The sequence below is a fragment of the Cupressus sempervirens genome, chromosome 9 (genome assembly GCF_028749045.1).
Source record: "Cupressus sempervirens isolate cs-2001-9-10 chromosome 9, ASM2874904v1, whole genome shotgun sequence".
Classification (NCBI taxonomy): Eukaryota; Viridiplantae; Streptophyta; class Pinopsida; order Cupressales; family Cupressaceae; genus Cupressus; species Cupressus sempervirens.
Window position 1 is genome coordinate 158,509,749 of NC_143126.1, and position 144,179 is coordinate 158,653,927.

Genomic DNA, 144,179 nt, shown 5'->3' on the forward strand with positions numbered 1-144,179 from the left:
ATTAATAGTGTGATATTCTCTTTCTCATTGTCCTATTATTGATTTTGATGTGGACTAAAAAAATACAAAGAATGATATTATATTGTAAACAGGGTTGTATTTGATATTATGTTTAATTCATAATTATAGTTAGATACTATATGACTCATTATTTGAATTTTGTTCCTTCTATTTTTTTTTGAAATTTTATGTACCAAGATCTTACTTTGTGCATAATTCGATCATTATAAGTATATGATGAATTTTTGGTTTAGTATTTCATTAAATAGCATCAGACACAAAAATTATTTATTTAATTGAATTCCTTTTTGAGTTCTTTAATCATATATTTGCAACCATTTTCCTTAGTGTCATCCTAAGATGATATGGGCTTTTTTATGCATCAACATAAAAACATGGAGAAAGAAATTGAAAATCCTTTCTAGAATATATAAGAATAAAGAAATAATACAACTGGGAGAAGCAAGGATTTAGGTTACTTGAAGGTGGAGAAATAATTTTTCAGTTGAAAAATAATTTAAACAATCAGTTGTTCCTAGCTAGCAAGATCAAATACAATTTTTAAGGGTGATAAAATAGCATATGCAAATGCATCACTTGCATGCTAGGCATGAAGGAAATTCCCCAACTTATAATGAATGTTTGGATATAAAGGCTACCAATGGAAGCTAAGGATGTAACCATGCATGTATTGGCTCAGGCTCCCTGCAAGGATCCCAAGTATCTATTGTTGTTAATTTGGGCATCACTATATGATCCAAAATGTTACAAAGTATTGAATCTGATAGTAACTTCTCTAATATCTCTAGAAAATATAGCATAGGTTTAGGGTCCCTTAGCTCCTAGGAATTCATAGTAGCTATTCTCACTGCTGGAAGAATAACTTTAGTGAAGAGTTGTGTGAAAGGAGTTGAAGAATAAAATTCTGCTTTTGTGTAAATGTCATAATCATGAGGCTCATGTTGATATCTGATTGAAAAGATCATTGAAAAAGAGATTGTTAAGAAGGAGATTGTTGAAGAAGATTATGTTTTTCAATCACTATTTTGTCACTAATGTAAAACCTACTATTTGCTAGCAAGAAAATTGCTTATAAGATTCAAGTACTATCACCTAGTTGATTAATGAGGAGGATTTGATCAACAAGATGTAATAGAAGCACCTAGAGGAAAGGTTGAGTTATGATTATATAATGAAGTACAAGAATCAGTTAAGACAATGATGACATGATGTATTGATGATCTAATTAAGGTTACAAAATGGTTGGCTACACTTAGAAAGTTTAGAAGAAAAAGTTCAACAAATATTGTTTGCCAAGCTTGACCGAGTGATTAGTAGGTGTCGAGAAAAGTTAGTGCAAGCTAAGCAAAAAGTTAGTTAGAGTTGAGTAAAAGAAAAATCTAGTGGATGTCAAGCATGACAGTGGATGTTGAGCAAGATACTTAATGCCAAGAAAATCTTAGTGGATGTTGAGCATCAGTAAACTTTAGTTGATGCTAAGTGATTTTACAGTTGATGCCAATCAATGCAGTATGTGTCGAGCATCAGATGATTGATAATGTCAAGCTGTTGCATTATCATAAAGATCGAAGATTAGCCAAATCTAAGTTAAAAACTTTTTTTTCTTGAAACTTGTGAACTAGGAGGAAGATAAGATTGATGAGCTGGTGGCATAGAATTTGATGTAAACTATTTTTAGGTGAATTCAAATGGATTCTAGAAGAAGTTTCTAGAATAGACAAGATATGGGGTATATACATTGTATCTAATCTAATCCATCCAAAAACCTAATTTGGATGATGGATAATGAGAGAGAAAATATTATAATTTTCTATTTATAAGAATGTCTAGTCATGAAGCAAGAGAGGTTGGTGTCATGTGCAAACACTTAAGGAGGAGAAGGAATTAAGGGTTTTGCTTCATCAAGTGATCCAAGAGAAAAGTCTGCAATGGCATACTACTTAAGAAGGCTTAAGAAGATGAATGCTTGAAGGGTGAACAATTAGTTAGTGCTACAAAGTATGAAACCCAAGCAGAATTGAGGGCTGAACAGAAATTTGTAATCTATAAGTGAACTTGTAAGTTGTATCAAATCAAAGCTCTACTATTACTCTCTAACAATTGTATCAATCTAGGATAAATCCTTTGGATTAAGGTTGACCTAATAGTTATTGAAAAATCTTTTAACAGGCTGGCATTCCAAGTGAATGGCCTAAAGTCCTCTAACAAGGCTCACTTTTAATAGGGTGATTGAAATCCCTTAATTGGGACACATTTAACAGTGTGTATTGTAACCTTTAATAGGGTTGACCTTTCAAAGGGCATCACTTGAAAAGGAGTAGCATGTTATTGATGGTTTTACCAAATTGGGTCTCCACATAAATAATTGTGTCAAGTGTACTGGTGAATGTGTTGTCTTTCATGCTTTACACTTCTACAATTTGATTTGATAGTACCATTCTAGTTTTAATAAATACACAATGGATGCATGCATGGGTATGAATATTTTATGGGTTCACTAAATTGTAAAAAGTTTTATTTATACATTTGGACCTTGGATAACTAATTCACCCCCCTTCTCAATTATTCTAAAGTAATTCCAACAATTGGTATCAAAGCCATCTTCTTAAGAGGACTAGTTTTAAGGTACTAGAAGCATAAAGATTTAGATGTCTAAAAGAGAAGTACCCAAGCTCAACAAAGATAATTTTTTGCATGGAAAAGTTTGATGAATCTACACCTTAGAGGACTTGGAGATCATGCATAATCTACCATTACAGTGGAACATGTTGATCCAATAGGAGCCTTAATTACTCAAGATATGAAGAAGAAAAAGGAACACAATAAGGTGATATTGGAAATTTCCATTGCCCTAAGCTATGCCGAATTTGATGATATCAAAGGTTGTGATATTGCAAAGAAAATGTGGGATGCCCTAAACACCATCTACGGAGGAGACAAAAATGTTCAAAGAGCCAAATCTAAGAGCCTCAGAGGTAAGTCTGATGATATGAGAATGGAAGGAGGTGAAAATATTGCTCAATATATTGCTAGGATAAAAGAAGTTGTTAGTGTAATAAGAGGAGCTACTGGTCATATAGATGATGATATTATTTTAAGCAAAGTCTTGAGAACATTATTGCCTATTTATGCTATTAGAGTTTTGACAATCCAAGAGTTGAGATGTATTCTAGGAAATAATCTAACCCCTGAAGGTCTAGTAGGTAGACTCATTGCTTTTGAGTTATCTAAATTTGATAATTACAAACCTAAAAGTCTTGAATCTACTTTCAAAGATAAGTTGTTATTGAAGGATTCTAATGAGGTGAATTAGAAGAAGAAGAAAAGAAAGATAAGATATGTATCTAGTGATAGTGATACAGATGAGGAAGATGTTGAACAATTGGAAGCACTACTAGCAAGAAGATTTCATAGAGGTAAAGAAAAATTCAAAAGTAAGTTACCCATGATTTGTTTCAATTGCAATGAAGTTGATCATATTGCTACAAGATGTACATAGAAGAAGAGCTAGAGAGAAGGAAACAAGTACAAAAAAAAGGGAGAGAAGATGACAACAAAGATTATAAAGACAAAGGCAAGAAGTCATGCTACATTGTTGATAAACATGATTCTGATGAACATGATGAAGTGGTATATGTTGCAATGAAGGATGAATCTGATGAAGATGAGGCAACTACACTTGTGACTTGTGTGAACAAAAATGATAGATGGATCATTGACAGTGGATGCTCACATCACATGATTGGAGATAGAAGTAAGTTCATTACCTTAACTTGTTATGATGGAAATAGTGTAAGATTTGGTAATGATGCACCATATTTTAATGAAAGGAAAAGGTTCTATCAAACTCATAGACAAGATTTCATGTGACAATGCTTACTATGTTGAAGGACTACATTCTAACTTGTTAAGTTTGTCACAATTGAATAATTTGGAATGCAAGGTTGAATTTGGAAGCAAAATTGCCAAGATATTTGACACAAATGGAAAACTAATTGGAAAAGGTGATCAAACTAGAAATAATTTATTATATTTGGATATAGAGGATGCTACTTGTTTTGTTGCAAAATTTGATGATGTATGGCTTTGGCACAAGAGATTATGTCATGTTAATTTTGATAACTTGGTTAGTATCAATAACATGAAGAAAGTTAGAGGATTGCCTAAGTTGAACAAACCTGACAATATAGTGTACAAACAATGTCAGCTAGGCAAAATGTCTTTACGAGTAAAGCATATACCTCTAAAGAAGTACTAGAGATTGTTCATACTGACTCATGTGGACCAACTGAAGTGCAAAGCTACAGAGAAGATAAATACATAATGCTATTTGTTGATGATTACTCTAGAATGATGAGAGTCATGTTTCTAAAAAAAAAATCTAATACTTTTCAAATGTTTAAGTGGTACTTGGCAAGAGTTGAGAAAGAGAAAAGTAAGAGTTTGAAATGCTTGAGATCAAATAGAGGAGGAGAATTCCCTTCAAATGAGTTTGAGATGTTTTGTAATGATATAGGAATCAAAAGATAGACATTTGTACCCATGACCCCCCCACAAAATGGAATTTCTAAAAGGAGAAACAAGTCTATAATTAACTGTGCCAAAAAACTTGTGATGGAGAAGAATATTGCTCTGAAATACTAGAGATAAGCTTTAAGTACTGCTTTATATACCTTGAATCACATGCAAGTCAAGAAAGGTACTCATTCAACACCTTTTAAACTATGGTATGGATATCCACCCAATGTAAAATACTTTAAGGTATTTGGAAGTAAATGTTACATTCTTAAAGATGTTAAGAATGGAAATTTTGATGCAAAAAGTGAAGAAGGTATATTCCTTGGATACTCCACAAGAAGCAAAGCTTATAAGTGTTTAAATACTAACACTAAAAAAATTGTGGAAAGTGAAAATATGAACTTTGATGAATTTATAGAAGTACATTTGGTTGAGCCTATGAAAGGACCAGAAGAATACAAATCATTTGTATACTTTTATGAAGGAATGCCTGCTAAAGAAGATGTTGCAAATCAAGTAAATTAATAACAAGTATAAGTGACTACCGAGTCACACCCTGTGAATGCCAAGTTGCATTCAAGAATTGAGCTATATTTAGATGACAAGTTGCAAAATAAAGAAGATGCACATTATGATTCTATGATTAGTACACATGAAAGAGATGTTGAGATACCTAACAGAGATGTACACAGTGACTCTAAAGCTGAAAGAAAAAGTGTAGAAACAAGAGTAAGCCAATATTGTCTAAATATGTCAAAAGACATCATCCTATTGATCAAATTATTGGAAACAAAGATGTTAGGCCAATGAAAAGAAATAGATTGAGAAGTGAATCATGTTTGTTAAGTATGAAGGAGCCCAAAATAGTAAAAGATGCATTAGAAGATGATGACTAGTACAAGGCCATGGAAGAAGAGACTCAACAGATAGAGAAGAACAAAATATGGAGTCTAGTTCCTAGATCAGAAGACAAAAATGTGATTGATACCATGTGGGGATTCAAAAACAAGTTAGATGAGAATGGTGAAGTCACAAGGAACAAAACAAGATTAGTTTGCAAGGGATATGCATAAGAAGAAGGAATTGACTATGGAGAGACATTTGCTCTTGTTATGAGAATGGATGGAGTAAGAACTCTACTTGGTTCTATTGCATATAAAGGTTTCAAATTTTATTAGATGGATGTTAGATCTGCATTTCTAAATGACATACTAGAAGAGGAAGTCTACATAGAACAGCTAGAAGGATTTTTTGATGATAATAATAAGAACATGGTATGTAGACTACACAAAGCCCTATATGGATTAAAGCAAGCACCAAGAGCATGGTATGAGAGACTTCATACTTATCTTGTGAAGATTGGATTTGAAAGGACTGATGATAACAACAATTTATACATAAAGGCAGACAAAGAAAAAGGTATGTTGTTGATGATATCATATTTGGAGGACAAGATGCTTTATGTAATGATTTTGCAAATAAGATGAAGCAAGAATTTGAAATGTCTATGTTTAGAGAAATCAAATTTTTTGTGGGATTGCAAGTATATCAGATAAAGTATGGTATATACATCACTCAGTCAAAGTATGTTAAAGAGATATTGATGGTATTTGGATTAGAGGATTTCAAACCAATAAGTACACCTATGGTGATAGGACTCAAGTTGTCATAGAATGATGATTCAGTTGAGGTGAATCAAACATTGTACATGTGTATGATTAGAAAATTACAATATGCAGTACATAGCAGACCTAACATTGCATTATCTATAGGGATAGTTGCAAGATTATGTGCTAATCCTAGGGAGAATCACTTAATGGCTATGAAGAGGATAATGAGATACTTGAAAGGAATAGAAGAGTTTAGTCTATACTATAAGAAGAATAAAATTTTTGACTTAAGAGCCTACACTAATGTTGAATGGGTTGGAAACATTGATGATAGAAAGAGCACAAGTTGAGGAACAATCTTCTTAGGCAAGAGACTAGTTACATGGACAAGCAAGAAACAAAGTTGTACTTCATAATCTACTACTAAAGAAGAATATGTTGCTACTACTATAAACTACACAAACATTGTATGGATCAAATAGCTACTCAAAGGAATGAAGGAAGAAATCATAGAACTAGTGACACTTTATTGTGATAATACAAGTGTTATCAATTTATCAAAGAATCCAATGATGCACACAAAGACAAAGCACATTGCAATCAAGTATTATTATGTAAGAGAATTAGTTCAAGACAAAGAGTTGAAGATGGAATACATTAACTCAAAGGAGAAAATTGTTGATATCTTCAAAAAACCATTACCTAAGGATGCTCATGAGTATCTAAGAGGTAATCTAGGGGTGATACCTCTATCAAAGACTATTTAAGAAACAAAAGGAGTGCCCTACATCAAACAAGCTGATGTTCATATAATACAAATTGATGTAGTGGATCTTACTTTAGGAACTGCCTAAAGTAATCATAGAGCTAAAAAATTTAGTTAGTTACAAGCAAGGTGATAGAGGGAGAAACTAAGGAAATTGCAAAGATTATATTTGCATATTTTAAGGATGACAAGTTTTTGGTATAGGTCTTTGGCATTGTTGTCAAAGAGGGAGAAAGAACATTAAACTGATCATCATTAGAAGAAGAGTTTTACTAATCAAGTGTAAGAGATAAGTGGGAGGAAGTCCTAAATTGATCTGTTGATCAAAGAGGGAGAAAGATATCAAGAATCAAGTTAGAACAAATAGGGAGACATTGATCAGAGAGAAATAAAGATCACACATTAGAGAGAGATACTCTGTTGATCAATCTAGTATAAAATAAAGAGGGATAAATCCTAATCTACCTAGTAAGAGGGAGACATCAGAAGGAACTCAGAGGATGTTTTAAGAAAGAGTTTTGTAACCTAATCAGAAGATGGAAGTTGTTGATATAGAGATGAATACAAGTTCTTTCTTTGGTATTGCCTTATTGTTTTAGCCTAGTCAGATTGATTGAACAAGGTTTTCATCATTTGATTGACTTGGTTGATCAGTTTGGTTTTCCATCAATGCCAAAGAGGGAGATTGTTGAAATCTGATTGAAAAGATCATTGAAAAAGAGATTGTTGAAGAAGATTATGTTTTTCAATCATTGTTTTGTCAATGATGTCAAACCTGCTATTTTCTAGCAAGGCAATTGCTTATAAGATTCAAGTACTATCACTTAGTTGATTGATGAGGAGGATTTGATCAACAAGATGTAACAAAAGCACCTAGAGGAGAGGTTGACTTATGCTTATGTAATGAAGCACAAGAATCAGTTAAGACAATGATGACATGATGTATTGATGATCTAATTAAGGTTACAAAATGGCTAGCTACACTTAAAATTTTTAGAAGAACAAGTTAAACAAATATTGTCTACCAAAATTGATTGAGTGGATAGTAGATGCTGAGCAAAGTTAGTGCAAGTTGAGCAGAAAGTCAGTTGGAGCCACATAAAAGAAAAATCTAGTGGATTCTGATCAAGACAATGGATGTTGAGCAAGATAGTTGATGCCAAGCAAATTTTAGTTGATGACGAACATCAATAAACTTTAGTTAATGTTGAGTGATTTTACAGTTGATGTTAAGCAACACAGTATGTGTTAAGCATCAGAAGATTGATAATGCTAACCTACTACATTATGATAAAGATCAAAGATTGGCCAAATCTAAGCTGACAACTTTGTTTTCTTGAAACTTGTGAAACAGGAGGAAGATAAGATTGATGAGCTGGTAGCACAAAATTTGATGTAAACCATTTTTAGCTAAATTCAAATGGATTCTAGGAGAAGTTTCTAGAATAGACAAGCTATGGGGTATATACATTGTGTCCTATCTGATCCATCCAAAACCTTAATTTGGATGATGGATAATGAGTGGGAAAATGTTATAATTTCCTATCTAAGGTAATGTCTAGTCATGAAGCAAGAGAGGTTGGTGTCATGTACGAAAACCTAAGGAGAAGAAGGAATTAAGGGTTGTGCTTCATCAAGTGATCCAAGAGAAGAGTTTGTAATGGCATATTAAGCAAGAAGGCTTAAGGAGATGAATGCTTGAAGGGTGAACAAGTTGTCAAAGGTACAAAGTATGAAAGCCAAGTAGAATTGAAGACTAAATAGAGATCTATAATCTAGAAGTGAAGTTGTAATTGTATTAGATCAAATCTCTACTGTTACTCTCTAACAATTGTATCAGTCTAGGGTAAATCCTTTGGATTAAGGTTGACCTAACAGTTATTGGAAAATCCTTTAACAGAATGGCATTCCAAGTGAATGGCCTAAAGTCCTCTAACAAGGCTCACTTTTAATAAGGTGATTAAAATTTCTTGACTGGGTCACATTTAATAGTGTGTATTGTAACCTTTAGTAGGGTTGGACTTTCATAGGGCATCACTTTAGAAGAGTGAAAAGGAGTAGCATGTTACTAGTGGTTTTTCCCAAATTGGGTTTCTATGTAAATCATTGTGTCAAGTGTGCTAATGAATGTGTTGTGTTTCATGCTTTACACTTCTACAATTTGATTTGATAGTAACATACCAGTTTTAGTAAATACAAAATGGATGCATGCATGGGTATGAATGTTTTATGGGTTCATTGAATTGTGAAAATTTGTATTTATACATTTGGACATTGGATAACTGATTCACCCGCCCCTCCCCCTAGTTATTCTAAAGTAATTCCAACAACTCATTCCCTTGCAAAAGCCTCTACCACAATGACATTACCTCTAAACCATTCAAAGGATGTCAAAGTGATTGCCAACCTTGAAACACTCTTATAAGCAATGGAAAAGAAAATGTAGATGCAATACATGAAAAATTCCAAGGTGGTCATGAGAAATCCTAATATCTTAATATCTTAAGGGTAAAGGTACAAACTTGTGTCACCCTTTTGTAAAGGAAAAAGCTAACAAAAGTATAAGCGTTCACCTTTAATAACATAAAATTGGTATTATTATTTTGAATTTGGAAATGAAGTAAACTAATGAAATATGTAGAAATGGATGAATTTTAGGATTATAATTTTTAATAATTATTTGGAATAAGAATTGATATATTTTTCTAATTTTTATAGATAATTTTTTAGATGCTGGAAAATGTTAAAAATTAGGGGTCTAGTTCCTACCAGAAAACTATATAGAAACAAACTTATTTCTCTTTGATATTAGACTATGTTATAGATAACATATATATCTAGAACAATAAAAAATTAAAAATTGATTTAGAACTATATTTTCTCTTTTATATGGATTGAAATTTCAACTCACCTGAAATCAATAGTTTTTATCTCCTACTAGATTTTTCAAAACAAATCTATTCTAACCAAGAGAAAAATTATACATTCTAGAAGAGGACTCTCTCCTCTAGAATGTCTTATAATTTTTTGATTTTTTTGATATGAATTAATATTTTTTGCTTTCTCAAAACCAACATCTTTTCAAGTGTTAAAATATGTGGTTGTGGAATTTTTTAATCACAATATACTATATCTAATTAAAACACTATAAAATCTACATGAGAACATTCTTGAGTTTGAGCTCTATAAAATAATATTTACATGTTATTAAAAAATATCATAAAACATAATAAGAGTTATTGAAATTCCACTTTTCTAAATAACTTTATTTCTTTAGTAATTGGATAGAAACTTGTATAAAACATGCATGTAATAGACATTTCCAATTGGAAAAGTGTGAGACCATATATAAATTAGCTAGAATGAGTTTATCTAGATCATAAGTTTAAAAAAAATTGAATTTTAGATAGAAATACTCAAATTCAATTGTTTTGATAAGTCAGCCTAAAAGGTGACACAACTTTGTACTTTTACCCTTAAATATGATAAATTGGAGGCTAAGAATCTTGTGAAAGTGTGTTTTCTTTAAAGATCCCATGCAAAATTTTAAAGGAGAAACTAGATAAAGAACATACACAAAAAAACAACAAAATGTTTCAAATGAAAAAAATCTAAGAAACCAACATTTAAGATATTAGGATATGTTGGTTTAAGAAAATGCAAATATTATTTCCAAGGCGATCATGACTGAACAATAAAGAATGTAATTCCTGCCATAGTTTGGTCAAAAAAAGATAAATTTGTGACACAATAATGACTCATGTTTAAAACCATTTACTCGCACATGGATAAATCAATAAATTGCTAAGTTGAAGGAAAAAAGAATTGGATTGAAATATTAAGTAATGAGGAATCATGTGAACAACTCCCTAAATGTTGAAGAAAACAAGAAGGCCAAAACAAGAAGAAGAATGGAGGGAGTACAAGGAATTACAAACAAGAGGAATGAAGAGGAAGGGGATAGAGAATAAGGGGCATAGGTGTTTGATCCTTGATAGCTTTCAACTTTACATTGTGTTGCAACTCTAGCATAGGTATTTGATCCTCAATAACTTTCATCTCAACATTCAAGTTTTCAAGATTGGTCAACACCCTCACTTGCAGACCTCTCATGTCAAGCACGTTCTATATTGTTTCAACACCATGGTCTTCTGAGAAAACAACTCTTTAGGTAGATTTTCTTGTAAAACATTAATTTTGTAGAAAATTTTGTACTGTCTCAACACCAAATGTTTCTTTCAAAACCATATGTGTCAATATAAACATTAAGCACAACATGTCCAATATTTTTGCAAGTACACACATTAATTACACCAAATTTTTCTTTCAAAACTATATGTGTTGACATAAACATTAAGTACAACATGTCTAATATTTTTGAAGATATACACATTAATTACACCAATTTTTTCTTTCAAAACCATATGTGCATATTTAAACATTAAGTACAACATGTCCAATAATTTGGTAGATATACACATTAATTACACCAAATGTTTATTTCAAAACTATATGTGTAGATATAAACATTAAGTAAAACATGTCCAATATTTTTGCAGACATACACATTAATTACAGCAAATGTTTCTTTCAAAACCATATGTGCATATATAAACATTAAGTACAACATGTCCAATATTTTTGCAAATATACAAATTAATTACACCAACTGTTCCTTTCAAAACCATATGTGTATATATAGACATTAAGTCCAACATGTCCAATATTTTTGTAGATATACACATTAATTATACCAAATTTTTCTTTCAAAACCATATGTGCAGATATAAACATTAAGTACAACCAACTCAATAAGGGTACAAAAATAAGTTATTTCCATGAAGAAATCATTCCAAATAATACAATAGGAAGACAATATCTAGATTTTTGTCTAACCTTCAAAGAGTAGGCAATGACAAATACTATTGTCCTTGCAAGCGTTGTAATATCTTAAAGACAAGAAGAATCAAACTCAAAACAACTAAGAGACATTGTAGGGAGAATGGTCACACTGAAAGGGGGGTTTGATTATCATCCATTGTTAAATTTTTTGTTATATTATTTTTGCAATTAATATACATATGAACCACAAAATAGGGGTTTGATTATCATCATTTTTATATAGGTTGATCTCCCTAGGGTAGTACGTGATATGGACCAACACATCTCAAAGGAGCATGGAGGTGTGAATATGGAGGAACATGGAGGTGTGAGTATTGAAGGAGAAGATCATGATCCCATGGAAGATGATGATCATGCAATATAAAACACATTTGAAGATGATAACACGAATGCATTAATTCATGAAACATTTGGTACTGGTGCTACTATTACTACTACTGATGATGATGATTATGATGAGGATGATGTTGAGGCCATTCGTGATATACCTCTACTTGAGAAAGTAAAAATGACCCTTTATGAAGGATCCCAATCAACTCTTCTCTATGTTGTATTGTTGTTGGTGAATTTGAAGGTTATGAATGGTTTATCCAACATAATAAGGTCACATATGCTAAGGTTTGTGATACACATCATTATAGTCTATAAAAGGTGAAATATGTACTACTAAGATTGTTTATACTAATGACTAATATTTTTTGTTGTAAATTGATAGGTGGCTATTTGTTACCACCATCAAATGTTCTCCCTTGCTTGCACCGAGAATTATGTGCCACTATGAAACATATAGGAATGGACTATCAATCAATAGATGATTTTTTGAAGATCATGAAATTTATCATAAGGAACAAAAAAATGAAAAAAATTCCCTAAATTCCATACAAGAAGATATTGAGATGATCAAGTGACAAAAAAGGTGCCTCACAAGGTTCTTTCTTACATCCCCATTATTCCATGTCTTAAATGATTATTTAGGTGCAATTGCTTAGCACAATTTATGGATTACCACACACACAATAGAAGTCAAGATGACATTATTTGTATGCCTATGAATGGTTCAACATTTATGGACATAGAGGAAAAGTGGCCACACTTCAAAGAAGAACCTCAAAATCTCAAGCATTTTTTGGCAATTGATGGTGTCAATCTATATGGAGGGATGAGATTCATTTACTTAGTGTGGCCTATTGTTATGAACAATAACCTTCCTCCATGGATGTCAATAAAGAGGGAGCACATTATGTTGGCAATGATTTTTCCAAGTATTTTATTATTTATTGTTACGTAAATGTAATTATAAGTCTGCAAGTGAAATGACCAAAATAATTATCTGATGTTGTTCATTCAACTGGGTAAGTACCAAGTCAAAGATATGAATGTATATATTGTGCCTCTTATCAATGAGTTGCTAGTGTTATGGAATGGTTTCACTATGTATGATATCTTTAGACTAATTGGACAAAAACAATTTCAATTTCATGCAATGCTTGTGTGGACAATTCATGATGCCCCAGGGCTAACACATTTTTGTGGTATGTTATGCTGAAATCTAGTTGTACACGATAATACTAATTCCAAAAATGAACATATTTAATCCAATTGTATCGTTATCTTGTAGGTCTTCATATAAAGAGAAAATTTGCATGTCTAATGTATGGTCCAAAGATGAGATCTTGTCATTCCAAAAGTTTAAGAAAGTAGGTGTTTGATAAGAATAGACACTTCCTCCACAAAAAAACATAAGTATGAAGTGCCAAAAAACATCTTTTCAATGGGAAAGAAGAGACTACATCAAAGCCATGAAGAATGATGCTTATCCTATGAAAATTGGAATATAATGGAATTCAAGGCCGTCAAGGCATCACTACTAACCACCTTCCAAAGGGACTAAAATGTTATCCCATAGAATTTAGTAGGTTTCCCTACTACAAGAAGACAAAAATTGTGCATTCGTTTGATACTATTCATATTGGAAATAATGTAATAGAGACACTAGAAAATATTGGATGGAAGGCATGGCAAAGAAAAACTTTCCAAAATTTAAAGTGACATTCATGATTCCAATCATACAATGAAAAATATAATTAAATCAAATAATAATGGAGACTAGATTAATGTAAGTGCTCTTCCTTGGTTATTAACGAAGCAATAAAGTAAAGGCATAAAAGAATTCATACGAAAAAATTGATTTCCTAAAAAAATTGCTGTAAATATAAGAAATCTCATATCAAAGAAAAGTGCATTTGGCCTAGGGCTGAAAATGCACGATTAACATACCTTCATGGTCTTTTCTATTTATAGTATATTTATGAAACTACATCAATTTTCATTGTATTACATTAGAAAATAATGAAATGATCAGTTGACAATTTTTGTAGTATGTGCTACCCCTATCATTCCTAAACAACTTTGACAATAATATCAAACAAGTGATATCTGATCTTGGAAAATACATGAGGTGAGAATGATATTTGTTCAATATATAAAACAAGTAATATATTGTAAAGTCTCATATTTATATGTTTTTGTGTCTTGAATCCCTTGTAAGTGGTTTTCATCTAAACAAATCCATAAAGAAGATATAAACCATTGGAAGAAAACAATTCCTCTATTAATGTGTCAAATGAAAATGTGTTTACTTTCAACTTTTTTTTTAGTGCACATGAAAACTACCTCATACACCAAGTTGAGGAGATTGAATTATGTGGACTTGTACAACCTAGGTCAATGTGGATGGTTGAGAGACTTGAAATTTTTGAAGGGTTTGGTTTGACAAAGAGCACATCCTAAGGGTTCTATGATTGAAGAATTTATGGCATACTAGATGATGGTGTATGTTACTCAATATCTTCTTATTCTTGCAGAAAAGACCCATATAGATTGTATTTGGGATCTCGATTCTATTAAAAAATTTAAAGGGGAGTACTTAGTGGGGAATGGTAGATTTAAGAAAGTGAAAGGTAATAAATTATGAGATGTTATTGTAGTTAATTAATACTTAATCTTCAAAATAAATCTGTTGTAAGTCATCTATTTATTTTTGTACAACTGCTAAAGAGTGAGATGTAATACATTTGTTTATTGCAAACAATAAATATTGAATGATGGTAATGGAGTGAATGATTTCAACATTCTAGTCATGGATTAAAATGGGAATCCATGTATTCATTGGTTAAAGAAGCTCATTGTAAAGGAGATCCCAATATTACACATAAGGAAATAGATTTAGCATATGGTTTAAGAGATCTCTAGGTACTTATAAATTTGTTAATCAACCGTATGTTTTTGAACTCATGGTGGAATAATTTATACATGTTTGAAATTATTGTAGGTGAAACACCACAAGGCTATGTTTTGCAATGGTTATAAATTTTGCATCAAAGATTTAGATGACATGAAGAGAACTTGTGATTCTAGGATAAGTGCAGTTTTCCAAGTGACCAATATTTTATAAAGAAATGACTTACATTCTCAAGAATATCAAAATTGATACTATGGCATTTTGGTTGATATACTTGAGTATGAATTTAGTTCCTTCAAATTAGTTCTCTTTTTCGTCAATCAAAATTATCATGATAGAATTGTTATTGAGCATGAGAGTGAATTTCTAATGATTAATACAAGGTTGTTTGAGCCAGTTGGGATGAGCTCTATGTTCTTCCAAGCCAATGTGAGAAGGTATTTTACTTAGAGGTTCCACATAAATTGGGTTGGTCATTTTTTGTTAGACATGATCCAATGGTAAGGGCGATAAAGTATAATGTAATGGAAGAAGAAGATACTGAGCAAGAGGAAGAAGTGGATCAAGATCAAGAGTTAGTCAATGATGCTCCTGATGAAAATGATGTTGCTACTAATCATAATGATGATGTTTCTATTTATCATAATGATGATGATGATGATAACAATGATGACGATGACCAGGATAGTGGTGGTGATGAAATTGATGATGATGATGAACTTGATGATGAGATTGATGAAGAATATTATCAATGATAGGAGGTTTGATTACCTAACATTAGAGGGGATTTGATTATCAATGAGATGATGGAAATGTATAGCTATGTGATCAATCACTAGTACATTTGGACCCAATTTTTGACCAAAGTTCATTGTTATTTTTCTTGTCAAAATTTTGACCAAATTGTAGGTTGGTCAAAATTTTGATGAATACATACATCAAAATTCCAACCAACCTGCAATTTATTTGTCAAAATTTTGATGACAAAAATAGTAACAACCGTTGGTCAAAATTCAAACAAAAATAGTCAAAAATTTCATCCAAATTTACTAGTGAATGCCTATATTATTCAATATTCAATTCTTGATAGATCAATGATTAATTCGATTAACTTGTCATGTACCTTTTAATATTTATAATTTATATGTGATGCTAATATTCGATGTAAATTTGAGTATATGTATCATGAATGTTTTAGCTAAAATAAGACATTTGATTTACTATTGTAGAAACCTAAAACCCATTCATGAGCATCCCACATAGTCTCATGGATCATCAAGTATTTCATGGAGTGTAGGTACCAATGAATAGGTATTTTTCAGATTTGGCTTCCTCGAGTGAGGAAACTATAGGAATGGAAGAAGAAAGTGAGATATTTAGTTTGTCTAGATCAAGGAGATTGACTCAAGGTCAAAATATTAGAAAGTTCAATAAGTGCATGACATTTTTCCTTGCTCAAGAGGGGGTCATGTCATTATAATAATGAGAGTGAAGGCAACTCTGGTGTACCCTTTAGGTACAAACATCTATAGAAACAATGGGTCCCCAATGAGCTTCCTCCAATAAACACTAATTTTTGTGTTGGAGAGTGGATATATCACATATCACCATCCTCATTACATGGTTTGGGCTTATCTTCCATGGATGGCATAAAGGTCTCTTACAACAAGGTTGTTGAATTGATGGAGTATTTTAGACCTTACTATGATTATATTAGTTGGATGCAGATTGTTAGATATATAAAAAATATGTGTAGGTATGCACTCACAAAAAATTATATAAAACAAAAAGTTACTGAAAAAAGTAAAATAGTAGCTATATACATTGATGAAAGGCCAAAAGCATTAGAGAATATTACGAGTTTTATAAATAGTACATGACTTGCATCAACCAAGAAGTGACACAATTGCATATTTGAGGTGCACGAGGGAAATCATGTATTTGTTTGTGCGATAAAATCAATACATGGAGGCAAAGAGCTTCTTATTAATTACAATTTGAATCACATAGATACAAAAAAAGCCACTATCATAGGCGAGGTGGTACATACTATGCACATTTAAAATTAACTCCAATCAATGAATCTAGTACACCATTACATTTATATATATTTTTTCTTAGGATAATAACGCATGTTTTAACATGTCTTAATATTTATTTTGAAATGCAGAGGTACAATATGGATCAACAACCATGTGACATGCATGGTGGCGATGGTTCTTTTTCTCAACATGTAAAACTCATTGCTCTTGTATAGATTAGATACAAGAAATATGTTAATGAATTTTTTTAATTATGTTTTATTCTTCACCACTATTTTGGATTGATTTTAAATATAGAGCTAATAATATTGCTTTCACAAACAAGTGTTGATCAGGAAAAAGGAAAGTAAAAAGTAGGCCATGAGGACGAGGAGCCACACGATGACTTGGCTGAATCTATTATTGATATTGATTTAGTTGACAATTTTTGTTGTCATTGAAAAATTTGATTAATAATATAGGAATTTTTTTATCACAATTGGCATTAATTCAACCTCAGACTCCTACATTACAAAATCAGATTAATAGATTGGTGAACCTAATTCACACATCTATAGTAAGTATTAATGTAGTTTTTAATTATAACAAAACTTCAATAATGGTTTTTATAGTATACTCTTTTATTTATTTCATTAAATAAATTGCATGTGTTATTTTTTAGAGGATGGTAAGGATGTTAAGGGGCGATCCCCTAGAGGATGATACTATAGGTGGTTCAAGTATATCACATGTTCTATACTACACTTGTGTTTTGCTCAAACAATTTTTGTTTAAATAGCTCCAACAATCTTGTTTTATTTTTCTCTAACAATCTCATTTTTCAGCTCCTACAGTTGATCCTTTATTTACTACACCACCTGGTACAATGAACAAAACCAAAGAGGCGTTGTTGACTACAATTTGAAAACACATAGCTTGGTGACAAATGAAATGCCACTGCCTATTGGTAAGTTGATTCCTCTTTTTCTCTCTCATTTTTCATATGTTTATTTATCTTGAACTATTATTTCTTTGGGTGAATTTTGTAATATTAGATTCATTTTATGTAGGAGGTGATGAGGACATACCTGCATGTTTCTATTTTAGATATACAAGAATATTAAATAATTGTGATCAATTACTTATTAGCAATGAAATGTTCTTCCCCTGAAAGTACCCCAACTTCCAAGTACTTTAAAGATTGATCCTTTCTTTTACTATACAATCTTATACTCATAATCAAATGCACTAATATCCTATACAATCCCTTATAATAACTAATAATCACATTAATATTTTGCATGGAATGATATATTTTATGAAAAAATTAATGATGAATGTTTGCATGTATTTGGGCCAACCATATGCATAAGGTATCATATTTTGATTTCATTTCTAGATCATTTTTCCTTAATTTGATTAATTTATTCAAACAAAAGAGTTAAAGGACCAACTCATTGATGCCATGATGAAACTTTTTGGACCCAATGTATTTCAAAGACTTGGGCTCCTTGAGAAAGAAGGCCAAGATTTGAAGTATATTAGGCACAACTACAGGACCCAAATGAAAAAAAACCATTTTTATGAGTGGCCCCCTATATTCCCATTTTTGAGTGGGAGACAAAAGGATGCCACTAAGAAAAAAAACATTAGATGATGGAGAAACGGTACCACCCAAAGAAAGAAGGTATGTCATAATCTTAACATTTAAATTATGTAATAATTACTCTTAATACTTATGTGATCTAACATATTTCAAAGTTCACATAGGTTTCCTGACACATCAAAAGCAACCAAAGAAAGAAAATAGAAGCATAGGCTTCACAAGCTCATCTTGGGTGGATATTCAAAACTTATTGCACAAGTTGTAAGTATCAGTAAATGAAAAATTATGTGCAAATATTTATAAATTATAGAAAATTTGGTCTTGATGACATTGATTACAAAAACAATTCATGATACCAGGAAAAAAGTTAGACCATGGATTTAATAAAAACAATCTTTGAAGAGGACAAGAAATTAGGCTACACAAAAGGCTATATAGTCATGGCTGAGTGACTATGATTAATGCGTGTGCAAGGTTTTTCTGTTGGATATATTAGTGAGGTAAATAAGGCAATTGTTTTTTATTTCAAATTGAATATTTAATAAATTATTATATTTGATATTAAGTTCCAAAAATATAAGTCATTATATTTGTTTTAAGTAAGGAAGCAATGATTATATATTTGCTTAATACTTTAAAGAGAATTTATTTATATGTATTAAATGAATGATTAAGATTTCTCAGTATTTGTCTTGTATTTATATGTATATATTGTTGATAATGCACTAATTATTTACATTGGATTGCAGCCTACCAATTCTCATACATTAGTTGAGCATTGTGGAGGTGGCAATTCAAATGTGGATCCTAGTACTCAAGGTATATATTTTCTATTCAATTTTTGATTTATGAATTATTAATATAATTAAAAAAATTAAATTGAATTTTTTGTAGTAATAGAAATTTAACTATAATATGTGTTGAGATTAAGAAAAGGGATGTAGAGGTTGATCCTAATGAGCATGTTGAGGTCCAAGTTGGTGGGTAAGATGATGTGGATGGACAAGGTAAAGAGCACTGCAATTTTCTTTAAAATCTTTAAAGTCTCAATTTTTTAAAAATATATCCCTTTTATTTGTTATTGCAAAGGACTTTTTTTTGCAAAGAACAGTGCATGCACATGCATGAGTGAGAAGAAATATCCAAGACGACATGGATATGCCTCTGCAACAATATAGGGAAGGACAAGAAAATAAAAAAAAGAAAAGCAAAAGAAAAATGATTCATGTGATCTTATGTAACTTATTTATGTAACTTATTTGATAATGACTGATGTTTATGCATAGATATTTTATTTATGTGCTATTGAATGTTCATGTGACTGTTCTAATGAATCTTATGTTTTAATGTTAATGTGAATGTTCTAATGAAACTAATGTGTTAATGAATGTTATCATGTGATAATTTATGAATGTTACATTTTATTAATAGAATGATTAAATTTTAGATGTTAATGGGGAATTTAGATGTTGGTGTGGAGGGGGGGATGAGCTTCCCCCTTTACATGGTTGGCCCTAATTACTAGAGAATATTAAACTATTCTTGAAACTAAGTGAAGATCAACATTAACCTATGATTGCATGAAAAATTACTATGCAAATCTCTTGGTTTTGGGCAATGCAAAAGGACGTCATAGTCAAACTCATTTATTTATGAAATTTAGTTATAGTGTATGAAGTATTTGAAAGAATTGCTTTATATGGGGTTTCCTCAAATTATTCCTCTCTAAGGTATTTTAGTGTTTCTATTTATCTACAATCACATTTGATTGCATTTGATAACTTTTGTTGTGAATTGGGAGACATGACAAAGAATTTGAATAGTGGAGACAAATGGTATTAGATCATTCTACATTGATTCATGAACTATTCTCATTATTTCTTTTGAGTGTGCTGATATGTTGGATAATATTACAAGGAGGAAGCAGAGGATCCTAAAATATGGTCAAAGATTTGTCTTCAAACCATGGTCAAATTAGAAAAGGAGGCCACTACAATATTCTATGTACTTGAACCTATGTTTCATTTGTTTGATAGTGGGAAACACTAGTCCCTTCAAAATGGACTCACACTATGTGTTCTATATGACATGCAACACTTAATGGAGAAAGAAAGTAACATTTATATTTTAGTTACTATTTCCAAATTCCAAGTTCACCTTTTCATTTTAATATTTTATGATATTTCATGTTTTTATGCTGGTCAATTCGCATGACATTCTAATCATTTTATATTGTCCATGCTCATTAAACATCTTGATCACAAGAATGTGGTGCAACATCCTCAAATGTAGATTAATATCATTTAATTTTTCACAAATTAATATGAGAAAGAGGAATGCCCAACCAAGAGACAAGCAAGGAAGAAATACACCCCCATTGAAACACCAATAGGCAGAGTAGACATGAAATTGCAAGGACCAAGGAAAGGAGCTCTGGCAACACCATCAACAACAATAAGAGGAACTTGAGGCATGATAGAAGCAACTAGAACCATCACAATGGATTCTTGAATCACATGATCTTCTACATAATGTTGTGAGTTATTAAGCATGATTTTAAGATCTTACTCACAATATGTTATTATACATTATTTAGAGGCAAGTGATTCTTGGCAAACACTCCACAAAATCTCATTGATTTTAGGGGATACTTATTTAATGCCATGTATTAAATATTTTCTATTGAAATCAGCTATTATAAAAAGATTTTTTTTAAAGTTCATGACTTAAAATTGGATTCAATCTCTTGTTAATTGAAACATGTATGATGAATAATGTAGTGCACCTTACATAAAAAGGAAAATATAATGATAAAAAAAGGATTTTTAGCATTATTTTACAGATTTCTATTAATGCAATTAAATTAGATTATTAGTACATTGATTTTTTAGTACCTCTTGATGTATTTAGTCTTATATTGGAAAAATGGTGTCTTGTTCATAGACTAGAGTTTCTTCATAACACATTGGAGCTATATAAACATGGAAGGATATCAACATCTATTGTAAAGTTTTTCATGTAAGATTATATTTTAATGTGTCATAAAAGAGCTTAGTAATTTAATTATGCATGTGTTTCCATTGAATATGATCACACCATACATTTGTCTAGTTATAACATTCACATTATTTGCTTGATTCAATTAAGTGAAATAACTAACTTTGCATTGCTCTACTTCTCTATTCTTTGTCTAATTCTTATCACGCATATATCTACAATAAGGAAACTTTTTAAACATGTTGTTTTGGATAACAGTTTATTTTTTAATGAGAAAATCAAGAGAGCATTATGATCAAAATAATTGCATTGACTTGTTCCAGAACATATGTTTGAAAATAATTGTAGAATGTTAGCATGAAATGTTTTTTGCTCAATACAATGGCATCTGTTGAACTCTAGTACAACTAATAATAATAAGAAACATCTATCATAGAAGCAATTAATATATTCAATTTCTTTTTACTAGTATAATAGAGCTTTTCTTATGTGGCCTTTGCTATTTACTTGGTTGTTTGACATTGAAATATGGCAACAATGTTTTTGTGTGTTCCATTTTGCAATTATTTCAAATATTTAAAAAAAAAAATTAACATCTAATTCTCCATATAATCCTTTATTTACAATTTCTATGAAATAAAAATTACAATTGCTTTTGTTCTAGAGAAGACACTTCATTGTAGTCAGCTTCACTAATAATCAATATGTTTGGGCTTAGTGACAAGGACTAAGAGGTTTGGGATTTGCAATTTACATTTTAGTTCTACAACTCCTTCAAATATGTTATATGTTGATATGAACATTTAAAAATGCCCACTTATTAGCAACTTGACTATTGACATTAAGGTAAATTTATCGATTAGTGACTCACACTTAGTCAATATATACTTGCTACTAATTTTCTCAATTGCTACCAAGCTTTAGAACCTATGTACAGTCATGCCAAGTATAGCAATATCTAACAAGTTATTCAATGGAAGTGATGGAAATTCTAGTGTTAACCGAGCTCCATAGTGTCAATTGAGTTACACAGTGTTAACCAAGTTTTTTAGTGTTAACCATGTTCTCCAGTGTCTACTGAATTCCTAGTGTTAGTGATGTGAATCTAGTGTTGACTAAGCCATAGAGTGTCAACTAAGTGATCCAGTATATGTTGAGTTTCTCAGTGTTCATTGAGTCACATAGTGTTGATTGAGTTTAAGCTACTTGGAAGTGAATAGTATAAAATGAGCCTCTTCATCAATTGAGTGCAAAATGATGTCGAATGTTGAAAGATATTTTTGAGTATCATAACATCATTGAGTTTGTCTTCAGAACCTAAGTTATAGTAGTTGGGCCTACTTTGTGGATTTTTGTGAAACTTGTATTGTAGCCGACTTTAATAAGTTATGATTTGGATTGGTATATATGTAAAGCATTGTATCATATCCAAATAAGAATCACATGAGCATGGAATAGGAAATAGTGTGAATTAAAAAGGCTATAAGTAGTATAAGGGACAACAAGGTGATCATTACAATTCAAAGAATCTCAACTAGAAAATCAGAATTACAGATCAAAGATCAACCTCTAGTTCATCCTAACATGTGTATCAATTATATCCTTTTAATAAGGTAGACCTAACAGTCTTATGTAAATTCTCTTTAGCAAGTGCATACTTCATTGTATGCTTTATAAATCCTTTCACAAGGTGGACCTCATAGCCCTTATTGCTCCTAATAGGGAAGATCATCATAAGTGATCAATTTTAAGCCTTAATAGGTTAACTTTATACTATAGTACTAAAGCTTGTGGGTATCATCTCCACCCTAGTTTTACTTTCTATTTGTAAAGTTTCTGGGTAACCATATGTTGTGTCAAGTGTTATGAATGTTCTATTGCTTTCATTCTCTCATGCATGCAATTAGTCTAAACTATTATATGGATGATTAATTGGTGAAATAAGATTAAATTTGATTAGTTCCTAATTCACCCCTCCCCTCTTAGTAACCTTGACTACCTCATATTTTCAACAATTGGTAACAGAGCATTGTGGTTCTTATAGAAGAAGTTTAACAACTTGGGCAAAGATAAGAGGCAATGGAGGTATATAAGCTAGATAAGACTATTGATAATGAAAATTTAGATCTTGAATTGGCCATGGACAACTAAAGAAACCAAAGGATCAACTCTCTCAATCATTGAAAAGAAGGAAAGATCTTGCAGTACAAATGAATGACAATATCTACATTGAAGAAAGAATTGAAGACATCTATCTAGAAAGAAATTTGGATGAAGATGATTAAGTAATTAGAGACCTATTGGAAAATAATTCCACTCTTCAAGAAGAAGTTAGAAAGCTAAAAAGAGAAAAAGAAATTCAGTTTGTCAGATTATGTGAAGTTATGGAGGAAAAAGACAGACAAAGAAGAGATAGAAAAAAATAACAATGAAATCAATCAACTATCCCTTCACTAAGAAATTTTTATTGATCAACTCACTAGTGCAAATGAAGAACTCATGAATCTAAAATAAAAAAATGATAGATTATAGAATGATCTAAATACTAAAAAGAAAACCAATGAAAGCATGATGAAATCTCAAGAAAACATGAATCAATTGAATGAACAGTCAGTACAGACACAAAGGCAAAGCTAGAATAGGATATACAGAAGATGGTGAATCATCCAAGCAAGGAGCTCAAAAGAATCAAAGGCCTACTTGCAATGATTGTGGTAAGATAGGTCATACAACAAACAAATGTTGGAGTAATGGTTGTTATAAATGCTTTAGAGTAACTAAGAGGGGGGGTGAATCAATTATTCAAGGTCCAAATGTCCTAATAAAACTTTTTCACTAAGTATAGTGAGCCCTTTAAACTAATCATGCATCCAAGCTAAACATTTATCTTAGCAAGTTACTATAAAATTAATATGCAAGAATAAAACAAAGAATCAACACATAACATAGTGCTTTAAGTGGAAACTCAATTTGGGAAAAACCACCAGTAACATGCTACTCAATTCTCACTCTTCTAAAGTGATGCCCTATGAAAGGCTTGCCCTGTTAAAGGCTACAAAATACTATTAAATGTGACCTAGTTAAAGGATTTCAACTACCTATTAGAAGTTGGCTTGGTTAAAAGACTTTATAACATTCACTTGGAATGCCACCCTGTTAAAGGATTTAAAAATGGTTGTTAAACCAACCTAAGTCCATAGGATTTTACCCTAACACACACAATTGTTAGAGAGTAACGATAAGTTCTTTTAACTTGATATAGCTCACAACTTAACTTGTAGATTTTAGATCTCAATTCAGCTCACAAAATTGCTTGCCCTTTAGTCTCTACAACTCTAATAGCTTGTTCTCCTTTCAAGCTTTGTCTCCTTGAGTCTTCATGCTCATTGTGCCAATGCAATCACCTCCGTGGTCACCTTTTGAAGCAGAGTCTATGTGCTCTGTTCCTCCAACTCAATGCCTTCACCTTGACATCCAACCAACCACTTCAATAACTCTTGCTTCTTGACCTATAACTCCTTAAATAGATGTCTATAATACTTTTACCTCTTGAATCTACCCCTTATCTTGTTTCTTCTAGAAACAAGAATCCTCCTGAATACACCCAAAAATGATTTACCTAAAATTTTGTGCCACTAGCTCATCATCCTTATCTTCCATTTGGTTCACAAAATTCAAGGTAACAAACGTTGTCAGCTCAAATCTGGAAAATCTTTGACTTTTCAAATAATGCAACAACTCAACACTATTGAATTTCTAATGCTCAGCACATACTATGTTACTTGGCATCATCTATGTTTTACTGATGCTCGACACTTACTATGGATTCACTTAGCATCAATTAAGTTTTTCATTTTCTTGGCACCTAAACTTGCTTGGCTCCTTTTTTTTCACTTAGCACACACTAGATTTTTCATTTGCTCGACACTTACTGAAAATTTGCTCAACATGAACTAGCTTGCTCAACACCCATGAATGAAATTAGTCAGGCTTTGTAGACATCTTTTTTACAACTTATCCTTCTAGAGTTTCTAAGTGTGGCCAACCTTTGTATCTTCAAGTGTATTGACAATACATTATTTTACCTTTGTCTTAACTAATCCTTGTACTTCATTACAAAACCATAGCTCAACCTTTCCCTTAGGTGCTTTTGTTACATCTTATTGATTAAATCCTCTTCATCAATCAAGTGATAGTACTTGAATCTTATAAGTAATTGTCATTCTAGAAAATGGTAGGTTTGACATCAGTAACAAAAAAATGATTGAAAACATTTTTTATCAACAATCTTCCTTCTTTTATAGTGATCTTAGTGATCTTTTCAATTAGACTTTAATAATCCCCCTCTTTGGTATTGATGGCAAACCAAATTGATCAACCAAGTTATCAAAATGCTAACTAGGTTAAAAAATGACTCAAATGCCAAAAAGAAATTTGTTAGCATTGCTATTTTCATCAGCTTTCATTTCTCCCTCTTTACTAATGCATTTTGTTCTCTTTTTGTTCTACTCCCTCTTTGATCTACTATCCTAAATGATTCCTTAGCTTCTGCTTCTCCCTCTTAACTATTGTTTCTTGATCCTTTCTTTCTATTGTTCTTCTATTATTTCTCCCTCTACATGTCTAATCAGTTTCTGTATGACTGCCTCTTTTTTGTAGCTTACCACTTTGATCAATATTTCTCCCTCTTAGCTACTATTACTCCTTTTACACATTTGATTTTGTAGATTTGATCAGTTTCTGCTATTTCTCCCTCTTTGACAACAATGCCAAAGACATATTATTTCAACATCTTGTCATGCAAGTGTAGCATTTGTAGGAACTCTAATTTCTCCCTCTGTCACCTTGGTTGTGATTGATTTGGAACTTTAGCACTTTAGTTACTTTAGGCAAAAACCTAAAGTAAGTATCCGCTACATTAATTTATAAGATTTCAACAATCAACTCATTTGATGCAAGGCAATCTTGTTGTTGCTTAAGTAGCCTTGGATAGGGGTATTACCCCTAACTTACCTCTAAGATATTCAAATGCATCTTTAGGTAATGTTTTTGTGAAGATGTCAACAATTTGTTCCTTTGAATTGACATATTCCATCCCCACTTTCTTGTCATCCACCAATTCTCTTACCTAGTGATACTTAATTGCAACGTGCTTTGTTTTGGCATGCATAATAGGATTTTATGATATGTTGATGGCACTTATGTTATCACAATAGAGTATCATAGATTCAATCATCTCTTCCTTCATACCTTGCAACAGATGTTTGATCCATACAATATTGATGAAATTGATAGCAGTAGCAACATACTCAACTTTAGTTGTGGATTGTGAGGTACAACTTTTTTTTTGCTAGTCCAAGTGACTAATCTTTTACCTAAGAAACATGCTCCTTGACTCGTGCTTTTTTCATCATCAATATTACTTCCCTAGTCTGCATTAGTCTAAGCTTTCAACTCAAACTTATCACTCCTCTTATAGTATAATCCAAAGTCATCTATTCCTTTTAGATATCACATTATTCATTTTATTGCCATAAGATGATTTTCTCTTGGGTTTGCAAAAAATATTGCCACTATTCCAACAAATAATGCAATGTTTGGTCTACTATGCACAACATACTATAACTTTCCAATCATTGATCTATACATTGTATAATTTACTTCAACTAACTCATCATTCTTGGATAGCTTATGTCCTTTTACAAAGAATTTGATTTCTCCAAACATTGACATCTCAAACTCATGTTTCATCTGATCAACAAAATCTTTGTGTAGTGCATCTTTTTCTCCAAATATTATATCATCAACAAAGATTTCAAACATATAAATATACTTACCTTTTTATGTCTTGATATATAAGTTTTTGTTGTCATTTGTTCTCTCAAATCCAATCTTTACTAGATATTTGTGAAGTCTCTCATACCATGCTCTAGGTGCTTACTTCAAACCATAGAGTGCTTTATGTAGTTTTCAAAACATATCCTTGTTGTTGTCATCAACATGTTGAGATAATGGGTGTTGTACACATTGCATAATATTGTTATTTTATTATTTTATTTTTTATTATGTAATATTGTACCTAGATGGACGTGCAACATGTAAAGATTCCCATGGAATATTCTTGATGAGTTGTATTGTAACATTGTGAAAATATTTTATGTAATTATTTAATATTGGGGAAAAAAAGAATTAAATGCCCAATATTAAATGTGGGGTCAATGGGTTAGGTAGCACATAGTTGTAGCACATGGTTTATGTAATACCACTTGGTGGTTTTGTGGGACTTGCTACTAGATAAGCAGCCACAAGGGTAGTTGTTGTATAGAGAGAGTAAGAGTGAAAAAGGCAAGAGTCGAGCGGGACAAGGCTTGACAGGTTAGCCAAGGGAGCATTTGTGAAGGTTGGAAGCATGGCATGGGATGTGTGGATTCATGCTTGTTCACATAGTTTTCTTAGTTGTGGCTATGGCCTTGAAGGCTTCCATGGTTGTATGAAAATGGTATTTTTTGCTGAATAATATATGGTGATCGATGCTTTTGGAGGCTGGTTTTTCCCCTCAATGAGGGTTTCCCAGGGTATATCTTGTGTCACAATTTTGTGGGTATGTTGTCTATTCTCTTGCATGTGGATTTTAATTCTGTGTTTATTTAAGATCTATTATGGGTTATGTGGAAATGGTTATATTCTTTGTTGCCAAGTTTTCTTACACAAAAAATCCCTCTGGTTGTTCTATGTAGACTTCCTCTTCTAGTATACCATTCAAAAAAGTAGACTTTACATCCATTTGATAAAATTTAAAATTTTTGTAGGCAGCATATGCAAGTAGAGTTCTTACTCCTTCCATCCTTGCAATAGGAGCAAGTGTTTCCTCATAATCCAATCCTTCTTCTTGTGCATAACCTTTGTAGACTAGTTTGGTCTTATTTCTTGTGATCTCACCATTTTCATCAACCTTGTTTCTAAATGCCCACTTGGTACCAATCACATTCTTATCAGCTAGTCTTGGAACTAAGGTCCAGATTTTGTTTTTCTCTATTTGCTCAATCTCTTCTTCCATAGCTTTACACCAATTATCATCTTCCAATGCATCTTTCACTATTTTGGGTTCAATCTTGCTCAGTAGACATGATTCATTCCTTAGTCTATTTCTTGTCATTGGTTTGGCTTCCTTATCACCAATAATTTGTTTTGCAGGGTGATATCTTCTTACATACTTGGATAGTCTTGGTTCAGTCCTTCTTTCCATGTTTGGTTTTTTAGTTTAAGAGTCATTCTGCACATTTCTTTTTGGTATTTCATCATCTTTTTCATGTGTACTGATTTTAGAATCAAAATGTGCATTTTCTTCATTCTGTAACTCAACTTCTGAATGCAGCTCAACATTCACTGGTTGTGACTTGGATGATATTGAAACTTGCTACTGATTCTCAACTTGATTGGCAACATCATCTTTAACAGGCATACTTTCATAGAAGTACACAAAGGTTTTGTACTCTTTTGGTTTCTTGGTTTCATCAACTTGAACTTCTACATGCTCATCAAAATTTACATTTGCACTCTCTAAAATTTTGTTAGTGTTAATATTCAAACACTTCTATGCTTTACTTCTAACACTTATATGCTTTACTTCTAATGGAGTATAAGGAATATGCCTTCATCACTTTTTGCATCAAAATTTCCATTTCTAGAGTCTTTAAGAATATAACATTTACAACCAAACACTTTGAAATGTTTTACATTGGGTGAGTGACCATACCATAATGCAAGAAGTGTTGCATTTGTATCTTTCTTGACTTGTACTTGATTAAGAGTATAGATAGAAATACTAATAGCTTCTCTCCAGTATTTTAGAGCAACATTCTTTTCCATCATTAATGTTCTTGCATAGTCTATCACTGATATATTCCTCCTCTTTGCAATACCATTCTGTTGGGGAGTTCTAGGTGCTGATGTTTTTCTTTTAATTCCTTTTTTATTGCAAAATGTCTCAAATTCTTTTGATGTGAAATCTCCTCCTTTGTCTAATCTCAGGAACTTTAGATTCTTCCCTATTTCCTTCTCAACCCTAGCCAAATATCACTTAAACATTTGAAATGCATCATATTTTTTGATTTAAGAACATGGTCGTCATCATCCTAGGGTAATCATCCACAAACAACATTATGTATATGTCTCCTTTGTAGCTTTGCACTTCTATTGGGACACATAAATTTGTATGGACCAATTCTAATACTTATTTGGAAGTGTAGGTTTTTCTTTTGAACCTTGACTTGGTCATCTTTCCTAGCTGAAACTATTTGCACATTGTATTGTCTAGCTTCTTTAGTTTAGGCAAGCTTCCAACTATCTTCATTTTACTGATGCTAATTAGATTATCAAAGTTGACATGACATAACCTTTTATGCCATAGCCAAACATCATCAAGTTTTACAATAAGGCAGGTTGCATCTTTGATATCTAGGGAAAATAGATTACTTCTATTTTGGTCTCCTTTTCCTATTAGATTTCTATCAGTGTCATATATTTTGGCAGATTTGTTTCCAAATTCTACTTTACAACCTACATTACTTAACTGTGACACACTCAGAAAATTGTAGTTCAATCCTTCAACATAATATGCATTATCACATGAAATTTTCTCTGTAAGCTTAATGAAACCTTTTCCTTTGATTAGACATGGAGCATCATTTCCAAATCTAATAGTATTTCCATCATATTGAGTAAAGGTAATGAACTTAATTTTGTCTCTTGTCATGTGATGTGAGCATCCACTATTTATGATCCACTTGTCATTTTTGTTCACACAGGTTACTAGTGCCATTGCCTCATCTTCAGCTGACTCACCCTTCATGACTACATAAACTACCTCATCATCATTTTCATTAGAATCCTCTTCTTAAAAAATGTAGCACTTTTTGCCTTTGTCTCTATAATCTCTGCTATCATCTTCTCTTTTGTTCTTGTTCTTGTTGCCTTCTCTTTAATTCTTTTTCTGTGTGCATCTTGTAGCAATATGTCTTACTTCATTGCAATTAAAAAAATGATAGTCAACTTACCTTTGAATTTACCTTTTCCTCTATGAAATCTTCTAGCTAGCATTGCTTCCAATTGTTCTATATCTTCTTCATCTATGCTACTATCACTAGATGCATATTTTGTCTTTCTATTCTTCTTCTTTGGTTTCACCTTCTCAATGTATTTCAATGAAAGCTTTGCTTTAAAAGTAGATTCAAGATTCTCAGGCCTGTAGTTATCAAATTTGGATAACTCAAATGTAGTAAGTCTTCCCACTATACCTTCAAGGGTTAACTTGTTTCTTGGTACAGATCTTAAATCTTGGATGGCTGAAACTCTAATAGCATAGATGGGTAGCAAGGTCTTTAAAAATTTCTATTAATAGTGTCATCATCTAAATGACCACCCAAACTTCTTATTACACTTACTATTTCCCTCATTCTAGAGGCATATTGAGCAATGTTATCACTTTCCTCCATTCTCATGTCATCAAATTTTCCTTTGAGGCTTTCTTTTTTTGCTCTTTAGACATTCTAATCTCTTCCATAGATATTTGTCAGGGCTTTCCACATCTTGAATGCAGAATCACATCCCTTGATGTCATCAAATTCAACATAGTTGAGGGTAGAGGCAATCTCCAACATTGCCTAATTATGCTCTTTCCTTTTATTTAAATCTTCTGCAACAGGGACTCCAGCCGGATCAACATGTTCTACTTCAATTGAAGTTTTCACATGATCACCTATTGATCCAAGGTACAACTTCATTAAACTTTTCCATGCAATGAAGTTATCTTTGTTGAGCTTGGGAACTTCTCTCTTGGACATCTTGATCTTCCTATTTCTAGTACCTTTAAACTAAATTAGCAGATGGCTCTAATACCAATTTTTAGAAATATTTTAGAATAATTAAGAGGGGGGTGAATCAGTTATTCAAGGTCCAACTATCTTGATAAAATTTTTTCACTAAGTATAGTGAGCCCTTTAAACTAATCATGCATCCAAGCTAAACATTTATCTTAGCAAGTTACTATAAAATCAACATGCAAGAATAACACATGAAGAATCAACACATAACACAGTGATTTACATGGAAACCCAATTTGGGAAAAACCACCAGTAACTTGCTACTCAATTCTCACTCTTCTAAAGTGATGCCTTGCAAAAGGCCTGCCATATTAAAGACTACAACACACTATTAAATGTGACCTGGTTAAAGGATTTCAACCACCCTATTAGAAGTGGGCCTGGTTAAAGGACTTTAGAACATTCACTTGGAGTGTCACCCTGTTAAAGAATTTATAAATGGATGTTAAACCAACCTAAGTCCATAGGATTTTACCCTAACTGACACAATTGTTAGAGAGTAACAATAAGGGCTTTTAACTTGATAAAACTTACAACTTAACTTGCAAATTTTAGATCTCAATTCAGCTCACAAAATTGCTTGGCCTTTAGTCTCTATAGCTTTGACAACTTGTTCTCCTTTCAAGCTTTGTCTCCTTGAGTCTTCATGCTCGTTGTGCCAATGCAATCACCTCTATGGTCACCCATCAAAGTAGTCTCTATTCTTTGTTCCTCCCACTCGATGCCTTCACCTTGACATCCAACCAACCACTTCAACAACTCTTGCTTCTTGACCTGTAACTCCTTAAATAGAAGTCTAGAATACTTTTCTCTCTCGAATCTACCCACTTTTAATTTTAGTTCGAATGGATTAGGTAGGATTCAATGAATCTACCCCTTATCTTGTTTCTTCTAGAAACATCATGAAGAATCCTCCTGAATTAACCCAAAAATGGTTTACCTAAAATTTTGTGCCACCATCTCATCATGCTTATCTTCCATTTGGTTCAAAAAATTTGAGGCAACAAACTTTGTTAGCTTAGATCTGGTGAATCTTTGACTTTTCAAATAATGTAGCAGCTCGACACTATTAAATTTTTTATGCTTGACACATATTGTGTTACTCGACATCATCTATATTTTACTAATGCTCGACACTTACTGTGGATTCACTCAGCATCAGGTAATTTTTTCATTTCCTTGACACCTAAACTTTCTTGGCTCCTTTTGTTTCACTCAACACACACTAAATTTTTCATTTTCTTGAGACTTACTAAAATTTTTCTCAACATGAACTAGCTTGCTCAACACCCATGAATGAAATTAGTCAGGCTTTGTAGATAGCTTTGTTACAACTTATCCTTCTAGAGTTTCTAAGTGTGGCCAACCTCTATATCTTTAAGCGTATTGAAAATACATCATTTTACCATTGTCTTAACTAATCCTTGTACTTCATTAAAAACCATAATTCAACCTTTCCCCTAAGTGCTTTTGTTACATCTTATTGATTAAATCCTCCTCATCAATCAACTAAGTGATAGTACTTGGATCTTATAAGAAATTTTCATTCTAGCAAATAGAAGGTTTGACATCAGTGACAAAACAATGATTAAAAACATTCTTTATCAAAAATATTCCTTCTTTGATAGTGATCTTAGTGATCTTTTCAATCAAATTTCCACAATGGTAAAGAAAAATTCAATGAAAATCTCAACAAATACAATGAGCATGGACATAGAGCAAGTGAATGCAAGGAGAAACCTAAGTTTGAAGGAAAATGCTATAGTTGCAATAAATAAGAACACAAATCTTTTGAATGAAAAATTAAGAAATTGAATCTAGTAGAACAGATTGTGAAAGCAATATTTGGATAGGACTACAACACATGGTGTAGATGCCACTATTGTAGTGAATTTGAGCACATTGGAGAAAATTGTGTGAAACATCATATGAGGAAAAGAGATACCACTAAAAGATGTTTCATTTGTATAAAACTTGGACATCTTGCCAAAAACCATATGAACATAGGAAGAATTGAAGATGAAAAGAAAGTCAAGGCTGAAAATATTAGAAAGTAGATGAAGAAATAATGGATACCAAAATCTCTTGAGAATGCAGTCCTAAGTCATGAAGTATATGCCACTCAAGAGTTGGGTGACTGAAGAATTTCAACTTGAATCCCTATAGGAATAACTATAACTAAGATTCCAAAGAAGACATCCCTCATCAATTCTAGCCAACAAGAAGAATAAATCTATTTTAGCATTCAAGATGCACAAGGATCATTGAGTGGTTGAAAAAATTCAAGACATTAGCAAGCTAGCTTATGTCACAAGACCCTACCAAGAAAGGTTGGGATACACTAAAGTATTGTATGTGGACACTAAGTTGTTGAAGACTCTACCAAGTGATAATGATTCTACCAAGCTATGAATGTATGTTGATCTATGAATGTCTATCGAGCATTAAAGGTTGAACCAAGTGGAACATAATCTGTCACCTAGTGAGTAAATGTACCAAGCATTAATGGTGATTGTAAAAAGGAATTTCATTAAAAAGGAAGAAATTGAATGCATTGTTTCACCATGAATTTCAAGAGCTATTTTGCAAAGAATGATTTTAGAGCATAAGAACAATTTGAGTGTACATTGTTGAAGAAATCTTGAGATTTTAGAAACTCTACCAAGCATGGCATCTTCCAATAGGAATATCAAGAAAGGATTTGAAATGTTGGTTTGAGAGTCTATTGCAAGGCACCAAATTTCAAGTTGATTTTTGTAATTGTAGAAGTGCTTGACTGAGCTAGTGCACAATCACAAATTCTACTCAAGGTATTACTCGTACATGATATCCACTCATATTTTTCACTATTCTATTCAAGAGCTAGGCACTCATGAGATGAATGATGCATTGAACAAGTTATGTGTGAATGGCATTCTAAAATCTAAGAATAAATATTTGGAAGACAAGGGCTTGACACATAATTATCATATGCCAAGGGACTTTCAATCATATTGGATAAGATTTATCCTACGCCAAGTTCACAATGGAAAGTTATGGTTAGAACAACCCATTGTGATCACAAGGAATATGATGCATAGAATCACTAATCTTCCAATGTTGAGCAAAGCCAAAGCAACCAAAACCTTAGGTCAAGTTGAACTGGTGAAGTTAACTCTTGCCAAGTTGAATGGAAAAGGAATGAATATAAGTAGAATCATAGACATGGAACTAAAGTTTGGAATTCATGTGATTTCTCATAAGATCTACAACTCCATTCATCTCAATAGTGTGTCATGTGAGGTAGTTGATATGGCTCTCAAAGTAGTGAAGAATAACATGGCATTTGACCTTGCCAAGTTGTTATTAAATCAGTTCAATATGAACATGGAAAGCATTAGAGTTTCCAAGAACAATCTGTGTTATTTTGGTTCACTCTTGACTTGTTTATTCTTTTTTGTGCAAAAATTATTCCCCTCTAAAGATTTGGTGGTATGGAGAAAAGATGTCCCTTTTTTATATCAAATAAATGAGTGTATAGTAGAAATGGGTGAAAACTTGGATAGAATCATGGACAACTACTTTGAAACATTCAAAGAGAAGATGCAAAATAGATATAGGATACCTAAGAAGCTTGTAGAAAAATACAAGGATGATATTTGCTTCATGGTGGACTGTGACAAAGTTTATATTTAGGTAGTCAAACCTAGAGTGGCATGGGTTAAGCCTCTAGAGTATGAGCTTAACATTGATGACACCAAAGATATCATTGAGGCACTATTGAATAAGCCTATGAAACTGAAAGAACCTTATTTTGGGACTTATGAAGAAGCCAAGGCAAGAATACAACTTGAAATTAAGCTTCCTCAAGTAGTTGACAAAAGAAGAAAGAGGATAGAAAAACTAAGACAAGCAAGTTCTACTCTCCTACTACAAAAAGGAAAATGTGATGATGTGGGAGAAGATAATGCAGAGGATAAAGATGAAGAAACCAAATCTAAAGAAGAAGAGCCTATAAGGAAGAAAGGTAAGGTTATCATAACTAAACCTCGACTAAGTCATCCACTAATTTTGGATATAATTGTTAATTGTGTATTGTCTTTGATGTTACACAAATGTCATATCAGCCATTAGATAGTGTCTACCGAGCTCAGATGGTTAACAAAGCAATTTATAGTGACTACCAAGCATTCCTGAACATTACACAGGAAAGTTAGCTTTTACCGAGCTCACTCGGTAAGCAAAGGAAAGTTAGCTTTTACTGAGCTCACTCGGTAAGCAAAGGAAAGTTAGCTTTTACCAAGATCACTCAATAAGCAAAGGAAAGTTAGCTTTTACCGAGCTCACTTGATAAAAAAAGGAAGGTTAGTATTTATCGAGTTAACTTGGTTTCCAAAGGAAGTTGCAAGGTTTGCAGTGTTTACCGAGCTTCACTTGGTTAACACAGGAAAACCATTTAGAAGCAGTAGTCACCGAGCTGGGTCAGGCAGCAAAGAATTTTATGATTCTAAAGAATTAAGTTTAATTGTTTTGTGCAGCCGACCGATTTATGTTTTTTCAGTTGTTGTAAACTTGTAATTGAGCCAACTTGACAATCTATAAGGTATATATGAAAGGTCATGTTGTGAATTCAATGTATGCAGAAGTGTGTGGATGCATAAAAGTGTGAATGTATAAGCAATTACATGAGCGAATGTTGAGGAAGAATTTGTCATCCCTATGAAGTTGTAAAGTTGCATTCGATTAGTGAGGATCTAATGAAGCAGAATAGAGATTTGTATTCAGAAAAGATAAGTTGCATATATCTCAGATCACTTCATTGTTGCTTTCTAATCATTGTAACAGTGATTCAAAATCTCTTAATAGAGTTGGTTTGACAGCCATTTTGTAAATCCTCTAACAAGGTGACAATTCAGTTGAATTGTTTTAAAGACCTCTCACAAGGCCACTTCTAACAAGGTGATCAAATCCTCTAACAGGGTCACACCTAACAATGTGTTTTGTAACCTTTAGCAGGGTTGACTCCTAACAGGGCTCACTTCAGAAGAGTGAAAATTGGTAACTAGTTACTTGGTGGTTTTTCCCAAAATTGGGTTTCCAACATTAAATTTGGTGTCTCTTGTGTTCATGTTATTTCTTTATGCATGCATGTTAATCACTTTAAATGCTTAATAAAGTTAATAGAACATCTATCTAGTTTCAGCATTTATTTGTGTGGTTACCGAGTGTCAACAACAGCTGTATTTTAAGACATCTAAGGATCTCTAGAAATATTTTTGTGGTAATTAATTCACCCCTCCCCTCTTAGTTACTCCATCTCTATTTTCAGCAACTACTATATTCACAAGAAGGGCACCAAAGTTCAGAAAGAAATTGAAGTTAGGTGAAGAGGATGCCGAGAAGATTATCTTCAAAAAGCCTACACCTACACTTCAAGAAAAGTTAAAGGAAATAGAAGAAGAAACTAGCATGGCATGTTTAAAATTCTTCAAATATGAATCAACGAATGACACTACTACATTTGGACCTAAATTACAATGACAGGTCATCACAATTGCAATAGCCAACCATCACTCATGCAATAAAATGTGAAATTGGCCCTCGTCAAATGGGCGTCAGACTTTTAATGTCGCAAATTGTGATAGCAAGCTCCTCTATTGAAATTATGTTGCACAAAGAAAAAAAGGTCACCATCATATTTTCATACTTGTGATAGTCTACCATTGCAAGTATGACATCTAGTAGTTTCTCTAGGTTATCACAATTGCAACAGTATGCGACAACAATGCCAAGGCTGCGATAGAAATCTGTTGGATTCTACTATCACAAATGTGATCATTGTGTAATAAAAATGTCGTTCACCCAATGCTATGCCATCGTACCTATTTTTGCAATTGCAAGGGCCTGCTAATAAATTTTTAAAAAATTATTGTTGTGGATTCATGGTGAGCCCCATAGGTTTCAAACTCTTTTTCACTGTGAATCCAACAAATGTTAAGTATATCTTGAAGACTAAAATTGAAAACTATTTGAATGTCAGTGTTATGAATTGTACTTATGGACTTATAGTTATGCTCATGAGAATTAGTGTCAATTTTTGGTTGATGGTATTTTTAAAACATATGGCCAAGTGTAGAGACTTCAAAACAAATCTACAATTTGCACTTGGCTTGTTTCATCAACTTGGATCATCTTGTAATCAAATTGAGGGTTTAAATTAAAGAGCAGGTGATGAATTTACATTTTTGTAGATGATTAGTAAAGTGTGGGAAATACATTCTTTTTTATAATTATTTGCAACTAACATAGAATGTAAAAATATCTAATCAAGAAACTCAAATCAAAATTTTTGGGAATGAAAAAATTTACAAAAGTTTAACAGGAAACTCAAATATCATAGTAGAAACATATAATCAATCATACAATTTTACAAGTAACATATTCAATATATTTAATCTCATTGTTTGAACCTCACAAAAAATGCCATCTACACATCACTTTCACTTCACATGGATGTTTATATGAAACAACTCAAAAGTTTCTAAAATTGATCCAACAAATCTATTTTGTGCAAATGTTGAAGTCTGTTCCTATCATTTCTCAAGATGACTACTCTTTGTGGTATTATGTCAAATGGAACCAATGTGTTTCTACCTATGCTACCACATTTCTGCTAGGTATTTAATCATACAATTGAGATACACTTGACATGCAAGTTTCAAATCTCCATATCTTTGGACTTTCTACTAAATAGCCTGCACATTACCTATGGTTCAACATTTTGTATGGATGTGTATCAAGAATATTTTGGGAAATTCAAAGATCCTAAGGCCTTCTCAAAAAATATTTTATGCAAAGGTTGCAATCATTTCATTCTATGGGTAGTTGTTTTTTCTAGGAATTTAATAAAATAGTTCACATGTATCCACATTGCATCTATGTTTACCAAAGAATTCAATCAGCTCACATGTATCCACATTGCATCTATGTTTATCTATGTATCCACATTGCCGCAAGGATGCATTTGAGTTGGTCCTCAATCTACAAATAAGTCCTAATCTTGCTCAATCTAGGTGAAGGGAGTTAGGAGAAAAACCAAATTCCCATCCTTTGATACTATTTCATAGCCTGAAAAGAGTTTCTATATATGCAATTTAATTTGGGGGTCATTTAAGATTTGTAGGAGAAAAAACTCAAATACCTCATTAGGAGGGCTAATTTTACTATGACTCTTTTACCCCTTACTACAGCAAATTGGATTGTGAGTTTTTTCATGGACAAGAACCAAAGTATATATGGTTACATGTAAGGTCTAGGTAACATATAAACACATTCATTTTCTATGAGAAATTCTAATTTAATTATATCCTAGTTTGTTTGGTTGGAGAGTTTTTAACTTTACCAAGAATTGTTGGTTTTCTTGTTAGATACCTTAGGAAGGCCACTAATGAGTAGACTATTGGATGGTCATTAAGACCTTGCTAAGAAAAATAGTGTTTGGTTAGTTAAACCACAATGCCCTCTACATCATACTAGTATCAAATCCATTATTGTTGTGATCAGTTTGGTATACATTATTCATGAAAGAATAATTATTTCTAGAAATACTAGAATCCAACACAATGAATAAATATAAAAATGCAATACTCTTATTCTAGTATTGATTGCTATCCTTTATTTTTAATAGATCAAGTAATGATATGATATGCATGCATAGAATTGGTCAATAAAGGATCAAATAAAATAATGTTGATACATGAAAGGGATTAGGTATATTATCCATTCTTCTTCTATGCATATCAACAACTTAAGCTTATAATAATATTGGTTAAAGTTAACTAGTCTAATTTGGGCCATTGCTATGATTTGATTAGTTAACAATGAAGCCATGCCATGAATGCACATGGCTCCACATCATGGAGACATTTTCTTTCATGACACATCTCCTTCATAACATACTTATACCATTTTCTCAAAGCTATGAGATATCCTTTTGTGACATGTCCTTTTATGACATGTTTGGTGATTTTAGACTTGATGAATAATCAGAACTTTGATCTTAAATGGGATCTTTAACATGGTATCAGAGCCTAGTTAAGAGAAAGATCATATTTATTTAGAGAGATACCTCTTCTATGATGGAAAATTTGGTGGAGTTTGAAATAATGTTTATTGATGTTTGTTGATACAAGCTCATCTATCTCAATAGTTTTCTACTCTTTCTTGAGACAATGACTATACTCCAAAATTAGATAATAGTAGGTAAGATCATAGAGTAACCTAGGCATAGGATGGATAATCATTTTTAAAACTAGTTAAATTGGTGTAGTTGTTGATTGACTAGGTTGATTACTTCATTATTATATGATCCAATGGTAATGTTAGTTATTATTTCAATGAAAATATTATTATTATTCATTATTATATATACATACATATATGAAAACAACAATGCACTTTCTAAGAGTTTACAATTGTTCAAAAAAATTAATAATTTACAAGAAAATGCACTTGAAGAATTGTTAGCTTAGAAGCAAGAACATGGTGTTGAAACAATACATAAAGTGCTTGACATGAGAGGTCCGCAAGTGAGGGTGTTGACCAAACTTGAATGTTGAAATGAAAGCTATTGATGATCAAGCACCAATGCTAGAGTTACAACACAATGTGAAGTTGCTTTTAGATAAGGTAGAGGCAGATGTTTATAATTTTTATAATCAAAACTTAAGGCAAGAGAGTGAAGGAGAAGAAGCATCTTTAGAAAGAGAAGAAGAAGGAATAGCTTTAGACAGAGACCACATGATAGAAACAACAACTAGACACAATAGAGGATATTATGGGAGCCACTAGATAGAATCCAAGAAAGTGTTGCAGTAGGTACTATGACATTGGAATAACTTGCAAGTGTCTTTGAGAATTTATATTCCAACTATCAAATGATTATAAGAGTGTTTCAAGGTTGGGAACCACTTCAACATCCTTTACATGGTTTAAAGGTAATGTCATTGTGGTGTAGGATTTTGTAAGGGAATGAGCCTTGTGATTATGGAATTTATACAGAAGCAGAACTTGCTTCTTCAACTCCTTACACTCAACTCTTCATTGAAGTTATTCTTCAATTCCTTGCATATGCAATTTTATCACCTTGGAAAACTGTATCGTATCCTACTGGCTGGGAACAACTAATTGTTCATTTTATTGTACCTAATCTGATGCAAGCTCTACAAGAATTTACAATCAACCATTTGAATCGGCAACTAAATCCATTTAACTGGTTATGCTAAAAACATTTCTAAAAATATTTGCTATGATATGTTTTTGTAAGATTTCTTGTGAATTCTAGCCATTTTTTTTGGTCTACATTATTTTTGTGGAGGATCTTGAGGTAAGTCACTTAGCATGGGTTGAGTGAGGTTTATTATGTTATTATTTTAATTCTGGAATATTTATGCAGCTGGATCAATTTTTCTATTGTGCTAAGATGTAATATGCACCTTAAAAAAGATCTCTAAATATATATGTTTAGAAGGAGATATAAAGAGATACCCATTTCAAAAGAAAATAAACCAAGATTTACATAACCCTTAAAGAAAATCATAGAGCTAGGGCATGACAAAAAATTAACAAAGCAAGGGCACAACATGACAACAAAATCATAGAGCAAGGGCATGGCACTAAAATCATAGAGCAAGGGCATGTCACCAAAATTAGTAGATATCATATATAAACCTAGCTAGAGATGTAGACAATAAAATTTAACTTTTGCATATTGTAATTTGCAACAAGGATTAAAAATTGTGAATTTATAAATGTTACCTACTTTCTCCATTAAGCATTGCATGTCATATAGAACACATAGAACAATTCGATTATGAAAGGATGAATCTTTCCCACTATCAAAAAAATGAAACATAGATTCAAGTATATGATGTATTTTGATGGCCTCCTTTGCTAATTTGGCCATGTTTTGAAGACAAATCTTTGACCAGTCTGTAGGATCCTTTGCTTCCTCCATACAATATTATTCAACATATCACCACACTCAAAAAAAATATGAGAATAGTTCATGAATCAATATATACTTTAGAATGATCTATTATCATTTGTTTCCACTATTCAAATTCTTCTTCATGTCTCCAAATTTACAACAAAAGTTATCAAATGCAATTAAACATGATTGCAGATAAATAGAAACATTAGAATATATTAGAGATATATATAACTTGAGGCAATCCCATAGTAAGACATTCTTTTGAATACTTCATACATTGCAAGTAAATTTCATTAAAAAAATGAGTTTGACTATGGCATCCTTTTGCATTTCCTGAAACCAAGAGATTCACACAATTAGTTTTCATGCAATCATAGGTTAATGTTGAGCTTCACTTGGTTTCAAAAATAGTTTAATATTCTCTACTAATCAGGGCTAACCACATGAAGGTGGAAGCTCATTTGTATACCCCTACCCCCCCTCCCCCCACATTTGAATTCCTCGTTAACATCTAAAATTCATTCATTCTATTAATAAAATGTAACATTCATGAATAATCACATGATAACATTCACATGAACATTAAATAGAGCATAAATAAAATATCTATACATAAAAATCAATCATTATCCAATAAGTTTCATAAATAAGTTACATGAATCATTTCTTTTTTCTTTTTTTCTTTTTTTGTCCTTTCTTATATTGTTGTAGAGGCATATCCATGTCATCATCGATATTTCCTCTCACCCATGAACATGTACTCAATGTCCTTTGCAAAGGAAAGTCCTTTACAATAACAAATAAAATGGTTAATTTTTTTAAAAATGAGACTTTAAAGATTTTAAAGAACATTGTAGTGCTCTTTACCTTGTCCAACCACATCATCTTGCCCACCAGCTTGCACCTCATCACACTCATCGGGAACAACCTCTGGATCCCTTGTAACTACAATACAAAATGTTTCTTTAATCCCAACACATATTATAGTTAAAAAAAATTTACTACACCGAATTCAATGTAAAATATTTACTTCTATTAATAATTTAGAAATAAAAAATTGAATGGAAAATATATACCTTGAGTACTAGGATCCACATTCAAATTGTCACATCCACAGTGCCTGATTGATGTATTAGGATTGGCAACCTACAATCCAATGTAAATAATTAGTGCATTTATCATCAATATACACATATAACTATATTCACTTTAAAGTTGTAAACAAATATATAATCATTGTTTCCTTAAAACAAATATAATGACTTATATTTTTGGAACTTAATATCAAATATAGTAATTGCTAAAGTATTCAATTTGAAATAAAAATCAATTGACTTATTTACTTCATTGATATATCCAATAGAAGAACCTTGAGCACTCATTTCTCATAGTAATTCAACTACGACTCTATAGCCTTGTTTGTAGGCTAATTTCTTGTCCTCTTTAGAGATTTTTAAAAAAACTCTATGGCCTACATTTTTTATTGGTGTCATGAATTTTTTTATAATCAATTTCATCAAGTCCAATTTTTTTATAATTTATTAATATTTGCATATAATTTTTCATTTACTTATACTTACAACTCATGCAATAAGTTTTGAATATCCACCTGAGCTGAGCTTGTGTTGCTCGTGCTTCTATTTTCTTGCTTTAGTCACCTTTGATGTGTTAGCTAACCTATATGAAGTTTGAAATGTGTTAGATCAAATAAGTGTTAAGAGTAATTATTACAAAATTTCATTCTTAATATTATGACATGCCTTCTTTCCTCAATTGTTATTGGTTCTTCATTATCTAATGCTTTTTGAATAGTGGCATCCTTTATAAGATTCTCTCACTCAATAACAGGAATATACAGCTTTCACTGATAACAAGAGTTTTTTTTCATTTCGATCTTGTATTTGAACCTAATATACTTCAAAACTTGGCCCACTTTCTCAAGGATCCTAAGTCTTTGAAAGACGTTGGGTCCAAAAAGTGATGTCATGGCATCAATGAGTTGGTCCTTTAAATCTTTTGCTTGTGAATTCCACCTTTTAAGAAAATAAAAAAAATATTAGATTTATAAATGAATTGAACCTACCTTTTAATTTACTTGAAGAAATTGATCAAATTAAGGAAACATGATCTAGAAATGAAATCAAAATATGATACCCTATGCGTATGGTTAGTCCAAATATATAACATTCACCAATAAGTTTTAAATAAAAAATATTACTCCCTATAAAATAATAATGTGATTAGTAGTTATTGTAGGGGACAACATGGGAGGTTAGTGCATTTGATTTTGTGTATAAGATTGTATATTAAAATAAAGGATCAATCTTTAAAGTATCTAGAAGTTGTACTTTCAAGGGAAGACCATCTTTATTGCTAAGGAGCAACTGATCACAGTTCTTTAATGTTCTCGTATATCTAACATGATACCACCTAGGAATGTCCTCATCGCCTCCTAAATAAAATGAATCTAATATTAGAAAATTCCCCCTAAGAAATAATATTCCAAGACAAATAAACACATGAAAATGAGAGAGAAAAAGAGGAATAAAATTACCAATAGGTAGAGCCACTACATCTATCTCCAAGGTACATGTTGTCAAATTTGCATTCGACAGTGCCTCTTGGGTTCTATTCCTTGTACTAGATGGCATAGTGGACAAAGGATCAATGGTAGGAGCTGAAAAATGAGATTGTTAGAGCATAATAAAACAAGATTGTTAGAGCTATTAAAAATAATTGTTTGGGCAAAACACAAGTGTAGGATAGAACATGCAATGTACTTGAACCACTTGAAGTATCATCCTCTAAGGGTTCACCCCTTAACATCCTTACCATCCTCTAAAAAAATAACACATGAAATTTATTTAATGACATAAATAAAAGAGTATATTATAAAAACTATTATTGAACTTTTGTTATAATAAAAAGCTACATTAATACTTACTGAATATGTGCGAACTAGGGTCAACAACCTATTGATTATATCATTTGTAGCAGAAGTCTAAGGTTGAGTTAATGACACTTTTGATAAAAAATTTCCTATATCATTAATACACTTTTTCATTGCAAGCACAAGATTAGTGACTAAATTAAAATCAACAGTAAATTCAACTAGCTCATTGTGGCATGACTCCTCATCCTCGTGGACTACTTTTTCCTTTCCCTTGTCCTGATCAACACTCATTTGCAAGAGAAATATTATTAGCTCTTTATTTAGAATAAATCTAAAATATTAGTGAAGAATAAAAATAATAAAAAATATGCATTAACATATTTTTGGTATCTAATTTGTACAGCAACAATGAGTTTTACCTATTGGGAAGAAGAATCATCGTCACCGTGTGGGCGATGTGTTGATCCATACTGTACCCTTGCATTTCAAAAGAAAATCATTGAGACATGTTAAAACACATTTGTTACTATTCTAAGTTAGCCAAAAAAAAAAAATATTTAATGGTGAATTTATCTTGATTGCTTGGAGTTGATTTTAAATGTGCATAGTACGTACCACCTCTCCCACAATAGTGGTTTTGTTTATATCTATGTGATTCAAATTGTAAACAATAAGAATCTCTTCACCTCCATGTATTGATTTTATTGCACATACAAATACATGATTTCCCTTGTGTGCCTCAAATATGCAATTGGGTGGCTTCTTAGTTGACATAGGTCATGTACTATTTGTAAAACCTATAATATTCCCTTATGCTTTTGGCCTTCTGTCAATGTATATAGCTACAATTTTACTTTGTTTTCTAAAAATTTTTTGTGTGTAATTTTTCGCGAGTGCATACCTACACATACTTTTTTTACATCTAATAAGCTGCATCCAACTATTGTAATCATAGCAAGGTCCGACATACTCCATCAATTCAACAACCTTGTTGTAAGAGACCTTTATGTCATCCATGGAAATAATCCCAAACCATGTAATGAGGATGGTGCTATGTTATATATCCTCTTTCTAACACAAAAATCAATGTTTATTGGAGGAAGTTCATTGGGGAGCCATTGTTTCTATAAAAAGTTTGTACCTAAAGGGAGCATCGAACTCGCCTTTACTCCCATCATCATAAGAACATGACCCCTCTTGAGGAAGGAAAAATTTCATGTACTTATTGAATTTATTTTTGATATTTTGACCTCAAGTCGATCTCCTTGATTTAGACATACTAAATGTCTCACTTTCTTCTTCCATTCCTACATTTTCCCCACTTGAGGAGGAAAATCTGATAAATACCTATCTTCTGATACTTGGACTCCACGAAATAAGAGAGATAGATGGAAATGAGAGAGATATTTTAAAAATGGTAAAAGACATTAATCTCTATGGGGTGTATTCACTTATACCTGATGATCCATGAGTCTATATGAGATGCTCGTGAAAGGGCTTCTTGTTTCTACAATAGTTAATCAATTGTCTTATGTTAGCTAAAAAATTCATGATACATGTACTCAAAATTATATCATATATTAGCATCACATATGAATTATAAATAGTAAAAGGTTATAACCATCATCCTCCTCCTCCTCCTTCTCATCATCATGATTAGTAAAAGCATCATTTGCATCAGGAGCATCATCTTCTTAATGTTTATATCTACACATATGGTTTTGAAAGAAAAATTTGTTGTAATTAGTGTGTTTATCTACAAAAATATTGGACATGTTCTACTTCATTTTTATATTTGCACATATGGTTTTGAAAGAAAAATTTGGTGTAATTAACATGTATATCTACAAAATAATTAGACATGTTGTACTTAATGTTTCTAGCTACACATATGGTTTTGAAAGAAAAAATTGGTGTATTTATGCCTCTTCATTTTGATTTTTTTCAAGGGAAGCTTGTAAATTGTAATCGAAAACAAATATGTATTTTCTAAGAGTTTAAAATTGTTCAAAAAAATTAATATTTTACCAAAAAATGCACCTAAAGAACTATTAGCTCTAAAACAAAAACATGGTGTTGATATTAGATCTACCTTGCTAACTCCTAATGGGTTGGTCTATTATTATTTGTCCCCATCACATTCACTTTGCTTGCCATGTTAGGGAAGTGATCTCACCTAATTCATCCTCATGACTTTGAGGTCCTTAATCATGATCTTGGGTGCTCAAATTAATGTCCAAGAAATTCGCACCTTAGGGCCCTATTTGATCATCATTTGAAAGGGCCTCAATATCAACCACAAAATGTCTCTCAATATGTTTAGAGGTTTAGAGGTAATCTCACTCAACTCTTCATTGAATTTATTCTTCAACATCATTGGCTTCCATTGTTGGGCCAGTGTATGGAGCCTTTATATCCAACCATTTGTTATATGTTGGGGAATGCACTTCATGCCTGGCATGCAAGCGATACATCTCCTAAATCCTTCAACTGACCTAAATCCTTTCTTCTCCTAACTGTATTTTTTTCTATTTTTATATATTGTAGAATAGATTTTCAATTTCTTTCTCCATGCTTTTATGATGCATAGAAAATCCCATATCATCTTAGGAAAACATTAAGGAAAGTGGTTGCACAACAAAATACTTTCTTAAATACCCTTGCATAATGAAATCCTCTCATCTTGAATCAATTTTTAAATATGGTGAATGTGCTGACTTCAAACTAGTATTATTTATTCATCATTTTATACATAATTAGTCATCACAAATAAAATTAAAGCTTGTTACCTCACCTTCAATTGGATTTAATATATCTGATTTAAATGTATGTTTAGTAGCTCCAAAGACAAAAACTACATTAATTTAAAAATTGTTATAACACCATAATAATTTACATATATGGAAAAAAACTTAATTTATTCATACACATAGATGGAAACAAATAACTTTCATAGTTTGTATCAACAAATAAAATTTACATGAGCAATATGTATAATTTACTGAACTTTTAATTACAGATGCACTCTGAAATCAATAGCAAAAATTACATACATTAATCTACAATTAGCATGCAGTGCATGCCCAAAGAGGATTTATTGGTACTTCCTACAACTTCTACAGATCCATGCAAATTGGAAAAGCAATAAACCCTTACAACATTCAGTTCAAATATATTGTTAGGGCTAAAAAATAATAATCTCCAGTATCAAACAAGAAGGAAAGACCTCAAGACCTGTAATGGTGAATTTGACCCCAAAGTAAAGCTTCAATAGTAATGCAAGTGATAACCTAAATGATGCTCTTCAAGTATCAAGAAAATAAGTGGAAGCTTAAGCGCCAATATTGAGTAAAATGAGCAACGCAATTTTCATGGATCCACTTTTTTTAAATTTTTCAACAAAGTAAAAAAGTGGAATAGGAATAAGTATTCCAATTCCACCTATTTAGGTGGAATTGAGATACTCATTTTTTTGGGTATAAATGGAATATGTATTCCTATTGTATGCTTATTCCCAATTCCTAATTGCTACACCCAAACAAAAAATTTAGGGATTTCGATAATAGATAGATATCTATTTCAGCCATATTCCCATTACCAAAAGGGCCCTAAGTAAAATGATGTGGAGGCAAATGTTATGGAATATGTATGCAGCTAGATCATTTTTGGTAAAGTTGATTGTTCATTTTATTGTACCTAATCTGATGACAGTCCTAGAGGAATTTGTTATCAACCTAGCTAATCAGCAACTAGACCAATTTTACTGGGTTATGGCTTGTTTCTTTCTAAAAATATTTGCTATGATATGTTTTTGTAAAATTTCTTACAAACTCTACCCATTTTTGTGATCTACATTATTTTTCTCTAGGATCTTGAGGTAAGTCACTTAGCATAGGTTAAGTGAGTTTTATTGTTTATTATATAGATTCTAGAATATGTACCTAATTTAATGACATTTCTAAAAGGAGGTTTTAATCAAGCCAACTAATCAACAATTAGACCAATTCAACTAGGCTATGGCTTATTTATTTCTAAAAAATATGCTATGATATTTTTTTGAAAAATTTCTTGTAAACTGTAGCCATTTTTTGTGGTTTGCATTGTTTTTGTGTAGGATCTTGAGGTAAGTCACTAAGCATGGGTTGATTGAATTTTATTATTTTATTATTTGGATTATGGAATATGTACCTAATATGATGATAGTTCTATAAGAATTTGTAATCAACCTAGCGAAACAAGGACTAGACCAATTCAACTAGGTTATGGCTTATTTCTTTCTAAAAATATCTTCTATGATATGTTTTTGTAAAATTTATTGTGAACTCTAACCTTTTTTTGTGGTTTGCATTATTTTTGTGCAAGATCTTGAGGTAAGTCACTTAACATGGGTTGAGTGAGTTTTATTATTTTATTATTTCAACTCTAGAATATGTATGTAGTTGGATCATTTTTGTTGTTGTGAAATAATATGTAATAAGCACCTTAAAAGAGATCTATTTGACTATATAAATAAATACATGTTTAGAAGGAAATATAAATACGTACACATTTACAAGGAAAATAAAAAAATATTTACATACATACCTCTTCTCACCCCTTGAAGAAAATTGCAAAGAAAGGGCATGTAGATCACAAGGGCATGTCATGAAAAAGAAATCACAAAGCAAGGGTACAACATGAAAAATAAATTGTGGATCAAGGGCACAACATGACATTAAAATTGTAGAGAAAGGGCATGAAAATCAAATGCAGAGATCACAAGGGCACAACAACAATCACATCTCCTCACCGTCATTTGGAGCTCTCCACCTCTTTCACGTGTAGCTCTCCATAGTAAAAAAAAAATGGAAAATGATTTATGTCATATTTTCTTTTTTTTGTTTATGGTCCAAGGTGTGTCACAAGTGCAACTCCACTATCATCATTGTGACGATGTCGGGGAGAATTGAAAAAATGAACATGAAAATCAACACAAATTACACTATTGTCACAAATTGCCATCACAATTTGACCCCAAATATTATAGTAGAAGATGAGAAAAGACAGATTAAAGACACTATTATGATCAAATTGGGAAAATGGAATTATTCTCCTAATGAGCTTACTTAACAAATTCCTAATGAGCTTATGCAAGCAATCAAGGCTAGATAAGAGCATGCAAAGAAGACTACAAAAGACATCTTTGAAAAAACTCTATGGAAACTCATGCCAAGCCTTAGTGAAAAGGAGGTGAAAGAATTCTTGAAGGAGAATTAACAAAAGTTCACTCTAAAATTAAACACTTTCATGATACTTCTCAAAAGCATTGAATATGTAGTGAAGGCAACTACAAACACATGGAATAACCTCTACAAACTGCATCAACCTAGTGATTTTGTTGTTCATGTTAATGATAAAGATGATGAGGGAAAAGATGTGGAAACAAAATATGATGAATTAGATGATGTAAATCTAGATGGAGAGGAGGAGGAAGAAGAAGCTATTGGAGGAAGTCTTCTAGAGATTCAAAGCATTGATGAAACTAATGCAAAGAAGATTGTAGTAGTAGTAATAGCCTCATTTCCTCATTCTCAAAGAAAATAATTAGTGTAATATGGCTAAGGAAAAGCTTCTACCAAGTTGGTTATGGCTACCACTGTAACACCAAGCACCCAACCAAGCTAAGGACCTATTCAGCTAAGTATTCCACTGACTGAAGTGACCAGCAATTCATGTACTAAGTAGCAAGTGTCTCCATCATTAGGTTTGATCAAGAAACAACAAGGTATTTCTACTATTAGTTCCATAGCTACATTCATTTCTATCATCTCATTCTCTACTATTTTTTTTATTCTACATGTGTCCATGGCTAGTACAATGATAGTTGAGAACAAGTCTCAACCGAGTACTGAAGTTTCAGATAAGGGTAAGAGTAAAGAAAAAGAAAATTGATCTAGATGAAGATATAGTTATTCCAAATTGGGATATCGCTTCCCTCACTCCTAATAAAATGAATACCCTAGGAGAATTATTGCAAAAGAGAGCTAAGAAACATAAGCTTAGAGAAGAGAAGAGAAAGGAAACCCAAGTGCTTGAAGATATAAAGGACATTTTTGTAAATGCATTGAATATTGAGGTTGATAGTACACAATTTATTTTTAACTAGTTAGTAGAAGTTTTCTAGAATTTCAATGAAGACTTGAATGGACAAGATAAGTTGCTATAAAGATTAGAAAGAAAGTTTGAGAACAAGGTATTAGAACAAGTGGTGTAGAAAATTACAATAAACCAAGTAGAATTGTCTACTACTCTTGTTTCATTGGAGACATTTATAAATAATGTCACTTAATTATTTGTTAAGAGATGTGATATGTCTATCTTCAATCAATGAATTAAAGATAAACTATCAAGGATAAAAGAAGACATGAAGGTAAGTGCACACTAGTTGTCACTTGACCCAAGATATAGTTCTACTCATTATTTATTGATAAGATTTTTGACAAATTTGAAAGAAAAATTATCAATGGAAGAAATTAGGATCAAGACCACACTCACAAAAATCCATGACATGATTCTTCCAAACATGGATGCATTTTAAACACACATTGCACATGTTAAAACACTCATCCATGACAATAACTTCTCCATAGTTGATCACATGATGGAGTTATTAGTAGAAGTTTAGATTGCATTGCATACAAGTAAGGTGTTAGAGGAAAATTGGGATAAGACAATAGCATTGATCTTGAAGGTACACTTTAAATTCTTGTCACATATGGTATTAACATATAGTCTACAGATTTGGCATTTATGTCAAAACAGGGAGTAGTATAGATGAATGTATATATGTATAAAGAGGGAGAAGTATATGTGAAAACATGTAATGTATATATGTATGGGGGAGCAGTACTCCAGATATAAAAGGCTTATGTATAGGGAAGTTGTATAGTATTATATAGATACATGAACAAATAAGCATAAAACATCTTTTAGAAAATCAATTTTGAAAAATTTGAAAAATAGAGTATGTTACTAAGTTGTAGATATAGAATGGTAATAAAAGAATGTTTTGACTTGTAATTTTGAGTATTCAATTTTTAGAATGATAAGTGTTTTTGTCACTAATGCCAAAAGGGGAGATTCTTGAGATTGAGGTCAATTTGTTTATTAGTGACTCACACTTAGTCAATATATAGTTGCTACCAAGTTTCTCGATTGCTACCGAGCTTTAGAACCTATGTACAGTTCATGCCAAGTATAGTAGTATCTACCAAGTTGTTCAATACAAGTGATGGAAACTCTAGTGTTAACTATGCTCCATAGTGTCAACCAAGTTACATGGTGTTAACCAAGTTATTTAGTATTAACCATGTTCTCCAGTGTCCACCAAGCTCATAGTGTTAGCAATGTGAATCTAGTGTTGACTGAGCCATGGAATGTCAACCGAGTGATTCAGTATATGTTGAGTTTTGTAGTGTTCACTAATTCACATGGTGCTGACTGAGTTCAAGATACTTGGAAGTAATCTATATGAACTGAGCCTATTCATCAATCGAGTTCTAGATGATGCCAACTATTGATAGTGGTTGTCGAGTATTACAATATCACCAAGTTTATTTTTAGAACTTGAGTTACAACAATTGGGCTAACTTTGTGGATTTTGGTGAAACTTGTATTGTAGCCGACTTTAGTAAGTTATGATTCAGATTAATATATATGTAAAGAATTGTATCATACCCAAATAATAATCACATGAGTATGGAATAATAAATAGTGTGAACTAAGAAGGCTATAAGCAGTATAAGGGACAACAAAGATTTATCTATCACAACAAGGTGATCATTACAATTAAAGAATTTCAACTAGAAAATTAGAGTTGTAGATTAGAGATCAACCTCTGGTTCATCCTAACAGGTGTATTAGTTAAATCCTTTTAACAAGGTAGACTTAACATTATTATGTAAAATCTCTTTGCCGAGTGCATACTTCATTGTATGTTTTGTAAATCCTTTCACAAGGTTGACCTCCTAGTCCTTATTGCTCCTAATAGGGAAGATCATTAGAAGTGATCAATTATAAGCCTTAATAGGATAATTTTATATTGTAGTACTAAAGATTATGGGTATCAACCCCACCCCAGTTTTACTTTCTATTTGGAAGGTTTTTGGGTTACCATATCTTGTGTCAAGTGTTATGAATGTTCTACTGCTTTCATTCTATCATGCATGCAATTAGATTGGAATATTATATGGATGATTAATTAGTGAAATAAAATTAAGTTTTATTGATTCCTAATTCACCCCTCCCATCTCAATAACCTTTCCTACCTCATATTTCCAACACTTGACATCCTTGGTTAGTTAACCACCATTTGCATTGCAAAATCTTAAAAATGTGTAGACTATACCACAAATGAAAATGGCACCTTACCAACAATGTAAAAAATTATACAAAAAAACAAGAAAGTTAAATAAAACCAAGGCAAATATGTAACCCTCACATACCAACTCTTAATTTACCCTATAGATGTTTGATTTTTTCTTGTAATCATTGTTTTTTCTACCAGCCATAAATAATATCCAACCATTAAATTTTTTCAAGTCTTGCAAATGAATTTATTGGGCTTCTAATTTCTCTCTAAAGATCCAAAGGATTATAGCAAAATTGTAAGTGGTGCATTTATAAAGATCATTACCCAAGTTTGAATTTGCATATCACAATAAGACCACCCTCGCATAAGGCTTGTTTTGGGCAACATTATTCCTAGATACCCTTATCAAACAAAAAATTAGAACTAATTTGAGAAAAAATACTCTTTCAAACTTTAAATTCTCCAAGTCATTTTTAAAACCTTATCTCCCTGTAAAGAACTTGGTAGGCACACAATCTCAGATATTTCTCATATATTACAAAAAACTATTGTTTAATGCTTAAAATGTCTAACTATCCCAACAAATTTAAGTTTCTTAATTCTAATAATAAATGTTTAAGGGCTAGTAACCACATTTCTTGGTTAACTTCTACTAAAAAAATATCACCCAAGCTTTACAATGTGAGTATTATAAGAACTAGGTAGGTAAGAAAAAAAGGTAATCTTGTTCGTTATTTGAAATGTAATTCCTTATCCCATTCAGTAGGTAGAAAATGGAGAATATGAAGTTACCATTTCCCAAGGCTAGTACATCAATATGGGATGAGGAATTCACAATTTGAGGCAACAAAAAACTTGACTTTCAAACTAGTTGTTTTAGCCAATAGTTTATTGTTTATGAGACAATCAAGAGAGAATTATATTATCAAAACAATTATATTGACTTGTTCCTAAACATATGTATGAAAACAATTCTATAATGTTAGCATGAAACATTTGTTCCTCGATACAATGGAATTTTTTTAAGTCCAGTATAACTAATAATAATAAGAAACATGTATCGTAGAAGCAATCAATATATTCACTTTCTTGTTACTAATATAATAGAGCTTTTCTTATGTGGTTTTTTCTATTTACTTGGTTGTTTTTCATTGAAATATAGAAACAATGTTTCTATGTGATCCATTGAATATATACACCATATTAAAGAGAATAATGGTTTTTTAGAGAGGACTTATCAACACTATAATTAAATTCATTTTCATGACTCAAATCAACATTCCTCAAAGCAATAATAACATCTCCAAGGTCATAAGAACAATTCATCTAAAGACCCTATAGAGACCCTGATGAAATAGAAGTAGCACTTGGGGAGGGACAAGAAATGTAAGAGGTAACACTTGGAGAGGGACCCTACAGTACAATGAATGACTCTCCCTCCATGCCCATTTTCTTTCCCAATCTCTTTTTTTAAAAAATATTTCAACAGGTTGTTGCAATTGTGACAACTTAATTTGATGGAATGTCATTGCACCAACAACATTTTTGTCACATACCCATCTCCATTGCGACACATAAATTTCATATATTATCATCACACCCATGACATTGCTATCACATGTCATTGCCTACAAGATGACCCTCTAAAATTGTAAGATGTCACACTTGCAATAGTTTCCTATCAAATTTATGAAATTATGATGCTAAATTCTTTGCCTTGCATTCTTCCAATTTTTGATGAGTTTTGTCACTACAATTAGGATGGATGAGTTTTCCATTGCAATGTCTACTCCAAAAGTCTAACACTCGTCTTATGGGAATCAATTCTTTATACTATCACAATTGTGATGGGCAACCATCACAATTGCAACAACCTACCATTGCAATTCAGGTCAAAACGTAGTAGTGTGAAGTGTTCCCAAATAGTCATCTCTCTATTTGAGGGTCTCCAATAGGGCCCTGTGATCAACATTACTAATAGCAAAAATTTCTTTTACTTTTGGTCTTCCTTGATGCTTCAACAACTTCACATTCGTTGCTATAATAAGATGTTAATATATGAGAATTGTTTTGTGCTTCTCATAGTCTTTGAATGCAAGAATTCCATTCTTTCTAAGCATATATGTTCACAGTCATGTTCCTGCAATGACAACTAAACCAATAGGATATGTAAGTCTATGATCATTTATAATTGGTTTTGCAATATTTTTTTTACCTCTTATATAATGTGCTAACCAATAATTGCATTTCTCATCATTCTCTTATGGTGTAACCAATGCAAAGACTTGTCCTAGTTAAAGAAGATCTAATAGATAGTTATGGTCAACAAAATTGTTCATGTCATCATTTCTAATAAAGGGCATGAGAAATAATGGAGTAAGGTAATCTAGATTCCATGTATCCACCCACTCACTCAACTCACATTAATCCCAATCACACTAAAAAAACTAAGACAAAAGCAAGCTAGTTGTCATGTCGAAATAGTCCATTTACTACAGTCAGAGCTACGGAATGAATGCATCTTTGAAGAATATCTAATTGTAGAAAAATCTAATCTATCACCTAAGAATCCCTCCTTAACCAACGAAAATAACCTATGCACTATTAAAACAAGATTTCCCCCCTATGATAATGTATAAGTACACCAATCAACTATGGTACAAGCATCGAGAAGTTTTGCTGTTGAAATATTAATTTTCTCTTTCACTAGAGATCTCTTCACACATGGTCATGTTTCCTATGTCTAGACTCAAGAAAGATCCAAATATGAGGTACATTCATCTTTAAATGAATTCTACACAACCAAAAAAACATGCAAACATTCTTGAATTGACCTATACAATTTTCTGACCAAATGAGATGTCTATCCATAGCAATATCGTGTTCTTGTAAGAAGTCAAAATAATTCTCTATTTTTTTTGGACAATCTAGACAAACTCATGATAGTGGGATCTATCATTGCTCATATAAAAGTGGCACTCTTTGATTATCTTTCAGTTATCTTCCACACTCTCAGAGGCATGTCTATATATTATGTTGACAAAAATAGCAATTTGAATGGAGTTGTAATATTCAAATTGTGTCTCATTTTGGGGTTGTGATGTATAGTTCTTTGCAAATTCAACAATAGATATAATAGTACCAATGGAGAAAGTATCCTTACACATTCTAAATTGTTGATCCAAACACTAAGACCTAAGAATATGCCTTGCATACTTGTAAAAAAGATTTTCCTTAAAATCTGAAATAAAATTAGCCACACTCATTTTTTTAAACCAAATCACATCTAAAGCCTTCACCTACATTATTCAATGTTTATTTCATTATTTCATAAATATTCTTTGAAAATAATATCTTTCAAATATTTTTTTCACACCCCTCATGTAAACATGTCAAAAAAATTGATAAACAGCCTCATTGTAAGCACTTCTCATTTAAGCAATCATTTCTATAAAAGAAAAAACTATCATCTCTAGGACATAAGAATTGATTCAGTAACAATCTTGATGATTTTGGAAGGCTAGTAGTACCACAAATTTCCAAGATTTCATTAGTATGAAGAGCAAAACAGATAGAGCATAATACTTCATGGTGCATAGAAAACTCCACATGATATTTGCAACAACATGTATTTCGAATCTTAAGAGGCACACAATAAAATGGCTTCATTGGTTCAAAAGCCCTTTGTGATATATGTAATGTTGGATTAGTCTATAAAAACTATTTGAACAACATTATTTGACTTACCTCCAAATAAAGTTTTGGATGTGGGGTACATTCTTTATTACCAATTCTCAACTTCAAAACATCCTTCGCATTTGGTGACACTCTCGAGCTAGAGTGCCAAAATTGTGCAATTTGTTTTTTCACACCCTCTCTTAGTTTCTTATCAAAATGTAGAAGTCTCCCACAATAATCCCATGTATTAGTTTGAAGAGTATTTTCAAGACTCTCTCTTCTTTTAAGTTCTCTATTAAAATTTGTACGACTTATGTTTAAGTCAACACAAATTTGTCTAATTAAATCTTGCTTTTCTCAAATGATGACTTACCAAGGAAGTTGTAATAACCCTACTAGCAGTTACCTTGTCCTTTTCCCTAATATTTTTTCTTATGCCATTGAGAGTACTGAAAATATCCTTCATAATAATGGCATTTCTCTCAATTTTCTTGTTTACACAAATTTTTATTTTTGATAGCATAGGTCTTAATTTTTGCATCCTTAAAAATTGCACAAAAGTTGGCATTGTTCAACCAATTTCTTGTTGCCAAAAAACTATTCATATAGTCATGAAGCCCACAATCAAATTGTTCTATGTGAACTCTTCCCTTCCAATGTGCTCAAAATGTCCTCATCAATCTCCAATAACTATTTTGGTGTTCTACCATATTTAGGGTCATATGTTTGTCTCTCTTTGTTACAAGGAACTTCACTTCAATTATAATAAGGAGACCTATAAGATTCATTTACAATATTATTAATATCATTCTCAATTGTTATATTTTCCTCTCAAGCTCTACATTTTCCTCTCTAATTAATACATTATCATTCACAACATGAAGTTGATTCATATTATCAAATTCAACATCATCTTCACTAGAAACTACTATTATAGGATTGACCTCATTGACATTTAATATACCTTGTCTTTTTCTACGATGGCTTTCCCTATCATTTTCCCTATATTCTTCAATTTCATCATTCATCACCTTTCTCTTCCATTTAGAATTTCACCTACTATTTTTTCCCATAGTATAAACAATATTAGGACACCAAACCAAATGATTGGACCACTTTTTGAAAGTCTAGGCCCCAAATTTTATTTTTTTGATGCAAAATCCTCAAACGCCATGAAAAAATGATCGGCTTTTTGCATGTCTCGGGTAAGGGGATCGCAATAACTTCTTTAAAAAGTTCAAAAATAAAATATCAAGTACCCAATAGTGCCTATCAAATGTACTTAGAAATCAAAAGGAAAAATGGAGGGTTGAGATTAAAAGTTGATGAATCATCCTCATTACCCCCTCCATGATCCATGTGAGGTGTTTTCACAAAAGGTCATCATTACTCTTTAGGATTATAGTTTAATATTAAAAATTATTCTTTATCATTTAGGATTATAATATAGGGTTATATATTTCAGATTTAGATTAGGATATGTGTTCACATCATAGTTACTATTATGTTTAAGGTTAGAATTTAGGGTTAGATTATAACATTTAAGATTAGGGTTTTTTTAAAAGTATTAATATTAGGGATTAGTATTTAGGATTAAGGTTTAGGGTTTAGGGTTTTGTGTTATATTTTAGCATATGTAATCAAGCTATAGCATTTTAGAGCAGGGCTTAGCACTTACAATTATGCTTACCATTTGATTTTAGTTTTTCTTAGTATTCAGGGTAACTTAGAACTTAGGATAATGGCTCAGATTCAATATTAGGGTTTAAAATTTAGGATTAATTATTATAGCTAATTATTCAGAATTACAAATTAACATTTAGAATTAGGTGTTAGCATTTACAGTTAGGATTTATTATTTAGGTTTATTATTTAAAATCTAGATTAAATAATTTAGGGTTTAAAATTTTGGATTAAAGTTTAGCATTTAGGATTATGGTTAAGAAATAAGGGTTTCATTTTTAATTTTATGGTTTAGTATTTACGATCAATAAAACATATGTCCCTAGGGGTCCTAGGACCCCAAGAACATATCTTGTTAGTAGATACATCAAATGGGGTCATAGGTGAACTTATGGCCCCTTTTGACCTTGAGGAAAAATGTTTTTAGTGAATGGTTGAAAGGGGTCATAGGTTAACTAACCCCTTTTAACCCATGCATGAACATACAATCAATACAACATATGTCTGTAGGGGTCTTAGGACCCCGAGGACATATGTTTCATCAAATATGTCAAAAGGGGTCATAGGCTCACCTATGACCCCTTTCAACCCATACATGAACATATGATCAATACAACATATGTCCTTCAGGGTCCTAGGACCATGGGGACATATGTTGTCAATGAATGCATTGAAAGGGATCATAGGTGAACCTATTTCCCCTTTCGATGCATTCAATGACAACATATTTCCATAAGATTCCTAAAACTCTTGGGGACATATGTTGTATTGATTATATATGTTGAAAGGGGTCATAGGTGAACCTATGACACCTTTCAACCCATACAATCAATATGACATATGTACCTAGGGGTCCCAGGATCTCAAGGACATATGTTATCAGTAAATACATCGAAAGGGGTCATAGGTTGACCTATGGCCCCTTTTGAACCATACAATAAATACAACATATGTCTCTAGGGTTCTTAGGAACTTAGACCACTTTTGATGCATTCATTCACAACATATGTCCCTAGGGGTCATAGGTCCCAAGGGACATATGTTATCAATGAATGCATTGAAGGGGTCATAGGTGAACCTATGGCCCCTTTTGACCCATACAATCAATACAACATATGTCCCTAGTGGTCCCAAGACCTCAAGACATATGTTATCAGCGAATGGGTTGAAAGGGATTATATGTAAACCTATGACCCCTTTTGACCCATAAATGAACATATGATCAATACAATATATGTCTCTAGGGGTCCTAGGACCCCAAGGACATATGTTGTCATGAAATAAGTTGACCCATACATGAATATATGCTCAATACAACATATATCCTTAGGGGTTCTACGACCCCAGGGACATATGTTGTGAGAAAATGTGTTGAAATGGGTCATAGGTGAGCCTATGGTCCCTTTTGACCAATTCAATAACAACATATGTCCATAGGAGTCATCAACATACAATCAATACAACATATGTCCCTAGTGGTCTTAGGACCCTAGGGACATATGTTGTCAGTGAATTCATCAAAAAGGTTCATAGATGAACTATGACCCCTTTTGACCCATATGTGAACATATGATCAATACAACATATGTCCCTAGGGGTCCTAATACCTCAAGGACATGTTTCTAGTGCATGCATCAAAAGGGGTCATAGATGAACCTATGACTTCTTTCAACCCATACATGAACATACAATAAATACAAGATATGTCCATGGGTGTCCTAGGAACTTGAGAGTATATGTTGTCATTGAATGTGTCGAAAGGGGTCATAGGTTCACCTATGATCCCTTTCGACCCATACATGAACATATGATTAACACAACATATGTCCTTAGGGGTCCTAAGACCCTGAGGACATATGTTGTAAAAAAATGCATCAAAAGAGGTCATAGGTGAACCCATGGTCCCTTTCAACCCATTCAATAACAACATATGTCACTGGGAGTCACAGGACCCCATAGACATTTGTTGTCAATGATTATCTCGAAAGGGGTCATAGATCCCTTTTGATCCATAGGTGAACATGCAATGAATACAACATATTTTCCAAGGGGTCCTAGGACCCCAGGGACATATGTTGTCATCAAATACGTTGGAAAGGGTCATAGGTGAACCTATGACCCCTTTTGACCCATATGTGAACATACGATCAATATAACATATGTCCCTAGGAGTCCTAAGACCCCGAGGACATATTTTGCCAATGAATGTGGTGAAAGGGGTCATAGGTGAACCTATGGCCCATTTTGACCCATTCAATGACAACATATGTCCATAGGGGTCCTAAGAACCCTAGGGACATATATTGTTAGCAAATACATCGAAAGGTATCATAGGTTCTATAACACCCCACTAGGGAACCCAAAAGAAATTAACCTAAAGTTTCACTAAGTTTGTCAAACATTTTTTTTATAAAGATAATAACTTAAAAACAATAGAAAAATATAGTGAAAGCATTAATTCACATAAATAACAACCATCATAAATAGATTACATCTCTTAGGGTTCTATGAAATTGAATCATATTTAAGTTTAATTAATACTAACACCAATATATAACACATCCATATTAAAGAATAACTACAAGTACAAATTCCATTTTAACTATATACAATTATCACGAATGCCACTTGGCAATAAATAGAATGCATAATCATCCACTATACATCTTATAGGGTATGAAAGGCTAAAATAATATACATCATGAAATAGATTACATCATCTTGTAAGATCTATGGAATAAAAAATAATACACTTAGAATATAACCATCCATCATAGAAATATAAGATTAGATAAAAAGGAACATCTACAAAAACACATCCAACAATGACATCCAACAACCGAATCTCAATTGTATAAGAAAATGAACTCCACCTGGCCCCATGGAACCCAAAATGGTCCACTCCCACTATGCTAAGGAGATAAACTCAAGTCCCATATGGATATCAAACTCATAAATCACAACTACCATCTGTTCGAGTTGATCAGCAATTTACTATGTTAAATTTGTGGCCCATCAACAAAAAAAAGGTCCATGTGGATGCCACGTGGCAAAGTGCTGAGTTAGCAGGGTGATGTGGCACCCGTGCCACGTGTCACCCCTACAGTGGCTAAAATTACAGCTAACTATGCAAGGAAATGCCATGCGGGCTGTAGATGTGGAGTCCCTGCTCACTGATGCAGACTAAGACTGGGTAAAAACATTGCCACGCAATGCTGAGGTGGCCTTAGTCGGTGCTGACTGGGTGATAGTTCCATGCTGGCTAGCTGATGAAGAGCTAGAGCTGCACTCACAGGCGGAGTGGTGGAACAAGGGTTGAGCTGCGACGATCAAAAGTGGCACCACCGGTGACAGGTGCTGAGGATGGGTGGTGAAAAGGAGGAGGCAGTGCTCGAGGTGGTGTTGCTTGCTGTGGTCACTACAGGTTACATGTGGGTGGCGCGATGGCGGCCCCACAGTGGCACTGTAATTTTTTAAAAAAATTGCAATTAATGTCTAAAAATCATCCATACAGCCTCCTCAACTAAATTTTTTTGCCTCCCAGAGCCCTATCTCCAAATTCAACAAGTTTTATATGAATCGTGATAGAAAATGGCCTTTCAAATCCAATGGCAGCATCCATTTGGGTTGAAAATGCTTTGAATATTTGTTGTTCCCCCGATTTGAAGAAAAATGCATAAACAAACTAGGGTTTGTGACTCCAAATCATGGCTTCAAAATTTTTTCAACTAAGGAGTAGTAGGGAGGCTCTGATACCATGTTGGAGTTGATGAAATCCAACTCCAAAGACACCCACGATCACCTGCATGCGAAAACCTGTCAAAAAGAAGCCAAGGACAGAAGAGCATGGAGCAAAGGAAAAACCCTAAACAGACATGAGAGAGAAAATGGTATTGCAACACAAGAGAAAATGTATTTACAATATGCAAGAAGTGATGTTTTTTGTTGAAAATACAATGAGGGAGCTCGAATATAAAGAGCTCTAGGAATCTCCTAGAACAAGCTAGAAAACACTAGGAGATAAGTGCAACAACTAAGCATACATCCACATAAGGTGGAAAGTCCTTGAACAATGTGAGAGGATAAGTATGACTTAGGAGAGAACAAACTCCCGTATTGTCAACAACTTATAAAAAACTCCTAGACTACAACTAATAAATAAAATGCATTTACCTAAGTATGCTTAAGTAAATAGAATAAATAATTAGTAAATTAATTATTTACTCTAACCCCATCTAGGTCAAGGAAACACCTAAAAGAAAACTATAGGTCAAGGAAACACCTAAAAGAAAACTATCTCAAAGGGTACCAAAACAAAAGTAATAACTACTCCCAGAGGCAACAAAGACACGTAGGAAATCTACTATGTTAGTGGGTAAGCGTTATCACATAAGCCAACTCTAAGGTTACCCTAGCAGCCTCTATGGACTCTAGCCCCCTAGTGTCTCTATGTAGCATTGGTATCCTTTCGTACAAAAAAGGCATACTAACAAGTCAACTCTAAGGTTATGCTAGCAGTCTCTCAAGACTCTGACCCTCTAGTCACTTTATGTGGTATCATATCTTATTAATTCATTTTAAACCCATTTAATCAAATGTTATCACTTATTAAAACAACCTACAATGGGTTACCCAAGTAGCCTCTTTAGGGCTTTGGCCTCCATTGCAAGCCACTTCCCAACATGACATATAGATAACCTACCCTAAGCTCAATAAAAGAAAAAGATATCAAATGACTATAAACCACACATTAGTTCTTAAACAAGCAACTAGAAAGCACTAAAACATCACTGATCAAATTCATAGATTTCACCAATACAATCATCCTAACAAGGCTGATCCAAAATCAAGTATACATATACCGAATCCATGACATTGCATGACATCACCCAAAAAAATCACAATATCACCTCAATCCTATACAAGCAACTGGAACACAATCCAAAGATAACTGATCAAAGACTCAAAAGGTTATACTAGAAAAGTCATGCCATTCACTTTAGTTCTACACAAGAGATACTGTAAAGCAATAACGACCATCTGAACAAATGATCATAGCACACACATGACACATCACTATGGTTGGGTATAAAAGATCATGATCAAAAGATTATCATGACATCACAAAACAAAATTCCCAAGCCTCTAGTAAACATCTTAATTGGCCAAAGCTAAGTCAACCCCAACACCCAACATCAATAAACCACACATCACATATAATACATATAAAAGTACTTTTCATAATTCATTAGGTTTTTTGGAAAACACACAAGTTTAATTTCCACTATAGCTTTCCAAGTTTCCATTTTCATTTTCAAGTATTATAGATTTGCTAAAGTCCTCAAATCCACTTGAGTCACAACACTCAACAAAACATAACAAGTTGTTTAAACATAATTTTCATAGTTCAATTTGTTTTCAAAACACAAGAGTTCAATATATAATCGAGGTTTCATTTTTCATTTTTACTTTTCAAGTTTGTTTTAATACTCACAAATCATTTTCATATCTAAATTAAATCGTCAAATAAAATCTGAGTTTACTAAAGATAACGATCTTCCTAATTTACAAATTTGCAATAAACTTACACACATACATTTTAATAATAAATTAATTAAAAACTTTTATTAAATATTATTAAAAATTAACTCAATAATCATAACATTATTAATAGACAATAATTATTGATTTATCAATAAAATAACTTATATTAATTTATTAATAAAATAATTATTAATGTAATAATAATATTATTATTAAATAAAATTTAATATTTAATAATAGTACAATTTAATATATTTAAAACATTAAATAATTTTAATTAACATAATAATTAAATTTAAATAAACAAAAAAATAATTTAAAATTTACATTTAAAAAAGAATTTAAAGCCTGTCGGCTAACAAAGAAGGCCCGTAGTTCACTATCGTGTGTGACCCTATTGCCACCACAATAGGCCTACTGTCGGTGGCCACATTGCCACTGGGAATTGGAGAAAAGGTGGGTGGGGGGGTGGTGGCCCTACCCACCACTATATATATATATATATATATATATATATATATATATATATATATACACACACACACACACACACACACACACACACATATGTATATGTATATGTGTGTGTGTGTGTATACACACACACACACACACACACATGATAATTTTCCAATATAAACCTAATATAGAAACCTAAACCAACCAGTGAAAATGGATTAAAAAAAATTGGCTTTCATTACAAAACCTATATCCTGATTCTAATCATTCAAAGAAGGGTATCAAAACTTAAATCATTTACATATGTTTTCAAGAAATGAAGAGTAATACTTCCAACATAAGGGTTTCAAAATTTAAATCGCAGAAAAATTCAATAATGGAAACCGATTTTATCAAACAAGGGTTTCAAATTCTAAACTCATATACAGGTAATCTCGAAATGAAGAACAAAAATATCATAAACAAATGTTTCAAATTCATTTCAATTTCGGAAGCATATTTGCAAACACAGAGAAGACAAAGAAAAACAAGAATGAGCATCTATTGCACAAACCCACAAGATCCTACCTGGATTTGATGCTAAAATAATGAACGCACAAAAATTTGCAAAGAATTCCCTTTCCCTTTGAAATCCATCCTCCTGGAAATCTGCTCTTCCAAAACTTGTGTAATTTCATAATGAGCTTTAGATCTTTGTTAAAGAGTTCTCCCCTAAATTCAAGGCTCTGATTGTACAATCACACGAGGGAACTCAATGATCAATATTCTTTTGATATTTAATTATCTTTTACATTTTCATGCACATTTTTTTGAAATTTAAAATATCTTTATTAAATTAATTAGCTTTTTCTCTTTAATTAATTTATTATATTTAAATTTCATGCATATGTTTTATGCAATTTAATTAAAATAAACTTGATTAAATTTATGTTTTCTCTCTCTAGTTACTTACAAGACATTTTAATTATATATTTATTAACTTAATTAATAATATTATTTAGAGTTTGTTATTAAAATAAAACTCCTAAATAATTATCATTAAATTAAATAAATATAAATACATCAAAAATAGATCTTTAAGAAAATCTTTAAATTTAATTCATTTATTTAATTAATTTCTCAATTTATCAAATATAGTTAAATATTGAATTTCTTTATATATTTCCATTAAATTAAATCATTAAATTATCTATTAATTTGATTTATTTATAACAAAAAATCACAATAGACCCACAAGATGAAATATGAAAATCCATCATAGAGTACAAAATACCAAAACAAACTCTAGGGTCAAAATCATGAATTCATGTTACTTGACAAATTTGGAAAGGTGAAACTAACTCAGATACTTGTCTTATTTTATAAGACAATTGGCTTAGGTTAGGATTTGGACTCAAGAGTTATCTACCCTCTTATACCATTGAAATATTGCAATAGGGTATGCTCATCCTGGAAATTCAAGGAAGTCAATATCTAGTACCTACAATCAACATAAAATTCATGCACGTACATATACATATATTCTAAACTAAACAGACAATGGTAGTAAGTGGTATATTATGTAGATCTTGACTAGAAGGTGACTATGACTCTCTTCCTTAACTACATTAGAAACATCATACATAAAGTAAAACAGATAGGTACACCATACACATGAAAGTATAGGGTAAGGAACCATAGAATTTCATATAAATAATCCATCTACTAATCATCATGATATAACTAAAATCATTAACTAAACATACCTATATCATTATTGAAAGGGTAAACATAAATACATGAAATAACTGAATTAACTTAGCAACTCAACACATATATCAACATAATATGAAATACATTTAATCTAATTCGATAACCAAGTATCGATAATCATAAAACACAATTAGAAAAGTCAAGTAGGGTAAGCATTATAGGTTCACCTATGACCTCTTTCAACCCATACGTGAACATAAAATTAATCCAACATATGTCCCTAGGGGTCCTAGGACCCAGGGACATATGTTGTCATCAAATGTGTTGAAAAGGGTCATAGGTGAACCTATGACCCTTTTCGACCCATGTGAACATATAGTCAATACAACATATGTCCCTAGGGGTCTTTAGACCTCAGGGACATATGTTGTCAATGAATGTGTCAAAAGGGGTCATAGGTGAACCTATTGCCCCTTTTGACCCATGTAATCAATTCAAATTTTGTCCCTAAGGCTCCTAGGACCCCAGGGACATATGTTGTTAGGGAATGCATTTAAAACCCTTCTTCTTCTTTTAATCTTTACCCTCCATTTTTAATTTAATTATTTTGTATATTTAGGCATGAAATATTGGGTATCTAATCTTATATAGGGTATTCTATCTTATATCAAGTATCTAATTCAATATCAGGTATTTGATTTAATATCAGGTACCTAATTAGGCTTGGTAATAACCAAGCCTCCTTGGTCAACTCTCAAAATGTGATTTCTCCTCATTAAGGTGACTTTCAGACTTAGAGGAGGTACCTAACAGATTTTAATATAACTAAATTTATTAAAAAGAAAAGGGTTTCTTGAAAATATTCTCATCTTTCCATTGATATAAAGTTTGTCAAATTATGAGTTTAATAAGTAATTATTACCTATTCTTAAATGAAGATATCTACAAAAGTGTTGATTTGCATAGTGATTGACAAAATGGCTATAACTGTCAAACTGTCAAACATTTTTGGAATCCAAAAGATGCACCACATTCTATGCTTCGCCTAGTAAAATAAAAAGTAAAGAAAAATTAAATTTGGTAATTTTTGAATTAATTAAGATGGTCAGACACGAGCCTTTTTTAAAAATATTGTAGCCAAAAATTCATAATTAATTATTACTTTGGAATAAAAATATCCAAAAATATGTGTCACATCCAAACATGAGTCTACTTGTTATATCTGGAATCTTATAAAAATATTATTATATGATTGTGATTAAGGTGGTTAGACATACACCTACTTATTTTTGTCCTAAAATTTTTGTACTACTACATTAAAATATAAAATTTTGACCAATCAGATTAAATTATTTTCAAATAAGGCTTAGTAGTTTAGAAACTAAATTCAATTACCTACAGATTCTATTCTTGCAAATTTTTAATATAATTTTCATAACTAGCTCAAAATTGAATGTCAAGTTTATATAAACCTAATTTATTGATTTTAGATTGCCACTTAAGGGTATAGTTTGTTAGAGTAAAATGTTAATTTAATTTAATTTATTAAATTACATTTACTCCCTTCTTAATATTTCACTTTATGCACTTTGCATTTCCATTTAATAATTAATTAGTCATTTACCTCTTAAAGTTTCATTTTTATGTTTTCAATCTCCTTCTATAAGAATTGATATGTTGTAATTATCTCTCATTCTATTCATTTCTGATAATATAGTTTGCATATAATCAAAGAAAAACCCTTGCCTCTTCTCTATGATAGGTTCTTGCATGTAGGTATTCTTTGGGCTTTGTGGATTTTCCTTTCCAATTCCTTCATGGTATCAAAGTCAAATTTGTTGTAGCTTGTTTAGTATTTGGAAAAAAATAAGATGAGAGTTTGACAGAATAGATCTGGCATTTTTCAAATATTTTTTGAGAAAATAGAGGAACCCCTAATTTTTAGAATATTTGAGGCCAAATAGACCTTATAGTTGGATTTAGAAGGCGTCAAAACCCCTATTTTCATATAAAGACTGTTGATTTAGGACAATGTTAACATGGGAGGTAAATTTTTTTGCATACTAGGGTCATATGACCTTTGGTACACAAAATGAGATGGAAATTTTTAAAAAATCACAAAACAAATAACAAAAATGCTTTTAAAAAAATCTTTTAAAAAAAAATTGTGCAGTTAATTAACCATTGGCAATTTGCAACAGTCACTGTTGATAGTGTTTCAACCATAGCAATGTCAACACGCGATGACCACCCAAACACCACCACTGCCAGTCTCCCGTCATCGCCACCTACCTCTAGTAGCATTGCCCTCTAGCCATTGGTGAGTCACCAATGCACTGCTAGGACAACACCACTACACCACCATGGTGATGTAATTTTTTATTTATAATAAATTTAAAAAAATCTTCTCATTTTGGGGGGCTTATTGGATTTTTAGCAATATTTTGAGCATACGGGGGTCTTTTTTTTATTCAAAAGAAGTGTCAAAAAGTTGATTTAGAGACAAAGATAATGATGTAGGTATTTTTCAAAACTTTTTCCATTTTGGAACCTTTTTTTGTGCTTGAACTACATTGATGTATTCCATCTTCTAGGTGGTGTAACTTCTTCATTATAGCTCCATTTTTCGATCCATAAAAAGCATCAGAAAGCTTTGCTTGAGAACTTTCCAGATTCCCTATCATTTCACTAGTATTATATACCAACATATCAAAACACTTCAAAACCTTAAAATAATGATTGAGACTTCTTCTTCTCTATTACTTCTAAACCCACACAACTATCATAAAGTGAAATCCCATATGCAATGACTTCTCCATTCAAAGGGTTTGTGGTGTTATCTAGATAAAGTGCAGCTAGTTTTTTAGAGTCAATACCAGATGTTATAGCACATGAATAAGATGGATGAAGCCATGGGTTTGATTTATTTGAGTATCTCAAACAGCATACAGTTTCATTTTGATGAGTGTTCCACTCCTCAAGAAATGTGGAACAAGTTTAATGACTTTTTTGGCACCATCAACAAGTTCACAAAACTTTAGATTGAGATAGAGATGACTTTTCTTTTACTTGATGCTTTCCCCTCTATTAAAGACTATCTTATGACGTTCAAATAGTAAAGGAATTTCTTACAAGGATGTGGGAAAGAGAAGATAGATAAGAAGTGCATCTATTTGATTCTCTCTAAGCTTCAAGGACACTTTCATATTTTCTCTTCTACCTTCCATTCCACTGTGGATGCCTTGGGTCCTAGCTTTGTTATGCCCACTTTTGAGGTGTTTTGTGATCAATTTACTAGAGAGCAGTCCAAGATTACACATTTGGATACTATCATTGGTTCAAAGACACATACATTAGTTGCTCAGACATCTACAAGGAAGTCAAAGAAGAAACTAAAGCACAAGTTGTTGGAAGCATCAATGCTAATGATATTACTATGGAGGAGTATTGTAGAAACATGATTAGATTATTATCATGATGATATGTTGCATTCATGACTTTTTTTTTCATTAATGTCAACATAGGAGTTTTATGTGGTATTTGAGAGAAGAACAACGGTAAAGATCAAGTTGGTACAGACAGATCATTCAGTATTTTCACTAGAGAGGTTAAAGCGAGATAATACTAAGTGTTTAGTATATGCAACTAACCTTGGGTGAAAAATATATTAGGTCTAGAAGAAGTTATGAAAATTTTGGTGAAGATTGTTTTGAGATAGAGTTTACAAAAGCATGTTCTGGTAAACTTATTATATCTCTTAGTAGAGCTATTATTCTGAGAAGCAAGGTCAAAGGCATATGGAAGACATTCTAGAGATGATGTGGCTAAGCTTTTTCATCCTAATATTATGTGTACGGAAAGTTATTCAAGTTACAAGGTGACAAATCAATGTTATTGCTAAGTAAAATGTGTTCTTATTTGAGGTCCTATAATAATTAATTGAGAAGGTCTAATACTCAACTCAGGGAATTGTTTTATGGACTTAGTATAAAGGAAGGATATTTTTATTTTTTATAGGGAAAGAATTGAATGGAATATGAAGAGAAGAAAAGAGGAGAAAAGATATGAATGTTGAGTAATTATAAAGATAAGCAAAGTAGAGAAAAGTTGGAGAAAGCTTCATTGCCGAGGTTTTATTTTGAGATCCAAGGTTTGATATTTGGATCTAAGGTTTGTGACCTACTCTACAAGGTCTAATAGTCATTGGTTTGGTTGAAAGGATAGAGGAAAGAGGATAAAGAAAAGTACAAACAATTTTTGTGGAAAGAATAGTTGAGAGATCAGTTGGATAATGAAGTTCAGTGGTCTTATCCTAGAAGCTATATGGACGATGGGTCTATCTACTTTCTACAACTCCTAATAGGGTTAGAATCTTCTAACAAGGATTCAAAGTCTCCTAATAGAGACTCTTATGTATTGAATGTGTTCATAGACTCCTAACAAGGTCCATCCTCTAACAAGGAATATATATATATATATATATATATATATCTTTGTAGGCATCATTCCCATTGGGGTTTTCCCTCTGATCAAGGGTTTCCCTAGTTAACAAATCTAGTGTATTTGGTTATCTTGGTGGACTATTATTTCTAAAAATTGGTATTAAAGTAGTAAGTCCTTGAAGGATAAGTTTAATAGCTTTGGGAGATTAGTGTAAAATTATTTCATAAAAGATAGTCCTGAGTCTAATGGAGGAAATTTTGACACCCAAAAGATGGAGCTTCTTGGTGAGAGATTAGAATTGTGTACATAATTGAGCATTGAGTTTTTGGATAGAAGTACAAGTAAAGATAGATCTAGATCCAAAGAAGACATGAATATCAAGGAATGTATTGATCTACTTATGAAAAGGGAGCAAGAAGGTATGAGAATTTTTGCTTGTTGGATATGTAATGAGTTTGTTCATTTTTCATCTACATTCCCTAAGAGAGTAAGGAAAACAAGAAAGAGTTCACTTTCTAATAAAGATGAAGAATTTAAAACAAGTATGGAAAGATTCTTTAATGATTATGATGATAAGGATAATGAGATTTAAATTGGCTAAGAAAGAGGAAGTATTAGAAGAGATAGCCTTGGTAACTATTATTGATGATTGTGAAGAAGAGGATAATTCTAGAATTGTTAGATAGAATGATGAAGTATTTTTTGAGACTAATAATGATCTATAGAATGAAGGTGGGCTAAGGAAGGAAAAAAATTTGAAACCTAGAACAAAGCCAAGAGTTGAGATAACAACTCCTACTTCTGGTAATAATATGACAAAGAATCATCCACTAGAGTAGATCATTGGCACTAGAAGTAAAGATGTGATGACAAGAAGTAGAATCAATGAAGAACTATGTTTGATATCTCAAGTAGAACCAAAGAATGAAGATGAGGCATGTAGATATGACTATTGGAAGCAAGCTATGAAAGAAGAATTGGATTAGATAGTGAAGAATGAGACATGCAGACAAGAATGTGACAAGAACAAAATGGGTATTCAAGAATAAGATGAATGAACAAAGTGAAGTTGTAAGGAATAAAGAAAGATTGGTATGTAAAGGTTACTCATAGCAAGAAGGAATAGACTATGAAGAAAACTATGCTCCTATGGCAAGAATTAAATTAATAAGGTTATTCTTAGCCTATGTAGCACATAATAAATTCAAAGTGTATTAGATGGATGTCAAGTCAATATCTTTGAATGGAAAACTTGAAGAAGAGATTTACATAGAACAACCTAAGGTTTTTCCTTTAATAGATGACAAGGACATGGTATGTAGATTGAAGAAAGCATTGTATGGATTAAAACAAGCACCCAAAACCTGGTATGCAAGGTTGGACAAGCATTTGACAAAATTTGGATTTAGAAAAGGTATGGTAGAGAATAATCTATAGTGGAAAGAAATAGATGATGGATTGATGATTTTGGTAAAATTTATTGATGATATCATATTTGGAGGAGATGGAAATGGAAGTGACAAGTTTGCAGAAGAAATGAAGAAGAAATCTGAAATGAGCATGATAGGAGAAATGAAATACTTCGTAGGATTATAGATTGCATAGAATAAAGAAGGACCCTTTATTTCTCAGACTAAGTATTTGAAAGATCTATTGAAAAGGTTTGGTTTGGAAACATGTAAATGAGTTTGAACACCTATAATAACTGGACACAAGTTATCTCTACAAAGGACGAGACACCTACTCTTGAGTAGAAGTACAAATCTATGATTGGAGGATTGTAATATTTGACTCACATAAGGCTAGATATAGCAAAAGTAGTCGAAATTGTTGTAAGATTTCAAGCTAATCCCAGAGATGCAATACTTAAGAGGATATTTAGACATCTAAAGGGAACACCAAAGATTAGATTGTGGTATGAAAGATCCAATGATTTCACTTTATATGCTTATATTGATGTTGATTGGGCAGGTAGTATAGATGACAAAAAGAGCACCAGTGGTGGAGTATTCTTTCTAGGAGGAAGATTGGTCTCTTGGTTAAGAAAGAAGCAATATTGTATCTAATAGAGTACAACAGAGGTAGAATATGTTGTAGCAGCAAAAAATTGTAATCAATTTGTTTGGATGAAGTAGATGTTGAAGGATATAAGAATAGAATTTAGTGAACATTTTGTCATACACTCTGATAACACAAGCACAATAAATATGTCTAAGAATCTAGTGTTCATTCTAAGGCTAAGAAAATTTCTATCAAATATCACATGTTGAGAAAGAAAGTTGTAGAAAAGGAAATCAAATTAGAGTATATAAGCACCAAAGAGAAGATTGCAAATATTTTCACCAAGCCTCTTCCCAAATAGACATTTGAGTATTTGTGAGGTATGGTAGGGGTTATGCCCTACCTACATCAGAGTAGATGATGCGAGAGTGCATTAGTCCAATAGTACAAAGAACTATTGTTTGTTTGGACTGAATTTTGATGCTTCTTGTATGAGGGAATATCTATGGTGGACAAAGTCATCTAGGACTTTTGATAGATGTTGTTTTAAATAATGTGTTTGGACACTTGAGTAGGTTTGAGATAGTTGTTGTAGAGATTGATAGGATACGATGATAGATGGTTGCTAAAACCTTTGACATTGATGTCAATGGGGGAGAGATTACATCATAAAAAAAACTTTTTGATATAGAAAACATTGAGATATACCAATGGGGAGAAGCTAGTATTATTGATGAAGAGTATTTGAAAAGAAAGGATAACAATCTTTAATAGTTGATATTCTTGGAACTAGATGTTTTCATCTATGTTTCTATCAATGTCAAAGGGAGAGATTGTTGGAATCATGAATTTTGATGATATTTCTATGGGGGAGTATTATAGCAACATGATTAGATCATTATCATGATATGTTATATTCATGATTGTATTTGTCATTGATGTCAAGATAGCAATTTTTTGTGGTATCTGATAGAAGAAAAATAGTAAAGGTCAAGTTTCTGTAGACAAATCCTTGAGTATTTTCACTAGAGAGGTTAAATGGAGATACTACTAAGTGTCTACTATATGTAGCTAACCTCGAGTACAAAAGATATTAAGTCTAGAAGAAGTTATGCAAGTTTTAGTGAAGATTATTCTTAGATAGAGTTTATAGAAGCATGTTCTAGTAAACTTGTTATATCTCTTAGTAGAACTTTTATTCTAAGAAGTGAGGTTAAAGGAATATAAAAGAAATTCTAGAGATGGCATGGCTAAGCTCACTCATCATAATAATACAATAATTTATGTCATGTTAACTTTGATAGCTTGGTTAGTATTTGTAACATGAAGAAATTTAGAGGTTTTCCTAAATTGAAGAGGCCTAATAATGTAATGTGCAAACAATGTTAGTTAGGAAAAATGAAAAAGTCAAGTTTTAAGAGCAAAACTTACACCTCTAAAGGAATACTAGAGATTGTTCATACTGACTTGTGTGGAACAATTGATGTACAAAGCTACAAAGGAGATAAGTACATTATGTTATTTGTTGATGACTATTCTAGGATGATGACAATTATGTTTTTGAAATAGAAATCTGATGCTTTCCAAATGTTTAAGTTGTACTTAGCAAGAGTTGCGAAGGAAATAGGTAAAAGCCTAGGGTGTTTGAGATCTTATAGATGAATTAAAAGATAGACATATGCCCCTAGAACACCTCCACAAAATGAAATAGCCAAAAGGAGGAATATATCTATAATGGAGAAGAATGTTGCTCTAAAATATTGGAGAGAAGTTATAAGTACAGCTGTCTATACCTTAAACCGTGTGCAAATCAAGAAAGGTACTCATTCAACACCTTTTGAACTATGGTATGGATACTCACCCAATGTAAAATACTTTAAAGTATTTGGAAGTAAATCTTACATTCTTAAAGATGTTAGGAATGGTAAACTTGATGCAAAAAGTGAGGAAGGTATATTACTAGGATACTCCACAAGAAGTAAAGCTTATAAGTTTTTAAATACTAACACTAATAAAATTGTGGAAAGTGCAAATGTGAACTTTGATGAATATACAAAGGTATATGAGGCTAAGCCTATGAAAGAGATAGAAGAATATAAATCATTTGTATAGTTTAGGAAGGTATGCCTACTGATAAAGATGTTGCGAATCAAGTTGCAAATTAGCAACAAGTTTTAGTGACTACTAAGTCACACCCTATGAATGTCGAGTTGCATTCAAGAACTGAGCTACATTTAGATGCTAAGTTGCAGAATGAAGTGGATTCACATTATGATTTTAAGATTAGTGTACAGGAAAGAGATGCTGAGCTACATAATAGAGATGTACATAATGACTCTAAAGTTGAAAGAAAAAATGAAGAAACTAGAGTTAAAGCAAAATTGTCTAAGCATGTCAAAAGACATCATCCTACTGCCCAAACCATTGGAGATAAAGATGCTAGACCAATGACAAGAAATAGATTGATAAGTGATACATGTTTACTAAGCATGAAGGAAACCAAATCAGCGAGATGCATTAGAAGATGATGACTGGAGTAAAGCCATGGAAGAAGAGATTAAACAAATTGAAAAAAACAAAACATGGAGACTAGTTCTTAGACCAGAAGACAAAAATTTGATTGATACCAAGTGGGTATTTAGAAACAAGCTAGATGAAAATGGTGAAGTCATAATGAACAAATCAAGACTAGTTTGCAAGGGATATGCCCAAGAAGAAGGAATTGACTATGGAGAGACATTTGCTCTAGTTACTAGATTGGAAGGAGTAAGCACTTGCTTATTTTGCATACAAAGGTTTCAAATTTTATTAAATGGATGTTAAATATGCATTTCTAAATGGTATATTCAAGAAGAAGCTTACATAGAACAACAGGAAGGTTTTGTCGATGTTAACAATAAGAAAATGGTATGTAGACTACACAAGGCTCTATATGGTTTGAAACAAGCACCAAGAGCATGGTATGAGAGACTTCATAATTATCTTGTGAAGATTGGATTTGAAAGGACTGATGATAACAAAAATCTATACATGAAGATAGAAAAAGGAAAAGGTATTTTTTTATCCAAATTTTTTGTTGATGATATCATATTTGGAGGTTAGGATGCTTTATGTAAAGATTTTGCAAATTAGATGAAGCAAGAATTTGAGATTTCTATGTTTGGATAGATCAAATTCTTTGTGGGTTTGCGAGTATATCGGATGAAATATGGTATATACATCACTCAATCAAAGTATGTCAAGAAAATATTGAAAACTTTTGGATTGGAGGATTCCAAACTAGTAAGCACACCTATGGTGGCAGGACATAAATTGTCAAAGAATGATGTTTCAGTTGAGGTGAATCAAACATTGTACAGGTCTATGATTGGCAAATTGCAATATGTAATACATAGAAAATCTCATATTGCATTATCTATTAGGATAGTTGCAAGATTATTTTCTAATCCTAGGGAGAATCATTTAATGGTTGTGAAGAGAATAATGAGTTATTTGAAAGGAAAAGAAGAGTTTGGTCTATACTATAAGAAGAATGAAAAAAGTGAATTGAGAGCCTATAGTAATGTTGATTGGGTTGGAAACATTGATGATAGAAAGAGCACCATTGGAGGAGCATTTTTCTTAGGAAAGAGACTAGTTACATGGACTAGAAATAAACAAAATTGTACTTCACAATCTACTATTGAAGCTGAATATGTTGTTGCTGCTATAAATTGTATAAAAATTGTATGGATCAAACAACTACTCAAAGGTATGAAGGAAGAGATCATAGAAGTAGTGATACTTTATTGTGATGATACAAGTTCTATCAATTTATCAAAGAATCTTGTGATGCACACAAAGACTAAGCACATTGAAATCAAGTATCATTATTTGAGAGAGTTAGTTCAAGATAAAGAGGTGAAGATGGAATTGTCAACACAAAGGAACAAATTGTGGATATCTTTACAAAAGCATTACCTAAGGATGCTCATGAGTATCTAAGAGGTAAACTAGGGGTAATACCCCTATAAAAGGCTATCTAAGTAATAAGAGGAGTACCTTGCATCAAACAAGCTGATGTTCATATGTTACACATTGATGTAGAGGATCTTACTTTAGGAGCTGCCTAAAGTAATCAAAGAGCTAGAACTTCAAATCAATCGCAGGCAAAGTAATAGAGGGAGAAATTGAAGAAACTAAAAAAGTTTATATCTATCATGTTAAAGATGACAAGTCTTTGGCATTGTTGTCAAATAGGGAGATAATTTCTTGATCAAGAAAGTTCTACTAACCAAGAGAGAGAGATTATATCAAGAGATTTTTGTTAAAAAGGAAGAGTTTACTGATCCTAAGAGGGAGATAATTGTTGAAGGAGATAGTTGTTGATCGAAAGAGAAAGAAAGAGAAATCCTAACATCTACCTAGTAAGAGGGAGTTGCAAGAAATAATTTTTTAACCTAATTAGAAGATGGAAGTTGTTGATCTCATGAGTATCTAAGAGATAAACTAGGGTTGATACCCCTATCCAAGGCTATCTAAGTAACAAGAGGAGAACCCTACACAAAATAAGCTAATCTTCATATGTTACACATTGATGTAGAGGATCTTACTTTAGGAGCTGACTAAAGTAATCAAAGAGATGGAACTTCAAATTATTCATAGACAAGGTGATAGAGTGAGAAATTGAAGAAACTAAAAAGGTTTATATCTATCATGTTAAAGATGACAAGTCTTTGGCATTATTTTCAAAGAGGGAGATAATCTGCTGATCAAGAAAGTTCTACTGATCAAGAGAGAGATTATATCAAGAGATTGTTGTTAAAGAGGAAGATTTTATTGATCCTAAGAGGGAGATAATTGTTGAAGGAGAAAGTTGTTGATCAAAAGAGAAAAGAAAGAGAAATCCTAAAATCTACCTAGTAAGAGGGAGTTATAAAAAATAATTTTGTAACCTAATCAGAAGATGGAAGTTGTTGATAGAGGGAGAGATTTCAATACAAGGAATTATTTTCTTTTTGGTATTGTCTTACTATTTTAACCTAGTCAATTTGGTTGAACAAGGTGTTTACCATTTGGATGATTTGGTTGATCAGTTTGGTTATTCATCAATGCCAAAGAGGGAGATTGTTGAAGAAGATTATGTGTTTCAATCATTGTTTTGTCACTAATGATAAACCTACTATTTTCTAGTAAGACAACTACTTATAAGATTTAAGTACTATCACTTATTTTATTGATGAAGAGGATTTGATCAAAAGATGTAACAATAGCATCTAGAGGAAAGGTTGAGCTATGATTATGTAATGAAGTACAAGAATTAGTTAAGATAGTGATGACATGATGTATTGATAATCTACTTAAGGTTACAAAGGTTGGTTACAATAATAAAGTTTAGAAGAACAAGTTACAAAAAGTTTGTCTGCCAAGCTTGATCGAGTGGATAGTAGGTGTCAAGCAAAGATAGACCAAGTTGAGTAGAAAATTAGTTGGAGGTGAGTAAAAGTTCATTCTAGTATACGTCAAGCTGAACAATGGATGCCAAGTAAAGGTTAGTTGATGCTAAGCACCAGTAAACTTTAGCTTGTGTTGAGTAATTTCACAGTGGATGTCGAGCAATGTAGTATGTGATGAGCATCAAAAGCTTGATAATGCCAAGCTACTAAGTTATTTAAAATATCATGAATTCAATGAATCTGAGCTAACAAGTTTATTTTCTTTGATTATGTGAACTAGCTTGAAGATAAGGTTGATGAGCTAGTGGCACAAAATTCAAGGTAAACTATTTTTAGTCAAATTCAAAGTGGATTGTAGGAGAAGTTTCTAGAAGAGATATGAGATATGGCATAGATATATTGTATCCTACCTTATCCATCCAAACCCTAAATTGGATGATGGAGAATGAGCAAAAAAAAAGATCTTAATTTCCTATTTATAGGAATGGTTGGTCATATAGTAAGGTTGTCATGTTTAAGAACCTAAGGGAGACAAGGAGTCAAAAGTTTTGCTTCATTAGGTGCCCTAAGAGAAAATTCTACAATGGCATGTTAAGCAAGAAGGCTTATGGAGATGAACACTTGAAGGGTGAACAAGCTATTAGAGCTATAAAGTATGAAGGCCAAGTAGAATTAAGGATTGAATAGTGATATGTAATCTAAAAATAAAGTTGTAAGTTTTATTAGATCAAAGCCTTACTAATACTCTCTAACAATTGTATTAGGCTAGGGTAAATCTTTTGGATTAAGGTTGACCTAACATTTATTTGTAAATCCTTTAACTGGGTGACATTCAAGCGAATGGTCTAAAGTCCTCTAACAAGGCTCACTCCTAATAGGGTCACATTTATTAGTGTGTATTATAACCTTTAATAGGGTTGGATTTTCATAGGGCATCATTTTGGAAGAGTGAAAAGAGTAGCATGTTACTAGTGGTTTTTCCCAAATTGGATTTCCACATAAATCATTGTGTCAAGTGTGTTGATGCATATATTGTGTTTCATGTTTACATTTCTACAAGTTTATTTGATAGTAACCTAAAAGTTTTAAGTGATTGCATAATCTTATGGATGCATGCATGAGTATAAATGTTTTATGAGTTCACTAAGATGTGAATTATTTTATTTATACATATAGACCTTGGATAACTGATTCATCCCCCCAACCCTCCCCTGGCCCCCCTCCCCCCCACCCTCTCAATTATTCTAAGGTATTCCAACACACTACTCCTACAATTGATTCCACTTTATAAAGATAACTTATTTGTAGTTTGTTGTACCTAACACACACATGTCTTGATATTTCCTTTGTGGTTGGTCTTGTCTCTCGATTCTCCCATTATCCACATGAGAGTCATTGGAAAGCTTCCAAACATATATTGAGGTAGATTTAGGGTACCACATGTTATGGCTTTCACTATACATTAGGGGATCCTCACATTTTTGGTTACACAAACTCAGATTAGGTTGGTGATAGTGATCATTGCAAGACTACTTCTAGATTTATCTTCTATCTTGGTTCTGGTCCTATCACATGGTCTTGCAAGAAGAAAAATGCTCATAAATTATCATCTATAGAGGTAGAGTACATGGAAGCTATGTTGATTAGTCAGGAGGTTTTGTGTCTTTTACAATTGATGATAGAGTTTGGATTTTCTCTTGATAGTCCCACCTTTTTGTGGTGTGAAAATCATAGTGCTATACACATTTCTTGAAACCTAGTTGAGCATCAATAGACCAAGCACATTGAGCTTCACATGCACTTCATCAAGTATCTAATTCAGGATGGTGTCTTGAGCTTAGAGTACATTCCCACTACTGAGAAGGTTACAAGCATCTTCAGTAGACCTTTTGCATCCCTTATTCATATTCACCTATGTTCTATGCATGGGGTGAAGGAAGCTTTCCTTGGGGGATCTCAATGATGAGTCCTTCCTTCCTTCATTTCTTTCTATCTCTTTTTGGAATAGAGTTTTTCCCATTGGTTTTTATCTATTTCTCTATTGCATAGAGATATGGTTGTGATTGGGTACCTCACCAGGCCTTATTGCCAGTACCCAAGTTTTCTTTCAACATTGCATTGTAGTTTCCTTTCTTGTTATGCATTATTTGTAGCTACATTATTGCTCATCTTAAGGGGTGGTGTTAGAGTAAAGAATTAATTTAATTTCATTTATTAAATTACCTTTACTCCCTTCTTAATATTTCATTTTATGCACTTTGCATTCCCATTTAATAATTAATTAGTAATTATTAAATGTTATTTACCTCTTAGAGTTTCTCTCTTAAATTTTCAATCTTCTTCTATAAGGATTGATCTTTTTTAATTATCTCTCATTCTATTCATTTCTAATAATACAGTTTGTATATACTTAGAGCAAAACCCTTGCCTCTTCTTTACTTTTTCTTCTCTGTGACAGGTTCTTGCATGCAGGTATTCTTTGGGCTTTATGGATTTTTCTTCCTCAAATCATTTATAGTTTCGTCCAAAATGATCCTACATATACCCAATAGTTACACTCAAAATTTCAAGCTATGACAAAAAAAAGTTAGTCCTCTAAATCTAGTTTCTAAACAACTATTTTTTTTTATAAAGGTGGAGTTGAAGGCCCTAAAAAATGGGGGCCACACAAAGTGGTACTATTTTTTTAGTAAAAACATAACATGGTTTAAGGTTTGGTCCCTTCATTTTTAAAATTCTTTAAATGCTCTAGTCAGAAGTTATCTAACACATTGTAGTTTATTCAATATTTTTTGGGTAATTTTTTAATGCATTTTTTTTTATGAATTTTGTAAGTGAGCACATCTCAAAAATGTGAACTATCTATGTGCACTATAAGAATTTTTCTAAGGCAATAATTCAATACCAAGATCAAGAAGCTTAATAGATAGTATAAGAGAGACTAATGATGATCAAATGAGAATGGATATCAGATGATTAGATATGAGATTAATACACACTAGAAGTGTCTCTATATAAAGGAAACTAGAATGAATAGGAGTTAGCAAAGAGATAAGGATTACAACTCAGCACATGTCCACCAAAGGTGGATTATCCTCCATTGAGCATAAGATTTTGTGTGATTATGAGAGGATAAGTTTATATAGGTGTATCTCATAGAGATTTTGTGGACACCATTTTCTCTAATAAGTCTCTAACTCCTGTGTTGTCAACAAGACAACTCATATGACTATACATATTCCTAAGTGTCTACATGACAACTAATATAAAAATGCATTATCCCAAGTAAACTTAAGTAAAGTGTAATAATAATTATTTATTTACACTAACACCCCCTTAAGCGCAACTTAGGGGAATGCACTTAAGCTCACAAAAACTAGAGGAAAATGTATGATGCAATTTGGGTCCTAGCTATTAGGCCATATTAGGTACCCATGTACAAATGCAATTCTCTACATACAATGTGATCTAATGAAATCTCTCTAAAAATGGATAAAGAGGGAAAACCTCATGGGAAAAACCTCCTCCAAAAATAGAGATGAAGAAATACAAGATGCATGCAAGGATGGAGTAATCAAGACCCCCCTATCATGACATACATCATGCATGTATAAGAATATATCCCCCATAAGAAAAAATACATGATGGTATCCCCCCAAATTGAATAATCCCCTGCAAGGATGTCATGAAGACAAAAAAGTATCTAATGCCTACAAATGACATTTATCCCTTTAGGAAGAAGATACACCAAGTATAGGTGCAAGTATACTTCCCATTGTGGATAGGAAGATGGATGAGGAATCCATATGTAGTATGCTATGGATGCTACCTTTGAAGTCTACTCATATGTTGACAAGTCCTTGATTAATGTAGATGCCACAAGACAATGTGGTGGATACCCAAAATATGGTGGCAAACAAGGTAACATGTCCATGTATAAAAGTGAATCAAACTCCAAAGACAAGGAATCATCCTTATAGAAAGATATGGGAAGAGAAGTAGCCTCCCCTTAATGATGAATTCACACCCATGAAAGAAGCTCCTTGATGACTGAAGAAGCTGCACCATGAAAACTAAATGATGTTCCTCCTTGTAGGAGGAAGTAGTGCCATAGTTGTAGTAGAGAATTCTCCCCAACTAGTAGGAAGAATCCTCAAAAGATATGATGTCTGAGGAACCTGGAATACAATATCCATATACTAATATGTCTCCTTTGAAGTAAAAGATTCCTCGTCCAACTAATAAAAAGAAGTATCCACAATCATGTCAGTCTCAAAAGAAAGATCAAGTGGTTGAGGGTTAGAGTGTTCCCTCACAGGAAGTGAAGAGGAATTCTCCTCAACAAAGAGAAGATGGATGTCATCAATAATGTCTCCTACATATTCAATGTAACACTCCACAAAAAACAAGTGTTATGATGTTTGGAAGGAACTGGATCAATAGAAGCAACAGGAGCATCAAGAGGTATGATCTCAACTTGAGTTGTAGGTACCACAACTGGAGTGACTGGAGGTAGAATGTCCTCTAGTAATGGAGGGACTCATGGATCTCCATATGCTTCCCAAAGACACATCCAAACGTCATGAGGACTACTTGCCTTATCAAGAGGAGCAAAAGATTCCTTACTCATATTGTTATACATAAAGCAAAGAAGAAGATAAAGATGTCCCAAATTAGAATTAGGTGAAAATATCTTCAAAGATAGATAAGGAAACACTTCCTTATGTTCTCTTAGATGATCAATCATCAAAGCACTCCATTTTTTATAGTCCCTTTTTGTCAATTTGAATCTTAAACCAAAGTGACACTTTTGACATGACTCCATCAGATCAAATAATGTATGCATACCCAAAATGAAAAAATAAAATCAAAGAAACCCCCCCCCTTAATGCATGATTTGGCACTTTATATTCAGTGCAATTCCAATGGCCACTTGCCAATTTAGGGCATAAGTGGACTTCTGATTTTGATGGTTACAACAATAAATATGAAGCTATATTGGACTCAACAAGATAAGACACAAGACCTCTCAAGGATTTAATTAATTACAAGTGCCAATAGGCCAAAATGAGACCAAAATTTGAAAGTACTATGTTTGCTCAAAATTACTCCAAACTAATACCATATCTAGAAAGTAGACAAAAAATCATTCACTCTCAAAAAAATAGCTCCTGAATATATTTCCAAATGAGCCTGAACTAAGCCTTTGAAGTTGCAAAAATTGGGATTTGCGAGTTGCAAATAAATTCAAGAATAGAGATCTCAAACCTCATGTAACAATGTGTAGATCACAAAATTCTAACTCAAAACAAAAAAAATTGCCTGAAAAAATGATTCTGTATGAGGAAGATATCATTGTTTGAAAACCACCACTATAATTATTTTTCCTAAATCATCATCGTTGCACCTCCAAAAATCAATTGACTCTAGATTTCACATATACCTACAATGGTTTATTATAGAAATCATTTCTAATTGTAGTGACTTTCCCTTGGTAGGAAATTATAATTCACATACAATAGTTTATTTTGTAAAACATATTATAATTCTTTTTAGAAAATATAATAGTTGGAAGCTTGTCATTTCCCTTTTTTAGGGAGACTACAATTATTTTTTGGTATTATATATATATATATATACACACACACACACATATATATATACACACACATATACATATATATATATATATACATATACATATATACATATACATGTACATATATATACATATATATATACATATATATATGTATATACATATATATATATATATATATGTATATATATATATATATATATCTATATATATATATATATATATATATATATATATATATATATATATATAGATATATATATATATATATATATATATATATATATATAGATATATATATATATATATATATATATATATATATATATATATATATATACAGCTGATAGTATCAATCGAGCCCACCTATGTGCATTCTTTATTTACCCACCTAGAAGCCATGGTTCACATGATAAGCTTGGTTCTATATATATGTATGTATGTATGTATGTATGTATGTATGTATGTATACATAAATTTGTGTCAAGTATGTATGTATATATGTATGTCTAGATTGACTTTTGTTTCATAGACATAATCATGTCTAATGATTTCTACAAGGGAAAATCACTACAATTTTCTTAGGGCTCGTCACACATGTTGACATTTTTGTTTTCTATCATGTTATATCGAATGAAAATCATTGTACATACATATGATAGTGGCTATACATTGTAATTTTATTTTATTTTTAAATGGAAATTTTGCAGTGCCATTTAAATTTGTGTTTTATTTTTCTATTTTGATGATTTGGAATTTTTTGAAATTTTCCTATAAATTTGTAAGAAACATAATATAATATTTAACATTGAATTAAAATTAAAAGGTAGAAGTCTAACATTTAACATATTTAATTAATATTTATAAAATAGATGAGTTGTTGAATTCATAATATAATTATTTTATTGTAATATCACCAAGGCCCAACAAGCATTAGATCATAATAGATCAACAGTGCTAGTCAAGTATTTCAGATCAAAGGGGAACTATAGAATGCAAAATTCCCCAAAAACTTTTGGAATGTTTACACGTGTCCCCCATCACTTACCATTATTGATGATTACTTGTAAGAAATTTGTTCAACTTAGATCAATGACCCCAGACAAATTTTGGGAAGATTTGGGGAATGCTAACCAACTTTGTAAATATCATCTAGAAAGAAGACACATGTTAATTGTGATAACTAGTACTTAACGTTGGAATCACCTTTACTTAAAATTAACTAGCTATTGGTACTTACTTTTAGAAAATACCATAGTCTATTGCATTCATTTTATATTTTTATTGTATTTAAGTAATAATAACTATTGTATTATTCTATTATAGAAATATTATATTAGTGTTGTTAAATTATTTTAAAATTAAATGCTTATCTTCTAGATAATATTATTTTTCTTATGATCAATATCAATTATGCCTTTAGTATTTACTAACTACAACAACCAATTTTTGTTTATATAACTAATTATTATTAATTTAATTTTCAACTCCTAATCGATCAATCAATCATATTAATTATAATTCTATGAAATATTTTTTTTTTAATTATAGATATTATGAAGGTAAGTTTCCAAGTAGTAAGTACTAAGCTATTACAAGAGCCATGGCACTTGTTAATATTCAAAATAAATTTGATTCCTCTTATGAATGATTTTTTAATTTTTATACTTATTTCATAACTTTATACAGTATTTTTGTAATATCAATGAGACTTGGCAATCATTAGATCATAATAAATTAATGACATACATTCTATTTTAGGAAGCTAGGGAAAATAAATGGAAATTTCACAATACCCTTTTGGAAATGTCAGATGTGAATAGTGTACAAAAAAGAGGCTGTGCTAGCCATCATTGGATCATCAAAGATCAATGGCTTGAGATGTATTTTGGGCCAATTTGGCAATAGTTGACTTGTTTTCTCAAAGGGCCCTAAAACGAAGACACATGATATACATGTATCAAGTGTGAATAGTCACAATTCATAATTTGATTATGGCATAGTGCAGTAATGTGACATCTATACCATTTACTATCTACAATAGAGGTGAGGGTTGATGCACTAACCTCCGTTGGATCATCAAAGACCATGGCTCAAGATGTATTTCTGGCCAATTTCAGAAACACTTGACTTATTTTCCTAAAGGCCCATAGAAAGAAAATGCATGACATACACATATCAAGTGTGACTAATCACTATTAATAATTTCATTATGAAATGTTGTGGTGACATGACATCTATATCATTTATTATCTATAGTAGAGATGTTGGTCAATCTGATGATCATCGTTGGATTATCAAAGATCAATGACTTGAGATTTATTTTGAGCTGATTTCAACAACAATCATCTTTTTTTCAAAATTCATCCAAAAAATAAATTTTCAAAAAGAAGTTTTTGACTCTTTAGAAAGTAGCAATAATTATAAAATTTAATCCTAAATTATACATGTAATGTCAACATTTCATTACACAAGGAGGGAAAGAAGAACTAAGGCCATAGGCACACCCAACAATCCAAACCACCTTGTAGAGTAAACACAGAGGAAGTAAACACACAAAGAGCACAAGACCACAAAGAGAGAGAACAACACTTTTATTGATTCATCAAAGTATCAACATACATGCCTAGCTATAAGGCCTTTTGGGTTATTTCCAGATACAAAATACATTCAAGATCCAAGATCCTACTTCAAATTCTTACTTCTAGACACATATGCAACAAACTTGCTTAGTCCTTTGAAATCTCTTTGAAAATCTCAACCAAAAATTTGATCTAACTCTAAGCCTAAACACCCCATTTATTGATGGGGACACAACCCAAGAACAGAATGGACACAACAGAAAAGGAAAATTGTATTAACTGAGAAAATAAGCTAGTACAAATAGTACAGAGAAAATAAACTTCAAAACATTCCCTAAGGGCTTACAATAGCATAAATCTAGAGATAATTTCTCCTTTCAGTACCTCCTCTCAAACTCCACTCCGAACTGCCTTTTACAATGCCAGAAATCTCCTTAAATAGACCTCAAAGGGTTAAGGACTAGGAGTACATTCTAAAAAGTGCTAGTAGGCATCCATCAACCAAATAGAAGGTTCCAAAAGCTACGTTAGAAGTTGGTGCAAATCTAGAAGAATCCAGAAACGGTAATCGAACTTATGGGAGGCATAACTTTTGAACCGTAGCTCTGATTGACGAACCGTTTACATTTTTGAAAAGCTCTCGAAGCACTCTATAGCCCTATGGAAAATCTTTTCTCATCCCCCATTTTTTGGCCCTTTTCGAGATCATTTAATGCCCCTAACCTGACTTTGAAGCATTCTTAGGAGGTCTCCAAAACCCAAAAAAATGCAATAACTTTCAAACCACGGGGCCTTTTGACCTGATTTCTTTTTTTGGAATGATCTAAATCACAATTACATTCATCTGGCTAATTCACACCTTCTAGGTCACCAAAATGATGGCCAAATTGCATGCTCCTATTTTTTCAAGATTTTCAAACACACTGATAGTGGAACTATGAGAGTTGGAACCTTTATTTGACCCAAATGGGTATCCAAAAATGAAAACACATGAAATAGAAACTAAGTCTAAGTACATTTTTTTTTGGGTGACACAGGATTGCCCTTATACCTCTAGATGCTCCTGCATCATTTATGCTTGCCAAAACAACTTACATAAGATTCTAGAACATTACAAAATAGAAAGGCCAACCTAATAATGGTTTGCACACATCCCAAGACAAGATCTAATCATAAAAGTCATGATCAAAATTAATTGTGCAAGTTGACCCCCATTAAGAATCAAAATGCAAAAATTGCATCCAAAATGATGACACTCGACATATGAAGGATATCTTGGCACACACTATGGAACTCGACACACACTATAGAGTGAGATGGGATAACATGTTAATCTAAGTGTTAATATAACATGGGATAACTTCAACTTGATAGATACTGCAAAATCACTGGCACTCCACAATTTTTGCAACTTAGCAATGTCTACAACTCAACAACAACTAGAAAAATGAACAAAAATGAGTAGGATAACATGTCAACCTAGGATGCTCCTACATTAGACAACCAAGGTAGAAAGAAATGATTATCGTAAATCATGCAAGTGTCACAACTTGAGCTGAATCTAACTCATATTGAGAAATCCATGTAACATCTTCAACTAGTTTATTTTTCCACTTCACCAAATATTCATAGTAGTCTTTTCCTCTCATGCTTTTACCAACTCTCTAATCAAATATCTCTTCAACCTCTTCAATCTATTTCTAAGGGTAATCAGTAGGTACAACAACTCATCATCTAACTCATGATACTTATACAAATTAGCAACATTGAATATAGGAGATATATCCATGTCATCAAGTAACTCAACTTCATAAGCATTTTCACTCTCAAACTTCTTCAAGATCTTACAAGGTCTAAACTTCATCATCTTCAACTTACTGTATGTTCCAACAAGAATTCTTTCTTTCTTCAAATGAACCATCACCTCATCGTCAACTTCAAAAATATGATGGACATCCTTGTACTACTATTAATAGAATTATTATATGCAAACTTATCTTGTGCCAATACCATCTCCCAATTATTTGGTTCATCTCCAACTAAGCATCTCAGAAAATTACCCAAGCTTCTATTCACAACCTTTTTCTATCCATCAGTTTGTGGATTAAATGTAGAACTAAGCTTCAAGTCAAAAACCAATCTTCCTCTATAAAGTTCTCCAAAAATAACCAACAAATTTACTATCTTTGTCAGAAATGATACTTCTTGGTAATCCATGAATCTCATAATCTCTTTGAAGAAAATTTCAATAAAATGCTTAAGATTTGATGTGTTCTTGCATAGTATAAAATGAGCCATTTTAGAAAATCTATCCATAACCACAAATATAGAATCATACCCCTTTGTTGTTTTAGGAAATCCAAAAACAAAATCCATACTGATGTCACTCCAAGGTTTATCAAGAATAAAAATATGTGTATACAATCTAGTATTCTAACTTACTCCTTTTGCAACTAGACAATTTCCACAACTCTTTACAAATTTATGAACATCCTTATACATCTATGGCCAATAATGCCTCTTTTTCAGCAAACTCAATGACTTATCAATTCTAAAATGTCTAGCCAATCCACCACTATGCTTTTCCTTAATTAGGTTCAACCTCATAGAACTTCTAGGAATACACAACTAAATACCTTTGAACAAGATACCTTCTTGAATAAAATATTCATTATAATTACTTATGTGTTCTATTAGATTTGGTGCTTTGCACTCTATCTACATCTCAAAAAAATCAAGGTCGATATCATACAACTCTTCCATTTCATCAAAACCAAGAACTTCATCCTTTGTCTTAGTCAACAAAGAACATTTTATGTTCAATGCATCAGCAACTTTGTTACTAACTCCACTCTTATGCTTAATCACAAATGTAAAACTCTACAAATACTCAACTGACTTCATATTTCTTTGATTTAATTTATATTGACTTCCCAAGTATTGTAAAGCTTTATGATCAGTATACAACACAAACTCCTTAGGAATCAAATAATGTCTTCACTTCTTCAAAGTTTGAACAATATCATAAAACTCTTGATCATACATAGAATACCTCCTTTTAGCATCATTCAACTTATCACTAAAGAAAGGAATTGGTTTATCTTCTTGACTTAATAAAGCTCCTATTGTACTACCACTTGCATTACATTCAACTTGAAATACCTTATTGAAATTAGGCAAAGCTAATATAGGTAACTCAACAACCTTTTGTTACAAAGTCTCAAAACTCTTATCAGCTCCATGTGTCCACTTGAATTCCCTTTTATCTCCTCTCATTGTCTTAGTCATAGCATTACAAAAAACACTAAAATTATTTATAAAATTTCTATAAATAATCTCAAGATGTTCTTCCTTAGTCTTACTAAATATCAGAATATCATCAAAATAAACAATCACAAACTTACCCAAAAATATATTCAAGTTTTCATTCGTCAACCTCATGAAAGTACTAGGTGCATTAGTCAAACCAAAAGGCATACCCAACCATTCATACAAACCATCTTTTGTCTTCAAAACAATCTTCCATTCATCCTCTTCTCAAATTCTAATTTGATGATAGCTACTCTTCAAATCAATCTTGGTAAAATACTTTGCTCCACTCAAACAATCCATTATGACATCCATCATTAGCATAGGAAACCTATATTTTACTATGATCTTGTCAATAGCTTTGGAATCAGTACACATCCTCCATCCTCCATTCTTCTTAGGTGCTAATACAATAGGTTCAACACATGAACTCAAAATTTCTTTGATTAATCCCTTCTATAGTAATTCATGCACTTGTCTATTAAGTTCTTCATTCTCTGTAGGTTTTAATCTATATGGTGTTTTTTACAAAAAACTAGCTCTAGGAATCAGATCCATACAATGACTTATACTTCTCACTGATGGTAAACCATCAGGAATATTCTCATAAACAACCTATTTATACGTATTCAACAATTCTATAATTTCTTTTGTTACTCGGCTAGCACTAGTTGTTGTCACTCAATCATTACCAGCTTCTATTGCTCAGTCATTACTACCAACACTCAATCCTCTAGGAACTATAGAAAAAAAAAACTTGATTCTTCTTTAGTCCTTTTTCAAATTGCTTTGCATTAACCATGCAAACTTTTATTGCACTACAATTAACCTCATCTAGACTTTCAATCAAAGGTAACAATATTTGCTTCTTCCCATTCACCCAAAGAGTTTATTGATTCAATCTTCCATCATGTACAACATATCTATCATATTGCAAAGGTCTACCCAAAAAAATATGATAACAATCTATAGGCATAATATCACATAGAACTTCATCAAAGTAATGTCCAATCTTGAAAAAAAACACATTATTCACTTACCAATATCTTATGCTCATCTTTGATCCATGAAACATGATAGTGTTGGATACAATTGTCTAATTGTGTGTTGTCTTTGATGTTACACAAATTTCATAAAAGTTTTCAATCAATATTTTCCTAGCTCACTTGGTTAGTGAAGATAGTTTTTCTTGTCTACCAAGCATTCTTGAAGTTTACTCTACAAAGATCATGTCTATCAAGCTCACTCGTGCGTCGAAGGAAATTACGGTAGAAAATAGTGTTAACCAAGTTCACATGGTTAACAAAGGAAAGTTGGAAAGAGTTAGTGCTAACTGAGTTCACTCAATTACCAAAGGATTTTTGCAAGTTTGCAGTGTTAACTGAGCCTCTATTGGTTAACATGGGAAATTGTCTCAAAACCAGTGTTTACTTAGCATGGTCAGCTAATAAAGGATTTTTTTGTTTTGGCATGAGAAGATTAATTATTTTAAGTATTGGTTCTAGCTAACTATGGTAATGATTAGTGGTAATTCTAATTTGTATTGAGTCAACTTGATAATCTAAATGATATAAATATAAGGTCATGTTGTGATCTTCAAAAGTGTGTGCAAGTGTGTTGATTGAATTGGAAAAGGAAAGAAAGGGAGAGAACTTGAAGGATAAGCAAGTATCCTTGTGAAGCAAAAAAGTACTATTAGATCAAGAAGTATCAAGTTTAATTAGAAAGGAGATCTAGATTCAGCAATTCAATTGCATCACAATCTAGTCATTTCATTGTTACTCTCTAACCATTGTAGCAGTGATCTAAAATCTCTTAATAGAGTTGGTTTAACAACCAATTACAAATCCTCTAACAAGGTGGCAATTTCATTGAATTGTTTTAAGACCTCTTACAAAGCCACTCCTAATAGGGTGATTAAATCCTCTAACAAGGTCACAACTAACAGTGTGTGTTGTAACCTTTAACTAGGTTGGCTCTTAATAGGACTCACTTTAGAATAGTGTAAAACAATAACTACTTACATTGGTGGTTTTTTCCATATTGGGTTTCCACATTAAATTCTGGTGTTTCATGTGTTCATGTTATTTCTCTTATACTTATACTTGCAAATTAATTACTATTAATGTTTTAAGATCTGCTAAAAACTTAATTCACAATCTACATTTACCGAGTTACAACATTTTCTATATGTTTATTGAGTAACAACAATCATTTCTCTCAATTGAATTTTATTGTTGACATCTAAGGGATCTAGGATTTATTTTAGTGGTAATTAATTCACCCCCCCTCTTGATTACTCCTTCTATATTTCCAACAATTAGTATTAGAACTATTGGTGCTTGCAAGAAAAGTTTCAAGGGCCTAAGCTAAAGATCAAGATGTCTTACAAGAGAGAGATTCCAAAGCTAAATAGAGACAACTTTTCAACATGGAAGGGACTCATGAGACTTCATCTGGCCACCATTAGTGATTCAAGCTGCAAATACCTTGATGAAGAATACAAAACTCCTACTAGTACATTATCTTTTGGAGATCTTGCCAAGAAAAAGAACCATAACATCATGATGATTGATATTGCATCTGCCCTCAGCTATGATGAATTTGATGAGATTAAAGACTAAAAAACTACTTTTGATATGTGGAACAAGATAAAGCATGTCTATGGTGGTGATGACAATGTAAGGACAACCAAACCAAAAAGCCTTAGAGGACAGTTTCATCAGATGAGAATGAGAGAAGATGAAAATGTTGCCAAATATGTGGAAAGAATCAAAGCTAGTGTCAGTGCAATTAGAGCTTTTGGAGGAGAAATCAAGGAAGAAACTATTGTAAGTAAAGTTCTTAGAACATTTCTTCCTGTCTATGCAATTAGAGTATCTTCTATTCAAGAAAAGAGGTGTGATCCAAATCACAAGTTAAGTTTGGATACCTTAGTAGGAAGATTGGTATCTTTTGAGCTAGACAACTTTGACAATTATGTTCTAGCTTCCAAAAATTTTGAGTCTGCATTTGAAGCTAAAGTTTCACTCAAAGAAAAAGGCAAGAAAATAAAGAACATTCAGTCAATAAGTGAAGAGAAAATAGAGGAAAGTTCTAACAGTGATCTTGAATTTGTTGAAGCTTTACTTGCAAAGAAATATTCTAGAGGAAGAGGAAAGTACAAAGGTAAGGTTCCTTTAATCTACTTTTCATGTGAATAAATTGGTCATATTGCTTCCAAATGCCCAAATAGAGAAAGAAAGGATGAGAAGAAGAGCCTCAAGTATAAAGGCAAGAAGGAATCCAATAGTCAAAAATCCTTCAAATAAAAAGGTAAGAAGACTTGTTTTATGGCTAAGGATTCTAATAATAGTGAGAATGAAAGAGTATACATTGCTATGAAAGATGAATTTGATGATGAAGGAGATAAGATGGGGCTTATCTCTCATGTTAGTAAAAATGATACATGGATCATAGATAGTGGATGTTCACACCATATTACTAGAGACAAAACAAAATTTGAACACTTTGAACACTATGACTAGTGTAAGATTGACAAATTTTGAGCTAGACAACTTTGACAATTATGTTTAGCTTTCAAAAATGTTGAGTCTTCATTTGAAGCTAAACTTTCACTCAAAGAAAAAGGCAAGAAAATAAAGAACATTCAGTCAAAAAGTGAAGAGGAAATAGAGGAAAGTTTTGATAGTGATCTTGAATTTGTTGAAGCTTTACTTCCAAAGAAATATTATAGAGGAAGAGGAAAGTACAAAGTTAAGGTTCCTTTAATTTGCTTTTCATGTGAAGAAATTGGTCATATTGCTGCCAAATGCCCAAAAAGAGAAAGAAAGGATGAGAAGAAGAGCCTCAAGTATAAAGGCAAGAAGGAATCCAATAGTCACAAATCCTTCAAAGACAAAGGTAAGAAGACTTGTTTTATGGTTAAGGATTCTAATAATAGTGAGGATGAAATAGTATACATTGCTATGAAAGATGAATTTGATGATGAAGGAGATAAGATGGTGCTTATCTCTCATGTTAGTAAAAATGATACATGGATCATAGATAGTGGATGTTCACACCATATGACTAGAGACAAAAAAAAATTGAACACTTTGAAAACTATGATGTTATCTCATGTAAACTTTGATAACATGGTCAAGATAAGAAAATTAAGAAAATTAAGAGATATCCCTAGTTTAAAGAAACCAGATGTTGGTCTATGCAAAATTGTTAGATTGGAAAAATGGGAAAGACTAGTTTTAAGAGAAAAAACTATCAATCTAAAGATATCTTAGAAATTGTGCATACTGACCTATGTGTACCCATTGGAATAGAGAGTTATAGTGGAGAAAAAATCTTTATTCTTTTTTTTGATGACTATTCTAGAATGATGACTATTATGTATCTTAGAGAAAAGTCGAAAGCATTTGAAAAATTTAAATGATATCTAGCAAGAGTAGAAAAAGAAATAAGAAAAAGATTGAAATGCTTAAGATCATATAGAGGTGGTGAATTCATCTCCAATGAATTCAATAACTTTTGTATTGAAGAGGAATCAAAAGGCAAGTATTAGTCCTTGGTACTCCTAAGTAGAATGGAATAGTTGAAAGAAGAAATAGATCCATCATGGATTGTGCAAGGACTCTAATGATTGAAAAGAATGTTGCTATCAAATATTGGAAGGAAGCCATCAACACTACAATTCATGCTTTGAACCAAGTTCACTTGAAGAAGGACTCACATAAAACTCCCTATGAATTATGGCATGGCTACAAATCCAATGTAAGTTACCTAGAAGTATTTGGAAGTAAATGTTATATCTTGAAAGAGTCTAGAAAATGCAAGTTTGATGTGAAAGGTGATGAAGGTATATTCTTAAGATATTCTTTTAGAAGCAAGGCATATAAATGTTTGAATTTGTCTACTCATAAAATCATAGAAAGGGCACATGTGATAATTGATGAGTTTACAGAAAAGACTGAAGAAGAAAGAAAAAGGGAACCAGAAGATTACAAAATATTTGTTTACTTCGAACCTGATACATTGCCAAGAACATCTAACAATAAGGAGACTTCACCTCCCAAGTCTTCCTTAGCTACCAAGTTGCAAGAAGTAAAAACTAAGTTGTAGGGACCTGAGTCACATTCTGAAGCTACTAGGCCAATGCCTACCAAGTCTAAATGACCTAAGCCAGAAGTTGAGATTCAAAATGAAGATAGTGCAATTCATTCAAAAGGCAAAGAACCTATATTAGCCAAGTATGTCAGAAGGCATCATGCACCTAATTAAATTATTGGAGATAAATTAGAAAGTACTATGACCAAAAGAAAATTGAAAGGTACATGTTTACTTGCTGATTTTGAACCTAGAAGTGTTAAGGATGCTATAGAAAATGAAAGGTGGATTGAGGCAATGAACGAAAAAATAGAATAGATAGAAAAGAAAAAAACTTGGACTCTTGTTCCTAGGCCTAAAGATAAAAATGTGATTGGAATAAAATGGATATTCATAAATAAGCTAAATTAAGATGGACATGTATCAAGAAACAAGGCTAGATTAGTGTGCAAAGGCTATTCTCAAGAAGAAGGAATTGATTGTGGTGAGAATTTTGCTCCTATTGCAAGATTAGAAGGTGTTAGGACCCCACTTACATATGCAACTCATAGAGGATGCAAAGTATATCAAATGGATGTTAAATCTACATTCTTGAATGAAATTCTTGATGAAGAAGTTTACATTGAAAAAACCAGAAGGTATTGTTGATCCTGACAAAAGGGACATGGTTTGCAAATTACACACAACACTATGGTCTACAAGAAGCTCCTAGAGCATGGTATGAAAGGTTACATAACTAGCTTATACATATTGGTTTTCAAAGAACTAATGATAACAATAGTTTGTATATCAAGGAAGGACTATATAACAAGATTGTATTAGCAAAGATATTTGTGGATGATACTCTATTTATAGGGAATGATGATCTATGCAAAGAATTTTCAAAAAAAATGAATAAAGAATTTGAAATGTCCATGTTTGGTGAGATAAAATTCTTTGTTGGATTATAGATATAGCAAAAGAAGAATGGTATCTACATTACCTAATCCAAGTATGTAAAAGATATACACAAGAAGTTTGGTATGGAAGATTATAAACTAGTTGGTACCCCCATGTGTACTGGACTCAAGCTCACCAAAGATGATGACTCCAAAGAAGTAGATTAGACATTATACAGATCAATGATTGGAAAATTATAGTATGTAGTTCACATAAGGCCTGATATTGCTTTAGCAGCTGGGACAGTGACAAGATTTTCAGCTAAACCCAAAGAAAATCATATGATGGAAATCAAAATAATCTTGAGATATTTGAAAGGCACTAAAGACTATGGTTTATGGTAAAAACTTGGAGGAAACTTACACCTAAAGGTATTCACTAATGTTGATTGGGCAGGAAATCTTGATGATAGAAAAAGCACACGTGGTGGAGCATTCTTTCTTGGTAAAAGGTTGGTATCTTGGACAAGCAAGAATTAAAACTACACATCCCAATCCACAGAAAAAGTAGAATATATTGCAGTAGCAGTGAATTGTTCTAACATTTTTTGGTTTAAACAATTGTTGGAAGGCATGAAGGTTGAGATCAAAAAACCAGTTATCATGTTTTGTGATAACACTAGCACAATTAACATATCAAAGAATCTAGTAATGCATTCCAAAATTAAGCACATTGTTATAAAATATCATTTTGTCAGAGAATTGATGTAGGATAAAGAAATTAGATTGGAATATATCCATACAAAAGAACAGATTGCAAACATATTTTCCAATCTATCACCTAAGGATGCATTCATGTATCTAAGAGGTAAGTTAGGGATCATTCCCCTATCTGAAGCTCACTAAATGAAGTTTTAGCGATGCATCAATAGGAACCAAGTTGAAGATCATTTAGTTGATGCAACATAGTCAAGAGAATATTGCCTATGAATCAGTCTTCAAGGTATATTGATACTAATTTGGTATGTGTTGTCTTTGGCATGTGTTGTCAAAGAGGGAGAAGATTACTATCATATCTTTCTAAAAAAAATTTGTCATTTCAATAGGGAGAAGTTATGTAATTCCTTAACAGAAGGAGATTACTACATGAAAGAAGAAGTAATTTTGTGAAGAAATCTAAGAGGGAGAAACGTTCTATTAAAGAAACTCTTGTTCTTGAATTTCATTATGCTATGACATGTTGTGTTGCCATCAATGCCAAAGAGGGAGATTGTTGGATACAATTGTCTACTTGTATGTTGTCTTTGATGTTATACAAATGTCATAACAGTTTCTAGTCAGTGCTTATCAAGCTCACTTGGTTAGTGAAGATAGTTTTTCTTGTCTACCAAGTGTTCCTGAAGTTTACTTTGTGAAGACAATGTCTACCGAGCTCACTCAGGCGTCAAAGGAAATTATGACAGAAAATAGTGTTAACCAAGTTCACATGGTTAACAAAGGCAAGTTGGACATATTAGTGCTAACCGAGTTCACTTGGTTACCAAAGGATTTTTGCAATTTCCCAGTGTTAACCAAGTCTCTATTGGTTAACACAAGAAATCATCTCAGAACCAGTGTTTATCGAGCAAGGTAGGCTAATAAAGGATTTTGTTGTTTTGGCATGAGAAGCTTAATTAATTTAAGAATTAGTTCTAGCCAACTATGGTAATGATTATTGGTCATTCTAATTTGTATTGAGTTGACTTGAAAATATAAATGATATAAATATAAGGTCAAGTTGTGATCTTCAAAAGTGTGTACAATTGTGTTGATTGAATTGGAAAAGGAAAGAAAGGGAGCGAACTTGAAGGATAAGGAAGTATCCTTGTGAAGCAAAAAGCTACTACTAGATTAGGAAGGATTAAGTTGAAGCAAAAAGGAGATCTAGATTCAGCAATTCAATTGCATCACAATCAGGTCATTTCATTATTACTCTCTAACCATTGTAGTAGTGATCTAAAATCTCTTAACAGAGTTGGTTTAATAGCCAGTTGTAAATCCTCTAACAAGGTGGAAATTACATTGAATTTTTTTAAGACCTCTTGCAAGGCCACTCCTAATAGAATGATTAAATCCTCTAACAAGACCACACCTAATAGTGTGTTTTGTAACCTTTAACTAGGTTGGCTCCTAATAGAGCTCACTTTAGAAGAGTGAAAAACAACAACTAGTTAAATTGGTGGTTTTTCCCATATTGAGTTTCCATGTTAAATCCTAGTGTCTCATGTGTTCATGTTATTTCTCTTATGCTTGCAAATTAATTACTTTTAATGTTTTAAGATCTATTAAAAGTAATTCACACTCTGCATTTACCGAGTTACAACATTTTCTGTGTGTTTACCGAGTAACAATAGCAATCAGTTCTCTTAGTTTGAATTTTATTGTTGACATCTAAGGGATCTGAGATTTATTTTAGTGGTAACTAATTCACCCCACCTCTCAATTACTCCTTCTATATTTCAAATAGATAGGGTTTAGGATTCTTTAGCCTTTACAACTACAACTTTGTAACCAGCTCTTCCAATGCCAAATTTGTAGAACTTCTACTATTAATGATCACCTTGCAACATTTCCCAGCCATCTTACATATGGTCTTGAAAAAAATTCTTCTAAGGATAGGTTCCTCATCACTTCCATTATTACATAAGGTTCTTCTCACCATCAGATTTTCTCTAGCCTGAGGTCCACTCAATGAACTCTCAATGTCTCCTTGAATCACAACATTTCTATTACCTTGCATACTTTCAGATAATCTACATTCAAAAGATCTATGCCCTTCTTTACTAGATCTAAATTAATTACCATGAAAACCACCTCTAAAATAAGAATTATCTCTTCCTCAGTAAGAAACAATACCTCCTTGGTATGAACTACCACCTTTCCACTCAGTCTTGTCTTTGTCATCATTCTTCCATTCAGATTTACCTTTATCTTACACAAAACTATCAGATTTTCCACCTTCATCATAAGATCTACCTCTACCTCTCTAAAATCTACCACCTCTACTGATTTTTCTTTGTTCATGCTTCTTTGTCAAGATCTCCTCAGCTTTTAAGGTATATTGATATGCTTCTTCTACTCTTTCAAATTTTACAAAACTTATTTCATCTTGAATTTCAAATTTCAATCCATTTAGATATCTTGTAACTTTCTCAACATCATCATCCACATGTCTATATTTGATGTCCAATATATAAAATTCTTTAGTATACTCTTTCATAGTCATGCATCTTTCTATCAAATTTTTCATCTTTCTCAACAAGCTAACTTGGTAATTAGCAGGAAGGAATTTGTTCTTTACCTTATTCAACATCTTCAACCAAGTCTTGATCTTCTCCTTTCCTCTCCTTTGTCTATCATTTTTTAAATGCTCCCACCATAGTGAAGTTTGACCTTTCAACCTAGTAACTACAAGTTTCACCTTCCTATTATCAGGATTATTTTCATACTGAAAGAACTTATCCATATTAGAGATCTAATCCAACACAGCATTGGTGTAAAATTTTCCATCATAAGGAATAACTTATATAGCAAGCTTTGAATGTGCCCTAGACTATACTCTCAACAATATTTCCTCATCTTGATCTTCTTTTGGTTTCATATTAGGGTTTGGTGCTACTTCTTCATCATCACTCACATCACCAAGATGCGCTCCTCTCCTGTAGGTTATCTCTATAGCATCTAATCTGGCTATAATTTGTCTCAATGTATCTAATATGACATTATCGACATTTCCTCTACCATGAACCATCTTTACAAATCAGGTTCCTACAAGATCATGATACTTTGCAAGTTATAAGTTGAATCCGTAGATCTGCAATCCTACAACCAAATCCAAATTAGGGTTTTACGTGATCCAATCTTCACAAGGATGAACCTCAAGCTCTGATACCACCTAATGCAAGGAGGGAAAGAAGAACTAAGGCCATAGGTAGACCCATCAATCCAAACCACCTTGTAGAGTAAACATAATGGAAGAAATCACACAAAGAGCATAGCACCATAGAGAGAGAGAACAACACTTTTATTGATTCGTTAAAATATCGACATACATGCCTAGCTGTAAGGCCTTCTAGCTTATGACCATTAACAAGATGCCTTCAAGATTGAAGGTCCTACTTCAAATTCACACTTCCAAACACATGCAATAAACTTGCTCAGTCCTTCAAAATCTCTCCAAAAATCTTGACCAAAAATCTTCTCTAACTCTAAGTCTAAACACCCTATTTATGCTTGCCAAAATGGCTTACAAAAGATTTTAGAACATTACAAAATAGAAAGGTTTACCCAACTATGGTTTACGCACATCCCAAGACAAGATCTAATCATAAAATTCATGATCATATTTAATTGCACAAATCAACTCCCATTAAGAATCACAACATAGGAAATGCATCCACAATGTTTACACTTAACATCAATAGGAACACTCAGCACATGAAGGATCACTAAAAACATGAAGGATAGCTCGACACATACTATGGAACTTGGCACACGTTGCAGAGCAAGATGGTATAACATGCTAATCCGAGTGTTAACATGATGTGGGATAACTTCAACTCAATAGGTACTACAAAATTACTAGCACTCAACAATTGTTGCAACTTGACAATGTTTGCAACTTGGAAACAACTGGCAGGATGAACACAAATGAGCAAGATAACATGTCAACCTAGGATGCTCCTGCATCATTTCACAATAAATTATAATACCAATTATACAATGTATATGTACATAATAAAAATTAATATCAAACATAGTCTAAACTCTCCCGATTCTACAATTTATAAAATATTGTTTTGTGTAGATTATAAGATTTTGATTTCATTAAATTTTGGATCTAAACATAAACTACCAAGATTTAGTAAAAGCATTGAAGCATCACTTATCATAAAGGGGTTATGATTTTCAAGTTGCAACTTAGTCTCAATCTTCTAAGACAACTCACAGACTACAATTATCAATTTGAGTTTCAACTTTCCAAGTAAAATTTTGAACACATTTTTCTCATCACATTTTATTATTGGAAGTGTAATATTGAGTGTAGAATTTAGGGTTTAATTTTGAAGCAATCATGCATTGTAAGTGTAAATTGTTAAATTCTAGCAACTAGCTAACTTGCAAAGTAAAATAATAGAATTACAATTCAAAGTTTAATTTTAATTGTGCTCATAAATTGTAATTGGTAATTGTATATAGTTCCTTAAATTTTTCAACAATGATGAAAACATAAAACAAGAGTGGTACTGGAGGTGGTAGTACAACCCAAATTAAAATACAAGGGACTAGGAAATCGATAATAGACTTACACAAACTAGTAAAAATGTCAAGTTTCGTTGATGAATTGCATAATATTTGTGATCCTATTATCTATGGAATGTTTATGAAGGAAATTAGATATGCAATTGAAAATAACTAGTGGAATGATCCCCAAAAGAAATCAAAATATTTTTAAAATGAGCACAATGATATGGTCCTTTGTAAAATAAAATTGTAACATGGATTGTGAGAGTGATCTGCATGGGGTTAACTCTAGTATTCCCCTCTCCCTAATTTGTAATGATATATGCTAAAAACTATGATGAAATTAGAAAGCCAATTATCAATAAAAATACACAAGAGGTAATTATGTCGATAACACATAATGAGTATGCTAATCTATTGGCTATAGGGTATGAAGCACAAAACTTAGCTCACATTGACCTATAAAAATTAGTAGAAACATTTGAGAACTTGCAAGCAGATAGAAAACATTTGTACATCAGAGAATTAGTAGTTAGATGTAATCTTGTTTGTAATCATAAACTACCTTTTGAATTTGATTTTTTTTTTTTTTTTTCAATGGGTTTAAGATAGTATATACCTTCTATCAATGTGTTTGAGTTTGGAAAGTAACGAGAAAGTGGGTGTCATCATTCTAGAAATGTTTTTCAATATTCATTGTCTAAAAGAACTTGTAAGATATAATTTTACTGAGTACATTATTCATTGCATGCAAAAAAAATTATTAATGATTAAAAGATCTTCATAGAAAACATTTAGATACATGGCCTACTTTTTCTATCTTTTATTATCAAAGCATCATTAAATATTTGAAATTAAAAAGCTTCATCTTAATTTTGAGAAAATAATAAATAAATGGATACCGATGATAAGGATGAGTGATAATAGAAGGAATTGCAACCACTTTGTAGAATTCTTTTCAGCACCCCTATATCAAAAAATTATAGGCACTTCAATGCCTTGATTGCCTATGCCTTGTGAAGATTGCATTCAACTATGAAATAAAATTCAATTCATTGAGTGGTATATTATGGAAGATTATATTGTATTAAGGTTTTATGGCTCAAGGGCCTACAAACTTCCTATAAATGTAATAGAGAGGTGTTTTGCATATTAATATGTATATAAGATGGAGAGAACATGGGTGCTCGTTCACAGTTAGTAAATATCCTTCCTTGCCTTCCTCATATGAAGAGTTCACATTTGAGAGAAAAGCATTCAAAGTTACACATGATTTTTTTTACAGTTTTTAAATTTGATGTTTCCACGATCTAGTAGTATGATCCACTAAACATAATTGGTAGAAAGCTTATGCAAAATGGAAACTTCACAAGAAAATGCAACATGAGAGTATGTCATTGATTGAAAATTTTAAAATCATGGACTCTTTGAAAGCAATCAAAAAAGTCATGGAGAAATACATTAGTGAAAATAATATTTCAATAGAGAAATTGTTGACACAAATCAAAGAATTACTTAAAAAAAATTTAAAAAGTGAAGCCTGTGACATCCTAAAATTTCTACCAAAAATTAGATTGTCCAAGTAAAAAATCTATTCCAGATGCCATAAATAATGACTATGAAGCTGCACATTGGCCTCAAAGAAAAACTATTGTTTTTTTAGAAATAAGGAAGAGTCTTGGTGAGCCTAAGACCTCTGTAGATTTTGATGACTTGGGCAAGGATGAAATATTTAAAAAATAATGGGATAATGAACATCTAGATGTAGCAGTGGCATAGCATGATGCTGAGGATGAAGAAAATGAGTATGAGGTTTCTAAGGATCATACATCCACTACCATCGGCACTAGTTCTACTGAATCCACTCCTCAAACTACTACTAGTATATTTCCTTTACCTAGACCATATGGTGCACTCAATCAACAAAAAGATAAATTTATGGAAGAGGGGAAATGATGATAGAAATATGGGTTATTTTGGTGATGGCACATTGGGCCTAACAAGTCAAGGACCTTGGTACCCACTTACTTACTAGAGCCACCAAAACCTAGTCATAAAATAGGCATTGGAGATGACCCATCAGGTTTATCAAAAGAAGGTGAATCCATATCAACATTATTTATCTCCTCTTCAATTCCAATCGCCATTGACACTACCATTGGTGGGATGGCATGATAATCCTACTGGGTTAAAAAGGACATTATGACTACATATTGATCAAAATATTATTACTACACATAACCAACAAGAAAATAAGAAAAAGCTTATGGATACTCATTCTAATACAATGCCAGTCACAATTCCATTAAGATAATCAAAAAAATCCGCTTATTAGTAGTAGTGGGATAGGATTATGAAGGGGTGAGGACATTTCTATTCCTCATAATGCAATTATTACAACAATGGGCATTAGTGTCAGTAGAGACAATTGTAATGTTGCAAGTGCTCTCTTCTACTTTTCAACATTGTATTGTGTTACCAGACCTTGATTTTGAATTCAATAATTTTGTAAGAAATTTTGAATAAACTCAACAAATGAATATAACCAATAATAAGGTATTGTAGAAGGATGTAATTGGAATGGCTCATTTTTAACAACTTGCATCAAGTAGGGTATTTCCAACATGTAACCCAAATAAAGAAATGATGGAGTTCATGATTTTTTTACCCCTACAACTAGATAATAATCCACCCAATTTTTTTTTTAGCACCCTATCAATAGATTTATCCAGAGTAAAAAATATGGACAAAGTCAACTTGCCAAAAAAGACCAACTCTTTGGTCTATAGTTCATTGTTAAAGGTGGGGAGGGAGGGAGGGAGAGAGAGAGAGAGGAGGCAGGGGGCTAGAAGAGGAAATTAAAAAGGTACAATTCTAACTTGGAAAATGAAAAGGAAAAAGGAGAAAGTAGTAGATAATAGGTGCAAAGAAATACAGAAAATGATAAGAAATGCTTCCTATCAAGAAGCAATCATACAACCAAAAAATATGAAGGTAGAAATGAAAATTCTGAGGGAACAATATGAAGAAAGTAACTAAAAACTAAGTGATGTAGTTATGAAGAGAGAAGCATAACTCAAGAAGCTAAAGGATCAATTGGAATAAAGCAATTAAAAACATAGTGATACTCATCTTAATATGGATGCAGATGTAAAACTCAAAGCACTCAGAGAAGAATTGCAAGAAAGAAATTAACAACTTGAGATGAAGGAGCATCTTCACTAGATATTTTTTAAAAGTTTGAGTCTAGTGGACATAAAATCACTAACTTAAATAAGGAATTGGAGAACAAGAGGGAAAAATAAAAATAATAGGAAGAGAGAGTAGAAATTAAAGAAAAAAACTCAAAATTAGTTGTCACAATTGGTGCAAGAGGTACAAAAGGGAAAAAAAAACAATCATAACCTACAAAAATAGCTTGAATGAGTCAAATCAAAAAATCAAAAAATCCAGTTGAGCAAATTAAAGAAAAAATGTATGGGGGAATTCTCACAAATATTGATAGGTTGTGTGATCAGTTTGAATTGCATCAAAGTGTTTGAGCTATTTATGGGAGAATCAAGGAGTGGGTTGAGAAGAAAAAAAAACCTTTTTAATCTCAAGAAGACTACAAGATGGGTTATACACATAATCAACACAAACAATGAAAGGTATTTAGGGAGAAATGAAATTCGTGACGATGTTTGTAGACCAATAAAGGCATCAACTATCATTAAAAAAAGTCAAAGTATAAGGAAAGAGGAGGAATATATGAACTCATTTGGGAGAAATCTTCCTAATATGAGTGACATAGAAAAATTAATGATAAGTCTTGGTTTGCCTAATCCTTTACCTAGTAACTCATCAATAAAGTTCATTGCAAGGGAAGCTTACCAAAAAGTGTTGGAGGCCAAAATGAGGTCTAAAGTAGTCAAGTTTCCTTAGGATAAAACTCCTAAAGGCATTGTGAAATGCATAAAACCATTTGAAAATATAAATGCACAATTGGACGTGGCATTTATTTTAAGTAAATCTTCTAGATATGATGTCTGATGAAGTTTTAGGTCTTCTACTATAACATAATTAATGTTCAAATTCAAAATAAAGCATAATTCAACATCCTAAAAAACTAACTAAATCTTCAATCATCTCATAATACATCAATCAGAGTATGTGAAACTTGGAAAGTACTTTCAATCATTTTTATAGCGTATATTTTATTTCTATTTCTAATGATTTGATATGAGTTTAAAGTTTGAACTTTGTTTCTTGAATAAAATAAACAGAGCAGAATCTAGGTGCTATTTTGTTGAATATACCTATCAAATGCAAATGCAAAAAATGTTTTTGATACTACTCTTCCCACGAGGCAAAATGACCTAAAGTGTTTGTTGCTCCCTTATTTCTATAGAACAAAATTTAGGATCATTTTCTAAATCTAATGGTTGTAAACTTAATACTTATGATTATGAAATTGGGTATTGAAATTTAAATTTTGTAAAATATTTTTTTTGAATTGTATCAATTATCAAATGTAAATATGGTAATGAACATCAATACAAATTTTAGCATATGAATAGCTATTGTTTTATAAAATTAATAAAAATCATCAAGGAATGTACCATAACAATGTATCATATGAGCGTAATAATGCGAATACAAATCAATAGTAATGGTAAAAGTTGAATGATTGATGACATTGTCTAACATACAATGTACATGTGTGTTTGAAATTAGAGATTTAGAGAATGATATAACTTATTATGCATTTAGATGATGAGATACAAATAATAATGTCTAGAATCTAGAAAGTAGAATATAGTAATTATTAATAAGTAATAAATTCAAAGTTGCCACATCATATCATAACTGTTAGAGTTTCCATTGCATCTCTTCATCCAAATATTCATCATACCATAACTATTAGAGTTTCCATTGAATCTCTTCATCCAAATATTTAGATTCCTTAGTATCAAGTTCAAAGAGTCCTTCATTTTCTCCATATTTTCTCCAATTTGCATACCTTTTCTTACCTAATCCTCAGCTTCAACATCAATGTTACTATTACTGATTCAAAATTCAAAGTTCAAAGATCAAGTAATGTAATGCCTTGCTTGGGAACCCAAAATTAATTAATCTTTTATGTTACAATATTTACTAAATCATTTTTTTTTTAAATTAAAGAACATCAAAGTCACAATGCGGAAGAAATATACATATACACATCAATTTCACATAAGTCATTACAATTATAGTTTAACTCCTTAAGGTTTCTTTCATGTTGAGTCGCGGTTAAGAATTTTTCATCAATCAATTTAAGTCTCAAGTAAAATATCCATAATCTTAAATGAATAACATATACATAATCTCATAAGAGAATACACAAGTAAAACTAAGATAATGCACATCCAAATAACAACATATATTGCACATGTCATGAGGTATGCAATAATGAATACAATTAAATTAATATAAAATGCAACATCCCATTGGATCTCAAAATTATAGATACATGATATATAGATATATCAACTAAATACAAATCTCCAAGATAAGAGTTTGAATGATAATGATATAACTACATCAACAAGCATCCAACATTTTTTTAGTCTAAAGGGGACCCAAATGATAAGAAGCTACCAGCTCCTCACCATGTGATAACCTAGTCAGGAACCACTCCCATTGTATATGGGAGATAATGTATGATCGACATTCATATATTAAATCACAAAAGAAAATCCTAGGATAGGAATCTAGATATCTCAATCTATTGCAAGGGTAATAAAAGCTACTCATAAAGAAAAGATACACAAAGTCAAAAATAAAATCAATTGACACAAACATCTCATTCTAACATCTACAACCAAGTAAAATTTGAGTATCAAAACAAAAGAGATACAACCACTGAAAGAGCACCAATTTCTAAATAAAATATTGATAACCAAAAAATAAGTAACTATCACCAATGAGAATAAATCACAATTGATAATTTCAACAATAAATACACCACCCAAAAAAGTATAAAATCCACAGAGGAGACTCAAGCTACATACTATGGAGTTTCATCACATGATCAAGATGGACTGGTCTCTCACTAGATCAGGGAACCTCAAGCAATGAGTTACCTTGGATTGGTCACTTTGGACCCCACATTCTCAACATCACCCATGTGGAACCATAATATCTTCTCATAAAGATGATAAAAACTACTTATAGCTCTCACTAGGTATCATCCCATTCCCACCCTTAGCCTATATAAGCACTCAAGGAATGAGTGAGGCAACATCTTTATTTATCCTTTTAATGTGTTTCTAAGTATTTTAATTACTATATTATCACTTATTACACAACTTACAATGAGTTATCTAGGAAACCACTTTGAGCCCTAACCCCCATTACAAGTTGTTGAGTGGATATTTTGCAACCGATAGTTTTGGGTAAAATTCAATCCTAAAATAAGTAGACCAACCATAGTGTGTGAGATAAAGTCTCTCCTACCTTAAAGGGAAGGCTACCCCTTCTCACCATTCCTTAGATCAATTATTTCCTCTTAACTTTCAAAAAAGAATCCACTCGTGGAGCAAGTAATGGGAAAGATGAAACCTCTAACTACATTTCTATCTAAACTTGTAAATGGTGATACTGATAAACCAAAACTAACTCAAAGGCTAGCTGAAAGTGTACTAGTTTGGCTCTAAGTTTGGTCTTAATATATGCTATAAGAATAACCTTTACTGTTGGGGCACAAAGACATCCAAAAGTTAACAATTCTAACTATTTCTATGAATTAAGAAAGAGATACAGGCTACAATCAAAGCTCCTAGTCTATACATCTCCATAACCACTCCCAATCAAAGATTTGACTCTAATTTTTTACTAACTCTTTGTACTCTATTATCAAGAATGCAAATCACAGCTAAAGCTTCCAACTTGCATAAGTCATAAATGCACTCAATGAAAGTTCAGCTTCAATTACTTCTTTGTATTCACTTTTCTTTCAAAATAGTACTACAAAATCAAAGTTATGCTTGCACAATTTCTCCAAAGCTCTCTTTCATAAAAAAAATGATGATTTTACAATGATGTGGCACTCCTTTATATAGGCAAATGAGTTGAGAAAAGGGAGGAAAAAGTGGAAGCAACTCAACCAACTTTGACCCAATCTAACTACAGAGAGAAGTTATTGGATTACATGTCATAAGGAAATATAAATCGGATTACATGTTACAACACATTTTCATGTAATACATCCTCTTCAATCTTCAAACATGAAAATAAAGAAGAAGACAAAAATTGAAGGAATAATCCTAAGGATTATTCTAAAGTGCCTTGTATATAGCAATGCAGTCATGCATAGTAGGAAGATTTAAGATTTTCATTGATTTTAATATGGCCTCAATCTTGACTATATCAATATATGTTGATCTTACAATATTGTAATTTTCTAAAATTGAATCCTATAAATGTTTTTCCACGGATTGATATGCTACAAATTTATTCATCATTTGTGAGCCAAATTCCTCATAATCAAGTTAAACATTGACTTTGTTTGTGTGTTATGAAGTCATTTCTTCCACATAGATCAAATTGTCATGCTTACTGAGAACAATGTATCCCATTTGTTCCAAATTTCACATATGATCTATTTCAAATGTCTAATAGTCTTCCAAGGTTGTCCTCAATTTAGTCAATATTTTTCCCATTGTCTCTTCTTTGTGTCCCATAATACCTTGGCATCTATAAAACATATTTGAAGATAGAATCACTTCACATGCTACCATGCCATCCAAATCAGCATTACCTATCTCCTCCCAATCTAATAAAATATCTTTCAGAGTGCTTGGCTCTTGATTCATAGAAATAATCAAGTCATGTATAGTTTCTTCAATCCCTCTAATGTGTTCAAGAACTCTGACCACATCTTTGATGGTACACATTCCTTCTAAAAGAAATTATCCAAACCATACTTTTGTTGCTTCCATGATCTACTACTTCTCTCAAGTTGTCTAAGATGTAGCAACTTCATGTTGTGAAGCCTATTGTTGAATAACCTCATTTAGGTGAGCAACCTCCTGCTTGAGATAATTCTTCTCCTCCATAAGTAATAATTACTCTTTTGATACATTGGAAAGTGCATCTTGACCATCCTATAAACAACCAAGATGTGAGCATTTTTCAAGTTCATTTTAATGAACTTGTAATCTAAATGGTTAATTTCTTTAGTCGGTTTGTTTACTAGTGGTTCAACAACCTCCACAAACTTAGTCTTATCATAATCAACTATGATCCTTGAAACAATCTATCCTTCAAAGATTTAAACCTATTTTTCTTGATAAAGGTTATCTGGGGGAAGTAAAACCTTCTTTCTCTTCATGGTGATCTTGTCTAACCAAGAAGGAAAACTAAAACCTTTATCTTCTGATTTAGGAGTAGTAACAACCATTGGTATTGATCATAATTATATTTTAGTGGTAATTGTGCAGGTTTTAGTTTGTACTATTGTACCATGAGGTGTTCATGGACAAGACACTATCATGAATGCTTCAAAACTAGTTATTGAATTATCAAGTTGGTAAATTTGACCTTCTATGAATGTTGTGGAATCTTCAAGAATATTCCCTAAATTCTTGCACTGCTTAGTTGTGAGAATAGGAGGATTTATTAAACAAATAGGAAGCACCAATGTATTCACCTTTGAGGAAGGGATGGTAGATGTGAAAATAGTGGAAAATAAATCCACGTTATCATTAATGACACCTATAAAATGTATTTCCTAAGTAGATTGACTTTATTGATTTATTGGTCATGTAGGAGATATGATCATAACATCTCCTCATTCTTCTATATCCCTTTCATCAAATTGTTATCCATATTACTCTTCATTAGGTTCTTGAGTTTGTGCAAGTTCTTGTGAGATTTTTTAGATGAATTAGATCCCTTTCCACCTTTCTATTTGAACTTGAGAGATTGCATTGCAATAGACATCTTTTCTTGAAATTTCCAATTAAGATTTCCTTCTATGTGGTCTGAAGCTTCTACAATCTACCCCAAGTCTAGGATTCACCTATAAAAGAATGGAAACACCTTCCTTCTATTTCCATTGTATAGGAGAAAGGACATTGTTTTTCCAAACCATCTTGATGATATTCTAGACCAAAAATGTTACTTCATGTTTAATCTGAAGATTAGATGAGATTTCAAGCATATTAAGATCAATGATCTATTGTAGCGTGAGCCTGTAGTAATTCCTCTTCATGATATCTAGCTCTAATCACATGTTAACCCAAATATCTTCCATTTGATGGATATGATTGAATGCTCTCTTAATCATTGAATTGATCCCATGGTAGTTGAAGTCGTATCTCACTTTGAACTTCTTCATTGTAATTAGCTAAACTTATGCCTCCATGAAATTAACTTTGTAAATTGAATTGACCAGGTAACGACCAATTACCAAAGGTCTAATGGAGGTGATACAAAAACTTGGACTATGCTGATACTTATGAAAAGATTGTACTTCCATGAGCTTTTTGGTCAATTTCATTAGAATTTTTTGTTAGTTGCATACCTAGGTAAGTTATATGGTTCCCCTTTGAAATACCTACTCTCAAATAATTTTGGAAATTGAAGAAAGATACAACCAGATTGATTAACCTTATTCCAAGCTTCTTTTGACACTCACTTGATTACTGGTTATTTATCAAATAAACACCAGATATATCCAAAATTGCATCTTAGACTCTCTTGTAATGATATTTTCTACTTGTCAAGGTGATTTGATCATAGTACTCCTAGATAGGAACTTGTAACTGATCCCCTTTGGTGGAAAGATTTAAGAAAGATCCCATAGATGCATCTATGTAGATCAAGTAGGAATTCATGTAGAATGGCGGTGATGTTCCCACATTAAGAAACTACTCATAAATAGTGGTATGAATAACCTTACCCGAGAAGATAAACTCATCATTGTCATAGATCTAAAAAATGAATTTGTACATCCATGGTTTAAAATCACCAAAATCCTTGAGACCACATATTCTACTAAGGAGAGTAATCAAATCTTTGCATTCTAGTTTAAAACTTGATTTGTGAAGGGTTTTAGGCCATCTTGAGAAATTATTTCTCTTAAAATCCAACTAGTAAGAGTTTACATATTTTTTATAAGTAGCCTTGTTATCTTCGCATGTCTCCTATGACATTTTTTTTATCAGATCCACACATTCTACCCTATGAGGCACCATGAAGATTTGTTCAATAACCTTAGGATCAAGGCTAAGAATCAACTTTCCATCTTCATTTTTAACCGTCTTGGTCTTTAGACGAAAATGCTTTGCACAACTCAAAACAAATTTTGGTTCTAAAACAACCATAGGAAGAGTGGACACCAAGTGAATATTTCTCTTTTGATATGTCTCATCTCTAAATTTGAAGGGTCTTCAATCCTTTGCAAAAAATCAGCCATGTTGACATGCCCAATCTCTATGTTAGAAATGTTTTTGAGAATAGACGAGATATGAGATGGAGTCACATGAGATAATTATTTTTCATGTTGATATTTCATCTTTCCTTTGACTTTGTGGATGATGACATTTCTTGTGTTGCAACATGAAAAACCTAAAATGTGAACACATCATTAGAGGGTATTGATTCCATAAAAAATGTTGATTCTTAATCAGTAACAAAGGTTTGGAGTATGGATTAAATACTTCAAAGATCTAGTGTAATGATCTTGAAAGGAGATGGCATGCATATGCAAGGTTAAAATACAACTTGGAAAGATGGAAACATGTGAAAAAAATGAGTTCATATGTATATGCTTCAAGGAATGGAAGTTGGATAAATGGGAATGTTTGCAAATTTTAACTTTTCACTTTAAAAGTGTGACCTTTAGTCAAAATTGAGTTCTCATGATGGTATTACATGTAATCATGATATACAAATGGATTCAGAGGATGGAAATGCATGTAAGTGGGAATGAAGAATTAGATTACGTGTAAATGCATATGAAGGATTAGATTACATGTAAATGAGGATGGAAGATAGAACTACATGTATATGTAGATGAAAGATGGAACTACATGTAATTTCTCTTGGAATGTAATTTCATATGAAGGGAATGGATGTAATGTGTGTTGACATGTAATGGTGGATGCAGAGTGAAATGATGTGCACTTACATGTGTTCATGAAAAATGAAGTGAAAGTACTTAAGTTCTTGGGAAAGAACCTACAACTTCTTCCAAAAGAAGAAAAACAAGAAATCAAACAAACATACAATGAAAATAAGTACAAAAAACACATACATTTGTCTTATACTCAAACAGGTTAACAAGTAAGTTTCTTATAAGTGAATTTTAGAATTTAGAATTTGGGAAAGTTCCAAAAGAGTGAAAATGAGAGTTTTTATTATTTTAAATGTAGTGCCTATCCTCGTTTACTTTTTTCTGGACACATTGTTGCTATTTTTGCTAGACTATGTTAGACTAGTTCTATGTCAATGGTTAGTAGCATTGTTTTGATATTATCAGATATTGTGCTATGGACTCAATTGATGTATGATGAGATTACTTAGACTCTACATTTCATATATGCATGATGATTTTTACATTAATTTCAGTTATTGATTATGATTAGTTAGATGGTTATTATTACATGTGTTTTCTTATGAATACTTACCTCATACTTGCATGTGTAGTGTGTGTGTGTGTGTTTGTTCTCTTATTGTATGGCATTTTAGATGTGGTTAAGGAAGGGAGTCATAGTCACCTACTTGTAGGGATCTACATGATGCACCACTTCCTACCATTGCCTGTTTAGATTAGCATATATATATATTGTATGTACATGCATGGTTTTTATGCAGGTTGCAAGTCCCTAAATTGCTAGGATGAACGTACCCTATCGCACTATCTTAATGGTAAGAGAGAGGAGATAAATTCTCAAGTCCAAATCCTAAACCCTTAAACCTTTTCTCCTAGAGAGGTAGGACAAGTATCTGAGATATTTTACCTTCCAAATGTGTCAGATGACATAATTCGTGATTTTAACCCTTTAGACTGATTTTGTATGGATTGTTCTATGATGGGTTTTCATATTTTATCTTGGAGGTCTATGGTGAATTTTCTATTAATCAAGTCTTAAATTAAAAGATTTAATTAATAATTTAATTATTTTGGAAAAAATTAATATAATATCATGATCTTTTGATATTTTGATTTTAATTAATTAAATGGGAATTAATTGAGAAAAAGAATTAAATAAAAAAAATTAAAATTATTATTATTAATAAAAATAATAATTAATAATAAATAAATAATAATAATAGAAATAATAAAAAGAATTAAAATAAAAGCTATAAGTCTACCTAAGAGTAAATGCACCTCTTGATTGCTCATATGTCAACAACATAGGAGTTAGCACACAAATTAAGCAACCTTGTGACTCATCTAAAAGGTTGGAAAAGACTCATGCTTAGTTGTCAACAACTTTTGGTTCTTTCTAGAGACAGTCTAGGTGCTTCTTGAGAGTTCTTTATATTCAAGCACTCCTAGAAGCTTAGGGAGCATGTTTGGAGGACCTGAAAACATTGGAGAAGGAAGGAGCTTGCTCTGCAGATTCTGAGGAAAAGTGATTTAGCATCAATGTTCAAGTAGACACTTGTGAATTTTGCATATGAAATTTTGCTTCTTGCACTTCCTGTCTTCTTCGTGTCTTCTGAATGCTTTTTGAGGATTTTCATATCTTGGTTGCATGCATTTGTCATGGGTAGTTAAATTTCTATATGAGAAAACCGCACATGAATAGATCTAAAGAATTTATGGGGCTAGGGTTTTCAGATGTTATGGACAAACCTATTTAAAAGAATTAATGGGTAAATTTAGAGAACAATTACTATTTAGGAGAAATTCTCAATTCATTGAATTGGAAAGCTTTTTTGTTTAAAACTATGTATATGTTCTCCTTTTAAAATTTACAAATCTGCATACATTCATATATATGTATATATGCTGATTGACAATCTACGTATATACATATATATACATATATATATACATACATACATACATACATACATATATATATATATATATATATATATATATATATATATATATATATATATATATGTATGTATGTATATGTATATGTATATGTATATGTATATGTATATAAAGTAAAATACTGCTTATTAAATTGCAGAGGAAAATATTTATAAAAAAAAACTGAATCATGAATCGCTTTGAGAAAAAACATTTTTTTTTAAAAATGTTTATTAAAAAAAAAATTGGTTATATTAGGGAGGGGCGAGATTACCCACCCCGTACGCCCACCATTCATATTAAGCCTTGTGGCCGGTGGTCCTCTGTACCACTGTCGTAGGCCCCACGATAGGGTACAAGGCTACACAACCCTCTTTAAAATAGAGACGACAGTGATTAAATCACTTTTTTTTATTGCGTTGTATGACGTGGGGTTTTATTAATACATTTTATTTTTTAAAAATGTTTATGTATTATGAAATCGATTTAGAGTATATCGATTTTCATAATTAATGTTATTAAATATTAATAAATTTTAAATATTATATATTATATATTGTAGTATTAATAATTAATAATTATTATATTTATATTTACTAATAATTTATAATTATTAATTGTTATAAAATTCGTTAATGTTATTTTATTTAAAAATAAATACGATATCAAATAAAGATGTAGTTATAATTAAACATTAAAATAAATTGGAGTTTATTTAAGAGATATGGGGATGTTTAAGGGAATGTGAGGATGTTTTTAAATGATTATAAAATTAGTTGCAAATGATAAACGAGTTAAATAGATAATTCTTTCTAGAGTAATTGATCTTTTTTAAAGAGGAATCGTTTATCAATATAGTGATTAAGTAAAATATTCTTAAAAAAATTTAGAAAATGCTTTTTAAGAAAAGAGCTAAGGAGGAAAACTTTCATCTATCAGAACAAATACTTAGGTTAGAGAAGAACGTATAAACATTCCCTCACTTGATATCTAAATTTGAAAATGAAAACTGAGACCTCCACACTTAATTCAATTATAAGATTCTAGAAAACCAAAACATATGCTTGCATTGTGCTTTCTCTATGCTTCTTGTTTTGGATTTTTGGGTTGACTAGTGTTGATCAGTTATAGGACGTCTACCAGAGGCTCGGGTGTTATGATTTTGATGTCATGATGATGTCTTTTGATCTCAATCTTTTAAACTCAACCATGGTTATGTGATGGCATGCTGATTGATATTATCTTCAGTCTTCTTGTGTAAGTTGTGATATATGTAACCTTTTTATGAGTTATCGATCAGTTGTATTGGATTACTTTCCAGTTACTTTGATGGGATTTGAATTGTTATCTGATCTTGATGATGTCATGTTGTGACATGTTTTGACTCAACCATTTTGGAGTCTTCGATCAATATTACTTTGAGATACTTTTTGGTTGCTTGTCAAGAACCAGTGATTATTGTGATTATAAGTGATACCTTCAGTTGCCAATAGAGAACTGTTGTAGTCATGATTATCTATGGATTTTTTTTTGTTTCTCATGGAGATTTGATGCTCTTATTATGGATTATCTTTTGGTATTTTTCTAGTCACTTGTATAGGACTGTAGTGATTTTTTGATTTATGATTCCATGAGCTTAGGGTAGGTTATCTACTTGTAGTGTTGAGAAGTGGCTTGCAATGGGGGCCAAGGGCCTAAGAGGTTGCCAGGGCAACTCATTGTAAGTTGTTTTAATAAGTGAAAACATTACACCTAATACTGACTTAATGAACCTAATAAGATAATTGTTTGTTCTCGCCCATGCCTCGAGTGCTAGTATAGACTAGGATGGGAGTAGAGAGTTGGTTATGACCTTGCATTCGGTAGTATGCCTCATCTATATGAGAGGATACTAGTGACCACATAGGGATCACTAGGGGGCCAGGGTCCATTTGGAGACTACCAAGGTAACTCTAGCGTGATCTGTGTGATGACACTTTCCCACTTGCATAGTAGGTTTCCTACATTTCTTTGTTGTGCCTCTGGGATTAGATGTTGTATTGTGATTGGAACCTTTGAGTTAGTATACTTTTAGGATTCCTGGACTTAGAGAATATTTGTGCTATGATATTGGTTAGCTTGTTTGGGACTTGAGACTATCTCCTCAGTGCAGTGGGAGTAGACCATTTAGGTTCCACACGGTCGAGTGGTAGTGCTTTTTCACTCTTACCATATGAGATCCATCTGAGGCATTGTGGCTTATGCATTCTTTGATTTTGATGATTTACACGTATCCTTATATTGATGATTTGTATTTGTTAGATGATGTTATCTTATGCTTTATTCTTGCATGTTAGATTCCTTTCTACATATGATGTAGTATGATTTAGGAGTGACATTCCTACTATGATAATACCGATGATCTCTTTGGTGACTTGGGATGTTACGCACGGAGGAATGGCTAGGGCCCATGATTGTCTAATGATGCTATTTATAGTTGGGAGGAACCGTGCACTTAGATAGTTATGTTTGTGATATATGATTATCTTTTATGATGGATGTCTATATCTTTTATGATGATGATGAATTATGTGTGGTATTTGGTTCATTTACTTTATAGAATTTGCATCATGGATTAGAGTAGGATGATATACTTTATTTCACATATGTATATTCATTTAAGCCTTTCATACCCTGTGGCATGTACAACAGATGATTGAGCATTAAGAAATATAATGTATGAACATTGGACTTTTCATTATTATTTCATGAGGATGTGATGTTAGATGGAATTAATATTAGTTGATTTGATTATGTTTCAACATTAAGGGATCCTTGAGGAATGTAACCTATTATGTATGTTTATGTTTACTTTCAGTTGAATGATGTTATTGCTTCTATTACTATATGTATGTTGTAGTTTAACTTTCATGTTTCCAAAAAAAAAAATTTAAAAATGCTACCAAACTTAGTGAAACTTGAGGTTAATTCGTTGGATCCCTTGGTGGGGCATTACATTAAAGGAAAAATGCACTTTACATGGCATATATTTGAACAAGTGTACACCATCAAGCTAAAACATGCAACAATGTAGAAAGATAGGCATGAATAAATGAGCATGATTGAAAATGTCCACTTACTTGGAGGTTAATGAGCCAAATGTGTAGGATTGATAGGTTTGAAGAAAAATTCTCCTCCAAATTTGAATCTGCAAACAACTATATTGACTCCTTCAACCTTGCAAGTGATGGATGATAAATGAGTGTTGAATAAGATGGATGCCAAAAACATACTAAAAACCTTTAAAATACAAATTGGTTTTTCCCAAAAACATGTTCTTGGACTTTTTTTTAGAAAAATGCATTTTTGAAATGCATGGACATGAGTCATTTTTGTCATTTAAAGGAAAATATATGATCTTGATATGCAATAACATAGATCAAAAGGCACAATGATTCTTCTTTGGTCCAAAATGGGGTCAAAATTTACCTTAAATGGATAATTTTAAGTAAAAATGTGGCTTCAAATCTTCATTAGATGCAACAATTTCTTCATGAATTCAAATGCCAAATGCATGGGAATGCATTCAAATGCAAAAATGACCCTAGGTAGAAGAATTCCTTGACATGGAGTGGTTGGATTTGGAGATTTCAACCAAAAACATGTTCTTAAGGAGCAAATGCATGAAGCTTTCCCTTCAATCTTCATAATCAAGCTCTATGAAGGCATATGCATGTATCCAAAGGAAAATTACACTCTTGGATATGGATTGCATGTTTTAGAATACATCAAATGGAGTCTCTCATGCAAATCACACTCTAGGAGTGTGTTTGCATGTTTTAAAAACATGTATTTTGGATTCTATGTGCAAATTGCACTATAGGGAGTGCATTACATATGTTAAAAATGTGTTCAAATGTGGCCTTTTGTACAAAATCATACTCTTTTGAGGTCATTGAATGTTTTAAAAAACACTTGAATATGCAAGCCTCACACTTGAAGGATCTTTGTGCATTTTAAAATACATGTATTTACATGTTTTAAGTGTTTAAAAATGTCTTTTTAGCTCAAAATCATGGTCTCTAGAGGCAATTGCACATTTTCATGTAAATGGGTTTAAAGACATGCTTGTACAATAAGTGATCAATTAAGCACATATTTAATTTGTTTTTGAAGAAATATCACTTAATTGAGCCATAAATAAGATTTACTCTATATATTTTAAAATATAGTGTTCAGATATCATTAAAAAAGTAATAGTTACAAAGATGTTTTGAATTAAAACTCAAAAATTAAATCAAATTATATAGTTAACGTAGTCACTTAAGTGAAAAATTAAAAAGTAAGTCAACTTTAAAATATATATAAAGTGCTCTATAGTTACTTTAAGTGATCAATTTAAATGATAAAGTAACTTAAAAACATAATATAAAGTGATTTATTTTATATTTTTCAAAAAATGAAATGTCAACACCAAAGTATAACATAATATTTTAAATTATGTAGTTGCACCTAGAGAGTCCACCTGTTGGGCACTAAAATGATCATATCTTTTCATTGTTAATTTGATTAAGCCCTAAGATAGATTGAATCAAAGGGAAAACTGAAAGTAATGATTTGAGAAAACCCAAAAGACCAATAGCTAACAAGACATGCTCAAAAAGAAAAAATGATTTTGAAGGCTTCAAAAATCAAGCATAGGCTTATCAAATAAAAAAAATGAAAAAGACTTGACAAAAGCCTTCAGTAAAAGAGTTCATTATATGAATTAGAGTTGATTATTTGATCAATACTAACTAATTATGTAGTGATAAAATGCAAGTAAACACAAGCCAATCCCATAAGATGCACCTAGACTACCTTTCCAAAACTCACAAACCATAATTATGTCTTATTCCACAAAAAAAGAATAATAATGATCAATTTCAGTTCCATAATAGACAACCTAAAGAATAACAATTGGTTCTAAAAACCCAAGCCATTAAGAAATGTTCATCATGAATTAAATCTCACAAACATAAGTCTTAATATTGAGTCATAAAATACATCATGACATCGAGTCAAATAACCACCATAAAAGAAATCTCAAAGGATGACTCTAGTGCACATCCTAGTTTGGTCAGCTAAACAATTCACATAAAAGCCATCACAAAATAAAACATCACATTAAATTTCCAAAACCATCACAAAAAAAACACCACAAAAGCTCAACTAAAAACATATAAGAAAATACAAGATTCCATCATTTGGTTTGTATTAGATTATTTTCAAAAGTTTAGTTTTACATTATAATCAAGTTATGCTATGAAGTCAAGTTTGATTATAAAGGGTACATAAGTATAGATAAAATTAGTATGTTAATTACTTAATAATTTCAAAATTAATAATTATTATTATTTTTAAATCAATAATATTTAATAGTAAAGAAAAAATTCAAATTTCCTAATAGTGAGTTTTTATGTGTTTTCTCTATGTAAATCAGTCGGTAATTTAAACGTTATAATCTTATACAGAATGATACGGATCTGTAACCTAAACGAATATAAATATAATTTAATTTCAAACATTTTTCATTATTACCAATCATAAATAAAAGTTCATTTAAATGGTAAAATGTAAATCTTCCTAACACCCCTATTTAGGTTTGAAGGTTGCCAGTTTAGAAAAAGGACCATTATTTTTGTTTGAACTGTTTGATCTTCACAAAAATCAAGAACAATATTTATAATAGACTTATTATTTACTCACAAAGAAGTGATTTTCCTAATGATATGTTTTTCAAAATTTATGAGTGATTGTTCGTGTGTTTCTAATTGAAAAATCAATTTCAAATAGGCCTAGTTTTAGTATAATAGTTAATATTTGAACCTACCCATTCAAAATAGATTTGTATGAGTTTTATATATGTTAAATAAGATTCAAATGGGTGTCTAAAAGTGTCATTATATTTTTAATAAAATATATTAAATGAAATTTATAGTAAAATCATATGTTTCAAACCCTTAATCTGACATGCAAGCAACACCAAACAAATTTATTTAAGATCAAGAATACAACTATATATTTTAACTAAATTTAGAAAAAAAGATGTTAAAACAATAATTATAAATTCCAACACCATGATTTATTTTAAATATTCTTTCTTATGGTTTCCAAACAAACTTTCTCAAGATGTCAATTATACTATAAGTAGGACTTACAAGAAAACTCTACTAATCTTTATTTCTCAGAAGATCAAAGGTCCTCATTCAAACTCAAATCTAAACTCACAATTAAGAAAGCACATAGAAGGCAATCTTTTCATTAGAAATTGCAAAGAGATTTGAAAACGCCTACATTAAAATACCAAGTTGATTTGTGAAGAAAAAGAAGAAAACCCAAATGTAGACTTCACTCCCAAACTTTTCAAAAAAAATTTTACTTCAATCTTTGAATGCATAACCTCTAACTTGTCTTCTAATATCTTTTGTAGTGCCTACCCTTGTTCACATCTTTTTTGGACATATTGTTGCTATTGTTATCAAACTATGATGGACTAGTTTTATGTTAATGGATTAGTGGTATTGTTTTGACACTATTTGACATTATGTTATGGATTCAGTGATTGTGTGATGAGATCATTTAGACTTTACATTTCATGCATACATGATGATCATTATATTTTTTTCAGTTATTGTTGATGATTAGTTGATGGTTATTATCTCGTGTGTTTTATTATGGATACTTACCCCATACTTGCATGTGTATGGTGTGCGTGTTTTCTTATTGTATGACATTTCTAATGTGGTTAAGGAAGGGAGTCATAGTCACCTGCTTAGTCAGGATCTACACGATGCACCACTTCCTACCATTATTTGTTTAGCTTAGCATTATATATTGTATGTACATGCATGGTTTTTCTGTAGGTTGCACCTATCGGGTATTGACTTCCCTAAATTTTCAAGATGAGCGTACCCTATTATACTATCTCAATGATAAGAGAAGGGAGATAAATTCTCAAGTCCAAATCCCAAACCCTTGAGCCAATTGTCCTAGTGAGGTAGGACAAGCATCTGGATATCTTACCCACCGAATGTGTCGGATGACATAATTCGTGATTTTTAACCCTTTAGACTGAGTTTGTGTGATTTTCTCTATGATGGGTTTTCATATTTTATCTTGGAGGTCTATGGTGAATTTTCTATTAATTAATTTGAAAATTGTATATGCATAAATCTGAAAAGAACACGGGGCTAGGGTTTAAATTTGTAGCCAAAACCATTAGATGATTTAATGGATAAATTTTGAGACCAAACAGTTTATAGGAAAATTCTGGAAATTGAGATCTTTAAATAAATTGTGTACATGTTCATTGTAAAATATACATGTTTATAATTTTCGCATCAGCATACATATATATATATATATGTATATATGTATGTGCAGAATCAAATATCGTAGCATATATATATGTATGTATATATATATATATATATGCTACGATATTTGATTCTGCACATACATATATATATATATATATATACATATATATATATACATATATATATATACATATATATATATACATATATATATATATATATATACATATATATATATACATATATATATATATACATATATATATATATACATATACATATATATATATACATATATATATATATACACACACATATATATATATGCATATATATATATATATATACATTATATATACATATATATATATATATATGCATATATATATATATACATTGGATAATCATACTTAATAATTGCAGTGAGAAATATATATATAAAAATCGCATTGTGATTTGTATGGGATCGACGTTTGAAAAAATGTTATTGAAAATACATTTGTGGGCGGACGGATTTATTTTCCCCCCACCGCTGCCAACTTTATTACCATTGTGGTATTGCAGGGTACTGCGAGATTGTAGTGTACCTGCGGTCAGTAGAGTACCTGCGACCCGCAGCGTACCTATAATCCACAGGTCATACATGCGTCGACGGTGTTAATAATTCCGTGCGGTTTGGTTTTTTAAAATGGACATTGTTAAACAATATTCCATATGTTATGAATTTTGGCTTTTCAATGTTGCATTGTTATTAAAAAATTAAATGTTATATATATTTATTTATTTATGTATGTATATATATATATATATATGTATGTATGTATGTATATAAGTGTGTGTGTGTGTGTGTGTGTATATATATATATATATATATATGTATGTATGTATATACATTATCAATAATAAATAATTAATATATTATTTGATGTTTGGAATTTAAAGAGAAATTCTTTAATAACAATATATTTTATAATGGTGAGCAATATAGATTCAATATAATCTTTAATTTAGAAAGATGAACATGGAAGGATTTTCAAATATTATTTTTAAAATGATGGGGGTTTAAATGGAAATATAGGAGACATTTAGAACATTTAGAAAATTGAGTTTAATGGTAGAAACTTTTACAAAAATTTGGGCTAGGTTAAACGTGAAGTTTCTCCACTTGACAATCAAATTGGGAAATGTAAATGAGACTTTTGCATTTAAATTTAAGTTGTAAACTTAGCAAAACCAAAACATGTGTTTGCATTGTGTATTCATTATGTTATTGTTTTTGGGTTTTGGGTTGACTAGTGTTGACTAGTTATAGGACGTCTACCAGAGGCTTGGGGGGGTTATGTGATTGTGATGTCATGATGATGTTTAATCTCGATCTTTATAAACCCAACCATGGTTATGTGATGGAATGCTCTATGTATTGGATGTGATTACTTATTGTTATAGTTGAGATTCTAATGTATGAGATACTTGACTTAACCATTATTTTTGGTCATCGATCAGTTATCCTTGGTTATTTTCTAATCGCCATGATGGGACTATGATGTGGATTTATTCTTGATGATGTCATGTTGTGACATGTTTTGACTCAACCATTTTTGGAGTCTTCGATCAGTATGATTGAGATATATTTTGGTTATTGAGAACCATTGGATACTTTGATTATCGGTGATACTTCAGTTGCCAATAGAGAACTATTGTGTTCATGATTTTCTATGGATGTTTGCTCATGGAGATTTGATGCTTTTATGCATATTTGATGATTTTATTATGGATTATCTTTTGTGATTTTGAGATTTATGATTCCATGAGCATTAGGGTAGGATATCTGCATGTAGTGATGGGAAGTGGCTTGGAATGGGGGCCGGGGCCCTAAGAGGCTACCAGGGTAACTCATTGTAAGTTGGATTAATAAGTGATAACATTCACACCTAATACTAACTGAATGAACCTAAAAAGATAAGAGTTTTGTTCTCACCCATGCCTTGAGTGCTTATACAGGCTAGGATGGGAGTAGTGAGATGTATGGTTGCAACCTTGCACTCCGTAGTATGCCTCGTCAGTATGAGAGGATACTAGTGGTCGCATGAAATTAGTATGGACCTATGGAGTTTAGCTAACTGCCAGGGTAACTTGTATGTGATAATTGCGATGACACTTTTTCGCTTGCATAGTAGGTTCCTACATGTCATTGTGTGCCTCTGGGATTAGATGTCAGATTTTTTGTTTGGAACCTTTGAGTTAGTATACTTTTAGGATTCCTGGACTTATAGAGATTTGTGCTATGTGATTTTGTTAGCCTATTTGGGACTTCAGACTATCTCCTCAGCATGGTGGAAGTGGACCACTTAGGTACCATGCTGTCGGGTGCTAGTGTATTTTCCACTCTTATCGTTTGAGATTCATTAAGACATCGTGGTTGATGCATCCTTCATGATGGTGGATATGTATCCTTTTCATTGATGATTAGCATATGTTAGATGATGTTATCTTATGCTTATATTTGCATGTTAAATTACTTTCTGCATATGATATAGTATATGTTAGGAGTGACATTCCTACTATGTTAATACCGATGATCTCTTCGATGATTTGGAATGTTACGCATGGAGGGATGGCTAGGGCCCACAATGGTCTAATGATTCTATTAACGATTGGGAGGAACCATGCACTTAGTTTATTATGTTTTATATTCTATGATGATGTATCATGTGTACCATGTGATTATCTTCACTTTGGTGTATCATGGATTAGAATAGGATGATGTACCTTATTCTATGTATGTATATTCTTTTGAGCTTGTCATACCCTATGACATGTATAGTGAATAATTGAGTATTTGAAATGTAATGTATAAACATTGGACTTATCATTATTATTTCATGTGGATGTTGTACTAGATGGATTCATATATGTTAGATGTTTGTAGATGCAATTCAATTTTAAGGGATCTTTAAAGAATGTAACCAGTTGTGTATGTTATGATTACTTTTAGATGGACATTGCTATTGCTTTCATTATGGTGCATAAGTTATATGTGGTAGTTACTTTCATGAAAAAAAAAATGCTACTAAACTTAGTAAAATTCTAGGTTAATTCTTTGGATCCCTTGGCAGGGCATTAAATTTGGAATCAAAGCCCAAGTTTCTACACTGGGAGCTTTGGGTATTTTGGAACAAATAGAACTTTTAACTATTAAGTGTATCTTTTCGAACTTGAACTAGGTGAACTGAAATAGAACCTAAACTGTTACTTGTATATTTTTCATACTTCAACACTTAGTTTCAAAACTAAAAATTTTACTTAAACCTAAACATAGAATTGAACTTAGTCTATTGCAACGTGTGATTGTAATAGTACTTTGTATTGTTGTAGGATGGTATCTGGGACTAGGTCTTCTATTAGAAGTTGTGGTAGAGGCCATGGTAGAGGTCGTGGTCATGGTAGAGCTATTAGTGTCCATGAGTCTGCCCATGAGGGATCGGCTCATGTAGAGAGAAGGGAAGAGCACTCTAGTAGGCAGCAGGAAGAGAGTCGTACAGAGGACCAAGCTGAGTCTGAAGAGGTTGGTTTGAGATAGATGATGCAAACTATTCTAGAATGTCTACCTCCTATTCAAGAATAGCCTAAAGTGCATTAGGTAGAACAAGAGCATATACCTAGATCTAGAAGTCCTCAGAAGGATCGTCAGAAGTCCATTGTGTCCACTCAGATGAAGGATCTTTCAAGATTCAAAGTTAAGCCTTTCAATGGGCAAGGTTCTGGTTATGTGGCCAAGCAGTCGCTTATTTCCCTTGACAGGATTTTTTCCATGCAAGAGTTTGACAACAATGTTAAGGCAAGATTTGTGATCACTAATTTAGATAATTTTGGGGCCACTTGGTGGATGATTGAGGAGAAGAAGTTGGGAATTGATATGAGCAGTGTCATGTGGGAACTATTCCTAGAGAGTTTCCATGAATGATTCCTACCAGAGGAATGGAAATAGCAAAGGGTTGATGAATTTCATAATCTTAGATAGTATACCTTGTCAGTGACCAAGTATGAGCATAAGTTTTATGAGCTCATGTCTTTTTTAGGGTTCAGTGAAAATTCAGCTCAGTTGACACAAAATTTCATTAGGGGGTTGAATAACTATATTATTGGGGGTGTCAAGGTATTTGAGCCAAAAAGCCTCAAGGATGCAGTACATCAAGCTATCCTTGTTGAGAAAAGTGTCATCCTTGGTCAAGGTGGTTTTGTAGGAGTGCTAGCAGCATCAAGATCTAAAAGCAACTACAATTCAGGTGGTAACAAGAAGTTTTCTTTCTCTAAGGGGAAACAGTATCAGCAGCAATCTTAGTAGACACAACAACAGGAGGACTCAAATTCTTAGGCTCAAGGTGGTGGCAAAGGTTCTAACACCAAGAACAACCACAATGCTCAATGCAATAAATAGAATCAGTTCAATCAACCAGCTCAGAGTAGCCAGTCTTTTGTGAGCAAGAACAGTCGTCAGTAATTGAATGTACCACCTATGGGAAGAGGTTCTGGCAGAAATATAGAATGTTTTTCATGTGGTCAGATTGGACATTATGCAGCTCAGTGTCCTCAATGAGCACCTCAATTTTTAAGACCTAGACCTACAGTTTTGGAGCCTACAGTTGGTGATGCAAGTAGAGCTCATAGAGTTTTTGTAGCAGTTGATCAACGTCAGGCAGATCATCAAGGAATAGTGGTTGAGACCATAGGTGCTATTAGAGGTATATCTCTTTCAGTATTGTTTGATTCAGGAGCTACAGATTCATTTATTTCACCATCTATAGTTTCTAAGTGTAAGCTAGATGTGGTGAAGCAAGATCATGGTTGGCAAGTGGAACTAGCCTCAAGAATTAAGGTCTCCATAGACTTTGTAGTTCATAAGTGTGGGCTTAGCTTAGGAAGCTTTGATATAGCAGTGGATCTTCGAGTCATACCCCTTGGTTCCTGTGATGTGGTTTTAGGCATGGACTGGCTTGGATCTCATAGAGCTAGTATAGATTGCAGGAAGAAGATTACTATGTGCCAAGATGACCAAGGGAATGATGTGCAGATAGTTGGGATACCGAGGCCTATATCTCTGTGGATGATTTCTACTATGCAATTGAAGCAAAGTTTTTGTAAGGGATGTCAGATATTTTTTGTTATGGTAAATGATCTTGATGAGGAAGATCCTGCGAGGAAGACTTTAGATCACCCAATTTTGTAGGAGTACGCAGATGTTTTTCCAAGTGAGATTTTGGGCATGCCTCCAAAGAGGGACATTGACTTTAGTATTGATCTCATTCCTGGAGCGAAGCTTATCTCTAAAGATCCTTATTGTATGACTACACAAGAATTGGGTGATCTACGTCTTTAGCTAGAGAAACTTCTGGCCAAAGGGAGCATTCGACCTAGTGTATCACCATGGGGAGCTCCAGTGCTCTTTGTGAAGAAGAAAGATGATTCTTTGCACCTTTGTATTGACTACAGATAGTTGAATAAGGTGACTATTAAGAACAGGTATCCTTTACCCAGGATTGATGACTTATTCGATCAGATCAAGGGAGCTACAGTATTCTCTAAGATTGATCTTAAGTTAGGATACCACCAACTTCGCATTAAGGAAGCAGATATTCACAAGACCACTTTTTGAACTCGCTATGGGCATTATGAGTTCACAGTGGTACCTTTTGGGTTGACTAATGCTCCATCGGTGTTCATGAGTTTGATGAATGGTGTGTTTCGATCTTATCTGGACAGGTTTGTACTCGTGTTTCTTGATGACATATTGATATATTCTAAGACTCAGAAGGAGCATGAGGAACACCTGCGATTGGTATTGTAGTGTTTGAGGGACAATCAGCTTTATGCCAATGCAGCTAAGTGTGAATTCTTCAAATCGGAGATTCAGTATTTAGGGCATGTTATTTTAGGAGATGGTATTTCAGTGGATCCTGCAAAGATTCAGGCGATAATAGATTGGCCGACATCGACTAATGTGTCAGAGATTTGTAGTTTCATGGGTTTAGCCAATTATTATCGCAGATTTGTCCAAAACTTCTCTAGGATAGCACATCCTATCACTTCTCTTAGGAGGAAAGGAAAGAAGTTCGTATGGACAGAGAAATGTGAGGAAGCTTTCCAGAAGCTCAAGGAGCTTTTGACTAGTGCACCAATTTTAGCCATACCTAATTCAGAAGGTTATTTCATGGTGTGTACAGATGCTTCTCTTGAAGGGTTTGGGGCAGTGTTGATGCAAAATGGACGGGTGATTGCATATGAATCATGCAAGCTCAAGGATCATGAGTTAAATTATCCTACACATGATCTTGAGTTAGCAGCAGTAGTTCATGCTTTGACTAGATGGAGACATTTCTTGTTGGGGCACAGATTTGAGCTACATAGTGATCATCGTAGTCTTCAGTACATTTTTACTCAGCCTAATTTGAACAGTCGCCAGAGGCGATGGATGGAGTTTCTATGCGAGTATGATTTTGAGGTTAAGTACATTCAGGGTAAGGAGAATGTGGTGGCGGATGCTTTGAGTCGCAGGAGACATGTGATATTATCGATGACCCTTAGTGTGGATTTGAGGAGTCAAATTCTTCAGGCACTTCCTACAGATTCCTAGTATTAGGAAGTGTGTAGAGAGATAGATTCAGGGAGATCTTTGGAAGGAAAGTTTGCAGGTTATGTTCGAGAATTAGATGGTCTTTTAAGACATCTGGGGAGGATATATGTGCCATTTTTGGATGAGCTTCGCACCTTGATACTGGCAGAAGCACATCGTACACCTTACTCAACACATCCAAGTGTCAATAAGATGCATGCTAATTTGAAATGTTTGTTCTTTTGGTCTGGGATGAAGCAAGATATTGCTGATTTTGTGGCTAGGTGCCTTGAGTGTCAAAGAGTTAAGGCAGAACATCAGCACTCAGCTAAACTTTTGCAGCCAAATCTCATTCCTTCTTGGAAATGGGATATTATCTCCATGGACTTCATTGTGGGATTACCTATGATAGTTTGACATCATGATGCTATCATGGTCACCATTGATCAGTTGACTAAGGTGGCGCATTTTTCACTGATTAGGTCTTCCTACACAGTAGTTTTTGTAGCTAATGTCTTCATGCATGACATTGTGAGATTACATGGTATTCCTAGAAAAATCATTTCTGATAGGGATCCTGTATTCACATCTGCATTCTGGACATCGCTGCAGCATGAGCTTGGAGCACAGTTAAACTTTAGTTCAGCATATCATCCAGAGACTGATGGTCAAACAGAGAGGGTGAATCAAGTTTTGGAGGATATGTTATGGATGTATGCGATGGATAGGTAGACACATTGGGAGGACTATCTCTACCTAGTGGAGTTTGCTTACAACAATGGGTATCATAGTTCTATTGGCATGGCACCACTTCAAGCATTATATGGACGTCCTTGTCATACACCATTGAGTTGGGACAGTCTTGAGGATCGCATCCTATTGGGTCCTAAGATGCTTCGTGATATGGAGCAACAGGTAATGCATATTTGTGAGCACTTGACTACGGCACAAGATAGGCAGAAGAAGTATGTCAATGCTCATAGGACTGATAAGCAGTTTGCTGTGGGAGATAAGGTTTTCTTGAGAGTGCGTCCATGAAAGAGTCCAATCCGATACAGAAAGGGTTCTAAGCTAGCACCTCGCTTTGTGGTACCATTCAAGATTCTAGAGAGGATTGGCCCAGTTTCTTACTACCTTGCTCTACCACCCAGCCTATCTCGCATTCATGATGTTTTCCATGTTTCAGTGCTTTGATAGTATATTCCTGATATTGTACGTGTTCTTGATTGGAATGCGTTGCAAGTAGAGGACGGGCAACTGGCTTTGGAGCCGGTTCATATTTTGGAGCAGCCAGAGTTGACCCTCATGGGTCGAACCATCAACCAGGTAAGGGTCCAATGGGACCCTACTGATGATTCTTTAGCTACATGGGAGGATGCAGCTAGATTGAGGGAGTTATATCTCTACTTATTTGTAGGCTTACAGGAGTAAGCCTAACCCAAGGGGGGGTGGATGTAGTGCCTACCCTTGTTCACATCTTTTCTGGACATATTGTTGCTATTGTTATCAGACTATGATGGACTAGTTTTATGTTAATGGATTAGTGGTATTGTTTTGACACTATCAGACATTATGTTATGGATTCAGTGGTTGTGTGATGAAATCATTTAGACTTTACATTTCATGCATACATGATGACCATTAGATTGTTTTCAGTTATTGTTGATGATTAGTTGATGGTTATTATCTCGTGTGTTTTATTATGGATGCTTACCCCATACTTGCATGTGTATGGTGTGCGTGTTTTTCTATTGTATGGCATTTCTGATGTGGTTAAGGAAGGGAGTCATAGTCACCTGCTTAGTCAGGATCTACACAATGCACCACTTCCTGCCATTGTTTGTTTAGCTTAGTATTATATATTGTATGTACATGCATGGTTTTTTTGTAGGTTGCAGGTACTGGGTATCGACTTCTCTGAATTGCCAGGATGAGCGTACCCTATTATACTATCTCAATGATAAGAGAATGGAGATAAATTCTCAAGTCCAAATCCCAAACCCTTGAGCCAATCGTCCTCGTGAGGTAGGACAAGCATTTGGATATCTTACCCACCGAATGTGTCGGATGACATAATTCGTGATTTTTAACCCTTTAGACTAAGTTTGTGTGATTTTCTCTATGATGGGTTTTCATATTTTATCTTGGAGGTCTATGGTGAATTTTCTATTAATTAAGTCTTAATAAATAGATTTAATTAATAAATTCATTATTTGAGAAAATTAATATAAAATATCATGTTATTTGATATTTTGATTATAATTAATTAAATGTGAATTATTTGTGGAAAAAGGTGTAAATAAAAGAAAATTAGAAATTAAACTTAATAATAATAAAGTAGTAAATAAATAATAATAATAAAAGTTATAAAAATTAAAATGAAAGTTATAAAGATTAAAATGGAAGTTATAAATATTTAATAAAAAATTATATTAAAAGTGAATTGGAGTTATAAGCTTGCATGGGAGTTAACACACTTTTCTATTTCTCAAGTGTCAACAACACGGGGGTTAGTGCATCAATTAAGCACATGGTGTCTACAACCCTATGGCTCATCTTGAAGGTTGGAAAAAGACCCATGCTTAGTTGGTGACACCTTCTAGCTGTTTCTAGAAGCATTCTAGATGTTTCCTGAGAGCTCTTTATATTCAGGCATTCTTAGAAGCTTAGAGAGAGCGTTTGGAGTGCAATTTGGAGCATAGGAGGATTCGAGAATTCTGAAGAAGGGAGCTTGCTCTACGGGTTTTCTGAGGAAGAGTGAATTAGCATCAGAATCCGGGTAGATTCTTGTGATATATATGCTACGATATTTGATTCTGCAAGTATATTTAAATACACATACATATATACATATATATATATATACATATATATATATATACATATATATATATATATGTATATATATATATATATATATACATATATATATATACATATATATATATGTATATATATATATATATATACATTGGATAATCGTACTTAATATCACAGTGAGAAATATATATATAAAAATCGCATTGCAATTTGTATGGGATCGACGTTTGAAAAAATGTTATTGAAAATACATTTGTGGGTGGATGGATTTATTTCCCCCCACCACTGCCAACTTTATTACCACTGCAGTATCGCAGGGTACCTGCGGTCGGCAAAGTACTTGCGACCTGCAACGTACCTGTGATCCGCAGGTCATAAATGTGCTGGCGGTGTTAATAATTCCGTGTGGTTTGGTTTTTTAAAATGGACATTGTTAAACAATATTCCATATGTTATGAATTTTGGCTTTTCAATGTTGCATTGTTATTAAAAAATTAAATGTTATATATATTTATTTATTTATGTATGTATGTATATATATATATATATGTATGTATGTATGTATGTATATATATATATATATATATATATATATATATATATATATATATACATTATCAATAATAAATAATTAATATATTATTTGATGTTTGGAATTTAAAGAGAAATTCTTTAATAACAAGATATTTTATAATGGTGAGCAATATAGATTCAATATAATCTTTAATTTAGAAAGATGAACATCGAAGGATTTTCAAATATTATTTTTAAAATGATGGGGGTTTAAATGGAAATATAAGAGACATTTAGAACATTTAGAAAATTGAATTTAATGGTAGAAATTTTTACAAAAACTTGGGCTAGGTTAACCGTGAAGTTTCTCCACTTGACAATCAAATTGGGAAATGTAAATGAGACTTTTGCATTTAAATTTAAGTTGTAAACTTAGCAAAACCAAAACATGTGTTTGCATTGTGTATTTGTTATCCTATTGTTTTTGGGTTTTGGGTTGACTAGTGTTGACCAGTTATAGGACGTCTACCAGAGGCTTGGGGGGGTTATGTGATTGTGATGTCATGATGATGTTTAATCTCGATCTTTATAAACCCAACCATGGTTATGTGATGGAATGCTCTATGTATTGGATGTGATTACTTATTGTTATAGTTGAGATTCTAATGTATGAGATATTTGACTTAACCATTATTTTTGGTCATCGATCAGTTATCCTTGGTTATTTTCTAGTCCCCATGATGGGACTATGATGTGGATTTATTTTTGATGATGTCATGTTGTGACATGTTTTGACTCAACCATTTTTGGAGTCTTCGATCAGTATGATTGAGATATATTTTGGTTATTGAGAACCATTGGATACTTTGATTATCGGTGATACTTCAATTGCCAATAGAGAACTGTTGTGTTCATGATTTTCTATGGATGTTTGCTCAGGGAGATTTGATGCTTTTATGCATATTTGATGATTTTATTATGGATTAGCTTTTGTGATTTTGAGATTTATGATTCCATGAGCATTAAGGTAGGATATCTGCATGTAGTGATGGGAAGTGGCTTGGAATAGGGGCTGGGGCCCTAAGAGGCTATCAGGGTAACTCATTGTAAGTTGGATTAATAAGTGATAACATTCACACCTAATACTAACTAAATGAACCTAAAAAGATAAGAGTTTTGTTCTCGCCCATGCCTTGAGTGCTTGTATATGCTAGGATGGGAGTAGTGAGATGTATGGTTGCAACCTTGCATTCCGTAGTATGCCTCGTCAGTATGAGAGGATACTAGTGGCCACATGAAATTAGTATGGACCCATGAAGTTTAGCTAACTGCCAGGATAACTTGTACGTGATAATTGCGATGACACTTTCTTGCTTGCATAGTAGGTTCCTACATGTCATTGTGTGCCTCTGGGATTAGATGTCAGATTTTGTGTTTGGAACCTTTGAGTTAGTATACTTTTAGGATTCCTGGACTTATAGAGATTTATGCTATGTGATTTTGTTAGCCTGTTTGGGACTTCAGACTATCTCCTCAGCACGGTGGGAGTGGACCACTTAGGTACCACGCGGTCGGGTGGTAGTGTATTTTTCACTCTTATCATTTGAGATTCATTAGGACATCATGGCTGATGCGTCCTTCATGATGGTGGATATGTATCCTTTTCATTGATGATTAGCATATGTTAGATGATGTTATCTTATGCTTATATTTGCATGTTAGATTACTTTTTGCATATGATATAGTATATGTTAGGAGTGACATTCATACTATGTTAATACCAATGATCTCTTTGGTGATTTGGAATGTTACACATGGAGGGATGGCTATGGCCCACGATGGTCTAATGATGCTATTAACGGTTGGGAGGAACCGTGCACTTAGTTTATTATGTTTGATCTTCTATGATGATGTATCATGTGTACCATGTGATTATCTTTACTTTGGTGTATCATGGATTAGAATAGGATGATGTACCTTATTCTATGTATGTATATTCTTTTGAGCTTGTCATACCCTGTGACATGTACAATGGATGATTGAGTATTTGAAATGTAATGTATAAACATTGGACTTATCATTATTATTTCATGTGGATGTTGTACTAGATGGATTCATATATGTTAGATGTTTGTAGATGTAATTCAATGTTAAGGGATCTTTAAAGAATGTAACCAGTTGTGTATGTTATGATTACTTTTAGATGGACATTGCTATTGCTTCCGTTATGGTGCATAAGTTATATGTGGTAGTTACTTTCATGAAAAAAAAAAATGCTACTAAACTTAGTAAAATTCTAGGTTAATTCTTTGGATCCCTTGGCAAGGCATTACATCTTTGTTCTAAATTTATTTATTTTTTCCTCAAAAAATTTCATCTCTCTCAAAATGACCATGTTAGGCAAAAGCCTACAACACAATAGTAACTTGTGAGTCTCTCATGTGGGAGGTCTTGGGTTCAAATCTACCCTCACTTAATAAATAATAATAATTAATCTAGGCTTCAACTGTTTATCGATAAAAAAAACTCTCAAAATGACCAAAATAATCTCTAATAAAGGAAAAAAGAAAAAAACTAATAAAACTAAAGTTTCTAAAATGAGTAAACTTAAAAAAGATGGTAACTCAATTTAAAATATAATAATAGTTTTTCAATTGTTTCCTTATATTTTTTAAAATAAATAAAATTACTTTATCTTTTTTACAAACAAATACCACATTTATTTTTTCCTTTCTTTTAATATTAAATAAATAATTTTTTTTTTTTATTTACTTTCTTTTGACAAAATAGATGTTATCTTTTTATAATAAAGTAAATAAATATCCTTTAAAAAAAAAATAGCTTCCCCACTCACGCTTTTACCAATTAAAATCTTATTTTAATTTAATAATTAAAGTACTTTTAAATTGCATATAATTATTCTAATCAATAATAATAACTGAAGTCACTAACTATGTGCAACTCTAATCTTATTTTCATTAATTAAATATTCATGATAAATTGATATTTAGTCTTTAATATATTTATTTCTCTTTTTCCAACTTTCACATTTGTACTTTTAAATCAAGTCTTTTAAATTAAAACTACATATTTAATTAATTCTCAATTAATTAAATGTCATGATATTATAATTTATCCTTTTAATTAATTAATTTTAATATTATATGATTAATCCAAATATTATAATTAAATTATTTACCAAATAAATCACATTGCCAAATCTACATAAAAACTATTCAAAATCCGAAACCAAACAACACACACAAAGATAGTCTTGCAAGTTTAAAAAGGGTACGTAGTTAGATACATGTTCTCCTTCTTAGGACAAGTATTAAGCTTTGGCTGGGATTAGACTTAAACATTATCTCCTTATTCTTATCATTAAGTTATTGTGATAAGGCATACTCATCCTGGCATTTCAGGGAAGTCGATGCCCAATACCTACAACCTACATAAAAGATGAGCATGTACATGTAAATGTATATCTAAGCTAAACATATAATGGCAAGGAGTGGTACATTGTGTAGATCTTGACTCGTAGGTGACTACGACTCCCTCCCTCCACCACATCAAGCACATCAAATAGAAATGTAAAATAAACACACAAACCATACACATGCAAGTATGTGGTAAGCACCATAAATAAATCACAAGTATAAATAGCATCAAATTCTAATATAAATAACTTATCATCATAAATATACAATAACCCTCATTTGAGGACACATCATATAACATCATCATGGAAATAATTATATTCACTAACTAGGAGCAATTAAAACATAATTATCTCAAGTAAGTAATCATTACTAATTGATATAATTCATTACTCTACATAGCAAAGTATCATATTTTAAAGATTACTAAAAGCTAACATATAAACCAAATTATATGATAGAGTCTGACATAGAAATATACAATGTTAACAAAAGGGGCAAGTATTACATCCCTCCTTCTCCCCCCCCCCCCCCCCCCCAATTAAAATAGGCTTACTCGTGGAAGCTAACTAATACTAGTGAGACAAACTAAAAGTCAAATGTATTACTCACTAGTAAAAAAAAGGTCAAATAAGAAATTAACAAAGTCAAATCAGCTAAAAATATACATCCAACCACTAAGAGAAATATGGCCATGATTTAAGAATAAACTAAAAACCATATTGATCCAACATTCATTTATTTAACAATTACTAAAATATATCTAGACCTAGAAACCATATCTCCTACTACACCCCAAAAATAGGAATGACATTTTAGGATCCATTACAAAATATAAGGGTACATTGCATAGACATAAAGTAAGATTCTAGAACATAAATGTTATGAGTTTTTAAGTTTCATATTCAAATGTCATACTATAGTTTTCAAAAAAAAAATTCAACTATGTTGTCTAGGTTTTATGTTTATAATTCTTGTTTTTTAAAATCTTGTTGCAATTTTCACTACTGTTCAATTAATGGTACACAATATGCCTACATTTTCTAGTGTTGAAACTTGGGCTTTGATACTATATGTAATGACCTGCTCAGGAACCCAAAAGAAATTAAACTATTGTGTTACAATGTTTACATAATCATTTTTTAAGTTTATACAACATCAAAGTAACAATGTAAAAGAAATATACTTATACACATCAAATATACATAAGTCCATACAATTACTGTAAGGTCCCTCCTCGCATGTACTTATTAAATATGAATTTCTCTGTCAAATCTGTTGTAGGAGATTTGAATGGATAAGGAGTAAGGTTGTAGGTTTTTAGATGTCCTAATGAAAATTGAGAACAACAGATACATCCATGCTGTAATACTTAAAGATTAGAGAACGACTATGTTGTCTTGACTGTTTAAACATTAAAATTTCACTAATGATGATACCAAGCATTTCCACCTGATGATAAGGGTGTTGATTTTGATACCCCGATGATTAAGTTTTATGTTCCAAATAGTTTAGTATTCCTTAAATGGCGATGTTTATGATGTTAGGTTATATGCATGCCTAACGATGATTTTTCTGGCATTTTAATCTAAATTAATGAATAAGTTATGCTATATTGATTATGTCATTTTTTATGATTAAATGTGAGTAGAAATGAATTAAACAATTAATTATATGAAAGATTCATGTTGTGTGATGTTTACTTTTAGATATTTGAGTTCGTCATTTAATATTTTATGTATATGTATGTTGATGAATTAAGTAAAATGTAGGATTAACACATTGATTTTGGAATCTTTATGATTAAGGATATAAGTAGGATGAAAGAAACCTTGATTGATGTATGTTTCAATTTATGTGAATTTTTGATTCGTATATACATATGTACATGTGATTTTATGGGACTACTGATGTGTACAATGAGTGTGCAGATATTTTAGCTGCAAAAATTGATGGAGGAATAGAACTGATCTCTAGGTGCTAATTTTGGAAACCTTGTTGTTCATAATTCTAGTATTGTATTGTGAGATGTATGTATGTATCTTTCTGTGTTCAGTGAATGTTAGTGTTCATAACTATGTTCTTTTAGTGTCGCTTGACATTCATAAATTTTTTATGTTCTTCAGTGCACTGATTAGGGTTAGTTGTATAACCTTTGGACCCAAGTTGGTTTAAGTTAGTGTTAGTTTGCTAATTTGGTTCTTAATCGAGTTTAGCCACCCTTAATCTGGATTAGTGCTTAATCTGCATTGATAGAGTTGTTAGATGGACCTATTTTATTCCTAACTTTTGTTTGGCTCTAAACCTATCCCTAAGGCTTTAAAACATGAAATATTTATACCCAAGGGGTATGGGTATGGGTTGGGGGTCTTTTCCAACCCCTAAGCCCCTTTTATTGACTTTTGAGGCCACTCAAAAAGTTTCTTTTTGCTTTTGTGCGAAAATTGACTATAGCTACCATGAGTTTCATCACCCCATCTCCACTTAGTGTTTAACCATGGTGTGGGTTGAGTTAGGAGTTTCTAGAATTGTTAGTGGGTGGGAGAAGTTATTGATCCTTTTGGTGGTTGAGTTTGAGGCTTATTTAGAGGCCCTTCTTGGACTAGTGGAGGTTGTTCTCTACATTTAGAGAGGAGTCTTAGAAGATTGGAGCAAGGAAGGGAAAAGCTCTACTCAAACTTGTTCATTTCCATTACCTCTTTGTGAAGGTTGGAATTCTCATCTCCCTTTTTCAAATTTCATTCTTGTTTCATGCTTATGCTACCTTGTTGTTGTTTGAATGTTTGTATGTTTTTGGGTATGTTGGGAAGATTTGAAAACCATGTTATTTTGGATGATTTCTTTTTATGTTTATGTTGAAAATTTTGAGATTTTCTTGCATGGGAGTTTTGGTATTACTCACCCTTGGATAGGGCAGAAGTGACCAATTTTGGGAAAGGTCTGTTTAGTTGGACTCCAACCAGTGTAGAGTCTCTTCTGAGGATAAGAAGAGGGAAAAAGGGTAGGGTGTTATGGGCCCCTACCTGTCAGCACAAACCTTGTATTATTATGGTATGTTGAAATGGAAGAACGGAAGTTCTTGGTTTATAGCCCCGATTGGGCATCTGTTTGGTGTTGTGCTTGACTTCTCCGAGTTGGAAGAATCCACCTTTCCCTAGTTTTGATTCATTGTGAATCCTATTGTGAAAGCCTTGTATGAATATGCATATTTTGATTATTCTTGGTCATGCTTGTGGTCACCTGATCAGATTCTGTTCCCTCCATGGTTCTTGAATGTGTTGCAGAAATCGTTATGAATCCCTTGATGAGGGTCATGAAGAAAATTCAATTAAATTTTTGTAATTCAAGATTGAAATCCTATGTAAATTGTATTTCAAACTTTGTTGTAATGGCAACGAAGCCGGGTTTTCTTCCTGATTCTTTCCTGACTGAGCCTTTGAATCAAGTTTGCCAAAAAAATTGGTGTTGAGTATAATTTTTTTTCATGTGATTCAATCAAAAATTTTAATTAGATGGATGCATATCAGAAAATAAGATAAAATGATGATGTTCAATTAAACAAAATTTCAAGCTTCTTGTATGTTGAAAAATGAAAGTTATGTTATGAATGAAGTTTCAGTTTTGTGATTATTATAAACCAAAAAAAACAAACTTGCAATGTTGTTTTAAGTAGTAATTAGATGTGATGGTGTTACCTTACTGCACATTTTTATGATTGGTAATCACATTCATTTAAATTAGATTAATTAGATAACATGTTGATATATAGTTGTGTTTAAATTTTAAAATTATACTTGTGCGCGAGGAAGTTTAGTGAAGTTATTTGAATACATGTTTATTACATTTAATCCTATTATCACTTTTAAATATTAAAACATAACTTGTTGGTATTTTTGGGCATGACAATTACAGTTTCATTCCTCAAGGGTTCCTTCACATTGAGTCAAGTTTTAGAATTTTTAATTAATAAATTTAAATCTCAAGTATGTTGTCCATAATCATAAATGAATGAAATATACATAATCTCATAAGAAAATACATTAGTAAAACTATATGATAAGGTACATCCAAATATATACATCCACTACACATGCCAGAGGGTATGCCATAATGAATACAAGTAACTTAATATACAATGCAACATTTCATCGGATCTCAAAATACAAGATATATGATATAAAGATACATCAACTAAATATAATATCCTAGATAAGAGTTAGAATGACAATGATACAAATGTATCAATGAGCATCCAACATTTGTTAGTATGAGGGGGGCCCAAATGGTAAGAAGTCACCACATCTTGACCATTTGGTAACTTAGTCAGGCACCACTCTCATCATATAAGGGAGATAACGTATGACCCACACTCAAATATCAAATCACAAAATAAATCCTAGGAAAGGAATCCAAATAGATCAATCTACCTCAAGGGTAACATAAACTACTCATAAAGAAAAGATAGCCAAAGTCAAAAATAAAATCAACTAACACTAACATCTGATATCAACACCTACAACCAAGTACAAATTAAGTATCAAAACAAAAGAGATGCAACCACTAGAAGAACAGCAATTTTCAATCAAATATCAATAACCAGCAAATAAATAATTTTCATCAATGAGAATAAATCACCAATCAATAATTCCAACAATAAATACACTATAGAGAAAAATATAAAATATATGGAGAAGACTCAAGATACACACTAGGGAGTGTCATCACATGGTCAAGATACTTGAGTTATCCTTGACTAGTCTCTCACTAGACCTAGACCCTCAAGCATTGAGTTACCTTGGATTAGTCACTCTGGACCCTAGATGCTCAATATGATCCATGTGAAACTAGAATACCCTCTCATAAAGATTAGGAAAACTACTCATATCTCTCTCTAGGTATCATCTCATTCCCATCCTTAGCCTATATAAGCACTCAAGGCATGGGTGAGGGCACATCTCTATTTATCTTTTTAATGTGTGTCTAAACATTTTAATTACTATGTTACCACTTATTATACAACTTACAAAGAGTTACTCTAATTGCCACTTTGGGCCTTGACCTCCATTGCAAGTCATCCCATAGGATGCACCTAGACTACCTTCCCAAAACTAACAAACGAAAATTTTTATCCCATACTACAAAAAAGAATAATAATAATCGAATTCAATTCCATAAAAGGCAACCCAAAAATAATAGTTGGTTCTCAAAACCCAAGCCATAAAAAATTCTCATCAAATAAATCTCATAAACATAATTCTTGATTTTGAATCATAAAATACATGTCATGACATACAACCAAATAACCATCTTAAAAGAAGTCTCAAAAGATGTCTCTAATGCACATCCTAATTTGGCCAACTAAATAGTTCACATAAAAGTCATCACACAATAAAACATCACATCAAAATTCCAAAATCATCACAAAAAAAACACCACAAAACCTCAACGAATTACACATTAAAATACAAGATTCCATCAATTGGTTTAGATTAGAGTGTTTTCAAAAGTTTATTTTTATATTAAAATCAAGTTATGTTATGAAGCCAAGTTTGATTATAAATGGTATAAAAGTATAGATAAATTCAATATGTCAATTGCTTAATAAGTTCAAAATTAATTATTATTGTTTTTAAATCAATAATATTTGACAATAAAGAAAAAAAAAATCAAATTTCCTAATAATGAATTTTTATGTATTTTATCTATGTAACTTAGTCAATAATTTAATGATTATTGTTGAAGTTAATGAAAGATCAACCTCACATCTCCCAAGAATCACCTACATGCAAACACTTATCACAAAAAGAGAGAAACAAAAGCTATGGAGGCTTGAATTCATAGATATGAAGATGAGACATTCTTGAAGAGCAAAAAGAGAAATTTCTATTATCAAAAGAGAATGAATTGTTTAATTACAAAGAGATATTGTCCTTATAAAGGAGATCAAAATCCTAATAGGTAACTAACCTAAGTTGCATGATAATAATCAGTAAAAGAATTAATTATTATATGCTTAAATTTTAGCTTAAGTAAACTAGAGATAATAAGTGACTTAATAATTAAATCAATATGAATAAATTAATAAGAAATTTTTTATTACTCTAACACCCCCCTTAAGATAAACTTAGGGAGTAGCTAAAAACCTAGAAACTACTACTAAAAGTAAATTTGGGTCCTGACAATGAAGCCTGATGAGATACCCAAGCACAACTGAATCTTTGAAAAGAGAAGAAATAGAGAAAACCACATGGGAAAAACTCTATTCCAAAAGGAGATGGAAATAATTTTGAAATGAACTAATGATGGACTGAAGAAGCCTCAAAACTAGAAAATATCTCAAAAGATAGGAACAAAAGATGATCATGAAGAACACCACTAAAGTATGTAGAAGTTTCAAATCTTTGTCAAAAGTAACTACTGATCTAAAGAACCTCCACTAAAATAGAACCTAACCAAGTAGAAAAGACTATAATGTGCATTGAATCAAGAGGCACACAAAGGAAAACAATTGAATTTGAAGATACATATGACATGAAACATCAAAGCCATAAGAGTTGATCAATCAAACATGGAAGGTTGCAACCAAAGTGGGAAATGAAAAGAAAAGTGTTTAGATGGTAAATGATCCATCAAACCAAGGAAGCATGATAAACAATAGAAGAACCCCCTAATTTAGATAAGGGTGAGGTGATAGGCAATTGAAAAAGTGGGCTAAAGAATTGCATGTCAAGAAACCATGATCAAGATGCACAAAAGAGTACATATGTGTGTATTGAGATGATCAATCTCAAATATGTCATGTGGATAATGTCATATAAGGGAAACTCACTAGACAAAGGAAGATGGAAAATAAAGGCCAAAAATCAACTCCTTGTGGAACTTTAATCAAAATAGTGCATGTACAATAAAGCACAAGATATGATAAATCCCAAGAATACAATAATTTGTATGAGAGTCCTTAGATGACACTGCTCGAATCAGAAGGCAAAAAATTTGAAATGAAAATACAAATGGAATATGGAACTTTTTCTTAATGTGTTTGTAAGAATGCATACAAATGATGTCTAAATACACCAAAAGAGACATAAGGTTGTCACAATAGATAGTACAACCCATGATGAATCATCTAAAGTAATGAAATTGGTCCCCAGACCTGAAACAACCAAGATATCCACCAGAATGTAAAAATATAAAAATTGAAAAGAATATGCTTGGAGAAAAATATAGAAAAACAACTAGCATCACTAGAAATATCTATGAAAGACCTTTCCAACAATATAAAAAAAATTGAAATCAGAGATCGGATGGTCAAGATATGTCTCTAAGTGGAAAATGGAACCCCTAATTTTGATAGAAGAAAATGCCATCAAAAAAGCATCAATACTAAAAAATACTTGTACCACTGTGATAGGCTAGAACCACATTTCCAACAGTATCATATTTTCAAAAAATAGAGTCCATATGCCACAAATATGAGCAAAAAATTGAAGGTAGGTCCAAACAAGGCCAAAAGGGTAAACAAGAATGGTGATGCAATGCTAACTTTGGCAAGTGATGAGCATAAATTTGATGCTCAAATAGTCATTGAGGCAAAAAAATGCCAAAAAAATGACCCCTACTGAAAAAAATATCTAGTCACCAGAAACAAGAGCTAGATCAAAGGGCTAATGCTAGAAGAGAAATTTGGTGACCAAAAAAGCATGTGTCAAAAAGGATGTTGGTAAAAAAAATGCCCATTCAAGTCAAAAAAATGTCGAGCATATACTAGATCTGCCATTTGACTTTACATGAAAAACATCGAAAAGGTGCCCAAAAAATTACGATTAACAAAACCATTGGAAAATTCACCAAAAAAATCGATGAAAGGGCAGATGAATTCCATGTGCACAAGGTCTCCATTAGCCAAAATTCAAGGTCCAGTAATAACATGGGGCCTAACACCAACAAATGGGTCTACTAATGATTTCCACCAATGATTATGCCCCCCCAAAATGCCATTCAACCTCCAAATCACATTTACCACCAATCAATCACAAATCTAGCAAAGGGCATTGAGGATCCATATGAAGGACACATGGCACATTAGCAGGGGGTTATAGGGGCAAAGCTCCACGCAATGAGAAATGTGTTTTTAGGGCCCACAGATGGGACATAGCACCTCTGGCTAGTGGGGCCATAAGAAAAATGTGTGATTGTAAAAGGAGACATGGTGGCCAAAGGTACAGATTAGGGTAGGGCCCGAGGCTAGAGGAGCACTACTCCCAAAGCCCAACCACTGTTGAACCAAAAATCTACCAATAGGGGGCCATGAATGGATGCATGTGGGTCTTCTCTAGCTAGCACACCAAAATTCATGCAGTCAACTAGGGTATTCGATGTCAAAGTAAGGGCGAATAAGGGCAGTGAGTGCATAGTTTCAAAGCACTTCCAGGGATGTGTCATGCCCAAAATACAAGGGCAAAAATACACACAATTTTTTTTTTATATAATAATTAAGTTCACCAAGTTTGATAAGTTAGTTTACTCAAGTTTTTCCCTATCTGAGGGTGAGTAATGCCAAAACACCCATACAAGAAAACTTTGAAATTCAAGAAAAACATGAAGGAAAAGAATTCAAGAAAACATGTTTCAATCCTTCCCAAGCATACCCAACATACATACAAGCATTCAATGAACAACACAACAACATAAGCATGAACCAAGCATGAAACAACATGAGCAACATGAACAACATGAACAAAGGAGATGAAGAACTCCTACCTTCACAAAAGGTTATGGTAAAATGAACGAGTTGAGAAGAGTTTTTCCTTCCTTGCCTTCAATCTTCCAAGACTTCTCTCTAAAAGTAGAGATTGGGTAACAACCAAAACTACTAAAAAAAAAGCCTCTAAACAAGATCCAAACTCAACCACCTAAAAAGGGCAATAACTTCCCCCACTTGCCAAAAAATCTAGAGGTTTCCAACTCAACCAAACCTAAGGTTAACCTGTAAATGGAGTTGAGGTTATTCAACCCCTAGTAAAAACTTTAAATTTTCGTACTAAAGAAAAAATAGACTTTTTGAATGACCGTAAAAGTCAACAAAAGGGGCTAGGCAAGTGAAAAATGCCCCCAACCCATACCCATACCCCTTGGGTATTAAGATTTCATGATTTAAGGCCTTAGGAAATGATTTGGGACTAAACAAATGCTAGGAATATTTAGGACCATCTAACAACTCCAAAATGCAGATTAAGCACTAATCCAGATTAGGGGTAACTAAACTTGATTTAAAATAGATTAGCAAAAAGGGCACTAACTTAGTCCAACTTAGGTCCATAGGTTACACAGTTAACCCTAACTAGCATGCCTGAATGCATAAACAATTCACGAGTGTCAAGTGACACTAAAAAAATACTATTACGAAATGTTAACATTTACTAAATTACAGAAAGATACATTCATACATCTCACAATACAATTAAGATATGAACAACAAGGTTTCCATAAATGGCACATAGGGATTAGTTTCATTCCTCCGTCGGGTTTCTCGGCTAAAATATCCTGCACACTCATTGCACACATCAGTAGCCCCATAAAACCACATGCACATATATTCAAAGCTTATTTGGATCATTACATAAATCAAAACATGAATCTCTCACATAATTTACTATTTAATTGATTTCTACTCACATTTAATCATCAAAAATCACATAATCAATAAAACATAACTTATTCATTAATTTAGATTAAAATGCTAGAAAAATCATCATTAGGCATGCATATACCTAACATCATAAACATTTCCATTTAAGGAATACTAAACTATCACGACATAAAACTTAATCATCGAGATATCAAAATCAACACCCTTATCATCAAGTGAAAATGCCTTGTATCATCGTTAGTAAAATTTTAATGTTTAAACCGTCGAGATAATGTAGTTTTTTCTTGAATTACTTAATTGTTTAAAATATGAATGTAGGGTAAGTGCAAG